This window comes from Anomaloglossus baeobatrachus, chromosome 9 (assembly GCF_048569485.1).
Source record: "Anomaloglossus baeobatrachus isolate aAnoBae1 chromosome 9, aAnoBae1.hap1, whole genome shotgun sequence".
In the NCBI taxonomy this organism is placed as follows: Eukaryota; Metazoa; Chordata; class Amphibia; order Anura; family Aromobatidae; genus Anomaloglossus; species Anomaloglossus baeobatrachus.
This window is the reverse complement of record NC_134361.1, coordinates 216,683,674-216,827,852: the sequence shown is the minus strand read 5'-3', so window position 1 is coordinate 216,827,852 and position 144,179 is coordinate 216,683,674.

Below are 144,179 nucleotides of genomic sequence, written 5' to 3'. Positions count from 1 at the left end.
AGAATATAACTACTATAATACTGCCCCTATGTACAAGAATATAACTACTACAATACTGTCCCTATGTACAAGAATATAACTACTATAATACTGCCCCTATATACAAGAATATAACTACTATAATACTGCCCCTATGTACAAGAATATAACTACTATAATACTGCCCCTATGTACTAGAATATAACTACTATAATACTGCCCCCTATGTACAAGAATATAACTACTATAATACTGCCCCTACATGCAAGAATATAACTGCTATAATACTGCCCCTATGTACAAGAATATAACTACTATAATACTGCCCCTATGTACAAGAATATAACTACTATAATACTGCCCCTATGTACAAGAATATAACTACTATAATACTGCCCCTATGTACAAGAATATAACTACTATAATACTGCCCCTATGTACAAGAATATAACTACTATAATACTGCCCCTACATACAAGAATATAACTGCTATAATACTGCCCCTACATGCAAGAATATAACTGCTATAATACTGCCCCTATGTACAAGAATATAACTACTATAATACTGCCCCCTATGTACAAGAATACAACTACTATAATACTGCTCCTATGTACAAGAATATGACTACTATAATACTGCTCCTATATACAAGAATATAACTACTATAATACTGCCCCCTATGTACAAGAATATAACTACTACAATACTGTCCCCTATGTACAAGAATATAACTACTATAATACTGCCCCTATGTACAAGAATATAACTACTATAATACTGCCCCTATGTACAAGAATATAACTACTATAATACTGCCCCTATGTACAAGAATATAACTACTATAATACTGCCCCTATATGCAAGAATATAACTGCTATAATACTGCCCCTATGTACAAGAATATAACTACTATAATACTGCCCCTATGTACAAGAATATAACTACTATAATACTGCCCTATGTACAAGAATATAACTACTATAATACTGCCCCTATGTACAAGAATATAACTACTATAATACTGCCCCTATGTACAAGAATATAACTACTATAATACTGCCCCTATGTACAAGAATATAACTACTATAATACTGCCCCTACATACAAGAATATAACTGCTATAATACTGCCCCTATGTACAAGAATATAACTACTATAATACTGCCCCCTATGTACAAGAATACAACTACTATAATACTGCTCCTATGTACAAGAATATGACTACTATAATACTGCTCCTATATACAAGAATATAACTACTATAATACTGCCCCCTATGTACAAGAATATAACTACTACAATACTGTCCCCTATGTACAAGAATATAACTACTATAATACTGCCCCTATGTACAAGAATATAACTACTATAATACTGCCCCTATATACAAGAATATAACTACTATAATACTGCCCCTATGTACAAGAATATAACTACTATAATACTGCCCCTATGTACTAGAATATAACTACTATAATACTGCCCCCTATGTACAAGAATATAACTACTATAATACTGCCCCTATGTACAAGAATATAACTACTATAATACTGCCCCTACATGCAAGAATATAACTGCTATAATACTGCCCCTATGTACAAGAATTTAACTACTATAATACTGCCCCTATGTACAAGAATATAACTACTATAATACTGCCCCTATGTACAAGAATATAACTACTATAATACTGCCCCTATGTACAAGAATATAACTACTATAATACTGCTCCTATGTACAAGAATATAACTACTATAATACTGCCCCCTATGTACAAGAATATAACTACTATAATACTGCCCCTATGTACAAGAATATAACTACTATAATACTGCCCCCTACATGCAAGAATATAACTGCTATAATACTGCCCCTATGTACAAGAATATAACTACTATAATACTGCCCCTATGTACAAGAATATAACTACTATAATACTGCCCCTATGTACAAGAATATAACTACTATAATACTGCCCCCTACATACAAGAATATAACTGCTATAATACTGCCCCTATGTACAAGAATATAACTACTATAATACTGCCCCCTATGTACAAGAATACAACTACTATAATACTGCTCCTATGTACAAGAATATGACTACTATAATACTGCTCCTATATACAAGAATATAACTACTACAATACTGTCCCCTATGTACAAGAATATAACTACTATAATACTGCCCCTATGTACAAGAATATAACTACTATAATACTGCCCCTATATACAAGAATATAACTGCTATAATACTGCCCCTATGTACAAGGAATATAACTACTATAATACTGCCCCTATGTACTAGAATATAACTACTATAATACTGCCCCCTATGTACAAGAATATAACTACTATAATACTGCCCCTATGTACAAGAATATAACTACTATAATACTGCCCCTACATGCAAGAATATAACTGCTATAATACTGCCCCTATGTACAAGAATATAACTACTATAATACTGCCCCTATGTACAAGAATATAACTACTATAATACTGCCCCTATGTACAAGAATATAACTACTATAATACTGCCCCTATGTACAAGAATATAACTACTATAATACTGCCCCTATGTACAAGAATATAACTACTATAATACTGCCCCTACATACAAGAATATAACTGCTATAATACTGCCCCTATGTACAAGAATATAACTACTATAATACTGCCCCCTATGTACAAGAATACAACTACTATAATACTGCTCCTATGTACAAGAATATGACTACTATAATACTGCTCCTATATACAAGAATATAACTACTATAATACTGCCCCCTATGTACAAGAATATAACTACTACAATACTGTCCCCTATGTACAAGAATATAACTACTATAATACTGCCCCTATGTACAAGAATATAACTACTATAATACTGCCCCTATATACAAGAATATAACTACTATAATACTGCCCCTATGTACAAGAATATAACTACTATAATACTGCCCCTATGTACTAGAATATAACTACTATAATACTGCCCCCTATGTACAAGAATATAACTACTATAATACTGCTCCTATGTACAAGAATATAACTACTATAATACTGCCCCTATGTACAAGAATATAACTACTATAATACTGCCCCTATGTACAAGAATATAACTACTATAATACTGCCCCTATATACAAGAATATAACTACTATAATACTGCCCCTATGTACTAGAATATAACTACTATAATACTGCCCCTATGTACAAGAATATAACTACTATAATACTGTCCCTATGTACAAGAATATAACTGCTATAATACTGCTCCCTATGTACAAGAATATAACTACTATAATACTGCCCCTATGTACAAGAATATAACTACTATAATACTGCCCCCTATGTACAAAAATATAACTACTATAATACTGTCCCTATGTACAAGAATATAACTGCTATAATACTGCTCCCTATGTACAAGAATATAACTACTATAATACTGCCCCTATGTACAAGAATATAACTACTATAATACTGCCCCTATGTACAAGAATATAACTACTATAATACTGCCGCTATGTACAAGAATATAACTACTATAATACTGTCCCTATGTACAAGAATATAACTGCTATAATACTGCTCCCTATGTACAAGAATATAACTACTATAATACTGCCCCCTATGTACAAGAATATAACTACTATAATACTGCCGCTATGTATAAGAATATAACTACTATAATACTGTCCCCCTATGTACAAGAATATAACTACTATAATACTGTCCCTATGTACAAGAATATAACTACTATAATACTGCCCCCTATGTACAAGAATATAACTACTATAATACTGCCCCCTATGTACAAGAATATAACTACTATAATACTGCCCCTATGTACAAGAATATAACTACTATAATACTGCCGCTATGTACAAGAATATAACTACTATAATACTGTCCCCTATGTACAAGAATATAACTACTATAATACTGCCCCTATGTACAAGGATACAACTGCTATAATACTGCCCCTATGTACAAGAATATATCTACTATAATACTGCTCCTATGTACAGGAATATAACTACTATAATACTGCCCTCTATGTACAAGAATATAACTACTATAATACTGTCCCCTATGTACAAGAATATAACTACTATAATACTGCCCCCTATGTACAAGAATATAACTACTATAATACTGCCCCCTATGTACAAGAATATAACTACTATAATACTGCCCCCTATGTACAAGAATATAACTACTATAATACTGCCCCCTATGGACAGGAATATAACTACTATAATACTGCCCCCTATGTACAAGAACATAACTACTATAATACTGCCCCCTATGTACAAGGGTACAACTGCTATAATACTGCCCCTATGTACAAGAATACTAATGACATTTGGGCCTCAGTCGTTTCCAGCATATAATGAGTACCTTTGCTTTTGTGCCCCTTGTTTATTGTGGCCTGTAGTGGAGTTTAGAGGTTATTTTTGGGGAATAATCACTCTTGTTACAGATCTTTCTGTGTTTCGAGCCTTAGGGAGGCAGTTGGTTTGTTTTATCCCCTCTGTCAACGCGTTCCCCCAACGTTTTCTTTCCAATTGCTATGTTGATAGAAATATGAATTGGGTCCTGTCTGTTCTGAGCCGCCATCAAATTTAATATCGCTAACTTTAAAGTAAACCATGTGGACCCCAACCAGTGGGAAACGTCTTGTTACAGAACCTATTGGACCTTTTGTCAACAGAAGTGGTTTCTTTAATTAGGAACCAGAATTCCGTCTATGAGCCAAAGTGAAGATCCATCACAGACTAGCCAATCAGGCTGTGAAGATCAATGGTTATTTGGCACTTCCCAGCCTAAAAATAGCAGCCCTCAGCCGCCTCGTGGCACATCACATTAGATGCTCTAGATCTGGTGCTTTGCCTGCCTTTCCCGATTGCCTTGGTGGAGTGGCAATCGGGGTAATATTTTGGGGGGTTTATTTCAGCTGTGTAATGTCAGCTGGCATCAAGCCCAGGGGGTTAGTAATAGAGAGGGGTCTATCAGATACCCCCAATACTAACCCAGTAAGTAAAAAGAAAAAAGACAAATGAAAAAATAGAGAATGTATCCACAGAGAATGTATCCCAACCGATCCCCAAATATGGAGATGGTCCTAGTCATACAGTAGAACCTACCCATGGGTTCTCAAAGCCAGGAACATGGGGACCACCACACAGGATGTATCACCATTGATCCACACATATGACGGTGGTCATAGTCATATAGCAGAACCTACACGTGGACTGTTGATGTCAAAGACATGGAGATCCACCACAGAGGATGTATCACCACCGATCCCCACATATGAAGGTGGTCCTAGTCATACAGTAGAACCTACCCATGGGTTGTCAAAGCCAGATACATGGGGACCCACAACAGAGGATGTATAATCACCAATCCCCACATATGAAGGTGGTACTCATCATACAGTGAAATCTACCCATGGGTTGTTGATGTCAGATACACGAGGACCCACCACAGAGGATGTATCACCACCGATCCCCACATATGAAGGTGGTCCTAGTCATTTAGTAGAATCTACACATGAGCTGTTGATGTCAAATACATGGAGATCCACCACAGACGATGTATCACCACTGATCCCCACATATGAAGGTGGTCCTAGTCATACACAAGAACCATCCCATGGAGACCCACCACAGAGGATGTATTACCAACGATCCCCACATATGAAGGTGGTCCTAATCATACAGTAGAACCTACCCATGGGTTGTCAAAGCCAGATACATGGGGACCCACCACAGTGGATGTATCACCACCAATCCCCACATATGAAAGTTGTCCTAGTCATAAGTAGAACCTATCCATGGTTTGTCAAAACCAGAAACATAGGGACCCATCAAAGAGGATGTATCACCACCGATCCCCACATATGAAGGTGGCCCTAATCATACAGTAGAACCTACCCATGGGTAGTCAAAGCCAGAAACATGGGGACCCACCACAGAGGATGTATCACCACCGATCCTCACAAATGAAGGGGGTCCTAGTCATACAGTAGAACCTACCCATGGGCTGTTGATGTCAGATACACGAGGACCCACCACAGAGGATGTATCACCACTGATCCCCACATATGAAGGTGGTCATAGTCATATAGTAGAACCTACACATGGGTAGTCAAAGCCAGATACATGGGGACCCACCACAGATGATATAGCATCACCGATCCCCACATATGAAGGTGGTTCTAGTCATACAGTGGACCCTATCCATGGGTTGTCAAAAGCAGACACACGGGGACCCACCACACAGGATGTATCATCACCGATCCTCACATATGAAGGGGGTCCTAGTCATACAGTAGAACCTACCCATGGGCTGTTGATGTCAGATACACAAGGACCCACCACAGAGGATGTATCACCACTGATCCCTACATATGAAGGTGGTCCTAGTCATACAGTAGAACCTACCCATGATTTGTCAAAGCCAGAAACATGGGGACCCATGAAAGGGGATACATTACGAACGATCCCCACATATGAAGGTGGTCCTAGTCATACAGAAGAACCATCCCATGGAGACCCACCACAGAGGATGTATCACGAATGATCCCCACATATGAAGGTGGTCCTAATCATACAGTAGAACCTACCCATGGGTTGTCAAAGCCAGATACATGGGGACCCACCACAGTGGATGTATCACCACCAATCCCCACATATGAAGGTGGTCCTAGTCATACAGTAGAACCTAACCATGGTTTGTCAAAGCCAGAAACATGGGAACGCATGAAAGAGGATATATCACCAACGATCCCCACATATGAAGGTGTTCCTAGTCATATAGTGGAATCTACACATAGGCTGTTGATGTCAGATACATGGGGACCCACCATGAAGGATGTATCACTACCGCTCACCACATATGAAGGTGTTCCAAGTCATAGAACCTACCCATGGGTTGTCAAAGCCAGATACATGGGAACTCACCAATCCCCACACATGATGGTGGTCCTAGTCATACAGTAGAACCTACCCATGGTTTATTAATGTCACATACATGGAGATCCAACACAAAATACGTCGTCAGTCGTCCAATTTCAGAGGTGAGGTGCACCCAGCTAAAGAACCTTTTTAGCCATTCATATTATACAGTATATATATATATATATATGTCACCATAAGTTCCCCGATTGTTGTGAGACCCACCCATAGATACATGTAGAATTGTAGACCCCAAGTATCATCACTGATCCCTTCTTTCGATGGTGACATAAACCCAGTCTCTTTGGCCGTTCACCATCAATACCCAATGGCCCAAAACACATCTTTTTGTTCTTCAGACTCAAAACATCTAGACAATAAGGAGTTAAGCAGTGAACACCCCCAGGACATAGAATACCGGACCGTCCGATCAGCCCAAAAAAATAATTTTCCTGAAATGTCAAGAAACTCCTAATAAGTTATGGAGAGGAGGGTCTCATCGGAGACCGGGGGGTTCTCAGCGGAGAAGGAGCTTCTGGGAAAGGAGGAAGTTTGCGCTGTGCCCTTCGATCCCAGGTCTCCGTGCTCCGCGGACATCTGTTTTCCTTATTTCACATATGAATCGGGGGGCATGAGGGTCCCGGGTTCACAAACTTCTGGCACGTCCTTCACTTTCCAAAATATATTTCCAATTTTAGAAATGAATATGGCTTTCATCCGGGCCAGAAACACAGGGAAATGTTTAATTTTCTGACGAGCAGAACCCGACCGCCGCAATTACAATTATTCTAATGACATCAGCGATTCTAATAATTGTCTGTATATTGTGACTACACCTGGAATTTCACTTATTCCCCCGGACGCCCGGCTGATCCGAGACGTCCTTAAAGGAACACTCTGCTTATAAAGCTGGAAAAAAAGACTAGCGCAATAGGATTGATGAGAAGTTGTGTAGACCGGAATATCCCTTTAAGTGTCAGCTCCCCCTAGTGGTGACTGCAGGAAACAAGAATTTTCTAATCTTATGCCGGGAATTTGGAGCTTCGTATCAGAAAAACTCATCTCTGGCTGCATTAAAAGTATCAGTGTCGCGGGCGGGGAGGGGACGCTGCGCTTACCACGCTCGGGTCCGGCGCTGCTGCTGCTCGGTGGCTCGAGCGGTGGGCCGGATCCGGGGACTCGAGCGGCGCTCCTCGCCCGTGAGTGAAAAGGGGAATGGTTTTGGGGATTTATTGTCCGTGACGCCACCCATGGTTGTGGTAAGGTTGTGACACCACCGCTGCTCTGGACGGGGATCCCGGGAGCGATGACAGGGAGCAGCTTGGATGTTGTTTCTCCCCTCCGTGGGTAGGGGGGGGTTGGTTGTCCCGGGGCCCGGTGAGGGAGGGAAGGCAGGCGGGTTACGGGGCCTGGGGAGGTGCAGGGTCGCAGAGGCAGCGCAGTGCCACACGGCACGGTGGTACTCACTCAGCCAATGACGAATACAAAGTCTCCTGTAAAACAAACAGCTGGATGGACGGGTCCCACAGACGGCTGCGGTGGTTCTTCTCCCGGTAGGTTGGCGGTGACTGCCTTTCCCTGCACCTGTGTTATGTTCTCGGTTCTGGTGGCTTCCCACCGGTAACCCGCTCACCAGCTTGGATGGAGGCTGAGGGAACCCCTTTTGCCCGCAGGCTCTAGCCCTGGGAACTGTAGCCTTGGCGGTGACTGTATTTCCCTTCACGGTTTGAGCTGTTGCCTTCAATCGGGTCTTGACTGCTGGGAAACCCCGGAGGTTCCCTTCGCTAACGGATTTGACCGGTTTTACGGCAACTGCTAGCCTGGTCGGGGTCCGTAAGCCCTGCCGAGTGGTGCTGGCTTCTCTTCTTATCCGATCCGGTACCGGCGGGCCACCACCCGTTCCCGGTCCTTACGGTTCACGTCAATCAGCCCCTCCTGCAGACGGCCACCACCATCTGCCAACCTTGCTGTATGTGCCCAGGCCACGCACCCGGACACGGTCAGTCTGCTCCACTACCACTTCACTCCTCTAACTCCAAACTCCTCACTTCAACTGCCTTCCTTTTCCCGCCTCCAGGAACTCCTGTGAACTCCTCGGTGGGCGGGACCAACCACGTGGCTCCACCCCCTGGTGTGGACATCAGCCCCTGGAGGGAGGCAACAAGGATTTGTGTTTGATCTAGATGTGCCTAGCCGGGGTGTGGGGTGTGTTGTTGTAGTACCTGTGACGTCCTGGCTTGTCCAGGGCGCCACATCAGCACCGATATCTGGACTCAATTACATTTATACCACCAAGCTGTACTCAGGTATGGACATTCCCTTTAAGGGCTGATCTGTACAGTGTGGGGGACACTTACAAAGGGACTTTCCTAACATGTTTTATGGACAATACACGAGCGCTGCTCCGAGGACGACTTGTAATCCATGATTCAGAGCGATGTCTGACTATTTATGACGGTGATTTTCCCTTCCAGTAAATTAGACGTTGTGCCAAACCGCCGCGGTCAGACTGAAGAATTTATAAACGGTGCTGTAAAGAGCTTATTAGGCCGGATGGAGCTGAACAGTCAGCCCTGCACCGTGCCGGATCCAGAACAGTCAGCCCTGAACCGTGCCGGACCCAGAACCGTCAGCCCTGAACCGTGCCGAACCCAGAACCGTCATCCCTGAACCGTGCCGGACCCAGAACAGTCAGCCCTGAACCGTGCCGGACCCAGAACCGCCAGCCCTGAACCGTGCCGGACCCAGAACCGTCAGTCCTGAACCGTGCCGGACCCAGAATAGTCAGCCATGAAATGTGCCGGACCCAGAACAGTCAGCCCTGAACCGTGCCGGACCCAGAACCGCCAGCCCTGAACCGTGCCGGACCCAGAACCGTCAGCCCTGAACCGTGCCGGACCCAGAACAGTCAGCCATGAAATGTGCCGGATCCAGAACAGTCAGCCCTGAACCGTGCCGGACCCAGAACCGCCAGCCCTGAACCGTGCCGGACCCAGAACCGTCAGCCCTGAACCATGCCGGACCAAGAACAGTCAGCCATGAAATGTGCCGGATCCAGAACAGTCAGCCCTGAACCGTGCCGGACCCAGAACCGCCAGCCCTGAACCGTGCCGGACCCAGAACCGTCAGCCGTGAACCATGCCGGACCAAGAACAGTCAGCCATGAAATGTGCCGGATCCAGAACAGTCAGCCCGGAACCGTGCCGGATCCAGAACAGTCAGCCATGAAACGTGCCGGATCCAGAACAGTCAGCCCGGAACCGTGCCGGACCCCGAACAGTCAGCCCGGAACCGTGCCGGATCCAGAACAGTCAGTCCGGAACCGTGCCGGACCCAGAACAGTCAGCCCGGAACCGTGCCGGACCCCGAACAGTCAGCCCGGAACCGTGCCGGATCCAGAACAGTCAGCCCTGAACCTTGCGGACCGAGAACAGTCAGCCCTGAACCGTGCCGGATCCAGAACAGTCAGCCCTGAACCGTGCCGGATCCAGAACAGTCAGCCCTGAACCATGCCGCATCCAGAACAGTCAGACCTGAACCGTGCCGCATCCAGAACAGTTAGCCCTGAACCGTCCCGGATCCAGAAGAGTAAGCCCTGAACCGTGCCGGACCCAGAACAGTCAGCCCAGAACCGTGCTGGACCCAGAACCGTCAGCTCTGAACCGCGCCGGACCCAGAACAGTCAGCCCTGAACCGTGCCGGACCCAGAACAGTCAGCCCTGAACCGTGCCGGATCCAGAACAGTCAGCCATGAACTGTGTCGGATCCAGAACAGTCAGCCATGAACAGTGTCGGATCCAGAACAGTCAGCCATGAACTGTACCGGATCCAGAACAGTCAGCCCTGAACCATGCTGGATCTTGACCCGTCAGCCCTGAACCGTGCCGGACCCAGAACATTTATCCCTGTACCGTGCTGGACCCAGAACCATCAGCCCTGAACTGTGCTGGATCCAGAACAGTCAGCCCTGAACCGTGCTGAACCCAGAACAGTCAGCCCTGAACCGTGCTGGATCCAGAACAGTCATCCCTGAACCGTGCCGGATCCAGAACAGTCAGCCATGAACTGTGCCGGATCCAGAACAGTCAGCCCTGAACCATGCTGGATCTTGACCCGTCAGCCCTGAACCGTGCCGGACCCAGAACATTTATCCCTGTACCGTGCCGGACCCAGAACCATCAGCCCTGAACTGTGCTGGATCCAGAACAGTCAGCCCTGAACCGTGCTGAACCCAGAACAGTCAGCCCTGAACCGTGCTGGATCCAGAACAGTCATCCCTGAACCGTACTGGATCCAGAACAGTCAGCCCTGAACCGTGCCGGACCCAGAACAGTCAGCCATGAACCGTGCCGGACCCAGAACCGTCAGCCCTGAACTGTGCTGGATCCAGAGCAGTCAGCCTTGAACCGTGCCGGACCCAGAACCGTCAACCATGAATCGTGGCGGACTCAGAATAGCCAGCCCTGAACTGTACCGGATCCAGAACAGTCATCACTGAACCGTGCTGGATCCAGAACAGTCAGCCCAGTAACAGGGACACCTGCAGGACCCCCAGTAACAGTGACACCTGCAGGACCCCCGGTAACAGTGACACCTGCAGGACCCCCGGTAACAGTGACACCTGCAGGACCCCCGGTAACAGTGACACCTGCAGGACCCCCAGTAACAGTGACAACTGCAGGACCCCCAGTAACAGTGACACCTGCAGGACACCCAGTAACAGTGATACCTGCAGGACCCCCAGTAACAGTGACACCTGCAAAACCCCCAGTAACAGTGACACCCGCAGGACCCCCAGTAACAGTGACACCCACAGGACCCCCAGTAACAGTGACACCTGCAGGACCCCCAGTAACAGGGACACCTGCAGGACCCCCAGTAACAGGGACACCTGCAGGACCCCCGGTAACAGTGACACCTGCAGGACCCCCGGTAACAGTGACACCTGCAGGACCCCCAGTAACAGTGACACCTGCAGGACCCCCAGTAACAGTCACACCTGCAGGACCCCCAGTAACAGTGACACCTGCAGGACCCCCAGTAACAGGGACACCTGCAGGACCCCCAGTAACAGGGACACCTGCAGGACCCCCAGTAACAGTGACACCTGCAGGACCCTCAGTAACAGTGACACCTGCAGGACCCCCAGTAACAGTGACACCCGCAGGACCCCAAGTAACAGTGACACCCGCAGGACCCGCAGTAACAGTGACACCCGCAGGACCCCAGTAACAGTGACACCTGCAGGACCCCCAGTAACAGTGACACCTGCAGTACCCCAAGTAACAGTGACACCCGCAGGACCCCCAGTAACAGTGACACCCACAGGACCCCAGTAACAGTGACACCCGCAAGACCCCAGTAACAGTGACACCCGCAGGACCCCCAGTAACAGTGACACCTGCATGACCCCCAGTAACAGTGACATCTGCAGGACCCCCAGTAACAGTGACATCTGCAGGACCCCCAGTAACAGTGACACCTGCAGGACCCCCAATAACAGTGACACCTGCAGGACCCCCAGTAACAGTGACACCTGCAGGACCCCAGTAACAGTGACACCCGCAGGACCCCAGTAACAGTGACACCCGCAGGACCCCCAGTAACAGTGACACCTGCAGGACCCCCAGTAACAGTGACACCTGCAGGACCCCCAGTAACAGTGACACCTGCAGGACCCCAGTAACAGTGACACCTGCAGGACCCCAGTAACACTGACACCTGCAGGACCCCCAGTAACAGTGACACCTGCAGGACCCCCGGTAATAGTGACACCTGCAGGACCCCCAGTAACAGTGACACCTGCAGGACCCCCAGTAACAGTGACACCTGCAGGACCCCAGTAACAGTGACACCTGCAGGACCCCCAATAACAGTGACACCTGCAGGACCCCCAGTAACAGTGACACCTGCAGGACCCCAGTAACAGTGACACCTGCAGGACCCCCAGTAACAGTGACACCTGCAGGACCCCCAGTAACACTGACACCTGCAGGACCCCAGTAACACTGACACCTGCAGGACCCCCAGTAACAGTGACACCTGCAGGACTCCAGTAACAGTGACACCTGCAGGACCCCAGTAACAGTGACACCTGCAGGACCCCCAGTAACAGTGACACCTAAAGGACCCCAGTAACAGTGACACCTGCAGGAACCCCAGTAACAGTGACACCTAAAGGACCCCAGTAACAGTGACACCTGCAGGACCCCCAATAACAGTGACACCTGCAGGACCCCCAATAACAGTGACACCTGCAGGACCCCCAGTAACAGTGACACCTGCAGGACCCCAGCAACAGTGACACCTGCAGGACCCCAGTAACAGTGACACCTGCAGGACCCCCAGTAACACTGACACCTGCAGGACCCCAGTAACACTGACACCTGCAGGACCCCCAGTAACAGTGACACCTGCAGGACTCCAGTAACAGTGACACCTGCAGGACCCCAGTAACAGTGACACCTGCAGGACCCCCAGTAACAGTGACACCTAAAGGACCCCAGTAACAGTGACACCTGCAGGAACCCCAGTAACAGTGACACCTAAAGGACCTCAGTAACAGTGACACCTGCAGGACCCCCAATAACAGTGACACCTGCAGGACCCCCAATAACAGTGACACCTAAAGGACCCCAGTAACAGTGACACCTGCAGGAACCCCAGTAACAGTGACACCTGCAGGACCCCCAGTAACAGTGACACCTGCAGGACCCCAGTAACAGTGACACCTGCAGGACCCCCAGTAACAGTGACACCTGCAGGACCCCCAGTAACAGTGACACCTGCAGGACTCCAGTAACAGTGACACCTGCAGGACCCCAGTAACAGTGACACCTGCAGGACCCCAGTAACAGTGACACCTGCAGGACCCCAGTAACAGTGACACCCGCAGGACCCCCAGTAACAGTGACACCTGCAGGACCCCCAGTAACAGTGACACCTGCAGGAACCCAGTAACAGTGACACCTGCAGGACCCCAGTAACACTGACACCCGCAGGACCCCAGTAACAGTGACACCCGCAGGACCCCCAGTAACAGTGACACCCGCAGGACCCCCAGTAACAGTGACACCTGCAGGACCCCCAGTAACAGTGACACCTGCAGGACCCCAGTAACAGTGACACCCGCATAACCCCCAGTAACAGTGACACCCGCAGGACCCCCAGTAACAGTGACACCCGCAGGACCCCCAGTAACAGTGACACCCGCAGGACCCCCAGTAACAGTGACACCCGCAGGACCCCAGTAACAGTGACACCCGCAGGACCCCCAGTAACAGTGACACCTGCAGGACCCTCAGTAACAGTGACACCCGCAGGACCCCAGTAACAGTGACACCTGCAGGACTCCAGTAACAGTGACACCTGCAGGACCCCAGTAACAGTGACACCCGCAGGACCCCCAGTAACAGTGACACCTGCAGGACCCCCATTAACAGTGACACCTGCAGGACCCCAGTAACAGTGACACCTGCAGGACCCCAGTAACAGTGACACCTGCAGGACCCCAGTAACAGTGATACCTGCAGGACCCCCATTAACAGTGACACCTGCAGGACCCCCAGTAACAGTGACACCTGCAGGACCCCCAGTAACAGTGACACCTGCAGGACCCCAGTAACAGTGACACCTGCAGGACCCCAGTAACAGTGACACCTGCAGGACCCCAGTAACAGTGACACCTGCAGGACCCCAGTAACAGTGACACCTGCAGGACCCCCATTAACAGTGACACCTGCAGGACCCCCAGTAACAGTGACACCTGCAGGACCCCCAGTAACAGTGACAACTGCAGGACCCCAGTAACAGTGACACCTGCAGGACCCCTGTAACACTGACACCTGCAGGACCCCGGTAACAGTGACACCCGCAGGACCCCAAGTAACAGTGACACCCGCAGGACCCCCAGTAACAGTGACACCTGCAGGACCCCCAGTAACAGTGACACCTGCAGGACCCCAGTAACAGTGACACCCGCATAACCCCCAGTAACAGTGACACCCGCAGGACCCCCAGTAACAGTGACACCCGCAGGACCCCCAGTAACAGTGACACCCGCAGGACCCCCAGTAAGTGACACCCGCAGGACCCCAGTAACAGTGACACCCGCAGGACCCCCAGTAACAGTGACACCTGCAGGACCCTCAGTAACAGTGACACCCGCAGGACCCCAGTAACAGTGACACCTGCAGGACTCCAGTAACAGTGACACCTGCAGGACCCCAGTAACAGTGACACCCGCAGGACCCCCAGTAACAGTGACACCTGCAGGACCCCCAGTAACAGTGACACCTGCAGGACCCCCAGTAACAGTGACACCTGCAGGACCCCAGTAACACTGACACCTGCAGGACCCCAGTAACAGTGACACCCGCAGGACCCCCAGTAACAGTGACACCCGCAGGACCCCCAGTAACAGTGGCACCTGCAGGACCCCAGTAACAGTGACACCCGCATAACCCCCAGTAACAGTGACACCCGCAGGACCCCCAGTAACAGTGACACCCGCAGGACCCCCAGTAACAGTGACACCCGCAGGACCCCCAGTAACAGTGACACTTGCAGGACCCCAGTAACAGTGACACCTGCAGGATCCTCAGTAACAGTGATACCTGCAGGACCCCCGGTAACAGTGACACCTGCAGGACCCCAGTAACAGTGACACCTGCAGGACCCCAGTAACAGTGACACCCGCATGACCCCCATTAACAGTGACACCCGCAGGACCCCAGTAACAGTGACACCCGCAGGACCCCAGTAACAGTGATACCCGCAGGACCCCCAGTAACAGTGACACCTGCAGGACCCCCAGTGACAGTGACACCCGCAGGACCCCCAGTAACAGTGACACCTGCAGGACCCCCATTAACAGTGACACCTGCAGGACCCCAGTAACAGTGACACCTGCAGGACCCCAGTAACAGTGACACCTGCAGGACCCCAGTAACAGTGACACCTGCAGGACCCCAGTAACAGTGACACCTGCAGGACCCCCAGTAACAGTGACACCTGCAGGACCCCCATTAACAGTGACACCTGCAGGACCCCAGTAACAGTGACACCTGCAGGATCCTCAGTAACAGTGACACCCGCAGGACCCCCAGTAACAGTGACACCCGCACGACCCCCAGTAACAGTGACACCTGCAGCACCCCAGTAACAGTGACACCCGCAGGACCCCCAGTAACAGTGACACCTGCAGGACCCCCAGTAACAGTGACACCTGCAGGATCCTCAGTAACAGTGATACCTGCAGGATCCTCAGTAACAGTGACACCTGCAGGACCCCCAGTAACAGTGACACCTGCAGGATCCTCAGTAACAGTGACACCTGCAGGACCCTCAGTAACAGTGACACCTGCAGGACCCCCAGTAACAGTGACACCTGCAGGACCCCCAGTAACAGTGACACCTGCAGGATCCTCAGTAACAGTGACACCTGCAGGACCCCCCAGTAACAATGACACCTGCAGGATCCTCAGTAACAGTGACACCCGCAGGACCCCCAGTAACAGTGACACCCGCAGGACCCCCAGTAACAGTGACACCCGCAGGACCCCCAGTAACAATGACACCCGCAGGACCCCCAGTAACAGTGACACCTGCAGGACCCCCAGTAACAGTGACACCTGCAGGACCCCAGTAACAGTGACACCTGCAGGACCCTCAGTAACAGTGACACCCGCAGGACCCCCAGTAACAGTGACACCTGCAGGACCCCCAGTAACAGTGACACCTGCAGGATCCTCAGTAACAGTGATACCTGCAGGATCCTCAGTAACAGTGACACCCGCAGGACCCCCAGTAACAATGACACCCGCAGGACCCCCAGTAACAGTGACACCTGCAGGACCCCCAGTAACAGTGACACCTGCAGGACCCCAGTAACAGTGACACCTGCAGGACCCTCAGTAACAGTGACACCCGCAGGACCCCCAGTAACAGTGACACCTGCAGGACCCCAGTAACAGTGACACCCGCAGGACCCCCAGTAACAGTGACACCTGCAGGACCCCCCAGTAACAGTGACACCTGCAGGATCCTCAGTAACAGTGACACCTGCAGGACCCTCAGTAACAGTGACACCTGCAGGACCCCAGTAACAGTGACACCCGCAGGACCCCCAGTAACAGTGACACCTGCAGGACCCCCAGTAACAGTGACACCCGCAGGACCCCCAGTAACAGTGACACCTGCAGGACCCCAGTAACAGTGACACCTGCAGGATCCTCAGTAACAGTGACACCCGCAGGACCCCCAGTAACAGTGACACCCGCACGACCCCCAGTAACAGTGACACCTGCAGCACCCCCAGTAACAGTGACACGTGCAGGATCCTCAGTAACAGTGATACCTGCAGGATCCTCAGTAACAGTGACACCCGCAGGACCCCCAGTAACAGTGACACCTGCAGGACCCTCAGTAACAGTGACACCTGCAGGACCCCCAGTAACAGTGACACCTGCAGGACCCTCAGTAACAGTGACACCTGCAGGACCCTCAGTAACAGTGACACCTGCAGGACCCCCAGTAACAGTGACACCTGCAGGATCCTCAGTAACAGTGACACCTGCAGGACCCTCAGTAACAGTGACACCTGCAGGACCCCCAGTAACAGTGACACCTGCAGGACCCCCAGTAACAGTGACACCTGCAGGATCCTCAGTAACAGTGACACCCGCAGGACCCCCAGTAACAGTGACACCTGCAGGACCCCCAGTAACAGTGACACCTGCAGGACCCCCAGTAACAGTGACACCTGCAGGATCCTCAGTAACAATGACACCCGCAGGACCCCCAGTAACAGTGACACCCGCAGGACCCCCAGTAACAGTGACACCTGCAGGACCCCCAGTAACAGTGACACCTGCAGGATCCTCAGTAACAGTGACACCTGCAGGATCCTCAGTAACAGTGACACCCGCAGGACCCCCAGTAACAGTGACACCTGCAGGACCCTCAGTAACAGTGACACCTGCAGGACCCTCAGTAACAGTGACACCTGCAGGACTCCCAGTAACAGTGACACCTGCAGGATCCTCAGTAACAGTGACACCTGCAGGACCCTCAGTAACAGTGACACCTGCAGGACCCCCAGTAACAGTGACACCTGCAGGACCCCCAGTAACAGTGACACCTGCAGGATCCTCAGTAACAATGACACCCGCAGGACCCCCAGTAACAGTGACACCCGCAGGACCCCCAGTAACAGTGACACCTGCAGGATCCTCAGTAACAATGACACCCGCAGGACCCCCAGTAACAGTGACACCTGCAGGACCCCCAGTAACAATGACACCTGCAGGATCCTCAGTAACAGTGACACCCGCAGGACCCCCAGTAACAGTGACACCCGCAGGACCCCCAGTAACAGTGACACCCGCAGGACCCCCAGTAACAGTGACACCTGCAGGACCCCCAGTAACAGTGACACCTGCAGGACCCCAGTAACAGTGACACCTGCAGGACCCTCAGTAACAGTGACACCCGCAGGACCCCCAGTAACAGTGACACCTGCAGGACCCCCAGTAACAGTGACACCTGCAGGATCCTCAGTAACAGTGATACCTGCAGGATCCTCAGTAACAGTGACACCCGCAGGACCCCCAGTAACAATGACACCCGCAGGACCCCCAGTAACAGTGACACCTGCAGGACCCCCAGTAACAGTGACACCTGCAGGACCCCAGTAACAGTGACACCTGCAGGACCCTCAGTAACAGTGACACCCGCAGGACCCCAGTAACAGTGACACCTGCAGGACCCCAGTAACAGTGACACCCGCAGGACCCCCAGTAACAGTGACACCTGCAGGACCCCCCAGTAACAGTGACACCTGCAGGATCCTCAGTAACAGTGACACCTGCAGGACCCCCAGTAACAGTGACACCCGCAGGACCCCCAGTAACAGTGACACCTGCAGGACCCCCAGTAACAGTGACACCCGCAGGACCCCCAGTAACAGTGACACCTGCAGGACCCCAGTAACAGTGACACCTGCAGGACCCCAGTAACAGTGACACCTGCAGGACCCCCGGTAACAGTGCCACCTGCAGGACCCCAGTAACAGTGACACCTGCAGGACCCCCAGTAACAGTGACACCCGCAGAACCCCAGTAACAGTGACACCCGCAGGACCCCCAGTAACAGTGACACCTGCAGGACCCCCAGTAACAGTGACACCTGCAGGACCCCCAGTAACAGTGACACCCGCAGGACCCCCAGTAACAGTGACACCTGCAGGACCCCCAGTAACAGTGACACCTGCAGGACCCCCAGTAACAGTGACACCTGCAGGACCCCCAGTAACAGTGACACCCGCAGGACCCCCAGTAACAGTGACACCTGCAGGACCCCCAGTAACAGTGACACCCGCAGGACTTTGCTGTAGTAAATGGTTAACTCTCCGGCTGTCAGCGCGTTTCCCCCCTGACACCGAACATCACAGAACCTCATCCACTAATGTAATACAATTAATAAATGGTTTCTAATAATTCATTAAATGCGTGGGCAGCGCGCGCAGGAGTCGTCCAGAGGTGACCCCCCCACCACGTCTCTGTCATCTGCACACGGAGTGCATAATTGGCAGGTAACCAGAGGATATATCAATCCCCCAACACCCCCCCCCCCTTCCCCCCTGTGTTATTAAACCCTAATTAACTTTATTTTTATGACCAGGATGCCACCGGGACCTCAAAACCTTCATTTAATGATCATTTGTCGGATGAGATTTTTGCTTCGTTTTATCATTTGTTTTATATTTTTTATTACATTTTATTATATTGTTATTCTGGGGGTGTTTATTATTATTTTTGAGTATTTTTTATCATTTATATACATTTATATTTTTCTTGACTTTTTTTTGTGTAGATTCCACCATATAGGAAAAGATAGCATGACCTGAGAGGGGGAATGGTGCACTAAAATAAAAAGGACACGTACCCCTATAAATAGTGGCATTATGTAGTGCTGGGGAGGGCGATTAATTATCCCGGAGCCACATGAGAGACCGAGACTGGTGTGGAGGCCGAACCGATAGGCTGCAATTAAGTCTCATCAATATTAACATTACTTATAATTGTATATTCATTATATCACCTAATATTGAGCATGCTGACATCCCCCTATATACAGTGTGAGCCCCCACCTAGCCTCCTATATACAGAATGAGCCCCACATAGAGCCCTATATACATTTCTGAGCCCCTACATAGCCCCTTTATACAGTATGAGCCCCCACATAGCCCTTATATGCAGTATGAACGCCCACATATCCTCCTGTATACAGCATGAACCCCCATATAGCCTCCTATATACAGTATGAGCCTCCACAAAGCCCCATATACAGTATGAGCCTCAACATAGCCCCTATATACAGTATGAGCCCCCATATAGCCTCCTATATACATTTCTGAACCCCCACATAGACTCCTATATACAATATGAGCCGTCACATAGCCCTTATATACGGTATGAGCCCTCACATAGCCTCCGACATGCATTTCTGAGTCCCACATACCTACCTATATCACTTCTGAGCCCCCATATAGCCCCTACATATAGTATGAGCCCCCACATAGCCTCCTATATACAGAATGATCCCCCACATAGCCTCCTATATACAGAATGAGCCCCCACATAGCCTACTATATACTGAATGAGCCCCACATAGCCTCCTATATACAATATGAGCAACCACATAGCCTCCTATATACAATATGAACCCCCACATAGCTTCCTATATACATTACAAGCCCCACATAGAGCTTTATATACATTTCTGAGCCCCCACATAGCCCCTTTATACAGCATGAGCACCCACATAGCCCGTATATACAGTATGAGCCCCCACATAGCCTTCTATATACAACATGAACCCCCACATAGCCTCCTATACACAGCATGACCCCCACATAGCCTCTTAGATACAATATGAGCCCCACATAGCCCTTATATGCAGTATGAACTCCCACATATCCTCCTGTATACAGCATGAACCCCCATATAGCCTCCTATATACAGTATGAGCCTCCACAAAGCCCCATATACAGTATGAGCCTCAACATAGCCCCTATATACAGCATGAGCCCCCATATAGCCTCCTATATACATTTCTGAACCTCCACATAGCCTCCTATATGCATCATGAGCCCCTATATAGCCTCCTATATACAATATGAGCCATCACATAGCCCTCATATACGGTATGAGCCACCACATAGCCTCCGACATGCATTTCTGAGTCCCACATACCTACCTATATCACTTCTGAGCCCCCACATAGCCCCTACATATAGTATGAGCCCCCACATAGACCCTACATACAGTATGAGCACCCAACATAGCCTCCTAGATACAATATGAGCCCCACATAGCCCTTATATACAGTATAGGCCCCCATATAACCTCCTATAGACAGTATGAGCCCCCACATAGCCTCCTATATACAGTATAAGCCCCCACATAGCCTCCTATAGACAGTATGAGCCCCCACATAGCCTCCTATATACAGTATAAGCCCCCATATAGCCTCCTATAGACAGTATGAGCCCCCACATAGCCTCCTATATACAGTATGAGCCCCCACATAGCCCTTATATGCAGTATGAGCCCCCATATAGCCTCCCATACACAGTATGAGCCCCCACATAGCCTCCTTAACATATACAAACATCCCATGACATGAAAGAAAAAACAAAAAACAAAAACAAAAGACCACCACATACCTCACTCCCATTCCCTGCTGCTCTGCTCCGGCCCCCGATGCACTGACGCTCTGCACAGCACACGCGATGAAGTGACATCATTGCGTGTGTTGTGGCTCACACTGAATGGTGGAAGATGGAGCCAGTGGCCCATCCTCCACGGCACCGTGTGGCCCGCAGTCCACTGTTTTCACCCCTCTCGGTCCTCACATTGCACAGGCCTGGCGTAGTAGATGGCACTAAGATAATTCAATACTATGATGGCACAAAATTTCAACCCCCATAACTACATCTTAAAACAGCGCAGGGGCGCAGCGAGTGCCTGCTTAACGGCGGGCAAACTAGATAATTAAATGTTGGCACCACTGATTCCTATTGCAGAGTGCAGCAGTCAAGATTATTTTGTCATTGGCTGCTGCGCTCTGCATAGGCAGCAGCTAAGTTGAAAAAGCTTTCAGTATAGTCTGAGCTTACACCACAATTGGCTTACTTTGTGCCACAAATGTGCACCAAAACTATGGCCCATTTTTGGCACATTATGCCACACCTTAGACCTTGCCCCTTTTGGAGCGATACAATTTTTGGGGGGCAATGGAGAATTGTGTGGCTGCCCTGGATCCCTCACTGCTGTGTTAATATTAGTGTGGCCTTTCCTGCAACTTTGACACAACTCCGAGCTTCACACGGGTTTTTGTGCTGTCGTTTACCAAAGAAATAATTAGGCTCTGTAGTTGCGATGTCCTGTGGTGGAAATCTGAGACACATAATTACTTCTAAATCTGTTTTCCCTCCCCATACGCTCCTTTCATGTGACTTGTGGTTCCCCATTTTTTTTATAATTGCATCTCCATCTTTGCCAAAGTGATTAATGTCTCCAGTTAATTGTGCTTCTTTCGCACCCAAGGCCTTCGTGTCGCTGCTACCGCTAATGGCGTCCCCACCACATGGCTCTCTCAGTGGGAACTCTTCACGTCGCCGAGTTATGAACTCATCAAGAACTTCCCTTGGGCAATAACGAGAAGAAGAGAAATCTGCATGAATAAATTACTACTTGAAGCTGGAATGAATTAAAAGAAGTCCCTCAGCGAAATTGAAACACTGTGTTACGAGTGGTGGAAGATCTGCAGGGGCGGAGCAAGAGCAGTACATGGGATGGACATGTTATGCTCCGCCCCTGCAGACCTAGCTACAGATATAACACGTTATCAAATTAGCCTGGAGTCAGCGGTATAACTAGAGTTCGATGGGCCCTGGAGCAAAATTTGTACCTGGCCTCCCCCCTTATGTTGGTCAGATGTGTGTGTGTGTGTGTGTGTGTGTGTATATATGTATATGTATACGTATATATATATATATATATATATATATATATATATATATATATATATATATATATATATATACACATACACACACACATTAAGCATTCTAAATCCTATGAAGACATACAAGTTTCACCCCCCTCATTATGCAGTAATGTCCCCCACCCTGTTCTAATGTCCCCCATCCTGGGCTCCTTCCTCATAAATATGTTATGGGATACATGCCCTCCATCCTGGTAAGTATGTCCCCCATCCTGACATATATGTCCCCCCATCCTGACATATATGTCCCCATCCTAGTATATATGTTGCCCATTCTAGCCCACATCCTGGTGTATATATATCACCCCATTCTAGTAAAAATGTCTCTATCCTGGTGTATGTGTCCCCATCCTGGTGTACTTGTCCCCATCTTTGTGTATATGTCACCATCCTGGTATATATGTCCCTATACTGGTATATTTGTCCCCATCCTGGTATATATATATGCCCATCCTGGTGTATGTGTCCCCATCCTGGTGTATATGTCCATATCCTGGTGTATATGTCCCCATCCTGGTATATATGTCCCCATGCTGGGCCCCTCCTGGTATATATTGTCCTTCTCCTGGTATCTTCTGTCCCCCTCCTGGGGCCCTCCTGGTATATACTATCCCCCCTAGTATCTACTGTCCCCCTCCTGGTATATACTGATGCCAAGCTGGTAAATACTGTCCCCCTGCCGGTAGATACTGTCCCTCTGCTGTTAGATACTGTCCACCTCCTAGTAGATACTGTCCACCTCCTAGTAGATACTGTCCCCCCTGCTGGTAGATACTGTCCACCTCCTTTTAGATACTGTCCCCCTCCTGGTAGATACTGTCCACCTCCTGGTAGATACTGTCCACCTCCTGGTAGATACTGCCCCCTCCTGTTAGATATGTCTCTATCCTGGCAAATATGTCTCCATTCTGTCTAATGCAAAAAACAACAACATTGTACTCACCCTCCTTGGCTCCCACGTCGCGCAGTGTCCTCCTGTGTAGCCAGTGCACAGAGGCCGGCAGCTTTCATCGGTGTCTGTGCTATTGAAACACATGACGTCATTGCCATGCACCGCCCTCAGTCACTGGGACACAGATGAAAGTTGCCAGATTCTGTCCGGCCAGCAGTGTGTATCGCAGTACAGAAACCCGACGGGTCTCTGCACCGCGATGCATTTCAGCTGGATGTGCAGCCTCAGACACACATCCAGCTGAAGCAGGGACTGGGGCTGGCGGACCCCCTTTACCCCCGGGCCTGGTCAGTGCTAAAATCTCACTGTGGCGGTAAACCAGTGCCAGAAATCCACTGGGCACAGGGTAAACTATCTGAAGCCTTCTGTACAAGTGGTAAACCAGTGCTAAAAAATAAAACACTGGCCAGAGGTTAAACCAGTACTAAAAACACACTGAGTGGAGGGTAACCAGTACTACAAACCCACTGAGTGGAGGGTAACCAGTACTAAAAAGCCAACTTAGCTGAGGGTAAACCAGTGCTAAAAAATAAAACACTGGCCAGAGGTTAAACCAGTACTAAAAACACACTGAGTGGAGGGTAACCAGTACTACAAACCCACTGAGTGGAGGGTAAACCAGTGCTAAAAAAGCCATCGAGCAGAGGGCAAACCAGTGCTAAACAAATCCTTAGGTAGAGGGTAAACCAGTGCTAAAAACTTACAGGGTAGAGGGTAAACCACTGCTAAAAACCTACTGGGCAGAGAGTAAACCAGGGTAAAGAAAATATCTTAAAAAACCCATTGGTCAGATGGTAAACAAACCAGTGCTAAAAAAAAGCCACCTCACATTAAGTGCCAGTTCAGCTCTGATGGGTGGCATAACTTGTCTCTAGGCCCACCGAACACAGGGCCATTGAATACTATCATGGCACGCGTCTGTGCCGCCTACACCATGGATTTTTTGAGGTTGGAAACACTTTGAGCAGAAAAGAGTCATTATTAGGGGAGGCCAAACATGCGGGGTCTAATGTTTCACAGTCCTGCTGAAGAATGCAGCTCGGGGTCTCCGGCGCTCACGTCTCTGAGGTCCGGGCACAATGATCTGCTGAGGTCTAGTTAGTTTTAATTGGGTAATTAAAGCCATTTTAACAAGGCCATATGTTTAACCTATAACAGGCCGAGCAATGGGACGTGTGTTCTTTACTGGTAGATTAGGGGCCCCCGGTGCCAGAAATCTCCGGGTCTCTGGTGATATCAATGATCAATAGCTGTTTTCTTTTCTCACGCTACTGATAGATGAGCCCCGGGCCAAGTTTTACATAGAAAAGTTACGAGTTTGGCTGTGTACAATGGGCCAGGTTTATTAAGGCGGTGTAGGAGGGAAACTGTTGCCCATAGCAACCAATCACAGAGCAGCTTTGATTTTAAAAAAGCTGTTTACAAAATGAGAGCTGAGCTCTGATTGGTTGCTATGGGCAACTAGGACAGTTTTGATAAATAAGGCCCACTATGTGGCCTACTATGTGTAGTGTAATAGTACATCGCGCGTCGTCTGCTGGAGTAACACGCGACTATGTGCCCATCTGTGCTGTTAACCCCTTAAATGCCACTGTCAATTCCTGGCCGCAGCATTTAATCAGTTCTATAACTAGTGGCGTGCTGATAAGTTACCATGGCTGCCAGGGCCGACTGAAGGTCGCTCCATCCACCATCTTAGTACACCTGCAAAGCTAAGCTACAGGTTGGGCTTCATAGGAGACCCTTATTTTCATGCAGCACATAGAATAAGGAATTAAACAATTGAAGTCCCCTATGGAAATAAAAGAATTAAATAAAAAAATAAATAAATATATATATATATATATATACATACACATACACACAGTATATATATATATACATATATATATATATACACACAGCATATGTATAATATATATATATATATATATATATATATATATATTTATACACACAGCATATATATACACACACACAGTATATATATATATTATATATATATATATATATATATATTTATATATATATTATATATTTTATATATATATATATATATATACACACAGGCTTGGCAAAGCTTTGTCACTTTTACTGCAGAAAAAACACGCTGTAACATCGAGAGCCAAAAAACAATATCGGAATTTTTTTTTGTTTTGTTTTGTTTTTCCTTCTCATTTGAAATTTTGTTTCCCCTTTTCATTACATCATATGATAAAATTATTGGCATCATCCTGCAAAAAATCAAGCCCCTATATGGCCATGTGTACGTAAAAAAAGAATATGGCTTATGGAAAAAGGAGGAAAAAAATGAAAGCGCAAAAATGAAAAATCACCCAGTTATAGAGGGGTTAAAAAACATATATATGAACATATATTTATTCTGTGGCCGCTCATGATAACCCCAAGACCCCAACTCATATGTTTACAATCTAAATTGATCACATTATTAATTTCTATTAAGTTTTTAATACTTTTTTTTTAAGTTTTTCTCATTTTTTTATTATTAGATTAAATAGTGTTGTTCTTTTTTTCCTTTTTTTTTTATTTTTTTACATTTACATGTGACTTCCTCAAACAATCTGTATGTGTATTATTTAAAAAAAAAAAAAAAAAGAAACCTTATGAAAATTTTCTTCTTGGTTGAAAAAAAAAACAGGCCCCTGTATGGCCATGTGTACGTAAAAAAAAAATATGGCTCATGGAAAAAGGAGGAAAAAAATGAAAGCGCAAAAATGAAAAATCACCCAGGGGTTAAAAAACATATATATGAATATATATTTATTCTGTGGCCGCTCATGATAACCCCAAGACCCCAACTCATATGTTTACAATCTAAATTGATCACATTATTAATTTCTATTAAGTTTAATACTTTTTTTTTTAAGTTTTTCTCATTTTTTTATTATTAGATTAAATAGTGTTGTTCCTTTTTTTCCTTTTTCTTTTATTTTTTTTACATTTACAGGTGACTTCCTCAAACAATCTGTATGTGTATTATTTAAAAAAAAAAAAAAAAAAAGAAACCTTATGAAAATTTTCTTCTTGGTTGAAAAAAAACCAGGCCCCTGTATGGCCATGTGTACGTAAAAAAAAAATATGGCTCATGGAAAAAGGAGGAAAAAAATGAAAGCGCAAAAATGAAAAATCACCCAGTTATAGAGGGGTTAAAAAACATATATATGAACATATATTTATTCTGTGGCCGCTCATGATAACCCCAAGACCCCAACTCATATGTTTACAATCTAAATTGATCACATTATTAATTTCTATTAAGTTTAATACTTTTTTTTTTAAGTTTTTCTCATTTTTTTATTATTAGATTAAATAGTGTTGTTCCTTTTTTCCTTTTTATTTTTTTTTTTACATTTACATGTGAGTTCCTCAAACAATCTGTATGTGTATTATTTAAAAAAAAAAAAAAAAAAAAAAGAAACATGAACATTTTCTTCTTGGTTGAACCCGTCTTATTGTCTAAGTCCACAAGAAAAATGACTTCATTATCTGGATTGATGCGATGATCGTTCGCGTCCTTTTATACGATTTATACGCCGCCTTTCCTTCTGCCTTTGATCTCCAATTTACGAGGAATGCAAAAATAATAAAAAAAAAAAAAAGAAAAATATTTCCTTGAAAGTCTGATCCACCCTCGGCCGGTCCGTTGTGTCTTTTTACTTTTCCAGACTAAGGGTGCCATAGACGGCCATGTGCGGGGAGAGGGATCCATCATCAATCAGAAAATATAGGGGTAGGGTCGGTTTTCCCCGATGTTTTTCTTTAATTTGTATCAGGTTTTAAATGGCCGACCTCTGACCCTTCCCCAGATAATTCTGCACTGTATCCAGCCCCGGTGTCTTTGTACAGCTGAGAGTCATTTGTCAGCTTTGGTCATGGGGCGGCTTTTGTCGAGTGATGGCTACTGTTATCGTCCTGGGGTCTCCAGGCAAGGTCCAGCTGAAAACACATTGAGTGGTGGCCAAGCCGCACAGAAATCAATGGGCGTCCAGAAGAATGTGGGGCTCCGTGTCACGAAAATGTTTATTTTTAGTATATTAAAGACCTCTTTATCATTCAATTTGATGGGTACATTGGTGACCCCAACCTACGTGTTGGCCAACGTTTGGTCATAGGGGACAGACCTCCAAGCCCCACTCTGCCCTCGTATGTAATGAGTGGGAACCTTTGTGGACATGTCATGAGTTGATAATGAGGATAGCAGAGGACAGGGGCTTCTATACTGTCCCTCACACTAGGTGACGATAGTCTATCCCTAACCTCAGGGTTACTCCTGATGGTGGAGATGTGTGACGCCCTGGACTATCCAGGTCGTCCCAGGTAGACACAACAACACTACACACCCCTTCCCAGTTAGGTAACAGCAGTCAAACTTAAAGCCTTGTCACCACCCTCCAGGTTTGATGTCCACACCAGGGGGGGTGGAGCCAGGCAGTTGGCTCCACCCACCGAGGAGTTCACAGGCCTGGAGGCGGGAACCTAGTAGTCAAGTTCAAGTTAGCTGAGAGAGAGGTTTGGACAGTGAAGGAGGGAGGTTGTGTCCAGAAGCAGACCTGTGATCAGGCCTGCCAAAGACTACTCCGGTGGCTGGGTTGGATCCCAGTCACCATTGGCAAGGAGGCAGACGGTAGTGGCCGCCTGCAGGAGACCGGGAAGACGACCGGTGGAACCGTAAGGGACCGGGACAGGGTAGTGGTCCGCCGGAACTGAACCGGGGAGCCAACTGGATACCGAAGCACCAGGCAGGGTACTCAGACCCCGAACTAGGCTAGAAGCCACCACCATAGTCGAATTAACTGATTGCAGTCTGGACCTCAGGGGTTCATTCCCACGTAAGTCCTGATTGAAGGCAACAGCCCAACCATTCCGGATAAGTGCCACCGCCAAGGGCAAGAGATCCAAAGGGCCAGCATCTGCAGGCAAACGGGCTCCTATGACAGATACACGTCGGGGAGCGGACTACCGGTGCCTAGGCACAGGAGTCAAGATTCACACACAGAGGTGCAGGAGAAAAGCGGACATTACCAACCTAATCTGGGAAAAGCTGCAGCTGGCTGCGGGCCCCGTTCATCACTCCATTTGGTTTACCAGTGACTCCAGTGTCTTGTGTCAGAGTGAGTACACCAGTGCCATCCGGCACCGCGCCGCGTTGCACCGCAACACTACACCCTGCACCCGGGCCCCGGCCCACTGGACCCCGGGACCAACAACCCCTATCCATGGAGGGGTCAAAACCTAGCTGCGCTACTACACCGCTCCCAGGGGCCCCCACACCTTCATCACAGCGGTGGCGTCTACAATCACCACAACCCGTGGGTGGCGTCACGAACTATCATTTCAAACCGAACACCCAAATCCCCGCGTGTAGCGCCAACTCCCTTGCAGAGCGACGTGACCCTTGGGTCCGTGAGAGGTTTGAGCCAGCACCCGCAGTGCGAGTACGGATCCGAGCGGCTCGGCGGTTGCAGCCGAGCCCGCGGGGCGGTACACATGCCTGAGTCCCTTTCCTGGCTTTGCTCCTGACCAATACTACTCTGATACCCACTTCTTCTCACCAGGGAAGGACAGGGCAGGAGTGCGATGGAAATCAGATAAAGACAGACAAGGGAAAACCAATACTCTAACACATTGCACACACACAGGAATAGACAATGAGAGACTTAGGAGTAAAGCAAGAGCAAGGAGGTAGCAACCATAAGCCAACAAGGGTTAACTCCACAACCGCACTCAGCAACAAGTATAACAATCACCAGATAATCTGGATCACAACACCTGACCAGCTAAGAGAAACTATAGCTGGCATAGCTGGAAGAATCTTGCCAGCATAAATAGGAGGCGGGCATATGTGATTGGCTCCCCCTCAACATGTGATCAAAGGAGACTAACAAGCATACTAGGACAGATTTAACTCTTGCCTACCTATGAATTACCAGTCTGAAGGTCGAGTCTTCCTGTGTTGATCACAGACACCAGAGACATTATTGGGCGTAGTATCAAAAACTGTAGCCTGAACAGAACCCGACACCACCATGACAGTCTGCGAAGTTTGTAAAAATCTCCGTGTGACAGGACAACGCAACAAATACTCTACATATGCCAGAATATGTCAATGGACTCCTATGCCCTTTTCCCAATGCCCCCATAACAGTTTCACTGTATCCATGGGTGCTTACCCCATTCCCACCATTAATGCCACTGAACCCAACCCAAAAGATGTCAGTATATTTCTGCCAGGTGAATTATCTTCTTAGGTGTCATCCAAAATGACCCCATGGATGCCAACTGCACTGCCCCCATATTGGCTTTTCCTATTTCCACCATTAATGCCAATGACATCAACCTAATCTTTCTGCTAGGTCATTATCTCCAATGGTGACAGCCACAATGACTCCTGTCCCATAAAGTGCATTCTCCAATTCCACCATTAAGGCCACTGACAGTGAGTCCATAGATGCCAATAACTCTTTAGGTATCCCCCACATTACCTCTATAGGTGCAAGCCAACTTGACCACAAAAGTGGTAGTCATATTGTTGTCAAAAATACCATCCACAGTATCCGCTGCATGCCAGCCATATGTTAACCATGTTTGGGCCTCCTGATGTCCATCCTAGCTTGAGACATTACTGGTATCAACACTGTTTTTCCCAATTTCTACCTTTAAAACCACTGACATTCAACTGATAGACACCATCCACCAGTACCTGAAATAAGTGCTACCCACTCTGATTTACTGGAAGCCATGTGTGGTCATCCTGATGTCCATACTAGCTTCAGACATTACTAGTATCAACACTTTGGATTTCCCAAATTCTACCAATGAAGCCACTGACACTGAGCCACAATACCTGAAACGAGTGCCACCTACTCGGATTTACTGGAAACCATGTGTGCATCTTGATGTCCATCCAAGATCCAGTTGGCACATGAAAGGTCAACTTAAATGCCAGACATGTTGAGGAATAAGAAGTGATATCAAGGTTCTAACTAAACATTGTCGGCTTATTGTGACCCAAATTGGTACACTAGGAGACAAGGCCTTAGCTAGAGATGGAGCTCAAGAGGCATGTTCTCCTGGCGTGGTGTGGTGTAGGTAGCACCAGGAGTAGTCAAAACTGACCTAACCATGCTTCTGGCTGGAGAGTCTTCTTTAGGCGTTGTCCACGATATGGAAGTGTCCATTGACCATCCCTCTCAGGTCAACAAGGTTGCCACCGATTCATTATCTTGATGGGCAGAAGAAACAAAGAAGCCGATAGATATCTAACTTTCCCTACGTTGAGTTGAGGAACGATCCCCTCTCCTGGCTCTCTTCATCCCCAGATCTTTCCTATTTTCTGCAGACTATGTCATCTCTCGATGAATTTTCTTAATACAAGTGAACAGCCGCAACCAACACACAAATAATGACCTAGAGAAATCCGACTAATTAAGATCTGGGAGGAACGTCTATGTTAATGGATCTCTCTCTCCCTCTTTTGAACTGTGACATTTTAATGAGGATGTTTTAAAGAGTGGCAGATGAGTGAAAATGGTGTTTATGAAACATTCGGGTGCTTGGCCTTATTCCAGGGCTTTAATTATGTTCGAAAATCACTTTCTGCATCTCCCACCCCCCCTCCTCTGATAAGCAGTTATCAACGCTGGTGAATAAGAGTCCCTGACTGTTTGGAGATGGCAGTATTTACAGGCAAGGCGCGTCAAGATATCAAACACGAACTCGACCCGACCCATTTTCTCGTTTGACCTTCGACAGATTTCTCAGTGGTCAATCACAGTTGACCTTTCAAATGATCGAATTACCGGGTCTTCAAATTTTAGAAAATTGATGGGACAGTGTTTGATGAACACATCAAACTCTGTTATAACCAGGTCCTGATGCCATGTCCACCACCTAAACTCAAAGGACACCAGGTCATACGAGATACGATCTCAAAATATTCAGAACCATAACACATTTCTATCACAACTGTTTGGGTGGGGACCTCAGGGGTGTGTCCTAATTAACATAAGCCAGCTTGTGCCTAAAATTAAATTCTGCAATAGCCTGGTATTAGATGCCAGCTACGTAAGTGTGGCTCCCTGGACAAGCCAAGGGCCACAGGTAACTACACCACCACACCCTACACCCCAATTAGGCACATCTAAGCCAGACACAAAACCCTTGTTGCCTTCCTCCAGGGGCTGATGTCCACACCAGGGGGTGGAGCCAGGTGGTTGGTCTCCGCCCACCGAGGAGTTCACAGTCCTGGAGGCAGGAAAAGGAAGTTCAGTTAAGCTAGGGAAGTGAAGGAGTGAGGAGATTAGCTTAGACAGTGAAAGTGGAAGAAGGAAAAGTGAGGAGTAGTGAAGTGGCAAGAGAGCAGACTGAAGTGAGTCCGGGTGTGTGGCCCGGACGGAGCAGCAAGGTTGGCAGACGGTGGTGACCGTCTGCAGAAGTGGCCTATCGAAGTTTGCCGTAAGGACCGTGGACGGGCGGTGGCCCGGCGGTACTGGACCGGTACACAAGGAGAAGCCAGCACCATTGGCAGGGGCTTTTTGGACCCCGGCAAGGCTAGGAGTCACTGTGAATTTGCCGAATCCGTTAGTGAAGGGGACCTCCGGGTTTCCAAACAGTCAAGTCCCGACAGAAGGCAACCGTCCAACCGTGAAGGGGAGACACCGCCACCGCCAAGGGCAACCGTTTCCCAGGGCCAGCGCCTGCGGGCAAAAAGGGGCTCCTCCGGCCTACATCCAAGTCGGGGAGCGGGTTACCGGTGGGAACCCATCGCTACCAACATTGAACTTAGGTGCAGGGAGAGACAGTCATCACCAACCTATGGGGAAGAAGCAACCGCAGCCGTCTGGGGGACCCGTCCATCCAGCCGTGTGTTTTACCAAAAACTGTGTCATCGTCTCAGGCTGAGTGAGTACCCCCGTGCCGTACGGCACAGCGTTGCCCCTGCGACCCTGCACCTCACCAGGCCCCGCAACCCGCCTGCCATCATCCCTACCTACCCCATCACCGGGCCCCGGGACAACCAACCCCCTACCCACGGAGGGGAGAAATAACAACTCAGCTGCTCCCTGTCACCGCTCCCGGGATCCCAGTTCAGAGCAGCGGTGGTGTCACCAAAATCACCACAACCGTGGGTGGCGTCACGGACAATAATCAAAACCCCCACAATCAAAATCCCCTTTTCATTCACGGGTGAGGAGCGCCGCTCGAGTCCCCGGGATCCGGCCCACCGCTCGAGCCACCACCGAGCAGCAGCAGCAGCGGCCGCAGCAGCAGCGGCAGCCGGACCCGAGCAGTGGGAGAGCGCAGCGTCCCCTCCTCCGCCCGCGACATAAGGATTCTGGGGACAGATTTCAGACAGCGACTGTACAGGGATGTTTTATTGGACCACCAACTACTGGGAGCTACTGAAGTCTTCAACGCAAATCTGGGTTCATCAAGTCCAAGGAAAAGACATGCTATATGGTCTGATTATGATCTATGGGGGCATCTTAGGGGCTTACTGAAATTACTGAGTTTTTAACAGGCACCCCAAAAAAGGATAATATTCCCTCTCAAACCATCTGTAATGGTTAGCAAGAGTTAAGCAACGGGCTTACAACTCTTCTGGGCAGCAACATATCATACCTTGTGGGGAATCAATTAATTCTTGACCCCCTCCTCAATGAACTCTTCTTCAGTCTTCTTCTACATTGTCTTCATTCTACGATGGTAATTAATGAGTAATTATGTGGCTGTCGAGAGACGAGAGGATAAAAGGATCTCTAGCAGCTCCCAGTGACAAATGATGGTGGAGCTGTCCATCACGTGCCTGATCTTCCAGAACATGAGTACTATGGGACCCTCCTCTACCTACTGAGCAACAACAATGGAGGGCTTTAGAGACACATCCTACCGTGGCTGGAAAGGAAAAGCACTCTGTAGAAAGTGTTGGACATTTAGTAAAAGCCGTCATATAAAGAGGTTAAACCATTTTATATGGGGAATTAGGTGAAGATGGACCTATTAGGGGTGCAGAGGTAGCAATGAACCTGAACCCTGATACCTGATGGGTTTCCTTCTGTCACAATATGACAGCAATGGTTAAAAAAAGTTGAGGAGACCTGTTACAAAAGGCCCAAGGTATTCAAGTTATGCCTTCGTGTTAAGGTGTCGGAAGGTTTGGTTGACTCTTTTCAGCACGGACTAACTACCTAAAGGGTGGAGGTGGGATTCAGATAAGGTCACCATGTTTACATTTATGAAAGGACCACCAATATCTCCAAAAATCCAAACCATGGACAACTTTGGAGTCATCCACTGCTGAGACCCACCACCAAGGTCCTTTCTCAGTGTTGAAACCACCATTGATTGTCCCTTTGGACTTTTAGCTGGACAGGGATTCATTGGTGAATTCTCAATCCAACCAACCAATCATCTAAGTAAAAACGGTGGAGGTGGGATTCAGATAAGGTCACCATGTTTACATTTATGAAAAGACCACCAATATCTCCAAAAATCCAAACCATGGACAACTTTGGAGTCATCCACTGCTGAGACCCACTACCATGGTCCTTTCTCAGTGTTGAAACCACCATTGATTGTCCCTCTGGGCTTTTATCAGGATAGCGATTCATTGGTGAATTCTCAATCCAACCAATCCACCATCTAAGTAAAAAGGGTGGAGGTGGAATTCAGATAAGGCCACCATGTTTACTTTTATGAAAAGACCACCAATATCTCCAAAAATCCAAACCATGGACAACTTTGGAGTCATCCACTGCTGAGACCCACCACCATGGTTCTTTCACAGTGTTGAGACCACCATTGATTGTCTCAATTGTCTTATTTAATCAGGACAGGGACTCATTGGTGAATTCTCAATCCAACCAACCCACCATGTAAGTAGAAAGGGTGCAGGTGGGATTCAGATAAGGTCACCATGTTTACATTTATGAAAGGACCACCAATATATCCTAAAATCCAAACCATGGTCCTTTCTCAGTGTTGAGACCACCAATGATTGTCCCTCTGGGATTTAATCAGGACAGGGACTCATTGGTGAATTCTCAATCCAACCAACCCACCATCTAAGTAGAAAGGGTGCAGGTGGGATTCAGATAAGGTCACCATGTTTACATTTATGAAAGGACCACCACTATATCCGAAAATCCAAACCATGAACAACTTTGGAGTCATCCACTGTTGAGACCCACCACCATGGTCCTTTCTCAGTGTTGAGACCACATTGATTGTCTCTCTGGGCTTTTATCAGGAAAGGGACTCATTGGTGAGTTCTCAATCCAACCAACCCACCATCTAAGTAGAGGTAGCGTGTCCTTATTCATATTGTCCTTCCCCAGAACAAATATTGGACAGAACGATTGAGGGCAATTAACTTATCTAACGACCTGGGGCAAAGACTTCTTTTGGTGGACTTCCACCACCTCTTGATTGAGTTGCTTCCATATTGGTATTTTATTCTTCATTGCCCCAAAGTACAGTAGATGAAATTGGACAATAAATTGGTTATAAAGTAAAGGAACAATTTTTGGCCACCAAAAAGAGAACATTGATGACCTCGAGATAGACTTCTCTGAGAAGGTAACACCCTCTACTGCAGAACTCGAGACCACAGAAAAGTCTGATTAAATCTCTGATGCTTCTCCTTTTTTGTCTGGCACAACACGTAGATATAAAAAAATCATCCTTACATTAAATGTCCAAGATGCCAGCAGCAAGGGCACGAATTTTGAGGGCAACCACATACAGAGGATCGAAGTGGACAAAAGATGTTTTTTGGGATGTCCCGATGATATCTAGTAATACTTATGGGTAGATCAAGTCTTGGGGCCGTTGCATCACCTCTGTGGTCAGGAGATACGCGGCAAGCAATGTATGTAGAGATAACCCGCAGCTGGTACAGCAAGATAACGCAAGATAAATGGGTATCAGGACACGATAAGAAGATTCAACCAAGCGTCAAGTGTCACCTGACCCTCTACACGAGATGTAGGAACATCTACTGTGTGATGGATCTAGATTCTATACATTATATTTATGTGATATTTATGATCCATTTTCACTGAACAACTATCGGGAATGACTCCTTGAAACAAATAGACTGCCGACCACCTGACAATGGCTGTTCGGGGGAAATGATCTTCTGGGTTACACAAAGGATGATCGTTCTTGGCAGCACGTTGTCTATGTGTCCTGTGTCTGTACTGTCGCGAACAATGGCCGCCCACACACACTGACTGATATATTACAGATCGTGCACACCTGAAGCCGGGAGACAACCTCTACGATTATGGGGTAGGGAACGTCCTCAAGGATCAAGCCAAAAACCCAAACCCAACCCAAAAAAAACCCCCAACTACTAGAGGCTGTACCATCATCTAAGAATACTGGAGATACCTCTGTACCCGACTCCATACTGGGCATCCACCATTTATACCAACTGCACAACTGGTCCAAGGTTATTACAGCCTCATTGGACATGACAACGAGAGCTAAAAAAAGTGAGACGCTATGGTGGTCCTGATTATGGAGGGCATCTAAGCCTAACATGCAATATAGTTAGGGCTGACGCTGATGCAGTCTACGTATCTAAGCTATTATGTGTTGCGATTTGCTGAGCCAGTGACATGTAAGGAACTTTCTGTAAAATCTGTGTTCCTAAACCTATTATGACGGGTACTGTTTACTGAGCTGTGTATCTAATCCTATCCTGTGTGATACTGTCTGCTAAGCTGTGTATCTAATCCTATCCTGTGTGATACTGTCTGCTGAGCTGTGTATCTAATCCTGTCCTGTGTGATACTGTCTACTGAGCCGTGTATCTAATCCTATCCTGTGTGATACTCTGCTGAGCTGTATATCTAATCCTTTCCTGTGTGATACTGTCTGCTGAGCTGTGTATCTAATCCTTTCCTGTGTGATACTGTCTGCTGAGCTGTGTATCTAATCCTATCCTGTGTGATACTGTCTGCTGAGCTGTGTATCTAATCCTCTCCTGTGTGATACTGTCTGCTGAGCAGTGTATCTAATCCTCTCCTGTGTGATACTGTCTGCTGAGCTGTGTATCTAATCCTCTCCTGTGTGATACTGTCTGCTGAGCTGTGTCTCTAATCCTATCCTGTGTGATACTGTTTGCTGAGCAGTGTATCTAATCCTCTCCTGTGTGATACTGTCTGCTGAGCCGTGTATCTAATCCTCTCCTGTGTGATACTGTTGTGACGCCCTGGGCATGCCAGGGGTCACAAGTCATCACACCACCACACCCTACACCCCAGTTAGGAACACCAAGGCTACCAAAATCCTTGTTGCCTTCCTCCAGGGGCTGATGTTCACACCAGGGGGTGGGCCAGGCGGTTGGCTCCGCCCACCGAGGAGTACACAGCCCTGGAGGCGGGAGAAAGCAGGCAGATAGAGTTTGGAGGAGGAAGAGAGAGGAGTTTAGGAGTCAAGAGAACCAGTTGAGTCAAGTGGTGGAAGTGAAGTAGTAGAGGAGCAGAAGAAAAGAGTAAAAGTGTCAGTAAGAAAGCCTGAAGTTGGTCCGGCTGTGTGCCTGGACAGTGTCAGCAAGGTCAGCAAACGGCGGTGACAGTCTGGAGGGGGACTGCTCGGAGGTTGCTGGAAGGACTGCGAACGGGTAGTGACCCGGCGGTCTGGAGCAGTATACGAAGAACAGTCAGCACCAGGGCAGGGGCCTCTCGGATCCCGGCAAGGCTAGGAGTCGCCGTAAATTTGCCAAATCCGTCAGTGAAGGGGACGTCTGTCTCCAAACAACCAAGTCCCGATTGAAGGCAACAGTCCAACCATTGAGGAGAGACACCGCCACCGCCAGGGCACCAGTTTCTCAGGGCCAGCGCCTGCGGGCAAAGTAGGGCTCCTCCGGCCCATATCCAAGCCGGGGAGTGGGTTACCGGTGGGAACCCATTGCAACCATTGTAAACTTAGGTGCAGGACAGAGGGACCGTCACCGTCACCTACTGGGGAAAGCAAGTGCAGCCGTCCGTGGGAACCGTCTTTCCAGCCGTGTGTTTTACCGAGAACTGTGTCATCGTCTCAGGCTGAGTGAGTACCACAGTGCCGCAAGGCACAGCGCTGCCCCCGCGTCCCTGCGCCCACCAAGCCCTGCACCTCCCAACTCATCACTGGGCCCCGGGATCACCAACCCCTACCCACGGAGGGGCAACACAACAACTGGCTGCTCCATACCATCCTTCCCGGGATCCCCATACAGAGCAGCGGTGGTGCCAACAAATCACCACGACCGTGGGTGGCGTCACGGACAATAAACAATCCCCACACCCAAAAACACCCCCTTTCACTCACGGGCGAGGAGCGCCGCTCGAGTCCCCGGGATCCGGCCCATCGCTCGAGCCACCGAGCAGCGGCAGCAGCAGGCCGCAGTGCCAGCCGGACCCGAGCAGAAGGGAGAGCGCGGCGTCCCCTCCTCCGCCCGCGACAACTTGGCGTCACGAACAGGATCTTACCGCTCTGCCGTTGGGTAGAGGTGCGCCTTGTGACCGCCGGAGGTATCCGGCTGAAAAATTTCGGAAGTCGCCATCTTTGGCGCGAAAAGTTCCCGCTCGAGCGTCTTCTCAAGTAGCGGAGGCGCGAAGGCCAAAACTCCGCCCCAATAGAGGAGGGGCCGGAAAGAAGCTAAGGGGGACGGAAACAAGATGTCTGCGCCCGACGGAGCCGCTGGAGGAGCGGTGGTCGCAGCCGCAGTGGCACCCACGGATGGGAATGGGCCTGCCCAGGTCCCGGCTGCGCTGGCGGGAAGTGCCGCGGCCCCCGCGCTCGCTCAGGTGATGCCGTTCTCCTTGCCCAATGCGCCCGGAGCTGCCTGGCTACCGCAGTATGACGGGAAACCGGATGCCTTACAGGTCTTCCGGAAAAAGCTTAACCCGTTGCTAGAGCTGTACCCCCTGACCGATAAGCAACGTGCAGCGATAGTGCTAGGCCAGTTAACCGGTGCGACTGAGCAGGAGGCGGAGACCTGGGCCGAGGGGGACCGGCTCTCTGTAGCCACCATCTTTGAGAAGCTACAGACTGCCTTTGAGACCCGGACTGAAGCTGAGCTGAGGATGCAGTTTTACCAGTGCCGGCAACGGGCTGTGGATAGCATTCGGGACTATGCTTTACGTCTGCAAACCGCCCTCCGCACGCTAAAGCGGGTGAATCCTATCAATGAGGCGGACAGCAACAAGATGCTAGTAGAGCAATTTGTGCAGGGGATGAGGTCCCCTGAGGATCGCAAACAACTCCGGCTCTGGGCCCTAGAACACCCTGATGTGGACTTTGCTGTGTTAAAGGAACGGGCCATTAAAGCACTACAGCCCCCAGCCTCAGAAGTCCTGGAGCCAGCCCCGTGGCCCATTGAGACAGCCCCCGTGGTGGTGGCCCCTGCCCTACCAGCCTCTCCAACACCTGCAGCCCCAAGCAGCACTATGGAGGAACTGGCAGCACAGGTCCGTCGCATGGACGGAGACCTCGCCAAGACTCTTGCTGCACTCCAACCTTTGACCAGATCTCAGCCTTCAGCACAGATACAGCTTTCCGACAGCCCTGGATGCAGCGGAGAAGTAATAACAACCCGCGGAGCAGACCTCCCACCTGCTACAAGTGCCGTAAGCCTGGGCATTACATCCGAGAGTGCCCGTTAAACGAGCAACCCCTGGGGCCCCGGGCCAATCCTCAGGAGTAGAACCCCGTGGCCCCTCGGACTGGCGGGACCGGTATATCGGGGCCCGGCCCATCATCCCCGTGGCTGTGGACGGCATACCGGTGATGGCTCTCTTGGACACTGGATCACAGGTAGCCACCATACCATACACATTGTACCAGCGGTATTGGGGGATAGACGAACTGGCACCCCCAGATACTAGTATAACGCTAATTGCTGCCAATGGACTCCCATTGACCCAAGTGGGGTATAAACAGGTGGCTATGACAGTGGGGCAAGCTGAACTGCAACACCAGGGTATGATTGTGATCATGAATGATCCCAGTGATCATAACCCGAAGATAGTGCTAGGAACCAATGTGATGGAGCACTGTATGGGTGATGTGTTGGCCCTACTGCAGCAGCTGGCCGCCACGGCGGCGGGGAGCCGACAGAGAGCTGTGCAGCGTGAGATCCGAGCCTTGATGTACCGCCAGCATGTAAACTCAACAGGAGGAGAGATTGGTGGAGTGAGAGTGATGGATGTTGCTCCGTTGCTTGTGCCCCCTAGGAGTGAGATGATGATTTGGTGTAGGGCAGCAGTAGGGCCTCAGGGGCGTGACTACCCTGCGATGATGGAGCCCATACCCTCCGAACACTGGCCCACTGTAATGGCCGCCTGAGGGGTGGTAGACGTGAAGAAGGGGAAAGTGCCCGTGAGGGTGCTGAACTGTGGGGAGGAAGAAGTCAGGCTTTCCCGGTATGCCACCATTGCCAAGCTACTCACCCTGGATCCCCACACCATCCACGAAGCCAGTCCCTCAGTCCCCCCACCTACTACCAGCACTTCCCCGCCTCAAGGGGAGGTAAATGAGTGGCACCAACAGCTACACGTGGGCACTGATGATACGCCTACACATCACAAAGCAGGGGTATACAGGGTGGTGCGGGAGTATGAACAGGTTTTCAGCAAACATCCACTAGACTTTGGGCAGATCAAGGGGGTCCAACACCATATCCCCACCGGGGAACACCCCCCTATCAAAGAGAGGTACAGGCCTATTCCCCCTGCACATTACCAGTGTGCCAAAGATATGTTGAGGAATATGAAGGAGGCAGGGGTTATTCGGGACAGCTGTAGTCCCTGGGCCGCTCCGTTGGTACTGGTCAAGAAGAAGGATGGTACCATGCGGATGTGTATGGACTACCGGAAGATTAATCAGATAACCCATAAAGATGCCTACCCACTGCCCCGTATTGAAGAGTCTTTGGCCGCACTGAGAACTGCAAATTACTTCTCTACCCTTGACCTCACCAGTGGGTACTGGCAAGTGGCCGTGGCCCCGGAAGACCGGGAGAAAACCGCCTTCACCACCCCGATGGGGCTCTGTGAATTCAATAGTATGCCGTTCGGGCTGTGCAATGCCCCAGGAACCTTCCAACGGCTGATGGAGTGCTGTCTGGGACACCTAAACTTCGAGACCGTCCTATTGTACTTGGATGATGTGATTGTTTACTCCCAGACGTATGAAGCGCATCTGGAGCACCTGGTCGAGGTGTTCGCGTCCCTTGCCAAATATGGGATGAAGCTGAAGCCCTCTAAGTGTCACCTGCTGAAACCCAGAGTGCAGTACCTGGGGCACGTGGTAAGTGCAGAAGGTGTCGCCCCCGACCCTGAGAAGATCACTGCCATCCAGGGCTGGCCGAGACCAACCACCGTGAGGGAAGTAAGGCAGTTTCTGGGTCTGGTGGGGTACTACCGGCGCTTTATCAAAGGGTACACGAAGATGGCTGCCCCCATGCAAGATCTCCTCGTGGGACAGACCAAAGGTGGTAGACCCATCGGAGCCCCACTGGTGTGGGAAGAAAAGCATGAGGAATCCTTCTGCCAGCTGAAAGCGGCCTTGACCGGAGAAGAGGTCCTAGCGTATCCTGACTATGGCTGTCCGTTCATCCTCTACACTGACGCCAGCAATGTGGGACTAGGAGCAGTCCTGTCCCAGGTCCAGGATGGGAAGGAGAAAGTGATTGCTTATGCTAGCAGGAAGCTTCGGCCAACTGAAAGGAACCCTGAGAACTACAGCTCCTTCAAGCTCGAGCTCCTGGCATTGGTATGGGCTATCACAGAGAGGTTCCGCCACTACTCGGCAGCAAAATTCACCGCTTTCACGGACAACAATCCGTTGACTCACCTGGACACGGCCAAGTTGGGCGCGTTGGAGCAGCGGTGGGTGGCCCGGCTAGCCAACTATGACTTCACCATCAAGTACCGTGCTGGTCGTGTCAACATCAATACTGATGCACTCTCCCGAATGCCCCATTTCTCGGAGGAAGGGTGCGAGGATGACGACCTCGAGGAGATTGAGTTGCCTGCATTTCACCAGCCATCAACTGAGAAGGTACAGGTACACCAACAACGGGTGGACTTGGACCCACGGCCCATTCAAGAGTGGCAGGAAGCTCACAACCAGGCGCCGGCTGTCCGCCTCGTCAAGACCCTGGTGGAACAAGGTGCTGTTGGAATGGACCCTGCCGCCCCAGCTGAAGCCCAGCGCTTGTGGAAAGAACGGAAACGGCTGTACCTATATCAAGGGAAGCTGTACCGTGAGCTGATCAACCCGAAGACTCATGAGAAAATCTGCCAGTTGGTTATTCCCCAAGCTGATGTAGCTACTGTTTTGCGGGCATACCATAATGGTGCCGGGCACTTCGGGTGGAAAAAGCTGGAGATGCTGTTGAGAGAGCGGTTCTACTGGAGTGGGATGCGGGAATCGGTAGAAGCCTGGTGCCGGGAGTGTGGTCCTTGCACGCTGAGGAGGAAGGACGAGACCAGCCAGAGGGCGCCCCTACACCCGATCATCACACATCAGCCGCTGGAACTGGTCGCCTTAGACCATGTCAAGCTCACCCCCAGCCGAAGTGGGTACGCCTACGCATTGACCATCGTAGACCACTATTCAAGATTCATGGTGGTTATCCCCGTCAAGGACTTAACTGGTCGAACAGCCGCTCGAGCGTTCCAGGCTTATTTCTGCTGACCGCATGGATATCCCGAAAAGGTGCTTACTGACCAAGGCCCGGCTTTCGAAGCAGAGGTGTTCCACGTGTTCTGCCAGTTGTACGGCTGTAAGAAGATCCGGACCACCCCTTACCATGCCCAGACCAACGGCATGTGTGAGAAGATGAACCACTTGGTCCTGGGACTCCTCAAGACGTTACCGCTGGAAGAGCGGAACCTGTGGCCGGAAAAGCTACCCGACTTGGTCGATATGTACAACAATATCCCGTCCAGTTCCACAAAGTGCACCCCAGCGTATCTGATGAGGGCTCGCCCCGGCCACCTGCCGGTGGACCTGGAGATGGGGTTGGAGGCCCCGGAAGCACTCCCTTCAACAGCTGAATGGGAAACTCGGCGGAGAGCACAATACCAGCAGATTCAAGAATATGTCGAGAAGAACTTGAGTCGGAGTCGGGAACTGCAGGAGCAGCGCTTTAATCAAAAGGCGTCTGCTGGCCCTTTTCAGCCCGGAGATGTCGTCCTGAAGCGGAAGAGGAAAACCCACAAGCTGGATGACCAATGGGAACAGAACCCGTACGTCATACAGCCCACCGGATGGGAAGATGGGAAGGCCTACCAAATTAGTCGTGACCAAGGAGGCACTTTGGCCACAGTTTCCCGGGACCATTTGAAAAGGTGCCCACCAGCATTGAGGGCGATGGCTGAAGTACCAGTTCCTCCACCAGCGGAGAAGGCAGAAGAGGTGATCCACACTGTGATGGGTGACTTCCCAGCAGACTGGCCTACACAGAACGGCCCGGTGATTCTTCCAGTGATACTGTTCCCACAACCTGTGGATGAAGAAGTGGTGGAAGCGGTCAACCGTGAGCCAGAACCAGTGCCAGTGCCCAGGGATGAACCTAAGCCCAGCTCCCCTATGCCTCCGCCTGCCCCACATGATAGCAGGGAGGAGGAACCGGTTGTTCCCTCTACCCCACTGCCCAGTCCTACTGACACCGGACCCCGGAGGTCCACCCGTTCCAACCTAGGTAGACCCCCACTTAGGTACAGGGAGACCGTCCTTTAAAGAGGGGATCAGGAAGTCAGTGTGTGTATGTTTGAAAAAGTTTGTTGAAAAAGTTTGAAATGAAAATAATAACCGAAGTCTCATCTGATTAACTGTGATTGAGAGAAAACCGGCCGTTGCCGGCACCGTTGTCCCCGTGGGGACCGTTTAAAAAGTTGGCATGGAGAACTTCCCATGGACAAGCCCGTGAACTTGCAGGGCAACCACAAACGTTAGTGGCTTGTAAATAAGTTGTTTTACCGTTACCGTTTCCGCATTGCCGCCTCCGGAGAGGCAGGTTGGAGGGAGGGCCCTCAGCAGAGCAGGCTGGGGCCCAGGCACCACAGGAACCGGTGGCTACCCTCTGGAGGGGAAGGACAGATCCCGCTCGGGTAACTTGTGCTGGACTTGGGTCAAGGGGTGCTGCCTGGGTTTTAGGGGTAGCATCAGGGCCAGGTTGCTTGGGTGGGAGAGAGCGGAGACCGTAACCGTAAACCGTTAGTAACGTTTAAGAAATGTGCCTCCCGTTGTGGGATGTTGTCATAAATTGTATGTTTACCGTTTACCTTTTTCAGAAAATAAAACCGGTGTTGGATGGGCAGCCCGCGGACGGTCTGCATTTTGCTAAGGGGGAATGTGACGCCCTGGGCAAGCCAGGGGTCACAGGTCATCTCACCACCACACCCTACACCCCAGTTAGGAACACCAAGGCTACCAAAATCCTTGTTGCCTTCCTCCAGGGGCTGATGTTCACACCAGGGGGTGGGCCAGGCGGTTGGCTCCGCCCACCGAGGAGTACACAGCCCTGGAGGCAGGAGAAAGCAGGCAGATAGAGTTTGGAGGAGGAAGAGAGAGGAGTATAGGAGTCAAGAGAACCAGTTGAGTCAAGTGGTGGAAGTGAAGTAGTAGAGGAGCAGAAGAAAAGAGTAAAAGTGTCAGTAAGAAAGCCTGAAGTTGGTCCGGCTGTGTGCCCGGACAGTGTCAGCAAGGTCAGCAAACGGCGGTGACAGTCTGGAGGGGGACTGCTCGGAGGTTGCTGGAAGGACTGCGAACGGGTAGTGACCCGGCGGTCTGGAGCAGTATACGAAGAACAGTCAGCACCAGGGCAGGGGCCTCTCGGATCCCGGCAAGGCTAGGAGTCGCCGTAAATTTGCCAAATCCGTCAGTGAAGGGGACGTCTGTCTCCAAACAACCAAGTCCCGATTGAAGGCAACAGTCCAACCATTGAGGAGAGACACCGCCACCGCCAGGGCACCAGTTTCTCAGGGCCAGCGCCTGCGGGCAAAGTAGGGCTCCTCCGGCCCATATCCAAGCCGGGGAGCGGGTTACCGGTGGGAACCCATCGCAACCATTGTAAACTTAGGTGCAGGACAGAGGGACCGTCACCTACTGGGGAAAGCAAGTGCAGCCGTCCATGGGAACCGTCTTTCCAGCCGTGTGTTTTACCGAGAACTGTGTCATCGTCTCAGGCTGAGTGAGTACCACAGTGCCGCAAGGCACAGCGTTGCCCCCGCGTCCCGCACCCCACCAAGCCCTGCATCTCCCACCTCATCACTGGGCCCCGGGACAACCAACCCCCTACCCACGGAGGGGCAACACAACAACTGGCTGCTCCATACCATCCTTCCCGGGATCCCCATACAAAGCAGCGGTGGTGCCAACAAATCACCACGACCGTGGGTGGCGTCACGGACAATAAACAATCCACACACCCAAAAACACCCCCTTTCACTCACGGGCGAGGAGCGCCGCTCGAGTCCCCGGGATCCGGCCCATCGCTCGAGCCACCGAGCAGCAGCAGCAGCAGGCCGCAGTGCCAGCCGGACCCGAGCAGAAGGGAGAGCGCGGCGTCCCCTCCTCCGCCCGCGACACTGTCTGCTGAGCTGTGTATCTAATCCTGTCCTGTGTGATACTGTCTGCTGAGCTGTGTATCTAATCCTCTCCTGTGTGATACTTTCTGCTGAGCTAAATATAATCCTTCCATGGGTGATACCGTCCTCTGTGCCGGATGTATCTCATCTTCTGGGTGATACTGTCTGTTGCAGTGGTTTCTGGCTCGTTATCATTGGACCTTGTGTCTGTTTATCTCGATGGTTGAGTCGTTGGTTATCGCACAGAAGCTGATGAGGAGCCACAAGACGGGGGGTGATGTAACAAGGAGAAGACCCCACAAGACCAACCAACTGTGTGCGGAGAATGAGGGTCCGGCCACCCTTCCCTGGAACATCTTTCCTCTTGCATCACTTATCTCATCGCCCCGGCATCCTGTGGTATCTGAGGAATCGACAGTGACAAACAATATATGGTCTTGACTCCTATAACCTGTGCATCTCCTGTATATAATTATATATATACAGCCGGTATAACCCGGGCATCTCCTGTATATAATTATATATGTACAGCCGGTATAACCCGGGCATCTCCTGTATATAATTATATATGTACAGCCGGTATAACCCGGGCATCTCCTGTATATAATTATATATGTACAGCCGGTATAACCCGGGCATCTCCTGTATATAATTATATATGTACAGCCGGTATAACCTGGGCATCTCCTGTATATAATTATATATGTACAGCTGGTATAACCTGGGCATCTCCTGTATATAATTATATATGTACAGCCGGTATAACCCGGGCATCTCCTGTATATAATTATATATGTACAGCCGGTATAACCCGGGCATCTCCTGTATATAATTATATATGTACAGCCGGTATAACCAGGGCATCTCCTGTATATAATTATATATGTACAGCCGGTATAACCCGGGCATCTCCTGTATATAATTATATATGTACAGCCGGTATAACCCGGGCATCTCCTGTATATAATTATATATGTACAGCCGGTATAACCTGGGCATCTCCTGTATATAATTATATATGTACAGCTGCTATAACCTGGGCATCTCCTGTATATAATTATATATGTACAGCCGGTATAACCTGTGCATCTCCTGTATATAATTATATATGTACAGCTGGTATAACCCGGGCATCCCCTGTATATAATTATATATGTACAGCCGGTATAACCTGGGCATCTCCTGTATATAATTATATATGTACAGCCGGTATAACCTGGGCATCTCCTGTATATAATTATATATGTACAGCCGGTATAACCTGGGCATCTCCTGTATATAATTATATATGTACAGCCGGTATAACCTGGGCATCTCCTGTATATAATTATATATGTACAGCCGGTATAACCTGTGCATCTCCTGTATATAATTATATATGTACAGCTGGTATAACCCGGGCATTCCCTGTATATAATTATATATGTACAGCCGGTATAACCCGGGCATCTCCTGTATATAGTTATATATGTACAGCTGCTATAACCCGGGCATTTTCTGTATATAATTTTATATGTACAGCCGGTATAACCTGGGCATCTCCTGTATATAATTATATATGTACAGCCGGTATAACCCGGGCATCTCCTGTATATAATTATATATGTACAGCCGGTATAACCCGGGCATCTCCTGTATATAATTATATATGTACAGCCGGTATAACCCGGGCATCTCCTGTATATAATTATATATGTACAGCCGGTATAACCTGGGCATCTCCTGTATATAATTATATATGTACAGCTGCTATAACCTGGGCATCTCCTGTATATAATTATATATGTACAGCCGGTATAACCTGTGCATCTCCTGTATATAATTATATATGTACAGCTGGTATAACCCGGGCATCCCCTGTATATAATTATATATGTACAGCCGGTATAACCTGGGCATCTCCTGTATATAATTATATATGTACAGCCGGTATAACCTGGGCATCTCCTGTATATAATTATATATGTACAGCCGGTATAACCTGGGCATCTCCTGTATATAATTATATATGTACAGCCGGTATAACCTGGGCATCTCCTGTATATAATTATATATGTACAGCCGGTATAACCTGTGCATCTCCTGTATATAATTATATATGTACAGCTGGTATAACCCGGGCATTCCCTGTATATAATTATATATGTACAGCCGGTATAACCCGGGCATCTCCTGTATATAGTTATATATGTACAGCTGCTATAACCCGGGCATTTTCTGTATATAATTTTATATGTACAGCCGGTATAACCTGGGCATCTCCTGTATATAATTATATATGTACAGCCGGTATAACCCGGGCATCTCCTGTATATAATTATATATGTACAGCCGGTATAACCTGGGCATCTCCTGTATATAATTATATATGTACAGCCGGTATAACCTGGGCATCTCCTGTATATAATTATATATGTACAGCTGGTATAACCCGGGCATCTCCTGTATATAATTATATATGTACAGCCGGTATAACCCGGGCATCTCCTGTATATAATTATATATGTACAGCCGGTATAACCCGGGCATTTTCTGTATATAATTATATATGTACAGCCGGTATAACCTGGGCATCTCCTGTATATAATTATATATGTACAGCCGGTATAACCTGGGCATCTCCTGTATATAATTATATATGTACAGCTGGTATAACCTGGGCATCTCCTGTATATAATTATATATGTACAGCTGGTATAACCTGGGCATCTCCTGTATATAATTATATATGTACAGCCGGTATAACCCGGGCATCTCCTGTATATAGTTATATATGTACAGCTGCTATAACCCGGGCATTTTCTGTATATAATTATATATGTACAGCCGGTATAACCTGGGCATCTCCTGTATATAATTATATATGTACAGCCGGTATAACCCGGGCATCTCCTGTATATAATTATATATGTACAGCCGGTATAACCTGGGCATCTCCTGTATATAATTATATATGTACAGCCGGTATAACCTGGGCATCTCCTGTATATAATTATATATGTACAGCTGGTATAACCCGGGCATCTCCTGTATATAATTATATATGTACAGCCGGTATAACCCGGGCATCTCCTGTATATAATTATATATGTACAGCCGGTATAACCTGGGCATCTCCTGTATATAATTATATATGTACAGCCGGTATAACCTGGGCATCTCCTGTATATAATTATATATGTACAGCTGGTATAACCTAGGCATCTCCTGTATATAATTATATATGCACAGCTGGTATAACCTGGGCATCTCCTGTATATAATTATATATGCACAGCTGGTATAACCTGGGCATCTCCTGTATATAATTATATATGTACAGCTGGTATAACCTGGGCATCTCCTGTATATAATTATATATGTACAGCCGGTATAACCTGGACATCCCCTGTATATAATTATATATGTACAGCCGGTATAACCTGGACATCTCCTGTATATAATTATATATGTACAGCCGGTATAACCTGGGCATCTCCTGTATATAATTATATATGTACAGCCGGTATAACCCGGGCATTTTCTGTACTTGAGACATGAAAGTTTCTCTTTGGGCGATTGGATTTGTGTAAGCCTCCATACATACAGCAGTGCCCCTTTGATGCCCGGGCTGTGGGCACAGCATCTGATGAAGCCTGGGTATATAAAGCGCGTGGCGCAGACGTGTCTCTGTGTCATGGTCGTCAGATAACACTGCAGATGTTCTACAATCAGAGCTAATGACAAAATATATATTGTGGCTGCCCGAGGCTACGATTTAATGAAAGCTGCTGTATGACAGAGGATGCGGAGGTGACGCTCCCAAGATGGCAATTAGACCTCGCACAAAAAGAGAGAGCGGAAAAAAAAGAAGAAGAAGAAGAAGAAAGCTGCAAAAACAATAAACACTGCCATATATAGAACGCACTGACACCGAAGACAAATCAGACTGCGCAGAAATGATAATCACTGGGGCCCGAAAACCCAGAGTAACAGAGAAATAAAGTATATTACCATCAGTATTCAGTATAATACCTGTATTATACTCCAGAGCTGCATTCACAATTCAGCAGTGTTTGGAGCTGAAAGATTCCCTGCTTGTTCAGTGTCTACAGAATTTTACTCTGGAGTATAATCCAGGAGGTAACTCAGGATCAGTAATGTAATGTATGTACATAGTGACTGCACCAGCAGAATAGTGAGTACAGCTCTGGAGTGTAATGCAGGAGGTAACTCAGGATCAGTAATGTAATGTATGTACATAGTGACTGCACCAGCAGAATAGTGAGTGCAGCTCTGGAGTATAATACAGGAGGTAACTCAGGATCAGTAATGTAATGTATGTACATAGTGACTGCACCAGCAGAATAGTGAGTGCAGCTCTGGAGTATAATACAGGAGGTAACTCAGGATCAGTAATGTAATGTATGTACATAGTGACTGCACCAGCAGAATAGTGAGTGTAGCTCTGGAGTATTAGAAAGAAGTCGCTCTTCTTTTTGCTGTATACTCATACAATATGCTCTGTTTGCCCCTCAGATTCTTCTCGAGGTTTAGAGAAGGGCCGACAGTTCAGCGCCATCTTGTGGTTGGAGGCCTGACCCTGATCTTGGCACTGTTGGCCATAAGTGCGGTCCTGCTGTCCCTCTGTGAGTCCTACTGTCTCTAAAATTCCCCATCACAACCAATAATGGCATCAGGATTTGAACGAGTCTAGAAAGTGTCCAAAGCAAACAGGCAGCTCTCTGCGTACACTGGTGCATGAACAATCTTCATCCACAGCCCCACAGATTTCATCTATAACTGCTAGAGTGCATCTATAGCCCCTAACCTTGGATTTTTTGACTCTGTAATCTTAATCTATAGCCCCCATTTCTCATCAGTTGGCCCCACCCAGTCTTCATCTTTACCCCTTTAAATTTTATCCATTGGCCCCCCAGTCTTCATCTTTATCCTTTTAGATTTTATCCGTTGGCCCCCCAGTCTTCATCTTTATCCTTTTAGATTTTATCCGTTGGCCCCCCAGTCTTCCTCTTTATCCCGTTAGATTTTATCCGTTGGCCCCCATAGTCTTCATCTTTACCCCTTTAAATTTTATCCGTTGGCCCCCCAGTCTTCATCTTTACCCCTTTAAATTTTATCCGTTGGCCCCCCAGTCTTTATCTTTACCCCTTTAGATTTTATCCGTTGGCCCCCCAGTCTTCATCTTTACCCCTTTAAATTTTATCCGTTGGCCCCCCAGTCTTCATCTTTACCCCTTTAGATTTTATCCGTTGGCCCCCCCAGTCTTCATCTTTACCCCTTTAGATATTAACCGTTGGTCCCCCAGTCTTCATCTTTACCCCTTTAGATTTTATCCGTTGGCCCCCCAGTCTTCATCCTTACCCCTTCATATTTTATCCATTGTCCCCCGAATCTTCATCCTTACCCCTCAAGATTTTATCCCTTGGCCCCCCAGTCTTCATCTTTACCCCTTTAGATTTTATCCGTTGGCCCCCCAATCTTCATCTTTATCCTTTTAGATTTTATCCGTTGGCCCCCAGTCTTCATCTTTATCCTTTTAGATTTTATCTGTTTAGCCCCCCAGTCTTCATCTTTACCCCTTTAGATTTTATCCGTTGGCCCTCCAGTCTTCATCTTTACCCCTTTAGATTTTATCCCTTGGCCCCCCAGTCTTCATCTTTACCCCTTTAGATTTTACCCGTTGGCCCCCCAGTCTTCATCTTTACCCCTTTAAATTTTATCCGTTGGCCCCCCAGTCTTCATCTTTACCCCTTAAGATTTTATCCATTGTCCCCCGAATCTTCATCCTTACCCCTCAAGATTTTATCTGTTGGGCCCCCCAGTCTTCATCTTTACCCCTTTAGATTTTATCTGTTTGGCCCCCCAATCTTCATCCTTACCCCTCAAGATTTTATCTGTTGGGCCCCCCAGTCTTCATCTTTACCCCTTTAGATTTTATCTGTTTAGCCCCCCAATCTTCATCTTTATCCTTTTAGATTTTATCCGTTGGCCCCCAGTCTTCATCTTTATCCCTTTAGATTTTTTCCGTTGGCCCCCAGTCTTCATCTTTATACTTTTAGATTTTATCCGTTGGCCCCCCAGTCTTCATCTTTACCCCTTTAGATTTTAACCGTTGGTCCCCCAGTCTTCATCTTTACCCCTTTAGATTTTATCTGTTTGGCCCCCCAATCTTCATCTTTATCCTTTTAGATTTTATCCGTTGGCCCCCCAGTCTTCATCTTTACCCCTTTAGATTTTAACCGTTGGTCCCCCAGTCTTCATCTTTACCCCTTTAGATTTTATCTGTTTGGCCCCCCAATCTTCATCTTTATCCTTTTAGATTTTATCCGTTGGCCCCCCAGTCTTCATCTTTACCCCTTTAGATTTTATCTGTTTGGCCCCCCAATCTTCATCTTTATCCTTTTAGATTTTATCCGTTGGCCCCCAGTCTTCATCTTTATCCCTTTAGATTTTATCCGTTGGCCCCCAGTCTTCATCTTTATACTTTTAGATTTTATCCGTTGGCCCCCCAGTCTTCATCTTTACCCCTTTAGATTTTAACCGTTGGTCCCCCAATCTTCATCTTTACCCCTTGAGAATTTATCCGTTGGCCCCCATAGTCTTCATATTTGCCCCTTGAGATTTTATCCGTTGGCCCCCATAGTCTTCATCTTTACCCCTTTAGATTTTAACCATTGGCCCCCCAATCTTCATCTTTACCCCTTGAGATTTTATCCATTGGCCCCCCAGTCTTCATCTTTACCCCTTTAAATTTTATCCGTTGGCCCCCCAGTCTTTATCTTTATCCCTTTAGATTTTATCCGTTGGCCCCCCAGTCTTCATCTTTACCTCTTTAGATTTTATCCATTGGCCCCCCAGTCTTCATCTTTACCCCTTTAGATTTTAACCGTTGGTCCCCCAGTCTTCATCTTTACCCCTTTAGATTTTATCCGTTGGCCCCCCAGTCTTCATCCTTACCCCTTCACATTTTATCCATTGTCCCCCGAATCTTCATCCTTACCCCTCAAGATTTTATCCCTTGGCCCCCCAGTCTTCATCTTTACCCCTTTAGATTTTATCCGTTGGCCCCCCAATCTTCATCTTTATCCTTTTAGATTTTATCCGTTGGCCCCCCAGTCTTCATCTTTACCCCTTTAGATTTTATCCGTTGGCCCCCCAGTCTTCATCTTTACCCCTTTAGATTTTATCCCTTGGCCCCCCAGTCTTCATCTTTACCCCTTTAGATTTTATCCGTTGGCCCCCCAGTCTTCATCTTTACCCCTTTAAATTTTATCCGTTGGCCCCCCAGTCTTCATCTTTACCCCTTTAGATTTTATCCGTTGGCCCCCCAGTCTTCATCCTTACCCCTTCATATTTTATCCATTGCCCCCCCCCAGTCTTCATCTTTACCCCTTAAGATTTTATCCATTGTCCCCTGTCACAAACCACCGGGGGGGTCACTCAGAAATCCCCCGCGCTGGCTACCAGTACGTCACAATCGGGGGGTAACAAGTGGGGGTCACCCATCCTTTATACCTCCCGACCGACAGACAGAGCACGTGACGCGCTCTCTAGCGCCCCTCTTATAGTCAGGCCAATTATGGAATTGCCCGACAATAAGCAAGGAGGCCGCTATACTACTTATGCCGATTATTGAAGGGTCCCCGGTGAGAGTAAGGTATATATTCCCCCGACCTCCGCGGGCGGAATATATAAAATCTCCCCGAATCTCACTGGCCTCCCCACAATAATCCTTGGCACAATTCGCTGCCACCAACCGATTTACGGTAACTATTAGCCGAACACACAGACGTGGGATTCAAGATCGAGATAACAGAACAGCCCAAGATTAATTATATAATTTAATCAGCCTAAAGCACACTAGAAACTACAATATATACAATAGGGAATCTACAGAATATACATATGTCAGAGTACAGTTACAATCAAAGCATGGGTTACAAACAGGCACACACAGTTCCAGCAGTTACCTTGTTGCGTCTGGCCACAGGGGGGCGCTGTAGACCAGGTTTCCAGGAACTCCCTCACAGGTCCTTCCCAACCAGGCCCCCGAGCAGAAGAACACTGGAAAATGGCCGAAGTAGGGTTATCAACCTGGCCAAATCCAGGTCCCCTCCTACCTTCGTGACCTCACAGGGAGCACTGCTCCACCCCTGGCTTGAGTTATGGACAATATCCCAACATGGAATATGGGCCATAACTTTGCCTGGGAGCGTCGTAGGCGGACGCCAATGCTCTCATTGTGACAGTTATGAATTTAGCTACAGAACGAGGGGACTCATGACCTGTCTGCCAGTTCCCCATTGGCTGATATCACGCCTGGGGCATTTCCCAATGTCCTGCTCCCATAAAAAGGGTGTGCCGGCATCGTCCGCATGCAGAGACACCATTTTTATGGTTGCCATATTTATCGGAAATATGGCTTGCGAGATATGAACCATTTTTTACTGGAGTCGTTCTGTCTGGCTAGTTCCATAGCCTTGCTAATGAGCTAGCAGCTCCTACTACAGGGTGACGGCAGGGAGTCATCCTGTGTCCATTGTCCTAAAGCCACCTAATTTCCATATCACAGGACATGGCCATGGAATTTGTTGCTAAACCAGTTGTGTGAAGGAAAGGGGAGGTGACACCAGGAGAGGGCTTCCTGACATACTTGAATATCATGATTTATCGTCATATCTCCGGATTTACCTCACACCTCCCCCCTTTTGAGGGCGCTAGGGGGCAGCACACTCCGGTGTTCCCCCGTGCGCCCGTCCGCGACCTCTCCTTGTCGGGACAGCCCGTCTGCGTTACCGTGGTCACGGCCCCTTTTGTGGCGAATGGTGAAGTTGTATTGCTGGAGCGCAAGGCTCCATCGCAACAATCGCCCATTCGTCCCAGAGACGGTGTGCAACCAGCTGAGGGGATTGTGGTCCGTCTCCACGATGAAGTGGCGCCCGTATAGATAGGGTTGCAGACGCTGCAGGGCCCACACTATGGCCAGGCACTCCTTCTCCATCGTGGAATAGGCAACTTCCCTTGGTAACAGCTTCCTGCTCAGGTACAAGACTGGGTGCTCTTGGCTCGCAGAGTCCACCTGGCTGAGCACCGCACCGAGGCCGAAGTCACTGGCGTCGGTCTGTACTACAAACGGCCGCGTGAAGTCAGCTGCCTGTAGCACGGGCGGGCTGGACAGGGCGTCCTTTAGGGCCCGGAAGGCTGTCTCGCAGTCCATTGTCCAATCGACTGCAGAGGGCAGCTTCTTCTTGGTGAGGTCCGTCAAGGGCTTTGCCAGGCTACTATAGCATGGAACAAACCTCCTATAGTACCCAGCGGTCCCCAAGAAGGACATCACCTGCTTCTCGGTCCTGGGGGTGGGCCAGGATGCGATGGCTTCCACTTTCTCAGGCTCGGGCTTCAGTGTTCTCCCACCTACCCGGTGACCGAGGTACTGGACCTCGCTCATGGCCAGCTGACACTTTCCCGGCTTGATGGTCAAACCTGCCCGGTGGATCCGCCTGAGCACCTGTGCTAGATGCTCTAGGTGGTCCTCCCAGGTGGGACTGAAGACGGCAATGTCATCCAGGTACGCGGCCGCGTACCCTTCAAGTCCCTTGAGCAGGGTGTTGACCATCCGCTGGAAAGTGGCAGGGGCATTCCTCATCCCGAATGGCATCACCGTGGACTCGTACAGTCCAAATGGGGTAATAAAGGCAGAGCGTTCCCTGGCCTTGCGAGTCAGGGGGATCTGCCAATATCCCCGGCTCAGATCCATGATGGTCAGGTACTGAGCCCCGGCCAACTGATCGAGCAGGTCATCGATGCGTGGCATTGGGTACGCATCGGCGACCGTGACCGCATTGAGCCCCCTGTAGTCCACGCAGAACCGAGTGGTTCGGTCCTTCTTAGGGACGAGGACTACAGGCGAGGCCCAAGCGCTGTTGGATGCCTGGATCACCCCCAGCTTCAGCATCTCGTCAATCTCCTGGCGCATGTGTTGCTGCACCTCCAGGGAGACCCGATATGCTGAACGCCGGATCGGGGGATGATCCCCAGTGTCCACGTGATGGACAGCCAAGTCAGTCCTTCCGGGCTGGTTGGTAAACAACCCCCGGAAGGGGTGTAGGGTGGCCCACAGCTGGGACCGCTGGTCCTCCAAGAGCTGGTGGCCAACCTCCACATCCTCAATGGATCCGCCTGCCCTAACCTGGGCTAGCATATCCAAGAGGGTTTCCGCTTCTCCCTCCTCGGGCAGGTTGCACACGGGGAGCGCACATGCCTCCCGCTCATGATGTGCCTTCATCATGTTCACATGGAAGGGCTTCCGCCTTCCACGGGCAGGGTCCAGGGTGACCAGGTACGTTACAGGGTTGAGCTGCTGGTACACGAGGTATGGGCCTTCCCAGGCTGCCTGAAGCTTGTCCTGTGGTACGGGGACCAGTACCCACACCTTTTGACCCACTTGGTAGGTCCTCTCACAAGCGTTCTGGTCGTACCAACGCTTCTGATCGGCCTGGGCTTGAGCCATATTGTCGTGTACCAGTTGCGTCAAGGCCTGCATTTTGTCCCGGAAGCGCATGACATACTCGATAACCGACACTCCAGGGGTGGCCAAATCCCCTTCCCAAGCCTCTTTCACCAGAGCCAGGGGGCCCCGCACACGTCGCCCGTACAGGAGCTCAAACGGTGAGAATCCTGTTGAGGCCTGTGGAACCTCCCGGTAAGCAAATAACAGGTGTGGGAGATACCGCTCCCAGTCACGCCCATGGGAGTCGACCAACATCTTAAGCATCTGCTTTAAGGTGCCATTGAACCGCTCGCACAGGCCATTAGTCTGTGGATGGTACGGGCTGGCCACCAGATGTCGCACCTGGACTTGCTTACAGAGGGCCTCCATCAGCTGGGACATGAATTGGGTCCCCCGGTCAGTGAGCATTTCCTGGGGAAAACCCACTCGGGAGAAAATCTCCAGCAATGCGGTGGCCACCTTGTCAGCCCGAATGGACGACAAGGCCACTGCTTCTGGGTACCGGGTGGCATAGTCCACTACCGTCAGTAGGAAGCGTTTCCCGGAGCTGCTGGGGATGGCCAGCGGGCCGACCAGATCCACAGCCACCCTCCTGAAAGGCTCATCGATGATTGGCAGAGATACTAGTGGGGCTTTGGGGCGTGGCCCCGCCTTCCCCACTCTCTGACAGGTTTCACACGAACGGCAGTAGGCAGCCACATCGGCCCCCATTTTTGGCCAGTAGAAATGCTGGTTTAACCTGGCCTTGGTCTTAGCGATCCCTAGGTGTCCGGCCATCGGAATCTCATGTGCGATCCGCAACAACTCCGTCCGGAACGGATAGGGTACCACCAACTGTCGGTCCCTGGGCCACGCCTCCGGTGAACCCTGCTGGACCGTGGCCCGGTACAGCCGTCCTTGGTCCCAGACCACTCGCTCCGGGTCCGAGTCCGAGGGAGGCTGTGCCGCCTGCTCCTTAAGAGCTTTCAGGCTGTCGTCAGCTTCTAACGCTGCCTGAAACCCCTGACTAGATGTGGCCAGAATCGACGAGACTGTCACATCTTCAGTCAGTACCCCGGGACCTGTGTCCTGGCCTCCACCTGACTCGGCTGCCACTTGGTCAGAAGGGGAAGAGCTATCGGACCTCCGGGAGGCCCCTTGGCTTCCAGCACTCCCACTGCGGGTGACAGCGGCCACAGCCGCTGCGACCGTGGGTCGTGCCTGCTCCTCCTCCGTTCCTGACCAAGTCGCCGGTTCAGGCAGACCTACCTGGCTTCCTGACACCCCGGTTGTGGGGGAACCATGCACCGAGATCTTACCTGGGAGCACTTCCGCTCCTGGACCGGCCCCAATCTCACCTGCCTGTTCCCCTCCTGCAGCAACAGAACCCCGCTGTGAAATCTCTGGGGACCCCACATTTGCTGTGGTAGCCCCCACCCCACACACTGGTCCTCCCCCTGCAGCACCCTGCTCTCTGCTTATCCCTGCAGAGGGCAACAGATCCCAGCTCACAGGCTGGTTACTTGTAGAGGCATTGTCACACCTTTCTCTGACCCCCTCCCCTGTCACAGCTGCAGCTGAGTGTGTGTCTATGGTGTCTATGCAAGCAGAAATATCAGAGCTCACTCCCTCCTCCCTTACATCATTCATAGATAACACATTAACATTGTCCGGAGGCATGTCAGTACGGGCTGAAGGTTCAGCCCTTGGTTGGGGCCCAAACTGGGAGGTTATCTGCCCCAAATCTGTCCCAAGTAGCACGTTTGCAGGGATCCGATCAGTTACCCCCACCTCCCTCACCCCCCGCCCTGCGCCCCAGTCCACATAAATGTCAGCAACAGGCAGCGCCGGGTCGGTGCCTCCAATCCCGGAGACAGCGAGGGTTTTTCCAGGGATCAAGTCTTGGGGGGACACCATCTCAGGCCGCACCAGAGTCACCTCCGAGGCGCTGTCTCGCAGTCCTATGGTCACAGACCGGCCGACGGTGACAGGTTGGAAGCTGTCCAGGGACCTACCACCACCCCCACCCACACAATACACCTTGGGCGGCCCTTGGGACGGGGACGGAGCCGGGGCCTTGGGACGCTGAGGGCACATGGCCTTGAAGTGTCCAGGTAGGTTGCACTGGTGGCACCGTCTTGGTTCCGCCACGGGCCTGGAGAGGGGAGTTGAGGGGGACACCCCCTGCAGTCTAGGGGCAGGTGGGGCAGTCGCAGAATTCATCTTACCCCCTCTCCAGGTGCTGCTGGTGGCCGCTCTCCTGGCCTCAGGGGCCCGGTTGTTGGTGTAGTCATCGGCAAGGGCAGCTGTAGCCGTGGACCCCTTTGGCTTCTGGTCTCGGATGAACTGGCGGAGATCCTCAGGGCAGTTCCACAAGAGTTGCTCCGTGATGAACAAGTCCAGGATCTCCGGTCCGGTGGAAAGCTGCAGGCCTTGGGTCCAGTGGTCGGCAGCTCGGGCAAGTGCCCGCCGGTGGTCAGCCCAGGAGTCCTTTGGTCCCTTCTGTAGGCTCCGGAACTTCTTGCGGTAGGACTCTGGAGTGAGGTTGTACTGTTGGATCAGGGCCCGCTTGATGGTGTCGTAGCCCTGATCTGCCTCAGCAGGCAAGTCCCCAAGGATATCCAGGGCCTTACCCCTTAAACGGGGGGTCAGGTATTTGGCCCACTGGTCCTTGTTCAGATGGTGCTGCAAGCAAGTCCGTTCAAAAGCAGTCAAGAAAGAGTCCAAGTCTCCATCCTTCTCCAGCACTGGGAAGTCCTCAACACGGACCTTTGGAAGTTTGGTGTCTCGAAGGTCACATGTGGCTGATGAGGGCCGGAGCTGAGCTAGCTGCAGCTGGTAGTCACGGTCTGCCTGTCGCTCTCGCTCTTCACGCGCTGCCTGCCACTCTCGCTCCGCAGCCTCACGCTCTGCGTGCCGCTCTGCCCTGCGCTCTGCCAGGAGTTCCTTGTAGCCCTTCTGGTCTCCAGCCTGGAGAAGGGCCATAGCCATTTGAAGAAGGCTACCCGAGCCTCCCAGGCTCGGTGGAATGGCACGTGGTGATCTGCGGCACGCTGCGGAGCCTGGTGATTCACTGTCCCTTTCAGAGCGGAGGGCTGGCATCTGGCTCGTTGAGGAACCTTGGGTGAGCTCCTCCTCATCTTGTCCAGCAGTGCCAGGTTGCGCAATGTCCTCGGCAGAACGGTTTTCTGGCGTCGAGCTCCTGGAGGACTCGTGGGCAACCTCCTCATTGCTGTCCACAGCACCGTCCTCCCTCTCTTCGGCTCCTGCCTTAGCATTGGCCAGTTGCATAGCTCTGCTCCTGGTGCCATCAGCCATTCTTGCAGACTTTTGGTCACTGACACAGAACTGACACCCGATGCCTCCACACACCTTACAGTATCTGCACTCTGACACTCTAGTGTTGAGCTAGTCTGAAGACCCCAGCAGCCACAGCTGCTGCAGGCAGTCTTTAGTGTCTGGGAGTATGGGTCTCACACTCACACACACTATTATCTCGATCCCACCGCTATGCCACCAATATGTCACAAACCACCGGGGGGGTCACTCAGAAATCCCCCGCGCTGGCTACCAGTACGTCACAATCGGGGGGTAACAAGTGGGGGTCACCCCTCCTTTATACCTCCCGACCGACAGACAGAGCACGTGACGCGCTCTCTAGCGCCCCTCTTATAGTCAGGCCAATTATGGAATTGCCCGACAATAAGCAAGGAGGCCGCTATACTACTTATGCCGATTATTGAAGGGTCCCCGGTGAGAGTAAGGTATATATTCCCCCGACCTCCGCGGGCGGAATATATAAAATCTCCCCGAATCTCACTGGCCTCCCCACAATAATCCTTGGCACAATTCGCTGCCACCAACCGATTTACGGTAACTATTAGCCGAACACACAGACGTGGGATTCAAGATCGAGATAACAGAACAGCCCAAGATTAATTATATAATTTAATCAGCCTAAAGCACACTAGAAACTACAATATATACAATAGGGAATCTACAGAATATACATATGTCAGAGTACAGTTACAATCAAAGCATGGGTTACAAACAGGCACACACAGTTCCAGCAGTTACCTTGTTGCGTCTGGCCACAGGGGGGCGCTGTAGACCAGGTTTCCAGGAACTCCCTCACAGGTCCTTCCCAACCAGGCCCCCGAGCAGAAGAACACTGGAAAATGGCCGAAGTAGGGTTATCAACCTGGCCAAATCCAGGTCCCCTCCTACCTTCGTGACCTCACAGGGAGCACTGCTCCACCCCTGGCTTGAGTTATGGACAATATCCCAACATGGAATATGGGCCATAACTTTGCCTGGGAGCGTCGTAGGCGGACGCCAATGCTCTCATTGTGACAGTTATGAATTTAGCTACAGAACGAGGGGACTCATGACCTGTCTGCCAGTTCCCCATTGGCTGATATCACGCCTGGGGCATTTCCCAATGTCCTGCTCCCATAAAAAGGGTGTGCCGGCATCGTCCGCATGCGGAGACACCATTTTTATGGTTGCCATATTTATCGGAAATATGGCTTGCGAGATATGAACCATTTTTTACTGGAGTCGTTCTGTCTGGCTAGTTCCATAGCCTTGCTAATGAGCTAGCAGCTCCTACTACAGGGTGACGGCAGGGAGTCATCCTGTGTCCATTGTCCTAAAGCCACCTAATTTCCATATCACAGGACATGGCCATGGAATTTGTTGCTAAACCAGTTGTGTGAAGGAAAGGGGAGGTGACACCAGGAGAGGGCTTCCTGACATACTTGAATATCATGATTTATCGTCATATCTCCGGATTTACCTCACATCCCCCGAATCTTCATCCTTACCCCTCAAGATTTTATCTGTTGGGCCCCCCAGTCTTCATCTTTACCCCTTTAGATTTTATCTGTTTGGCCCCCCAATCTTCATCTTTATCCTTTTAGATTTTATCCGTTGGCCCCCAGTCTTCATCTTTATCCCTTTAGATTTTATCCGTTGGCCCCCAGTCTTCATCTTTACCTCTTTAGATTTTATCCATTGGCCCCCCAGTCTTCATCTTTACCCCTTTAGATTTTAACCGTTGGCCCCCCAATCTTCATCTTTACCCCTTGAGAATTTATCCGTTGGCCCCCCAGTCTTCATCTTTACCCCTTTAGATTTTATCTGTTTGGCCCCCCAATCTTCATCTTTATCCTTTTAGATTTTATCCGTTGGCCCCCCAGTCTTCATCTTTACCCCTTTAGAGTTTAACCGTTGGTCCCCCAGTCTTCATCTTTACCCCTTTAGATTTTAACCGTTGGCCCCCCAATCTTCATCTTTACCCCTTGAGATTTTATCCGTTGGCCCCCATAGTCTTCATCTTTACCCCTTTAGATTTTAACCGTTGGCCCCCCAATCTTCATCTTTACCCCTTGAGATTTTATCCATTGGCCCCCCCAGTTTTCATCTTTACCCCTTTAGGTTTTATTCATTGGCCCCCCAATCTTCATCCTTACCCTTTAAGATTTTATCAATTGGCCCTCCAGTTTTCATCCTTACCCCTTAAGATTTTATCCGTTGGCCCCCAGTCTTCATCTTTACCCCTTTAGATTTTATCAGGTGGCCTCCTAGTCTTCATTCCTACCCCTTTAGATTTTATCAGGTGGCCTCCCAGTCTTCATCCCTACCCCTTTATATTTTATCCATTGGCCTCCCAGTCTTCATCTACAGGTTTTCTTCCAGTTTTACAGCACTGTTCCCGTCTCGATGACATCTATAAAGAGAGGGACAATCTTTCCTTGAACCTGAGCCACAATATGATGGATATGGAGAGTGTGAGGGAAGACACAAGAGTTCTAGACAAGAACCTGTCATCTTTACTGGTCACGATCATCAATATATGGGAGAAAACATTGTCCAAGCTGATCCTGAACCAGACTGAAATCCTACAGAAGATAGCAACACAAGGGCAGCTCCACCAGGTGGACCTCCGACAATAGATGCTCCTCCAACAGCAGAAGAACCAGGTCAGCAGAAGATAGCAGCTCATTCCCCAGGACAGCCAGAATGGAAAGCAAGGTAGTGACTCACATCTGGCATCGTATTGGATATGTAGAGAATGATCTTTTGGAAATAAGAACAAAAGGCGGCCATTTTGAACTAACCTTATATCTATTGATGTATTTTCTGTATCTCTTGCAGACACAGTTGGCTCTTTTTGTTTGGATGGGTGGAATTTATTTGGGCTCTCATGTTACCTCCTTTCACCTCAGACCAGGAATTGGCAGGAGAGCTTACAATGGTGTCAGAAGCAGGGGTGATAAACAGCCAGGAGGAGCAGGTAGAAGGGTTTCGGCTTGTTTCAATAATGTGGATGGGAGACCATGAATGTTGCAGGTAAACCGGCTTATTGCGTGCAGTCTTGGCCTTCATCTATTTCACTTCACAGGAATATCTACAGATGGCAGTAAAGATGTCATCATGGATTGGGTTATCTGACCAAGATAAGGAAGGATGCTGTTAATGGGTGGATGGATCCCCCTATTACTCAACTCCAAAGTAAGGAACTGGTTAAACAAGGAGACCGTCCCTGTGGAAGGGATGTCAAAAGACACCTCAGGGCATGGGGTGGGAGATGCACCTTCTTCCATAAATGTTGCTTTGGTGGACCTGCACATTGAGTCTTAGGTCCATAGTGGTCAATGCCCCATTGAGTTATTTCTTTCTCAGTTTCTTGACTTTTCCTCTTTCACAGATTTTGGTTTCTCAAGCAGTCAGATAATTTAGGAAATGAGGATTACGCAGTTCCTCTCCCGGCTTCTGTGTGGAACCGTGATAAGTGTGCGAATACGATGCTGGGGAACTCCATTTTTTCTGATGACAATCTTCATGATGATTTAGAGGATCCTTCATTAGCCCTAATAGAAACTGTCCATCAACAATAAACAGCCATTTATGGTGGCACCTGCCAATACCGTACCGGCTATGGCCCAAAGTAGACATCTGACAATGAAGACCATCACTATGGCAAACTATCATTTCATTGTTGACAGACGCTGCCAAAACTGGCAATAACATCAGGCTTGTAGACTTTGTGCCAAGCTACTGAATGCATCTTTGTTGAGCTAGGCTTCGGGTTATCCAGTGGTATCCTTTTTATGACAAGTCCAACCATGTAATATGGGGCTCTCGATTAGTTCACCTCTAAAAATAAGACGATTGTAGACTAAAGCAATGGTTTACCAAACACGAATGTATATACAGTGGTAAGCAGTTACTATGATTGAAATATTCTTATTAGGGTAAATTTCGGAAAGTTGCAGAATTAAACAAACCGAATCAACAAAGGTCTTCGCTTCTCCTACATGGACAACACCAGGATACAAGCCTATCAGTGTCCACCATGTAACTGGAGATTAAGATGCAAACTTTCTTCTCTGCTCTTTTAACCCAAACCCTACTTCAAAGGTTCTGTCTCCTAGAATGTTGGCTTCTGGTAAGCAGTCTCTCATGGACTATCTGGCCATACTTACATCAGGAGTCAAGCAGCCTTCACACCTTTGCCCGGACTCCCAAAAGCTTGCCCTCTGTGTAAACTATGTAGTCCACTCTCGTTCCAGGACGGCACTACCAGGACATCCTCAAGGCCTACTTTGCAATCAGACCTCACCACCAACCAACAGGACTGTCTACCACAGGAATGAGCACATCACTTTGACCAACAACTGGTTTGTTCACTAGACAGCTAAGAAAAACTCTCCAGAGCCATTCACACCGGATGGTGAGACACTTCAGCTGCTCCTGCTTCAGCACCAGCCTACCCTGCACACCTTTCCCGCCTAAACTTCCAGCCCACAAACCACTAGTGGTCACTTTTTAGATCATATACATCTTGTAACACACAAAAGAGATGCCATTTGGCAAAGTAGTCATTCTTCTTCCCTCTCCAAGACTCTATCGCTCTCTATGGCTTCTGACCACTCATCATAGATCCCTGCCATGGCTCCCAACCTCCAGTTGACCACAACCTTAGGTCACCCCCATCTCAAGTCATATTAGTGACAAGGTCATGGCCTAATCACCTTACAAACATCCAACTCAACAAATCCACATTCTCCCAATTTGGCTCCAAGCTTCCACCTTGCATGGATCTCCTCTACTCCACCTGCAAGCACCGAGATGGAGAAAATGATGATTACCATTAGAAATCTGTATCAATCCTGTCTATGATTTTGGTAACCAAGGGTCCCACTATGACTAAGCCCGCAGAGAGCCCCGATAAGCCCGATGTTGGTTCCAGTTGCCTTTCTGATTTTGGAAAACCCAATTTCTAGAGGAGTTCATCCAACATAACCAGTAAGATATCCACCATGATATCTAGGGAGCCATTTTCTCGTTATGAGCTATACTTGTTTCACTCTTTTGGAAAATTGTTTTGACTAATTGGCCATTAGATGGAGGAGATAAGAAGATCTGACAGAAAGACTGGGCGATAAGAAGACTAATGTATGTTGTGGAGGTCAGTGGTTGAATTAGATACCTGCCAGGTGTGGGCACATCTCCGGGACGGCTGAGTGATTGTCATTAGCAGGAACACATCAATTAGCGCTTGTCAGATCAGCCGACTCGTCCCCTCTTTCATGTTTCTCTGCTTTAAGTTATTTTTAATGTCAGGACATGGCAAATGCCTTGGGATTGGTGATCGTTGGGCTTTTAATATAAATTAGCAAATTATTTCCATGTTAATAGACATCGAGCCGCCCACTCATCGAGACCCCAGGTGCTGTAATCAGAGTTAAAATGAAACGACGCCCCCGTGCAAAACAGACTCATTTGCATAATTAACGGCTGCCGGCAGCTAATGAGAGAGTGATTATTGGGAAGGAAAGATACTAGATGAGTGGCTCGTCACCGGGAGAGCTACATGACGGCTGGGATGTGCATTCGGGGGGACATCCATCCACCTGCAATTGTGCATGTCAACTCTAAAGATGGTGGGAATAGTAGCAAAGATGATGGCGTGTTTGCCGGAGCAAATAATTAGTGTCAGGTGCCTCAGCCCTTTCACTACAACTCCACTATTCAATTCTGAGGATTGCTCTCCAGAAGTCTAAGAAGCTTTCTGCACCTCCTTCAACTTATTGCTCGAAAATCCTCAATCCCAAGTGTCTCTGCCAACCTCTCAACTCAGGTCACAAAGTCTTAATCTCATGGTGTAAATCGTTCCAATACAAAGTTGCCTGTCTTCTACCATCTTAAAACTTTAGATCTTTGTTGTTCTTCTGTCTGACTCCACCATTCTTGGTCATTGTCTACGTTCTTCGATCTCCACCATCACGTGCATCCTCTTCTTTTACCACTCCTACATCTCCAACCACCAGTTCCCACATTCTTGACCCTCTACTTTACAATTTTCAACCAACAGTTCTCCTAATTGACGGCCATGCTGAACCCAATGTGCCTGCCCTTCGTCGGATCGTAGATGTTACGAGGTTTGAGACCTGGCAAGTACCAGCTTGGGAGACCGGCTGGAAATCAATAGTTCTACAATTCTTTGTCCTCTACAACTCTATTCTTGGAAGACTACTCCTAGATGAGTCTCCTACAACCCTCATTGTTTTTCCACCACCAGTTCTTTCTTCCTTACAACTTTCAACCAAGGAGTGTAGAACTCTTGATCTCCTTCTCAACTCGCAACCCTTCCTGCTAAAACTATTGATCTCAAACACCTGTTCTAGAACTCTCAACCTCCTCCTAGATCATTGTCGTGCTCAACCACCAAGTCATTTTTAATCAACACGTCAACAATTGCCTGGCTTATGATCTACTGTAGCGCTGAGCGCTGGCGTCACTGTGCTCTCCACTTTCCTCCCCGCAGGGACGCACGCTTACTCACCGCAAACGGCAGGCTCTCACCATGTGTCCCAGCGTCTCCTCGCTCCTCCACGTGTTCACTCCCTGCCTCCCCCTCCCGGGGCCTGTGCACATGGTGCAGGTCCTCCAGGAGTGTTCCTGGGGTGCATGCACATGCCACTGCCCTTTTCTTAAAGGGCTGGCGAATCACTCCCAGGAAGAGCCTCTTATCCTATCGCTGAAAGGCACTGGATACATAAGGCAGTCTCCCACTAGGGGAGGTGCCTGATCAACGTATTTAGTTAGTTAGTGGTTCTGCGCCTTAGCAAGCTAGTTGTCAGGTCTCCCTGTCTGCTGTGCTTCTTTTTCAATGTACTCTGTCCCAGCCTTGCTATACCAGAGACTGTGCCTGTCCAACCCCAGCCTCAGCTACCCCGGTAGTCCTTGCTATACCAGAGATTGTGTCTGTCCTAGTCAGCAGTGCCTCCAGCCTCAGCTACCCTGGTAGACCTTGTTATACCAGAGACTGTGCCTGTCCAACCCGGCAGTAACATCCGCCTCAGCTTGTCTACTTCTGTGCCCGCCCTTGACCTGGGGGTCAGCTGCCACAGTCACGGTCTCTGCCCTGGGAGTAGCACCTGGCGTCCGCCTCGTGGTGGGCACTTAGTCAAGCACCTCCCACTAAAGGGTAGACCCGGGGTCCTCCTTCAGATCGCTGCCTCACCATCTCCAGTGGCAAGCGTCACATCTACTATTCTTATCTCCTTGACCTTCAACTCTCCGATATGTCATCTGTCACCCTCAACTTTTTTCTACATTTCCCTCCACCACCAGATTCGAAGATCTTGACCTTCTTTAATAGAACGTTCAGATATAAAACGTTTTGGTATACAGACGAATGTCTTACGCTCTATAACTCATCTTCTAGTTCTCCCAGTCTTAGATACATCTTCTATCACCCTCACTTTCCGTCTACATCTTCTTTAACCACCACCAGTCCTGAAGTTCTTGGTCCTTCCACCTTTCTTTGTCCTCTGCTGCTCACCATGTTTGATCTCTTTAGCTCTCGTTCTCTTTTGTCCAACAATTTTACATTATTGTCCTCCTAATTTGAAGCTTTCAACCATCAGTTCTGCAATTCTTTGGCCTCTGCTATACAACTGTCATGGTCTCATCTTCTATCATCCTCAACCTACCTCAACCACCGGCTCCAAGGTTCTTCGCCTTCTTCTGTAGTTTGTAAGCCAGAAAGTCCACAACTTTCTTCTACTCCATCTCTTCACAGATCAAGGAAGCAAATATCTGCAGAAGAGAAAATATATTCTTATAGTCTACGCTCTTTACAGGCAGAATTGTCCCATCTGTCATGAAGCCAGGACCGTTAGTCATCTCTGGACTACAAGACTTGGCCAGATTCCCTATGGGAGGAATGTTGGTGGAATTCATTTGAAGGCCTTTCCCTCAAAGGATTTTAAAATTCTGAGTTTATGAATCCACTGGGGGGCGCTCCTGCTAACGACTTCATTTATAGAACTGGCTCTTCTGCCCGTCACTGCATCCACGTGTCTAAGTTATTCCGTGCCTCCAAATTAAAGGGCCGGGTCACTTCTAATATTACTTCACCTGTGAATCATTGGCTGTGCCCTACTACCTGGAAAGAAGCAAGGGAGTCACTATAGGAACGACTGTAAAAAGAGAGGATGCAAATGGAGGAAAAGGAAGAAGGTAGAAGAAAAGTAAGAAAAGATAGATTGGAAAAGAGAAAGAAGAAGGTAAGACGAAAAAAAGGATGGGGAGATAGCGCTAGAAATGGTGGGTGTACAATGATGGGGAAGGAAGGAAGAAAAGAGAAAGGAAGACATGGAAGGAATAATTACAAGGATCTGATTGGGAGAGGTAGAAAAATAAGAAAATACAAAGATAAAAGAAAGGTAAGAAAGTGAGAAAAAGAAGGATGATAATGCAAGGAAAGAAAGCAGAGGGGAGAAAAAGATGAAGAATGATGGTGTAAGGAAGAAGGGCGGTGAGGAAAGGGGAAAAGAGGTGAGAGGAAAGAGAAAAAAAGAGGTGAGAGGAAAGGGGAAAAAAGAGGTGAGAGGAAAGGGAAAAAAAGAGGTGAGAGGAAAGGGAAAAAAAGAGGTGAGAGGAAAGGGAAAAAAAGAGGTGAGAGGAAAGGGAAAAAAGAGGTGAGAGGAAAGGGAAAAAAGAGGTGAGAGGAAAGGGAAAAAAAGAGGTGAGAGGAAAGGGAAAAAAAGAGGTGAGAGGAAAGGGAAAAAAAAGAGGTGAGAGGAAAGGGAAAAAAAAGAAGTGAGAGGAAAGGGAAAAAAGAGGCGAGAGGAAAGGGAAAAACAGAGGCAAGTGGAAAGGGAAAAAGAGGTGAGAGGAAAGGGAAAAAGAGTCGAGAGGAAAGGGAAAAAGAGTCGAGAGGAAAGGGAAAAAGAGTCGAGAGGAAAGGGAAAAAGAGTCGAGAGGAAAGGGAAAAAGAGTCGAGAGGAAAGGGAAAAAAAAGAGGCGAGAGGAAAGGGAAAAAAAAGAGGCGAGAGGAAAGGGAAAGAAAAAGTGAGAGGAAAGGGAAAAAAAAGTGAGAGGAAAGGGAAAAAGAGGTGAGAGGAAAGGGAAAAAGAGGTGAGAGGAAAGGGAAAAAGAGGTGAGAGGAAAGGGAAAAAGAGGTGAGAGGAAAGGGAAAAAGAGGTGAGAGGAAAGGGAAAAAAGAGGTGAGAGGAAAAGGAAAAAGAGGTTAGAGGAAAAGGAAAAAAAGGTGAGAGGAAAAGGAAAAAGAGGTGACAGGAAAGGAAAAAAAGAGGCGAGAAGAAAGGGAAAAAAGAAGTGAGAGGAAAGGGAAAAAAGAAGTGAGAGGAAAGTGAAAAAGAGGTAAGAGGAAAGGGAAACAAGAGGTAAGAGGAAAGGGAAAAAAGAGGTAAGAGGAAAGGGAAAAAGGTGAGAGGAAAAGGAAGAAGAGGTGAGAGGAAATGGAAAAAAATGGCGAGAGGAAAGGGAAAAAAAGGGCGAGAGGAAAGGGAACAAAAAATGTGAGAGGAAAGGGAAAATGAGCGAGAGAAAAGGGAAAAAAGGGGCGAGAGGAAAGGAAAAAAGGGGCGAGAGGAAAGGGAAAAAGAGGTGAGAGGAAAGGGAAAAAGAGTCGAGAGGAAAGGGAAAAAGTCGAGAGGAAAGGGAAAAAGAGTCGAGAGGAAAGGGAAAAAGAGTCGAGAGGAAAGGGAAAAAAAAGAGTCGAGAGGAAAGGGAAAAAAAAGAGTCGAGAGGAAAGGGAAAAAAAGAGGCGAGAGGAAAGGGAAAAAAAAGAGGCGAGAGGAAAGGGAAAAAAAAAGAGGCGAGAGGAAAGGGAAAAAAAAGAGGCGAGAGGAAAGGGAAAGAAAAAGTGAGAGGAAAGGGAAAAAAAAGTGAGAGGAAAGGGAAAAAGGGGCGAGAGGAAAGGAAAAAAGAGGTGAGAGGAAAGGGAAAAAAGAGGTGAGAGGAAAGGGAAAAAAAGAGGTGAGAGGAAAGGGAAAAAGAGGTGAGAGGAAAGGGAAAAAAGAGGTGAGAGGAAAGGGAAAAAAGAGGTGAAAGGAAAGGGAAAAAAGAAATGAGAGGAAAGGGAAAAAAAGAGGTGAGAGGAAAGGGAAAAAAGAGGTGAGAGGAAAGGGAAAAAAATGAGAGGAAGGGGAAAAAGAGGTGAGAGGAAAGGAAAAAAAGAGGTGAGGAAAGGGAAAAAGAGGTGAGAGGAAAAGGGAAAAAAGAGGTGAAAAGAAAAGGAAAAAAAAAAAGAGGTGAGAGGAAAGGGAAAAAGGTGAGACGAAAGGGAAAAAAAGAGGTGAGAGGAAAGGGAAAAAAAGGGGTGAGAGGAAAGGGAAAAAGGGAAAAAAGTAAGAAAAAGAAAGATGAAAGGAAAAAAGGGATGAAAGAAAAGGGAAGTAAAGTACAAGGAGGAGGAGAAAAAGAAGAAGACGACGACAGGGAGAAGAGGATAAACAGAAAATAACAGAGGGATCAAGGAAGAAATAAAAGTAAGGCAGGGAAAGGGAGAGAAGAAAAAAGAAAGGGATGGAAAAAGAGCAAGAGGGGAAATGGAAATAGATGGAAGAAAGGAGAAAGAGAAAGATGTAATGAAGAAAGGTATGTTATTAGATGATGGCGGATCCCTGAATCTCGGCCTCTGCCATACACTGACACTTGTCCTGACATTAGGCCTGAGACGTTTCCGGAGGTTATATCTTACGTTCGGCAAATGACCAAGTTCTGGATTTGTGGAATATTCCCTGATTGTGAATATTGGGGCGATGCTCTGGGAGGGGCTGCCGATTGTCAGGGTGTTGGGGGGCTGCGCCGCCTCTTAGGTTTTATTGACTGCATCCATCATCGCAGAATGTAAATAATAAATAAAAACCCCCCATAAAATCCTTCCTCCTCCTCCTCTTCCTCCCACGCGACGAGGCTGCCAGGTCGCAATCATAACACCAGAGGAAAATCACCGGAGGAGAGGAATCAATGAAATCTATCTCCCTGTTTTGCACCTATCCTGCTGGGCCGGGGGGGGGCTTGGCATTTGAGTGGTCGCCGCCGCTCGGCCGCGCTGCCCCTCCTGCCCTTCCGTCTTGCAAAGGTTCGTAATTGCCTCTCAATTGTTCAACTCAATTAAAGCCAAATAGGCCCTGCCAGGCGGGGGACTCAGGCGGCACAAAAAGAACTCATTCCCGGGGACCATGGACCAGGGTAGGAGGGGTGCGCCGGCTGGATGGCATTTTCAATTACCAGTAAATTTAGTGCAATTTGGCCTTTTTTCTGAGGCTGCCCCATGCTGGGAATGAAATAGGAGCCTGAATCTGCAAACTTGTACCGCTGCTCCATTCAGGAGGAGCGGGCGAGGGGGAGGCAGGGGTATCACAGACCTAAATGGAGGTAACCCCTTCACTGCTGGCACCGGCGACGCTGTATCGCCTCTCCGTGTTGGTTACACAGGGATAATTGGCATCTTCTACCAGCGGAGGCGCCGCTCGTCCATGGTGGAGCGGGAATACGAGTGATAACAGGATCTGACTTATAGAATGTTTAATAAATAAATAGTAAATAAATAAATAGAATCTCAATCTCTCCTAAAATTCCGTCCCATCAGCTCTGATACACTTACATGCGAGCTGCAGTACCACTTACAGCCACTATATAGTGAGTGGCGCTGGGCTGCATCTGATCGGTGGAGTTGTGTCCCGGATTATCAAGTGTCCCAGGTTATTAGGTATCCCAGATTATCAGGAACCCCGGATTATCATATGTTCGGATTATGAGGTGCCCCAAATTATCAGGTGTCCCAAATTATCAGGTGTCCAGGATTATCAGGAACCCCAGATTATCAGGAACCCCAGATTATCAGGAACCCCAGATTATCAGGAACCCCAGATTATCAGGAACCCCAGATTATCAAGTATTCAGGATTATCAGGTATCCCAGATTATCAGGAACCCCAAATTATCATATGTCCGGACTATCAGGTGTCCCGGACTATCAGGTGTCCTGGACTATCAGGTGTCCCGGACTATCAGGTGTCCCGGATTATCAGGTGTCCCGGATTATCAGGTGTCCCGGATTATCAGGTGTCCCGGATTATCAACGTCCCGGATTATCAACTGCCCAGACTATCAACTGACCACACTATCAGATGCCCGGATTATCTACTGTTCGAATTATCAACTGTCCGTTTTATCAACTGTCCGGATTATCAACTGTCCGGATTATCAACTGTCCGGATTATCAACTGTCCGGATTATCAACTGTCCGGATTATCAGGTGTCAAGGATTATCAGGTGTCAAGGATTATCAGGTGTCAAGGATTATCAGGTGTCAAGGATTATCAGGTGTCAAGGATTATCAGGTGTCAAGGATTATCAGGTGTCAAGGATTATCAGGTGTCCCGGATTATCAGTTGTCCCGGATTATCAAGTGTTCCGGATTATCAGGTGTCCCGGATTATCAAGTGTTCCGGATTATCAGGTGTCCCGGATTATCAGGTGTCCCCGATCATCAACTGTCCGGATCATCAACTGTCCGGATCATCAACTGTCCGGATCATCAGATGTCAGAGTGAAAACCGATCACCCACTTCTCTAACAAACAGATAACGTATTTCTCCTTCAGTTTTTCCCCCTAAAATACTTACACTATGTCGCATGGGGGGCGCTGTGTTAAGTGTAGTCAGCGCTGTGTCTCCAGATGCACTGAGGGGGCCCGAGCGATAGAGACCACCATCCACCTTCCATACCTGCCGAAATGTGACGAAAACAAACTCACATAAGATTCAATGGAAGGAACTAATTAAAGAGTTAAAATAATTAGTTACTGCCAAATCTGCATTCATAATCCTGCAGGCTTCAGAGCTGAACTCTCCCACAATTCTCTACTTGTTTGGGGTTTGCAAAATTCTCTCTCTGGTAATTTGCATTCTAGGAAATACGATCAATAAACCTGAATATGCCCAGAAAACTGGAAAAAGAAACACGGGGGCTACTGGGGTGTCAGTCCAAGAGACCAGAATAGTGAGTGCAGCTCTGGAGTATAATACAGGAGGTAACTCAGGATCAGTAATGTAATGTATGTACACAGTGACTCCACCAGCAGAATATGAGTGCAGCTCTGGAGTATAATACAGGAGGTAACTCAGTAATGTAATATATGTACACAGTGACTGCACCAGCAGAATAGGGAGTGCAGCTCTGCGGTATAATACAGGAGGAAACTCAGGATCAGTAATGTAATGTATGTACACAGTGACTGCACCAGCAGAATAGTGAGTGCAGCTCTGGGGTATAATACAGGTTATAACTCAGGATCAGTATTGTATGTACACAGTGACTGCACCAGCAGAATAGTGAGTGCAGCTCTGGAGTATAATACAGGATGTAACTCAGGATCAGTAATGTATGTACACAGTGACTGTACCAGCAGAATAGTGAGTGCAGCTCTGGGGTATAATACAGGAGGTAACTCAGGATCAGTAATGTAATGTATGCACACAGTGACTGCACCAGCAGAATAGTGAGTGCAGCTCTGGAGGATAATACAGGAGGTAACTCAGGGTCAGTAATGTAATGTATGTACACAGTGACTGCACCAGCAGAATAGTGAGTGCAGCTCTGGGGTATAATACAGGTTATAACTCAGGATCAGTATTGTATGTACACAGTGACTGCACCAGCAGAATAGTGAGTGCAGCTCTGGAGTATAATACAGGATGTAACTCAGGATCAGTAATGTATGTACACAGTGACTGCACCAGCAGAATAGTGAGTGCAGCTCTGGAGTATAATACAGGAGGTAACTCAGGATCAGTAATGTAATGTATGTACACAGTGACTGTACCAGCAGAATAGTGAGTGCAGCTCTGGGGTATAATACAGGAGGTAACTCAGGATCAGTAATGTATGTACACAGTGACTGCACCAGCAGAATAGTGAGTGCAGCTCTGGGGTATAATACAGGTTATAACTCAGGATCAGTAATGTATGTACACAGGGACTGCACCAGCAGAATAGTGAGTGCAGCTCTGGGGTATAATACAGGTTATAACTCAGGATCAGTAATGTATGTACACAGGGACTGCACCAGCAGAATAGTGAGTGCAGCTCTGGAGTATAATACAGGAGCAGTAATGTATGTACACAGTTACAAAGCAATAAACGTAAGCAGATGGGACGGAATAGGAGTGAGGTATATTAGAAGTTGCACAACATTTGCTCTCCATCAGTGGATGGCGGCGCTGGCCCTTTAAGAGCGCCCATTTAGCAGGAATTCAGGAGCGACACTGGGGGCAGAATTCAGAGAATTGCATTATAACTGGAAACGTATGGAAGAAACTTCCCTGAAGCTGCCGGTGACCAGTGCGCGGTGCCGGGGCTGCTCCCGGGCCTGCGGACAGCTGCGGCCGCCGGTGACCAGTGCGCGGTGTTGGGGCTGCTCCCGGGCCTGCGGACAGCTGCGGCCGCCGGTGACCAGTGCGCGGTGTGGGCGCTGCTCCCGGGCCTGCGGACAGCTGCGGCCGCCGGTGACCAGTTCACGGTGCCGGGGCTGCTCCCGGGCCTGCGGACAGCTGCGGCCGCTCAGGGAGGACAGGGGTTAATCCGGGAGACACTGCGCCCTTTATACCTTCACATGTTTCATCCGCGCTGTATATAAACAGTGTTATGTCAGGGCGGCTCTGACTCAGGGAAACCAGCGCCTAATTGGATTCAGGGGGACTTAATTAGGAATTAAAGGCAGCAGAATGTAAATGGCTCCATTGATGCCGCGGCCTCCGGTAAGCGCGGTGGAAGCGGACGCGTTTCATGGTGGGCCGGCCGGGGACACATTGCTGGACTTGTGCGTCATCTAGTGGCCATAATTAGGAATTACACGCTGCTGTTCGCTGCTGATCTCTGCTTGCTGTCAGTGAATGGGAACGCCCCGCCTGCCCTTTACAGGTTCTTTTTCCAGACATAATCACTATCTGCTTGCTGTTAGTGAATGGGACGCCCGCCTGCCCTTTATATATTCTTTTTCTAGACATGATCACCATCTCTGCTTGCTGGTAGTGAATAAGAACATTCTTATTGGGATCCATAACAGAAATCTGTTACAGGTCACCTGCAGGTCTCTTACATAGGGGACACTTAAGGCCCTGTCACACACAGAGATACATTTTTGGCAGATCTGTGGTTGCAGTGAAATCATGGACATATTGTTCCATTTGTACAGAGCCATAAACCTGCCACTGATTGTCCACAATTTCACTGCAACCACAGATCTGCCGCAGATTTATCTCTGTGTGTGTGACAAGGCCTTTAGGCTCCAGGGTTTGGGTACAAACTCTACCCTTACCCCTCTATAAGTACACCCCTGATGACAATAAAATCCTTATAGAGTTAATATCTGGCCCACCTCACAAGTGTGACATATCAAGATGCTGATTAGATGGCAGGATTGCACAGGTGCGAGCTAGGCTGCTCAGCATGATTATTGCACAGGTGCACCTTAGGCTAGCCAGCATGATTATTGCACAGGTGCACCTTAGGATAGCCAGCATGATTATTGCACAGGTGCACCTTAGGCTGGCCAGCATAATTATTGCACAGGTGCACTTTAGGCTGGCCAGCATGATTATTGCACAGGTGTGCGTTAGGCTGGCCAGCATGATTATAGGACAGGTGTGCCTTAGACTGGCCAGCATGATTACTGCACAGGTACATCTTAGCCTGGCCAGCATGATTACTGCACAGGTGCGCCTTAGGCTGGCCAGTATGATTATTGCACAGGTACACCTTAGGCTGGCCAGCATGATTATTGCACAGGTGCACCTTAGGCTGGCCAGCATGATTATTGCACAGGTGTGCCTTAGCCTGGTCAGCATGATTATTGTACAGGTGTGCCTTAGGTTGGCCAGCATGATTATTTCACAGGTACACCTTAGGCTGGCCAGCATGATTTTTTTTACAGGTGCACCTTAGGCTGGCCAGCATGATTATTGTACAGATGCGCCTTAGGCTGGACAGCATGATTACTGCACAGGTGCATCTTAGCCTGGTCAGCATGATTATTGCACAGGTGTTCCTTAGCCTGGTCAGCATGATTATTGCACAGGTGTTCCTTAGCCTGGTCAGCATGATTATTGTACAGGTGTTCCTTAGGCTGGCCACAATAAAAGGCCACTCTAAAATGTGCAGTTTTGTATTATCGCATCAAACAGAAGTGCTCACTAACAGATTTAGACAAATTTATGAACAATATTTGAGATAAAAAGGCTTTTTGTGTATAAAAACAAAAGCGTTGCATATAGAAAACTTCTATTCACTGACAGCAATCAGAGGTCCGCAAAATGCGGAGAAATTGATCCACAAAAGGCCTGTTTTATTACACCAGGATATGTACATTCCTTTCCTATTGGAAAAAGCTCAGTTTATCCATAGATATGTCTCCGCTGATCTCTGTGATCTGATTGGCGGCTGCAGCGTGACCTTTGCGCTGATTTGCGCTGTATTCGCCGGTCCGTGTGGTCTCCGGGGCGTGAGATATGCCAGCCCCATCCTGGAGCGCGGCCAGTGACAAATCCCTGCAAGATCTGCACAGATCGGGTCACATTCCTATTGACACTTAATTCACTATAAAATAAACTCTCAGTAATTCTGTTTACACTGCGGGATAAACACTCCGGGTAATGCAACGCAAAGCCGGGATTGCACAGAATCAAAGAAGACTCTGCTGATGCCAGCTGCGGTGTCAGGAGCTGGACTGAGCTGCACAGGGAACAGAGGGGGAAAGAGGGGGACAGAGAGAAAGAAAGAGGGAAAGAAAGAAGGAAAGAAAGAGGGAAAGAGAAAGAAAGAGGGAAAGAAAGAAGGAAAGAAAGAGGGAAAGCGGGGGATTGCACAGAATCAAAGAAGACACCTCTGCCTGGTGCCAGCTGGGGTGTCAGGAGCTGGACTGAGCTGCACAGAGAACAGAGGGGGAAAGAGAGAAAGAAAGAGGGAAAGAAAGAGGGAAAGAGAAAGAAAGAGGGAAAGAAAGAGGGAAAGCGGGGGATTGCACAGAATCAAAGAAGACTCCTCTGCCTGGTGCCAGCTGGGGTGTCAGGAGCTGGACTGAGCTGCACAGGGAACAGAGGGGGAAAGAGGGGGACAGAGAGAAAGAAAGAGGGAAAGAAAGAAGGAAAGAAAGAGGGAAAGAAAGAGGGAAAGAGGGAGAAAGAAAGAGGGAAAGAGAAAGAAAGAGGGAAAGAAAGAAGGAAAGAAAGAGGGAAAGAGAAAGAAAGAGGGAAAGAAAGAGGGAAAGAGAAAGAAAGAGGGAAAGAAAGAGGGAAAGCGGGGGATTGCACAGAATCAAAGAAGACACCTCTGCCTGGTGCCAGCTGCGGTGTCAGGAGCTGGACTGAGCTGCACAGGGAACAGAGGGGGAAAGAGGGGGACAGAGAGAAAGGAAGAGGGAAAGAAAGAAGGAAAGAAAGAGGGAAAGAGAAAGAAAGAGGGAAAGAAAGAAGGAAAGAAAGAGGGAAAGAAAGAGGGAAAGCGGGGGATTGCACAGAATCAAAGAAGACACCTCTGCCTGGTGCCAGCTGCGGTGTCAGGAGCTGGACTGAGCTGCACAGGGAACAGAGGGGGAAAGAGGGGGACAGAGAGAAAGAAAGAGGGAAAGAAAGAAGGAAAGAAAGAGGGAAAGAGAAAGAAAGAGGGAAAGAAAGAAGGAAAGAAAGAGGGAAAGAAAGAGGGAAAGCGGGGGATTGCACAGAATCAAAGAAGACACCTCTGCCTGGTGCCAGCTGCGGTGTCAGGAGCTGGACTGAGCTGCACAGGGAACAGAGGGGGAAAGGGGGGGACAGAGAGAAAGAAAGAAGGAAAGAAAGAGGGAAAGGGAAAGAGAAAGAAAGAGGGAAAGAAAGAAGGAAAGAAAGAGGGAAAGAAAGAGGGAAAGCGGGGGATTGCACAGAGTCAAAGAAGACACCTCTGCCTGGTGCCAGCTGGGATGTCAGGAGCTGGACTGAGCTGCACAGAGAACAGAGGGGGAAAGAGAGAAAGAAAGAGGGAAAGAGAAAGAAAGAGGGAAAGAGGGAAAGAAAGAAGGAAAGAAAGGGGGAAAGAGAAAGAAAGAGGGAAAAAAAGAGGGAAAGCGGGGGATTGCACAGAATCAAAGAAGACTCCTCTGCCTGGTGCCAGCTGGGGTGTCAGGAGCTGGACTGAGCTGCACAGAGAACAGAGGGAGAAAGAGGGAAAGAAAGAGGGAAAGAGAAAGAAAGAGGGAAAGAAAGAGGGAAAGTGGGGGATTGCACAGAATCAAAGAAGACTCCTCTGCTGATGCCAGCTGCGGTGTCAGGAGCTGGATTGAGCTGCACAGGGAACAGAAGGGGAAAGAGGGGGACAGTGAGAGAGAAAGAAAGAGGGGGAAAGAGAAAGAAAGAGAGGGAAAGAGAAAGAAAGAGGGAAAGAAAGAAGGAAAGAAAGAGGTAAAGCGGGGGATTGCACAGAATCAAAGAAGACTCCTCTGCCTGATGCCAGCTGCGGTGTCAGGAGCTGGACTGAGCTGCACAGGGAACAGAGGGGGAAAGAGGGGGACAGAGAGAAAGAAAGAGGGAAAGAGAAAGAAAGAGGGAAAGAAAGAAGGAAAGAAAGAAGGAAAGAAAGAGGGAAAGCGGGGGATTGCACAGAATCAAAGAAGACTCCTCTGCCTGATGCAAGCTGCGGTGTCAGGAGCTGGACTGAGCTGCACAGGGAACAGAGGGGGAAAGAGGGGGACAGATAGAAAGAAAGAGGGAAAGAAAGAAGGAAAGAAAGAGGGAAAGAAAGAAGGAAAGAAAGAAGGAAAGAAAGAGGGAAAGAAAGAGGGAAAGCGGGGGATTGCACAGAATCAAAGAAGACTCCTTTGCCTGGTGCCAGCTGGGGTGTCAGGAGCTGGACTGAGCTGCACAGAGAACAGAGGGGGAAAGAGAGAAAGAAAGAGGGAAAGAAAGAAGGAAAGAAAGGGGGAAAGAGAAAGAAAGAGGGAAAGAAAGAGGGAAAGCGGGGGATTGCACAGAATCAAAGAAGACTCCTCTGCCTGGTGCCAGCTGCGGTGTCAGGAGCTGGACTGAGCTGCACAGGGAACAGAGGGGGAAAGAGGGGGACAGAGAGAAAGAGAAAGGGAAAGAGGGGGAAAGAGAAAGAAAGAGGGGGAAAGAGAAAGAAAGAGAGGGAAAGAGAAAGGAAGAGGGAAAGAAAGAAAGAAGGAAAGAAAGAGGGAAAGCGGGGGATTGCACAGAATCAAAGAAGACTCCTCTGCCTGATGTCAGCTGGGGTGTCAGGAGTTGGACAGAGCTGCACAGGGAACAGAGGGGGAAAGAGGGGGACAGAGAGAAAGAAAGAGGGAAAGAGAAAGAAAGAGGGAAAGAAAGGGGGAAAGAAAGAAGGAAAGAAAGGGGGAAAGAGAAAGAAAGAGGGAAAGAAAGAGGGAAAGTGGGGGATTGCACAGAATCAAAGAAGACTCCTCTGCCTGATGCCAGCTGGGGTGTCAGGAGCTTACTGAGCTGCACTGGGAACAGAGGGGGAAAGAGGGGGACAGAGAGAAAGAAAGAGGGAAAGAAAGAAGGAAAGAAAGGGGGAAAGAGAAAGAAAGAGGGAAAAAAAGAGGGAAAGAAAGAAGGAAAGAAAGGGGGGAAGAAAGAGGGAAAGCGAGGGATTGCACAGAATCAAAGAAGACTCCTCTGCCTGATGCCAGCTGGGGTGTCAGGAGCTGAACTGAGCTGCACAGGGAACAGAGGGGGAAAGAGGGGGACAGAGAGAAAGAAAGAGGGAAAGCAAGGGGGAAAGAGAAAGAAAGAGGGAAAGAAAGAAGGAAAGAAAGGGGGAAAGAAAGAGGGAAAGCGGGGGATTGCACAGAATCAAAGAAGACTCCTCTGCCTGATGCCAGCTGGGGTGTCAGAAGCTTACTGAGCTGCACACAGAACAGAGGGGGAAAGAGAGAAAGAAAGAGGGAAAGCGGGGGAAAGAAAGAGGGAAAGAAAGAGGGGGAAAGAAAGGGGGAAAGAGAGAAAGAAAGAGGGGGAAAGAAAGAAAGAGGGGGAAAGAAAGAAAGAGGGGGAAAGAAAGAGGGAAAGCGGGGGAAAGAAAGAAAGAGGGGGAAAGAAAGAGGGGGAAAGAAAAAAAAAGGGGAAAGAAAGAGGGAAAGCGGGGGAAAGAAAGAAAGAGGGGGAAAGAGAGAAAGAAAGAGGGGGAAAGAAAGAAAGAAAGAAAGAGGGAAAGAAAGAAAGAAAGAGGGAAAGAACGAGGGAAAGAAAGAGGGGGAAAGAAAGGGGGAAAGAAAGAGGGGGAAAGAAAGAGGGAAAGAGGGGGAAAGAAAGGGGGAAAGAAAGAGGGAAAGAAAGAGGGGGGGAAGAAAGAGGGGGAAAGAAAGAAAGAGGGGGAAGAAAGAAAGAGGGCGAAAGAAAGAAAGAGGGGGAAAGAAAGAAAGAAAGAAAGAAAGAAAGAGGGGAAAAGAAAGAGGGAAATCGGCGGAAAGAAAGAAGGGGAAAGAAAGAAAGAGGGAAAAAAAGAGGGGGAAAGAAAGAGGGAGAAAGAGGGGGAAAGAGAGAAAGAAAGAGGGGGAAAGAAAGAGGGAAAGCGGGGGAAAGAAAGACGGAAAGAAAGAGGGGGGAAAGAAAGAAAGAAAGAGGGGGAAAGAAAGAAAGAGGGGGAAAGAGAGAAAGAAAGAAAGAAAGAAAGAGGGGGAAAGAAAGAGGGAAAGCAGGGGAAAGAAAGAGGGAAAGAAAGAGGGGGAAAGAAAGAGGGGGAAAGAGGGGGAAAGAAGGAGGGGAAAGAAAGAAAGAAAGGGAGAAAGAAAAAGAAAGGGATTAAGAAAGAAAGAAAGGGGGGAAGGGAGAAAGAGGGTAAGAAAGAAAGAGGGAGAAAGAAAGGAAGAAAGAAAGAGGGGGAAAGAAAGCAAGAAAGGGAGAAAGAAAGAAAAAGGAAGGGAGAAAGAAAGAAAGAAAAAGAAAGGGAGAAAGAAAGAAAGAAAGAAAGAAAGAAAGAAAAAGAAAGGGAGAAAGAAAGAAAGGGGGAAAGGAAGAAAGAAAGAGGGTAAGAAAGAAAGAGGGAGAAAGAAAGAAAGAGGGGGAAAGAAAGAAAAAAAGAGGGGAAAAGAGAAAGAAAGGGAGAAAGAAAAAAAAAGAAAGGGAGAAAGAAAGAGAAAGAAAGAAAGGGGGAAAGGGAGAAAGAAAGAGGGTAAGAAAGAAAGAGGGAGAAAGAAAGAAAGAGGGGGAAAGAAAGAATGGGGAAAGAAAGAAAGAATGGGAGAAAGAAAAAGAAAGTAAGAAAGAAAGAAAAAAAGAGGGAAAGGGAGAAAGAAAGAGGGTAAGAAAGAAAAAGGGAGAAAGAAAGAGGGGGAAAGAAAGAAAGAGAGTAAGAAAGAAAGAAGGTAAGAGGGGGAAAGAAAGAAAGAGAGTAAGAAAGAAAGAAGGTAAGAGGGGGAAAGAAAGAAGGAAAGAAAGAAAGGGAAGGAAAGAAAAAGATAGAAAGAAAGAGGGAAATGGAGACGGAAAGAGAAAGGGGGTAAGAAAGAGAAAGGGGCAAAGAAAGAAAGGGAGAAAGAGAGGAAGAAAGAAAGAGAGAGAGAAAGCAGGAAAGAAAGAAAGAGCGAAAAAGGAAGAAAGCAAGATAGAGAAAGGGGGAAGGAAAGAAAGAGAGCAAGAAAAAGAAAGGGGGAAACCAAGAAAGAGAGCGAGAAAAAGAAAGTGGAGGTGACAAGAAAGAGAGCGAGAAAGAGAAAGGGGGAAAGAAAGAAACAGCGAGAAAGAGAAAGGGGAAAAGAAAGAAAGCGAGAAAATGAAGGGGGAAAGCAAGCAAGAGCGTAAGAAAGAGGGAAAGAAAGAGAAAGGGGAAAAAGCAAGAAAAAAAAGGGAGAATGCAAGAAAGAGAGTGAGAAAGAGAAAGGGGAAGGAAAGAAAGAAACAGTGAGAAAGAGAAAGGGAAAAGCAAGAAAGAGAGCAAGAAAGAGAAAGAGGGAAAGAAAGAAAGCGAGAAAAAAAGGGGGAAGGAAAGAGAGCGAGAAAAAGGGAAAGAAAGAGAAAGGTGGGAAGAAAGTGAGAAAGAAAAAGAAAAGAAAGAAAGCGAAAAAGAGTAAGGGGGAAGAAAGAGAGTGAGAAAGAAAAACGTGAGAAAGAAAAAAGGGGGAAAGAAAGAGAAAGGGGGAAAGAAAGAAGGAGAGCGACAAAGAAAGGTGGAAAGAAAGAGTGAGAGAGAAAGGGGGAAAGAAAGCGAGAAAGAGAAAGGGGGAAAGAAAGAAAGAGAAAGAAAGAGAAAGGGGGAAGAAAGAGAGCAAGAAAGAAAGATAGAGGAAATAGGGAGGGAGAATGAGAGGAAGGAACAAAGAGAGAAAAAAAAAGATAAGTAAAAAGAGAATGGGAGAAAGAAAGAGGGAAAGAGATAGAAAGAAAGGGAGAAAGAGAAAGGGGAACGATAAAGAGAATAGTAGAAAGATAGAAAGGGGGAAAATGGGTAGAGAAAGAAAGAGAAAGAAATGGAAAGAGAAAGAAGAAAATAAATGGATAGAGAGAAAGAAAAAAGGAAGAAAGACAGAAAGAAAAGAAAGAATGGAAGAGAGAAACAGAAAATGGGGAAAGAGAGAGAGGGAGAAAAAAAAAGTGAGAAATAAAGGGAGGGAATGTGAGAGGAAGAGAGGAAGGAAGGAAGAAAAGGAAAAAGAAAGAAAGAACAGGAAAAAGGGACAATGAAAGAAAGAGGGAAAGAGAAAATTAAAGAAAAAAAAGCAAGAAAATATAAAAAAAGTGTCTATTCTGAATGTATACCATTACTCTATGAGGGCGACTACTTTTCATTTTTGTCTCTTTCCCCCTTTCTTTCTCCTTCCTTCCTTCCTTCCTTCCTCAATTATTTGATTAATAAACCATTGTCAGCATCATTTGGCCACCAGGGCGGCGCTGTTTTGTAGTTCCGTTTTTCTCTCTCAGCCAAATGGCTTCAAATCTAGTTGCATTTCTTATTTAGCTGATGAACTACAACTCCCATCACCTCCCGCTCGTCAGCAGCCGGGCTCCCACCTGTGTGTAAGTTTGTATTAGGGGGATTACGATACATAGGGGGCTGTTTACTATGAATGTAGAACAGGGCAAAGATCAAATCCATCGCAGCAGCTGCGGAGTGAGGGGATTCATTGATGTGTCACTTGGAAATAACAGCCCCTAGATGTTGGGTGTGGTGATACAAATGCCCTAAACCTGAGCTGTGCCCCCTGCACTGAGGAATCTGCAGGGTCAGGGGACAAAGATGACAAGAGTCCAAATAACAAAATGAAAAATGACCCCCCCCCCCTCCTGTCCTGGAGAAAGAGTCCAGGACCATCTGCACTGGCCCATAGTTCATGCAAACGAGCGCTATCAACGATCTATATCATCAATAGGCAAATGTTATGGGTAATTTATCTAAATAGTGTGTTGGAAAGTTGATTCAATTTGTTTCTAGTATGTGAACGTCTCCGCTACACTGTTCTGGAGTGGAAGAGTTCCCGCTACCTTGTCCATGCATCGGAGAGTCCCATCTACAATGTCCCGGAGGAGTAGAGTCACTGATACAATGTCCTGGAAAAGGAGAGTCACTGATACAATATCCAGGAGTAGGTGAGTAACTGATACAATGTCCTGGAGTAGGTGAGTAACTGATACAATGTCCTGGAGTAGGTGAGTCACTGATACAATGTCCTGGAGTAGGTGAGTAACTGATACAATGTGCTGGAAGAGGAGAGTCACTGATTCAATGTCCTGGGAGTAGGAGAGTCACTGATACAATGTCCTGGAGTAGGTGAGTAACAGATACAATGTCCTGGAGTAGGAGAGTCACTGATACAATGTCCTGGAAAAGGAGAGTCACTGATACAATGTCCTGGAGTAGGTGAGTCACTGATACAATGTCCTGGAGTAGGTGAGTAACAGATACAATGTCCTGGAGTAGGAGAGTCACTGATACAATGTCCTGGAAAAGGAGAGTCACTGATACAATGTCCTGGAGTAGGTGAGTCACTGATACAATGTCCTGGAGTAGGTGAGTAACAGATACAATGTCCTGGAGTAGGAGAGTCACTGATACAATGTCCTGGAAGAGGAGAGTCACTGACACAATGTCCTGGAAGAGGAGATTCACTGATACAATGTCCTGGAAGAGGAGAGTCACTGATACAATATCCAGGAGTAGGTAAGTAACAGATACAATGTCCTGCAGTAGGAGAGTCACTGATACAATGTCCTGGAAAAGGAGAGTCACTGATACAATGTCCTGGAGTAGGTGAGTAACTGATACAATGTCCTGGAGTAGGTGAGTCACTGATACAATGTCCTGGAGTAGGAGAGTCACTGATACAATGTCCTGGAAGAGGAGAGTCACTGATACAATATCCAGGAGTAGGTGAGTAACAGATACAATGTCCTGGAGTAGGAGAGTCACTGATACAATGTCCTGGAAAAGGAGAGTCACTGATACAATGTCCTGGAGTAGGTGAGTCACTGATACAATGTCCTGGAGTAGGTGAGTAACAGATACAATGTCCTGGAGTAGGAGAGTCACTGATACAATGTCCTGGAAGAGGAGAGTCACTGACACAATGTCCTGGAAGAGGAGATTCACTGATACAATGTCCTGGAAGAGGAGAATCACTGATACAATATCCAGGAGTAGGTAAGTAACAGATACAATGTCCTGCAGTAGGAGAGTCACTGATACAATGTCCTGGAAAAGGAGAGTCACTGATACAATGTCCTGGAGTAGGTGAGTAACTGATACAATGTCCTGGAGTAGGTGAGTCACTGATACAATGTCCTGGAGTAGGAGAGTCACTGATACAATGTCCTGGAAGAGGAGAGTCACTGATACAATATCCAGGAGTAGGTGAGTAACAGATACAATGTCCTGGAGTAGGAGAGTCACTGATACAGTGTCCTGGAAAAGGAGAGTCACTGATACAATGTCCTGGAGTAGGTGAGTCACTGATACAATGTCCTGGAGTAGGTGAGTAACAGATACAATGTCCTGGAGTAGGAGAGTCACTGATACAATGTCCTGGAAGAGGAGAGTCACTGACACAATGTCCTGGAAGAGGAGATTCACTGATACAATGTCCTGGAAGAGGAGAGTCACTGATACAATATCCAGGAGTAGGTGAGTAACAGATACAATGTCCTGGAAAAGGAGAGTCACTGATACAATGTCCTGGAGTAGGTGAGTCACTGATACAATGTCCTGGAGTAGGTGAGTAACAGATACAATGTCCTGGAGTAGGAGAGTCACTGATACAATGTCCTGGAAGAGGAGAGTCACTGACACAATGTCCTGGAAGAGGAGATTCACTGATACAATGTCCTGGAAGAGGAGAGTCACTGATACAATATCCAGGAGTAGGTAAGTAACAGATACAATGTCCTGCAGTAGGAGAGTCACTGATACAATGTCCTGGAAAAGGAGAGTCACTGATACAATGTCCTGGAGTAGGTGAGTAACTGATACAATGTCCTGGAGTAGGTGAGTCACTGATACAATGTCCTGGAGTAGGAGAGTCACTGATACAATGTCCTGGAAGAGGAGAGTCACTGATACAATATCCAGGAGTAGGTGAGTAACAGATACAATGTCCTGGAGTAGGAGAGTCACTGATACAGTGTCCTGGAAAAGGAGAGTCACTGATACAATGTCCTGGAGTAGGTGAGTCACTGATACAATGTCCTGGAGTAGGTGAGTAACAGATACAATGTCCTGGAGTAGGAGAGTCACTGATACAATGTCCTGGAAGAGGAGAGTCACTGACACAATGTCCTGGAAGAGGAGATTCACTGATACAATGTCCTGGAAGAGGAGAGTCACTGATACAATATCCAGGAGTAGGTGAGTAACAGATACAATGTCCTGGAGTAGGAGAGTCACTGATACAATGTCCTGGAAAAGGAGAGTCACTGATACAATGTCCTGGAGTAGGTGAGTCACTGATACAATGTCCTGGAGTAGGTGAGTCACTGATACAATGTCCTGGAGTAGGTGAGTCACTGATACAATGTCCTGGAGTAGGTGAGTAACTGATACAATGTCCTGGAAGAGGAGAGTCACTGATACAATGTCTTGGGAGTAGGAGAGTCACTGATACAATGTCCTGGGAGTAGGAGAGTCACTGATACAATGTCCTGGGAGTAAGAGAGTCACTGATACAATGTCCTGGAGTAGGTGAGTCACTGATACAATGTCCTGGAGTAGGTGAGTAACTGATACAATGTCCTGGAAGAGGAGAGTCACTGATACAATGTCCTGGAGTAGGTGAGTCACTGATACAATGTCCTGGAGTAGGTGAGTAACTGATACAATGTCCTGGAAGAGGAGAGTCACTGATTCAATGTCCTGGGAGTAGGAGAGTCACTGATACAATGTCCTGGGAGTAGGAGAGTCACTGATACAATGTCCTGGGAGTAGGAGAGTCACTGATACAATGTCCTGGGAGAAGGTGAGTCACTGATACAATGTCCTGGAGGAGGAGAGTCACTGATACAATATACTGGAGAAGGAGAGTCACTGATACAATGTCCTGGAGTAGGTGAATCACTGATACAATGTCCAGGAGTAGGTGAGTAACTGAAACAATGTCCTGGAAGAGTAGAGTTACTGATACAATGTCCTGGAAGAGGAGAGTCACTGATTCAATGTCCTGGGAGTAGGAGAGTCACTGATACAATGTCCTGGGAGTAGGAGAGTCACTGATACAATGTCCTGGGAGTAGGAGAGTCACTGATACAATGTCCTGGAGGAGGAGAGTCACTGATTCAATGTCCTGGGAGTAGGAGAGTCACTGATTCAATGTCCTGGGAGTAGGAGAGTCACTGATACAATGTCCTGGGAGAAGGTGAGTCACTGATACAATGACCTGGAGGAGGAGAGTCACTGATACAATGTCCTGGAGTAGGTGAGTAACTGAAACAATGTCCTGGAAGAGTAGAGTTACTGATACAATGTCCTGGAAGAGGAGAGTCACTGATTCAATGTCCTGGGAGTAGGAGAGTCACTGATACAATGTCCTGGGAGTAGGAGAGTCACTGATACAATGTCCTGGGAGTAGGAGAGTCACTGATACAATGTCCTGGAGTAGGTGAGTCACTGATACAATGTCCTGGAGTAGGTGAGTAACTGATACAATGTCCTGGAAGAGGAGAGTCACTGATACAATGTCCTGGAGTAGGTGAGTAACAGATACAATGTCCTGGAGTAAGAGAGTCACTGATACAATGTCCTGGGAGTAGGAGAGTCACTGATACAATGTCCTGGGAGTAGGAGAGTCACTGATACAATGTCCTGGGAGTAGGAGAGTCACTGATACAATGTCCTGGAGGAGGAGAGTCACTGATTCAATGTCCTGGGAGTAGGAGAGTCACTGATACAATGTCCTAGGAGAAGGTGAGTCACTGATACAATGTCCTGGAGGAGGAGAGTCACTGATACAATATACTGGAGAAGGAGAGTCACTGATACAATGTCCTGGAGTAGGTGAATCACTGATACAATGTCCAGGAGTAGGTGAGTAACTGAAACAATGTCCTGGAAGAGTAGAGTTACTGATACAATGTCCTGGAAGAGGAGAGTCACTGATTCAATGTCCTGGGAGTAGGAGAGTCACTGATACAATGTCCTGGGAGTAGGAGAGTCACTGATACAATGTCCTTGAGTAGTAGAGTCACCGATGCAATGTCTTGGAGTAGGAGAGTCACTGATACAATGTCCTGGAGGAGGAGAGTCACTGATACAACAATGTCCATGAGTAGGTGAGTCCCTGATATAATTTCCTGAAGTAGGTGAGTCACTGATACAATGTCCTTGAGGAGGAGAGTCACTGACACAATGTTCTGGAGTAGGAAAGTCACTGATACAATGTCCAGGAGGAGGAAAGTCACTGATACAATGTCCTGGAGTAGGAAAGTCACTGGTACAATGTCCTGGAGTAGGAGAGTTACTGTTACACAGTCTTGGAGGAGGAGAGTCACTGATAAATGTACTGGAGTAGGTGAGTCACTGATAGAATGTCCTGGAAGAGTAGAGTTACTGATACAATGTCCTGGAGTAGGTGAGTAACAGATACAATGTCCTGGAGTAAGAGAGTCACTGATACAATGTCCTGGGAGTAGGAGAGTCACTGATACAATGTCCTGGGAGTAGGAGAGTCACTGATACAATGTCCTGGGAGTAGGAGAGTCACTGATACAATGTCCTGGAGGAGGAGAGTCACTGATTCAATGTCCTGGGAGTAGGAGAGTCACTGATACAATGTCCTAGGAGAAGGTGAGTCACTGATACAATGTCCTGGAGGAGGAGAGTCACTGATACAATATACTGGAGAAGGAGAGTCACTGATACAATGTCCTGGAGTAGGTGAATCACTGATACAATGTCCAGGAGTAGGTGAGTAACTGAAACAATGTCCTGGAAGAGTAGAGTTACTGATACAATGTCCTGGAAGAGGAGAGTCACTGATTCAATGTCCTGGGAGTAGGAGAGTCACTGATACAATGTCCTGGGAGTAGGAGAGTCACTGATACAATGTCCTTGAGTAGTAGAGTCACCGATGCAATGTCTTGGAGTAGGAGAGTCACTGATACAATGTCCTGGAGGAGGAGAGTCACTGATACAACAATGTCCATGAGTAGGTGAGTCCCTGATATAATTTCCTGAAGTAGGTGAGTCACTGATACAATGTCCTTGAGGAGGAGAGTCACTGACACAATGTTCTGGAGTAGGAAAGTCACTGATACAATGTCCAGGAGGAGGAAAGTCACTGATACAATGTCCTGGAGTAGGAAAGTCACTGGTACAATGTCCTGGAGTAGGAGAGTTACTGTTACACAGTCTTGGAGGAGGAGAGTCACTGATAAATGTACTGGAGTAGGTGAGTCACTGATAGAATGTCCTGGAAGAGTAGAGTTACTGATACAATGTCCTGGAAGAGAAGAGTCACTGATTCAATGTCCTGGGAGTAGGAGAGTCACTGATACAATGTCCTGGAAGAGGAGAGTCACTGATACAATATCCAGGAGTAGGTGAGTAACTGATACAATGTCCTGGAGTAGGAGAGTCACTGATACAATGTCCTGGAAAAGGAGAGTCACTGATACAATGTCCTGGAGTAGGTGAGTAACTGATACAATGTCCTGGAGTAGGTGAGTAACTGATACAATGTCCTGGAGTAGGTGAGTAACTGATAGAATGTCCTGGAATAGGAGAGTCACTGATACAATGTCCTGGAGTAGGAGAGTCACTGATACAATGTCCTGGGAGTAGGAGAGTCACTGATACAATGTCCTTGAGTAGTAGAGTCACCAATGCAATGTCTTGGAGTAGGAGAGTCACTGATACAATGTCCTGGAGGAGGAGAGTCACTGATACAACAATGTCCATGAGTAGGTGAGTCCCTGATATAATTTCCTGAAGTAGGTGAGTCACTGATACAATGTCCTTGAGGAGGAGAGTCACTGACACAATGTTCTGGAGTAGGAAAGTCACTGATACAATGTCCAGGAGGAGGAAAGTCACTGATACAATGTCCTGGAGTAGGAAAGTCACTGGTACAATGTCCTGGAGTAGGAGAGTTACTGTTACACAGTCTTGGAGGAGGAGAGTCACTGATAAATGTACTGGAGTAGGTGAGTCACTGATAGAATGTCCTGGAAGAGTAGAGTTACTGATACAATGTCCTGGAGTAGGTGAGTAACAGATACAATGTCCTGGAGTAAGAGAGTCACTGATACAATGTCCTGGGAGTAGGAGAGTCACTGATACAATGTCCTGGGAGTAGGAGAGTCACTGATACAATGTCCTGGGAGTAGGAGAGTCACTGATACAATGTCCTGGAGGAGGAGAGTCACTGATTCAATGTCCTGGGAGTAGGAGAGTCACTGATACAATGTCCTAGGAGAAGGTGAGTCACTGATACAATGTCCTGGAGGAGGAGAGTCACTGATACAATATACTGGAGAAGGAGAGTCACTGATACAATGTCCTGGAGTAGGTGAATCACTGATACAATGTCCAGGAGTAGGTGAGTAACTGAAACAATGTCCTGGAAGAGTAGAGTTACTGATACAATGTCCTGGAAGAGGAGAGTCACTGATTCAATGTCCTGGGAGTAGGAGAGTCACTGATACAATGTCCTGGGAGTAGGAGAGTCACTGATACAATGTCCTTGAGTAGTAGAGTCACCGATGCAATGTCTTGGAGTAGGAGAGTCACTGATACAATGTCCTGGAGGAGGAGAGTCACTGATACAACAATGTCCATGAGTAGGTGAGTCCCTGATATAATTTCCTGAAGTAGGTGAGTCACTGATACAATGTCCTTGAGGAGGAGAGTCACTGACACAATGTTCTGGAGTAGGAAAGTCACTGATACAATGTCCAGGAGGAGGAAAGTCACTGATACAATGTCCTGGAGTAGGAAAGTCACTGGTACAATGTCCTGGAGTAGGAGAGTTACTGTTACACAGTCTTGGAGGAGGAGAGTCACTGATAAATGTACTGGAGTAGGTGAGTCACTGATAGAATGTCCTGGAAGAGTAGAGTTACTGATACAATGTCCTGGAAGAGAAGAGTCACTGATTCAATGTCCTGGGAGTAGGAGAGTCACTGATACAATGTCCTGGAAGAGGAGAGTCACTGATACAATATCCAGGAGTAGGTGAGTAACTGATACAATGTCCTGGAGTAGGAGAGTCACTGATACAATGTCCTGGAAAAGGAGAGTCACTGATACAATGTCCTGGAGTAGGTGAGTAACTGATACAATGTCCTGGAGTAGGTGAGTAACTGATACAATGTCCTGGAGTAGGTGAGTAACTGATAGAATGTCCTGGAATAGGAGAGTCACTGATACAATGTCCTGGAGTAGGAGAGTTACTGTTACACAGTCTTGGAGGAGGAGAGTCACTGATAAATGTACTGGAGTAGGTGAGTCACTGATAGAATGTCCTGGAGTAGGAGAGTTACTGTTACACAGTCCTGGAGGAGGAGAATCACTGATACAATGTCCTGCAGGAGGAGAGTCACTGATACAATGTGCTGGAGAAGGAGAGTCACTGATACAATGTCCTGGAGAAGGAAAGTCGCTGATACAATGTCCTGGAGGAGGAGAGTCACTGATACAATGTCCTGGAGGAGGAGAATCACTGATACAATGTGCTGGAGAAGGAGAGTCACTGATACAATGTCCTGGAGAAGGAAAGTCGCTGATACAATGTCCTGGAGGAGGAGAGTCACTGATACAATGTGCTGGAGTAGGTGAGTCACTGATACAATGTCCTGGAGGAGGAGAGTCACTGATACAATGTCCTGGAGTAGGGGAGTCACTGATACAGTCATGGTGTAGGATAGTCCCCACTTTAATTATCCTGGGATAGGAGGGTTCTTTTAGTGCTGTGGAGATAGTCTCTGTTACATCTTTCTGGAGTAGTAAAGTATTTATTTTTCCAGTCCCAGAGTCTCCTCTCCATTGTCCTAGTGCTCTGAGTTCCCGCTACCTTGTCCTTGTGTAGACTTGACCATAATCACTTGTTACTTACCCCTAAGATCCTGTGCTCAAAGTCAGTGCCATTTAAATGTAGGTGGGTGTTAAGCCAACAATCTAATGTGTATGGGGGTCCGAGACAGTTTATTGTCAGGGGAAATATCGATCCAGGGTGCCTGAATTCAGACTTTCGGATCCCCCCTTTTTTTGAGTACTTGTAATAGGAGGCATACAAGGTCATGTGTAGTTCCACTCCATGTTTCGAAGTTTGCAGGTGATTCCGTTTGGTGAAAATCTGTATGTTGGAATATTTCCAATAGGGGGAGCCACCCAGCTTTCCAAGACTCAAACAATATAGAGATCTGGAAATGCCCCCCTCTGGCACCCTCAATATACCCACCGCCACCCCCACTCCTGTATGCAACAGCTGGTACCCAGCACAATTACTGGCAGACATCTGGCGGTCCGGGCTACAATTAAAGTCTCAGTGGGAGGGATGGAGATGGGACTTCTCACTGCAGATTGCTGGGAAGAGCCACAATTACCTGGGAGCGCGCAGCTAGGTGATTAAGTGACTGCAAAAGCTCCAAGAGACGGCGCCGCACAAGAGACACAGACACCGAAGTCATGAGGGTATATACCACTATAGTGCAATACCTCATAATACATCTGCAGGTGATCTAATGGGGATCATTGTGGGAAGGGGACATGCTTTCTTTTACACCATTAGTAGAAGCGCTCTACATACAGATTTATACATATCCTATTTAGAACCAACTGTACAAATCAATGTGTAGTGAGCTCCCCCTAGTGGTGGCTGCAAACTGACAGAATCTTATCATGTATCTCTGTATACAGGAAGCTCCCCCTGGTGGAGGTTGCAGACAGGATCTTATCATGTATCTCTGTATACAGGGAGCTCCCCCTAGTGGTGGCTGCAGACAGGATCTTATCATGTATCTCTGTATACAGGGAGCTCCCCCTAGTGGTGGCTGCAGACAGGATCTTATCATGTATCTCTGTACACAGGGAGCTCCCCCTAGTGGTGGCTGCAGACAGGATCTTATCATGTATCTCTGTATACAGGGAGCTCCCCCTAGTGGTGGCTGCAAACTGACAGAATCTTATCATGTATCTCTGTATACAGGGAGCTCCCCCTAGTGGTGGCTGCAGACAGGATCTTATCATGTATCTCTGTATACAGGGAGCTCCCTCTAGTGGAGGCTGCAGACAGGATCTTATCATGTATCTCTGTATACAGGTTGCTCCCCCTAGTGGTGGCTGCAGACAGGATCTTATCATGTATCTCTGTATACAGGGAGCTCCCCCTAGTGGTGGCTGCAGACAGGATCTTATCATGTATCTCTGTATACAGGGAGCTCCCCCTAGTGGTGGCTGCAGACAGGATATTATCATGTATCTCTATATACAGGGAGCTCCCCCTAGTGGTGGCTGCAGACAGGATCTTATCATGTATCTCTGTATACAGGGAGCTCCTCCTAGTGGTGGCTGCAGACAGGATCTTATCATGTATCTCTGTATACAGGGAGCTCCCCCTAGTGGTGTCTGCAGACAGGATCTTATCATGTATCTCTGTATACAGGGAGCTCCCCCTAGTGGTGGTTGCAGACAGGATCTTATCATGTATCTCTGTATACAGGGAGCTCCACCTAGTGGTGGCTGCAGACAGGATCTTATCATGTATCTCTGTATACAGGGAGCTCCCCCTAGTGGAGGCTGCAGAGAGGATCTTATCATGTATCTCTGTATACAGAGAGCTCCCCCTAGTGGTGGCTGCAGACAGGATCTTATCATGTATCTCTGTATACAGGGAGCTCCCCCTAGTGGAGGCTGCAGAGAGGATCTTATCATGTATATCTGTATACAGGGAGCTCCCCCTAGTGGAGGCTGTAGACAGGATCTTATCATGTATCTCTGTATACAGGGAGCTCCCCCTAGTGGTGGCTGCAAACAGGATCTTATCATGTATCTCTGTATACAGGGAGCTCCCCCTAGTGGTGGTTGCAGACAGGATCTTATCATGTATCTCTGTATACAGGGAGCTCCACCTAGTGGTGGCTGCAGACAGGATCTTAGCATGTATCTCTGTATACAGGGAGCTCCCCCTAGTGGTGGCTGCAGAGAGGATCTTATCATGTATCTCTGTATACAGAGAGCTCCCCCTAGTGGTGGCTGCAGACAGGATCTTATCATGTATCTCTGTATACAGGGAGCTCCCCCTAGTGGTGGTTGCAGACAGGATCTTATCATGTATCTCTGTATACAGGGAGCTCCCCCTAGTGGTGGCTGCAGACAGGATCTTATCATGTATCTCTGTATACAGGAAGCTCCCCCTAGTGGTGGCTGCAGACAGATTCTTATCATGTATCTCTGTATACCTGGAGCTCCCCCTAGTGGTGGCTGCAGACAGAACCTTATCATGTATCTCTGTATACAGGGAGCTCCCCCTAGTGGTGACTGCAGACAGGATCTTATCATGTATCTCTGTATACAGGAAGCTCCCCCTAGTGGTGGCTGCAGACAGATTCTTATCATGTATCTCTGTATACAGGGAGCTCCCCCTAGTGGTGGCTGCAGACAGATTCTTATCATGTATCTCTGTATACAGGGAGCTCCCTCAAGTGGTGGCTGCAGACAGAACCTTATCATGTATCTCTGTATACAGGGAGCTCCCCCTAGTGGAGGCTGCAGACAGGATCTTATCATGTATCTCTGTATACAGGGAGCTCCCCCTAGTGGCGGCTGCAGACAGAACCTTATCATGTATATCTGTATACAGGGAGCTCCCCCTAGTGGTGGCTGCAGACAGGATCTTATCATGTATCTCTGTATACAGGGAGCTCCCCCTAGTGGAGGCTGCAGACAGGATCTTATCATGTATCTCTGTATACAGGGAGCTCCTCCTAGTGGTGACTGCAGATAGGATCTTATCATGTATCTCTGTATACAGGGAGCTCCCCCTAGTGGTGGCTGCAGACAGATTCTTATCATGTATTTATGTATACAGGGAGCTTCCCCTAGTGGTGACTGCAGACAGGATCTTATTATGTATCTCTGTATACAGGGAGCTCCCCCAAGTGGTGGCTGCAGACAGAACCTTATCATGTATATCTGTGTACAGGGAGCTCCCCCTAGTGGTGGCTGCAGGCAGATTCTTATCATGTATCTCTGTATACAGGGAGCTCCTCCTAGTGGTGGCTGCAGACAGATTCTTATCATGTATTTATGTATACAGGGAGCTCCCCCTAGTGGTGGCTGCAGACAGATTCTTATCATGCATCTCTGCTCTTGGAGTATTAACAGCAGGAAAAATCTCTGTGTTTGTTTGTTACAATGTATCAGTGCAGGTAAATGTTACCAATCTGAAGTGCAGAATGCTTAGGATTGTATGCCAGGTATAAAGGATTGGAGGGTGGGGTGTCACAGATTCTTCTCGATAGCCCCCTCACCCGTGACTGCTGCTGACTGACCAGCTGTCTCATTTTTGCATTTTCCCATGTCGGCACTCCGGCTCCACCTATGATTTCCATACTCTTTTCCTTTATTACTTGTCACTTCTCCAGCTCCTGTCGCCAAACCATTCGGTCAATTTAGCAAATTAAAGCATTTTAAGAAGTCATTAGGGAGATGCGCTGTCATATTCCCCTGCGCTGCGCTCCCGTCCCCCCGGCCTGACACTATAAATGATGCCTGTGAGGTTCCGGTGCTATTATTAATATGTCTCCCGGAGATGCAGCTTAATAGTCTGGTTAAGAATGTTAAGTGCAATGGCGAGAGAGGAAAGTGCGGCCGACCCTCCCTCCATACATCCACGTTCATTTCTGTCCCCACACTCTACAGTGAAGCGATTGCCAATAAGCAATTGCCCAACAGCTATGTTATTCCGTATTGGTGGCCCAGTGATCTTACCTGTTGCCCAGTGTAGAGGCACTGTGTCACGGCACGGATTTGGGTAAGGTCCGGCATGAGCCAAAACAAACAACAGGGGTAATAACATGACAAACAAGGGGGTATACCCAGGACACTTTAACAACGGAGGGCCCTAGGACTAGTGAGAGGGAAGATGGACACCTCGTCCTCTTACCTACCGCTGCACCCTGCACTCCTAGCCGGGTTCCTCACCTGTAAAGAAACCTGAAGCCCTGATTGACCCTACAATAGTCCTTGCTAGTGAGCGGGCAGGTAAGGGATGCTAGTCCCACCGCTGCACTAAAACAACACACCAGGGAAGGAAGACAGACAGGGGGAAAAGTCTATAACACACTGCTGCAGCCACCACAGCAACTTCAAGAGAGGGTTTCAGCAGCTCCTTCCTCCTCCAGGCCCAGCGTCCAAATCGTAAAGAGAATAACCAGCACCCTCTGCTGGTAGCAGAGGGTATATAAAGTGACTGGAAGTGATCCCAACTGGAAACCCCTGACCAGGAGTCTGAAGCTGCTGGAAAGCAAACTGACATTAACCCTACGACTGCCAAGGGAAAGGAAACCCATTACATATAGAGAATCTAGCATGGAAATGACTCTCAAGTCTTAAATCTGTCACTAGTCTCATAATGCAGAGAGACAGCCATGACACATTGTCATAAATAGCACCTTTCACAATACAGAAGCACCTCTTTTATGCAAATATATTTACACTCCGCCCCTTTTTACAGTTTGAGCCATCCCCCGAGGAACCTGATTTTTGCCTCCTTTAATGGCTGAAAGGGCTTGAAAATTAAGAAGGTTGTGTAAGATCTTCTAAAAGTAGCGCCACAGTGTTAGCCGCACCATGTATTATAGTTGAGCCTCATTGAAGTGAACAGAACTAAGGTGTAATACCGCACACAACCTGAAGACAGGTGTGGCGCTATTTCTGGAAGAAAGGAGATATGTTTTTTGAATCCTGTAAAGATCATAAAAAGTTTGGAAAATTTCAGATAAACTTTGTTTCAATTCTTCTCAGGTCTCAGTGAATGGGAATATTCCTTTACAGTCCGAAAACAAGTCGTGACCTAATACTACTCACAGCTGAAGGTTTGTTACAATCACATGCAGTGTACACAATCCCATGTGAATTAGAAAGCTGCAGAACTCTTTGTGATGTGAGTCCCGGCTCCATTTTGTTGGTGCCTCAATGCGTAGTCCATAACATAGCCTACCCTTCTGTGGGAATGTAGACTTCCCGATGGTTCCACGGTAGCGTTCACACGTGGCCACCACATTCCACTTCACACCAGGGAAGAGCTATTTTCCCATCCTTATGACTGTGGGAATCCTGCACCGTCTCACACCTTTTCACTACATATACAGCATTGATCAATGTCAAAATGTACATTATTTGATCCATAAATAACTATTTTATTTTTTTGTTTTTTTAATTTTCGGGGATGTTTTGGGGATTTTTGTTTTCTCTTCTTCTAAGCGTTAAAGCGCAATCCCACCATTATTTTATGTGTTTAGTTTTTGCAGTTCTCCGGGTCAGTACAATTACGGCGATACCAAACTTGTATTTTAAAAAAAAAAAAAAAAATAATATATATATATATATATATATATAAAAAAAGTAATATATCTACCTATATATTATTTTATTTTTTTTATATGTTTTAAAGGCTAAAAAAAATCAGAAAAAAACCCCTTTGTAATTAAGAATTTTTGCTTTGTGTCGGTATCTCAATAATTTTGTGCTTTTTTTTTTATTTTATTGCAATTTTTTGAAGGGGGTATGTAAACTATTATTTTGTCATTTTTATTTCTCCTTTATGGCGTTCACCATAATTGTTAATAACTTTTAGGATTTGGACGTTTACAGATGTGACAATACCAAATATGTTCCTTTTTTAAACAGTGAAATTGTATATTTTTTATTGGTACTCCTGGGCTTCACAGGAGTACCAAGATGGCGGCAATGGAGGCCTTCTATAGGGTCTCTTGTGTAACAGCACCTTTGATATCGCAGGGGACTGATGGGTGCCAGAATAATTGCATGATGAAGAGACTGACAACCACCATTACAGTGGTTTATGCTGGTTGTCAGGCATGGTTAGATGCCAGGTGTATAACACAGCCGTCACCCGTAGCTCCTGACCCTGCACCATAGACTCACACGAGTATGAGACATACTAATAGATCCATTTTCCATAGAATCCAATGTTAAAAAAAAAACAGATCCCTCAAAAATCAATATTTCCCCACCAAAAAATGAGCAGAATTTTTTGCCAATGGATCTCTTTAGGATCCATTCTAACAGATGATCACTGGACATGTGAACAAGGCCTAAAAGGTGGAGACCACAGTAAAATATTATTAAGTAAAATCCCGTGTAGATATGAGTCTGTAGGCCTCATTTATCAAAACCTGAAAATCTCAAGTTGCTGTCCATGGCAACCAATCACAGCTCAGCTTTCATTTTGTAAACAGCTCTAATAAAATTAAAGCTGCTCTGTGATTGGTTGCTATGGGCAACAGTTTCACTATTAGACACAAAATGGCCGCCATCACAGTAATGAGTTTGTGCCCATAACAACAATACATCACATGATCATGGCGCCAGAGACATACGTCTTGTTGTATAATGTCCATTGCAATCACACATCAGGTGACCAAAGCGGTTAGTCAATATGACCACTGCAGCCTATAAATGGCCGCCACAGTCGCTTCATGTGTGGTTGCTATGGTCAACGGGGACAGAAGAAACCTACATAAGACCAGTGGCGCAATATTAAAATGGCGAGTCGATTTCCGATGGGTTGAAATTTCTATCGATACAGATAGTCTGGGATTTTTCATGTTTTAATATTGGATATTACACATATTTCTGTGGTAAATTTTGCCAGCAGTGAGCAGGATTTAACCCTTCCATGCCCGGCCTGTCATGGCGGGCCGGATGCCATCAGTCACAGGGTCACATTAATGGTGAGCCGGTGGGTGCCGGTGGCAGGGGTGGTGATGCTCCATTAGCCGTGAGAGCAGTAAGATTACCAGTCTTAGCGGGCAGCATGGCGTAATGAACAGTCCTGCTCGGCTATTATTACCCTCAGCCACGGGGGCTTGTACGTGGGATGACGGACGGTCCCCCCCAATGATAATTACCTATTTTTACTGACTCAATAAACACGAGATTTCCAAATGAGGCCTGACTGACCAGGGGAGGCCGGAGAAAACGCACTGAAATATGGAAAATTCCAGTAATATAAGGATCCCGCATGAATAACTTTATAGAAATCGGCATAATAAGAGCGGGCGGTGATGTATAAGGGGTCCGGCAGGGGGCCAAAAAAGCTGGGGGAAAAGATGAGTGCCGAATAACTCATTGCTCCCCAAATAACCTCATATTACCCCATATAACTTCACTGGATACCATATAGCGCCATATAATCTCATAGCACCACATATTGTCTCATATTACCGCATATTGCCTCACAATACCCTATATAACCTCACACCACCCCATATAATCTCTGCATCTAAACTCATAGCACTCCATACAACCTCACAATCCCCCATATAACCTCATAGCAATCCATACAACCACATAATCCCCCATATAATCTCATAGCAAGCCATACAACCTCCTAATCCGCCATATAACCTCATAATACCCCATATAACTTTATAATCCCCCATATAACCTCATAGCACTCCATACAACCTCATAATCCCCATAAAATCTTGTAGCAATCCATACAACCTCATAATCCCCATATAACCTTATAATCCCCCATACAACCTCATAATCCCCGATACAACCTCATAGCACTCCATACAACTTCATAGCACTCCATATAGCCTCATAATCCCCATATAACCTTATAATCCCCCATACAACCTCATAATCCCCGATACAACCTCATAGCACTCCATACAACTTCATAGCACTCCATATAGCCTCATAGCACTCCATACAGCCTCACAGCACTCCATACAACCGCATCATCCCCCATACAACCTCATAATCCCCCATATAACCTCATAGCACTCCATACAGCCTCATAATCCCCCATACAACCTCATAATCCTCCATACAACCTCATAGCACTCCATACAACCTTATAGCACCACATATATTATCATAGTACTCCATATTACCCCACAATTCGTTCTCCCCATGTTTGTCTGGGTTTCTTACGGTTTTCTTACACACTCCAAAGATATACAGATAGGGAATTTATATTGTGAGCTCCAATGGGGACAGTCATAATCACATCTAAACACTAGGCAATTAATGGCGCTATATAAGTGAGTAAAATTAAAAAAAACCTCATAAAGCCCCATATACAGTGGGGAAAATAAGTGTTTGATACTCTGCCGATTTTGCTATTTTTCCCACCTACAAAGAATGGAGAGATCTGTAATCTGGATATGTGCTGGTGTGGGCAGGGAGACCTTGCATGCCCTTCTAGATTTTAATCCATGACGGCATAGTGGGTTATTAACTGTAATCTTTGAGACTGTGGTCCCAGCTCTCTTCAGGTCATTGATCAGGTCCTCCCATGTAGTTCTGAGCTGATTCCTAACCTTTCTCAAATCATCCTTACCCCCTGAGGTGAGACCTCGCATGGAGTAAGATTGACAGTCATCTTATTTATGTTTCCTTCATCTTCTAATATTTGTGCCAACAGTTGTTGCCTTCTCACCAAGCTGCTTGCCAGTTGTCCTGTAGCCCATCCCAGCCTTGTGCAGGTCTACAATTTTCTTCCTGGTGTCCTTAGACAGCTCTTTGGTCTTGGCCATGGTGGCGAGGTTGGAGTGTCATTGATTGAGTGTGTGAACAGGTGTCTTATATACAGGTAACAAGGTCAAACAGGTGCAATTAATACAGATAATGAGTGCAGAGTAGGAGAAAAATAACAGGTCTGTAAAAGCAGAATTCCTGCTAGTTGGTCGGTGATAAAATACTTATTTCATGCAATAAAATGCAAATTAATTATTTATAAATCATACAATGGGATTTTCTGGATTTTTTTCTGGGGATCTGACTGTCAACGTTGGAGTTACCTATAATAAAAATAACAGCCCTCTCCATTCTGTGTAGATGGGAAAACTTGCAAAATTGGCAGAGGATCAAATACTTATTTTCCCTACTGTAACCTCATAGCACCACATACACCACATATAATATCATAGTATCTCATATTATCCCACAATACTCCATAAAGCAAAAAAAAAAAAATCATAGTGCCTTATATAACCTCGTAGCACCAGATGTAATCTCATATTACCCTATATAATCTCAGACCACTCAATATAACCTTATAGTACCCCTTATAGCCTTGTAGCTTTCATATAACCTCAGACTACCCTATAAAATCTTGTAGTATCACATAGAACCTCATAATACAACTCATAGCCCCCATATAACCTCATAGTACCCCATATAATTCAAATCCTCCCATATAACCTCATACTGCCCCATATATCCTTGTACTATATTACAACACCCAATATAACTCTTAGCACCCCATATAACCTCATAGTACCCCATATAATTTAAATACTCCCATATAACCTCATACTGCCTCATATATCCGTGTTCTACCCTATAACACCCCATATAACTCTTAGCACCCCATATAACCTCATAGTACCCCATATAATTCAAATCCTTCCATATAACCTCATACTGCCTCATATATCCTTGTACTACCTTATAACACCTCATATAACTCTTAGCACCCCATATAACCTCATAGTACCCCATATAATTCAAATCCTTCCATATAACCTCATACTGCCTCATATATCCTTGTACTACCTTATAACACCTCATATAACTCTTAGCACCCCATATAACCTCATAGTACCCCATATAATTGAAATACTCCTATATAACCTCATACTGCCCCATATATCCTTGTAGTACCTTATAACACCCCATATAACTCTTAGCACCCCATATAACCACATAGTACCTCATATAATTCAAATCCTCCCATATAACCTCATACTGCCTCATATATCCTTGTACTACTTTATAACACCCCATATAACTCTTAGCACCCCATATAACCTCATAGTACCCCATATAATTCAAATCCTCCCATATATCCTCATACTGCCTCATTTATCCTTGTAACACCCAATAAAACTCTTAGTACCCCATATAACCTCATAGTACCCCATATAATTCAAATCTTTCCATAAACCTCATACTGCCCCATATATCCTCATAATGCCTCATATATCCTTGTAACACCCAATATAACTCTTAGCACCCCATATAACCTCATAGTACCCCATATAATTAAAATCTTTCCATAAAACCTCATACTGCCCCATATATCCTCATACTGCCTCATATATCCTTGTAACACCCAATATAACTCTTAGCACCCCATATAACCTCATAGTACCCCATATAATTCAAATCTTTCCATATAACCTCATACTGCCCCATATATCCTTGTACTGCCTTATAACACTCCATATAACTCTTCGGACCCCATATAACCTAACAGTTCACAATATAATCTCATAATTCCTAATATATCCTCAGAACACCCTATATAAATTCACAAAAACCAATATAACCTTATTATATTCCCATATAACATCCCAGTACAGTGACCCCCATCAGCTCATACTTCCCCATTTCCCCTGATAAAATGCAGTTTCATTAATACCCCTATAGTACTTTGTAATACCGCCATATAGCATCACAGCACGGCGACCTAACCTCATATCATCCATTTTATCCTGGATATTATAAAGCTGCAATAATATTGATACCCCATGATTTTCCTATTAGTGAGGACAAGGCTGCTTAATTAAAGGGGCAAGCAAGAGGACAAGCAAGAGGACACACCTTCTCAGCAGCACAGAGTATTTCAGGAAAGAATATATTATTTTACATATAATATATTTTACATATAAATATCTAATACTAGATTAGAATCTGTTGGTTGCAGATTTCAGGCGGAATATTTGGAATGATCAGAACTTTCTTTCTCAGGGTCCCATTGACAACTTGCTCTTCCTCTTCCTCCTCCTCATCTTTTCTTTCTCTGCCTCTGCTGAGCCGGATCAGCTCATGATTCTGGGTTTAATCAATCATCCCGGCTCTAAACACACCCTGCTGGCAGTTTAATATCTTTTGGCACGAGCCACTGATTCTGGCAGCATGCATCCAGGACTCATGCCGGCAAACATATGGGCAAGCTGGGGTGACTGACAGGCCCCCTTTTGGCTTTACCGCCCCACGCTCAATGAGTTCTATCATCAGATCGGACCCAAGTAGACAGGAGGCGGCAGATTCAATCCATCAGGTTTAGGGAGGGAGAAACAGCAGAAACACAGCTGGAAAAGGCAAAACTGAGCAAAAACAACTCCTGACAGCGAAGAAAAGGGAAATGTCCTGAAATTAGACTGGGAGGAAGAAACAATACAAGAAGAATATTTTTCATATAACTACTATAATACTGCCCCCTATGTACAAGCATATAACTACTATAATACTGCTCCCTATGTACAAGAATATAACTACTATAATATTCCCCTATGCACAAGAATATAACTACTATAATACTGCTCCTATGTACAAGAATATAACTACTATAATACTGCCCCCTATGTACAAGAATATAACTACTATAATACTGCCCCTATGTACAAGCATATAACTACTATAATACTGCTCCTATGTACAAGCATATAACTACTATAATACTGCCCCCTATGTACAAGCATATAACTACTATAATACTGCCCCCTATGTACAAGCATATAACTACTATAATACTGCCCCCTATGTACAAGAATATAACTACTATAATACTGCTCCTATGTACAAGAATATAACTACTATAATACTGCACCTATGTACAAGAATATAACTACTATAATACTGCCCCTATGTACAAGCATATAACTACTATAATACTGCCCCCTATGTACAAGAATATAACTACTATAATACTGCACCTATGTACAAGCATATAACTACTATAATACTGCCCACTATGTACAAGAATATAATTACTATAATACTGCCCCTATGTACAAGAATATAACTGCTATAATACTGCACCTATGTACAAGCATATAACTACTATAATACTGCCCACTATGTACAAGAATATAATTACTATAATACTGCCCCTATGTACAAGAATATAACTACTATAATACTGCCCCTATGTACAAGCATATAACTACTATAATACTGCCCCCTATGTACAAGAATATAATTACTATAATACTGCCCCCTATGTACAAGAATATAACTACTATAATACTGCCCCTATGTACAAGAATATAATTACTATATTACTGTCCCTATGTACAAGAATAAAACTACTATAATACAGCCCCTGTTTACAAGAATATAACTACTATAATACTGCTCTCTATGTACAAGAATATAACTAATATAATACTGCCCCTATGTACAAGCATATAACTACTATAATACTGCCCCTATGTACAAGAATATAACTACTATAATACTGCTCCTATGTACAAGCATATAACTACTATAATACTGCCCCCTATGTACAAGTATATAACTACTATAATACTGCCCCTATGTGCAAGAATATAATTACTATAATACTGCCCCTATGTACAAGAAAATAACTACTATAATATTGCCCCTATGTACAAGAATATAATTACTATAATACTGCAACTATGTACAATAATATAACTAATATAATACTGCCCCCTATGTACAGGACTATAACTACTATAATACTGCCCCTATGTACAAGAATATAACTACTATAATACTGCCCCTACTGTATGTACAAGAATATACTACTACCGTATAATATTGCTCCTATGTACAAGAAAATAACTACTATAATACTGCCCCTACTGTATGTACAAGAAAATAACTACTATAATATTGCTCCTATGTACAAGAATATAACTACTATAATACTGCTCCCTATGTACAAGAATATAACTACTATAATACTGCCTCCTATATACAAGAATATAACTACTATAATACTGCCCCTATGTACAAGAATATAACTACTATAATACTGCCCGCTATGTACAAGAATATAACTACTATAATACTGCTCCCTATATACAAGAATATAACTACTATAATACTACTCCTATCTACCAGAATATAACTACTATAATACTTCTCCCTATGTACAAGAATATAACTACTATAATACTGCTCCTATCTACCAGAATATAACTACTATAATACTTCTCCCTATGTACAAGAATATAACTACTATAATATTGCTCCTATGTACAAGAATATAACTACTATAATACTGCCTCCTATATACAAGAATATAACTACTATAATACTGCCCCTATGTGCAAGAATATAACTAATATAATACTGCCTCCTATATACAAGAATATAACTACTATAATACTGCCTCCTATAAACAAGAATATAACTACTATAATACTGCCCCCATGTACAAGAACATAACTACTATAATACTGCTCCTATGTACAAGAATATAACTACTATAATACTGCCCCCTATGTACAAGAATATAACTACTATAATACTGCCCCCTATGTACAAGAACATAACTACTATAATACTGCCCCCTATATACAAGAATATAACTACTATAATACTGCCCCTATGTACAAGAATATAACTACTATAATACTGCTCCCTATGTACAAGAATATAACTACTATAATACTGCCCCCTATGTACAAGAACATAACTACTATAATACTGCCCCCTATATACAAGAATATAACTACTATAATACTGCCCCTATGTACAAGAATATAACTACTATAATACTGCCCCTATGTACAAGAATATAACTACTATAATACTGCCCCCTATGTACAAGAATATATCTACTATAATACTGCTCTTAGTGTTATATAATGTAGCACATATTGATGAGTTTCCTTTGGGAGCCTCTCCATTTCCTAGAAATCTGTAATCTGTTGGACTTTTCCTGGCACGGCCACTGGAGGGCAGCACAGGTCTGTATTATTCCCATTAATCTTCAGGATGAGAGGTGTTGATGGCTTCATGGTGGAGCCATGTTCTAGCTGAGCTGCATTAACCACCTGGTTTCTGGCAGGGTCAGAAGTTTTCAGTTTTAATTTTCCAACATTTTTAAATGGTTGCTGTCAATGAATAGAAAATGATTGTTTATTGGAAAGCTGTAACTTCCAGTATAGATCAATTTTTACAAATATCTTTGATAGGTTTGTTACAATTGACAATCCTCTGAGAACAAAACATTAGTGACATAATACATAAATACAATAAAATAAAATACAAAAAAATACATTTTATTTATTAATTATGTATATATAATATAATATATTGTATTTCTTAATATTATTTTTTTTAATATATATTATAATTTATAATTTTATATATATATATAATATATAATTTTATATTATAAATTCATATAATTAATATAATATATAATTGATATATATATATATAATAATATATAATTATATAATTTATATATATAATAATATATATAATTTTATATATATACGGTAGATATATATATCCCTCCAGCGCTGATAGTTTGCTGCAATGTATTAGTGCAGTGAAATGCGCGGTGAGAGTTCTGTCTGCACAAATTGTCAGTAGATGTAACACATGAGGCTCCTCTTTAATGCTGAGATATAGCCTCTTCTTCCTTATATATCCCGCTAATCTGTTTTTTTTTTTATATATATATATATATATATACATATAGCCAAGTGGGCGTGGTCCTAAAGGAAACACACACAGAATTTAGTATGACGCCCACTTGTCTAATAAAACTAGATTTATAAACAAGGATATGCAGATATCTCCGAACCCAGAGGCGAAAGAGCAAACGTAAAAGAGAACAGAAAAAAAAGAATATAAATATACATATTAATAAAAAAAAAATATTAAAAAAACCCCTTTGCAAATCACTTTATTAGGGGATTTGTCTCTCAGAGTTGTGCTTATCACTACAATCTCCCACAACAGATTTTCCCCAGACTTAGTGAGACATAGCTGCTGAGCAGTCCCCATCACTGCCATCATCTGTACTCCAAATGAGTACATTCTCATATCCATGTATCACTTTATTAGGGGATTTGTCTTTATTCTTGGAAAATAATTGACAATCACTGGTTTCCAAATCCCTGTTTTTCCCTTTCTATTTGCCTTTGGCTGCATTGATAGCAGAATGTTCTCATTTGGAGTACAGCTGATGGCAGTGACAGGGTCAGCTCCTGCGTCCTCCTCTCAGAGGTGTGCTTATTACTATAATCTCCCACAACAGATTTTCCCCAGACTTAGTGAGACATAGCTGCTGAGCAGACCCCATCACTGCCATCATCTGTACTCCAAATGAGTACATTCTGATAAACAGACTGGGGAAAAGCAGGAGTTTAGAAGCCACTTAGATACAATTTTTTTACAGGAGTGAAGCCAAATCCCATAATAAAGTGATAAAACATAGGGTCTTATATTATTTTTTGCTTTAGGGCTTATTTTCAGGGGACGTTTTATATTTTCCCATGAACAACAATCCACATTTATTCTTGAACAAAAAAATCTACGTTTATTCAAATCTAATCATCATCACATTCTGCAAAGTTTACCCCCAAAAGAAAGCAGACACCCCCTAAAAGAATCGCACTTACCAGACCCCAAACAATTAGAGTTTCAGAATGGGCTCTCACATGCAGATCTGCGTCGCTGTCAGTTCCCCCTGTGTTCTAAAGCAAATGGCTCCCCCTGGTGACTGGAAGCAGTATGACTCTTGTGGAGTGATACCGGTACCTGATCTGTGTGTGAGAGCCGCAGTGCAATGGCGAGGGACCTGAAAATGGCGCAGATCTCTGTGTGAGAGCCCATCCACCATCCGCACTCGCCAACTGGAATTGTGTAATTGGGGTCTGGTGAATGCAATTTTTTTCATTTTATTTTTTGGGTGGAGGGGTGTCTGATTTCTTTTGGAGGTGTCTCCCTTACTTTGAGGATGTCTGCTTTCTTTTTGTGGTGTCTGCTTTCATTTGGGGGTGTCTGCTTTATTTTGGGGGTGTCTGCTTTCTTTTGGGGGTCTCTGCTTTCTTTTGGTGGTGTCTGCTTTCTTTTGGGGGTTTCTGCTTTATTTTGGGGGGTGTCTGCTTTCTTTTGGGGGGTGTCTGCTTTCTTTTGGGAGTGTCTGCTTTCTTTTGGGGGTCTCTGCTTTCTTTTGGTGGTGTCTGCTTTCTTTTGGGGGTTTCTGCTTTATTTTGGGGGGTGTCTGCTTTATTTTGGGGGGTGTCTGCTTTCTTTTGGGAGTGTCTGCTTTCTTTTGGGGGTTTCTGCTTTCTTTTGGGGGGTGTCTGCTTTCTTTTGGGGGTTTCTGCTTTCTTTTGGGGGTGTCTGCTTTCTTTTGGGGGTGTCTGCTTTCTTTTGGGGGTGTCTGCTTTATTTTGGGGGGTGTCTGCTTTCTTTTGGGGGTCTCTGCTTTCTTTTGGTGGTGTCTGCTTTCTTTTGGGGGTTTCTGCTTTCTTTTGGTGGGTGTCTGCTTTCTTTTGGGGGTTTCTCCTTTCTTTTGGGGGGTGTCTGCTTTCGTTTGGTGGTGTTAGCTTTCTTTTGGGGGTCTCTGCTTTCTTTTGGTGGTGTCTGCTTTCTTTTGGGGGTTTCTGCTTTCGTTTGGTGGTGTTAGCTTTCTTTTGGGGGTCTCTGCTTTCTTTTGGTGGTGTCTGCTTTCTTTTGGGGGTTTCTGCTTTCTTTTGGGGGGTGTCTGCTTTCTTTTGGTGGTGTCTGCTTTTTAGTTGGTGTTAGATTTCTTTTGGGGTGTCTGCTTACTTTTTGGGATACCTGCTTTCTTTTGGGGGTGTCTGCTTTCTTTTGGGGGTGTCTGCTTTCTTTTGGGGATGCCTGCTTTCTTTTGGGTGTGTCTTCTTTCTTTTTCTGGTGTCTGCTTTCTTTTGGGGATGTCTGCCTTCTTTTGGTGGTGTCTGCTTTCTTTTGGAGGCTTCTGCTTTATTTTGGGGGTCTTTGCTTTATTTTGAGGGTGTCTGCTTTATTTTGGGGGTCTTTGCTTTCTTTTGGAGGTATCTGCTTTATTTTGGGGATGTCTGCGTTATTTTGGGGTCTCTGCTTTCTTTTGGGGGTCTTTGCTTTATTTTGGGGGTCTTTGATTTCTTTTGGGGATTTCTGCTTTCTTTTGGTGGTGTGTACTTTCTTTTGGTGGTGTGTACTTTCTTTTGGGGGGGTGTACTTTCTTTTGGGGGGGTGTACTTTCTTTTGGGTGTCTGCTATATTTTGAGGTCTCTGCTTTCTTTTGGGGGTTTCTGCTTTCTTTTGGGGGGTGTCTGCTTTCTTTTGGTGGTGTCTGCTTTTTAGTTGGTGTTAGATTTCTTTTGGGGTGTCTGCTTACTTTTTGGGATACCTGCTTTCTTTTGGGGGTGTCTGCTTTCTTTTGGGGGTGTCTGCTTTCTTTTGGGGATGCCTGCTTTCTTTTGGGTGTGTCTTCTTTCTTTTTCTGGTGTCTGCTTTCTTTTGGGGATGTCTGCCTTCTTTTGGTGGTGTCTGCTTTCTTTTGGAGGCTTCTGCTTTATTTTGGGGGTCTTTGCTTTATTTTGAGGGTGTCTGCTTTATTTTGGGGGTCTTTGCTTTCTTTTGGAGGTATCTGCTTTATTTTGGGGATGTCTGCGTTATTTTGGGGTCTCTGCTTTCTTTTGGGGGTCTTTGATTTCTTTTGGGGATTTCTGCTTTCTTTTGGTGGTGTGTACTTTCTTTTGGTGGTGTGTACTTTCTTTTGGGGGGGTGTACTTTCTTTTGGGTGTCTGCTATATTTTGAGGTCTCTGCTTTCTTTTGGGGGTTTCTGCTTTCTTTTCGTGGTGTCTGCTTTCTTTTGGGGGTCTCTGCTTTCTTTTGGGGGTCTTTTGGGGTGTTTTGGGGGCTTCTGCTTTCTTTTGGGGATGTCTGCTTTCTTTTGGGGGTGTCTGCTTTCTTTTGGGAATGTCTGCTTTCTTTTGGGGGTCTGCTATATTTTGGGGGTCTTTGCTTTCTTTTGGGGGTGTCTGCTTTCTTTTGGGGAGTTAGGGTACCAAATCCAGGGTAGGTCTTATTTTCGGGGAATCTACCCCAGAAAAGGTCTGGTGGGCTTAGGCTCTTACATGATAATGGGTCCAGCCCATGAGGTGCAGAAATGGTTACAAAGTGATTTAAAGAGACAGTGACCTGTTGAGTGTGTCTGGATGAGGGGCTATCGGTCTCATCATTAGCCTAAAATCGATCCTCTTACCCTATTGGTCCATCATTGGGAAGAACCGACATCAATTACATGTATTTATCAAAAAATCTGATTACTAGTGCTGCCTGAGACGCTCCAGCCTAGCGACTCCTCCTCTCCTCTGCTGACAACCATGCGATCTGATGGTCTTTTCAGCTCAGTTGTCAGGCAGCAAGTCCCGAGCTGAGGGCAGAGTGTCATGGCATCGCTCACACCATGTCACAAACCACCGGGGGGGTCACTCAGAAATCCCCCCGCGCTGGCTACCAGTACGTCACAATCGGGGGGTAACAAGTGGGGGTCACCCCTCCTTTATACCTCCCGACCGACAGAGCACGTGATGCGCTCTCTAGCGCCCCTCTTATAGTCAGGCCAATTATGGAATTGCCCGACAATAAGCAAGGAGGCCGCTATACTACTTATGCCGATTACTGAAGGGTCCCCAGTGAGAGTAGGGTATATATTCCCCCGACCTCCGCGGGCGGAATATATAAAATCTCCCCGAATCTCACTGGCCTCCCCACAATAATCCTTGGCACAATTCGCTGCCACCAACCGATTTACGGTAACTATTAGCCGAACACACAGACGTGGGATTCAAGATCGAGATAACAGAACAGCCCAAGATTAATTATATAATTTAATCAGCCTAAAGCACACTAGAAACTACAATATATACAATAGGGAATCTACAGAATATACATATGTCAGAGTACAGTTACAATCAACGCATGGGTTACAAACAGGCATACACAGTTCCAGCAGTTACCTTGTTGCGTCTGGCCACAGGGGGGCGCTGTACCCAGGTTTCTAGGATCCTTCCCACAGATGTTTCCTACACGTGCCCCCAGCGAAAAGAACACTGGAAAATGGCCGAAGTAGGGTTATCAACCTGGGCAGATCCAGGTCCCCTCCTACCTTAGTGACCTCAGAGGGAGCACTGCCCCACCCCTGGCTGGAGTTATGGACAAAATCCACAACATGGAATATGGCCATAACTTTGCCTGGGAGCGTCGTAGGCGGACGCCAATGCTCTCATTGTGACAGTTATGAATTTAGCTACAGAACGAGGGGACTCATGACCTGTCTGCCAGTTCCCCATTGGCTGATATCACGCCTGGGGCATTTCCCAATGTCCTGCTCCCATAAAAAGGGTGTGCCGGCATCGTCCACATGCGGAGACACCATTTTTATGGTTGCCATATTTATCGGAAATATGGCTTGCGAGATATGAACCATTTTTTACTGGAGTCGTTCTGTCTGCTAGTTCCATAGCCTTGCTAATGAGATACAACTCTTGTTACAGGGTGACGGCAGGGAGTCATCCTGTGTCCTTTGTTCCCACATCACCTAATTTCCATATCACAGGACATGGCCATGGAGGTGTAACACCTTCACAGATGCTGGACATTGAGAACAAGAAGGGAGGGGGCACTGCCAGGGAGTGATGAGAGATTATGACTGGAGTCATAATTCATCTTCATATCCCGGGATTTGCCTCACACCTCCCCCCTTTTGAGGGCGCTAGGGGGCAGCACACTCCGGTGTTCCCCCGTGCGCCCGTCCGCGACCTCTCCTTGTCGGGACAGCCCGTCTGCGTTACCGTGGTCACGGCCCCTTTTGTGGCGAATGGTGAAGTTGTATTGCTGGAGCGCAAGGCTCCATCGCAACAATCGCCCATTCGTCCCAGAGACTGTGTGCAACCAGCTGAGGGGATTGTGGTCCGTCTCCACGATGAAGTGGCGCCCGTATAGATAGGGTTGCAGACGCTGCAGAGCCCACACTATGGCCAGGCACTCCTTCTCCATCGTGGAATAGGCAACTTCCCTTGGTAACAGCTTCCTGCTCAGGTACAAGACTGGGTGCTCTTGGCTCGCAGAGTCCACCTGGCTGAGCACCGCACCGAGGCCGAAGTCACTGGCGTCGGTCTGTACTACAAACGGCCGCGTGAAGTCGGCTGCCTGTAGCACGGGCGGGCTGGACAGGGCGTCCTTTAGGGCCCGGAAGGCTGTCTCGCAGTCCATTGTCCAATCGACTGCAGAGGGCAGCTTCTTCTTGGTGAGGTCCGTCAAGGGCTTTGCCAGGCTACTATAGCATGGAACAAACCTCCTATAGTACCCAGCGGTCCCCAAGAAGGACATCACCTGCTTCTTGGTCCTGGGGGTGGGCCAGGATGCGATGGCCTCCACTTTCTCAGGCTCGGGCTTCAGTGTTCTCCCACCTACCCGGTGACCGAGGTACTGGACCTCGCTCATGGCCAGCTGACACTTTCCCGGCTTGATGGTCAAACCTGCCCGGTGGATCCGCCTGAGCACCTGTGCTAGATGCTCTAGGTGGTCCTCCCAGGTGGGACTGAAGACGGCAATGTCATCCAGGTACGCGGCCGCGTACCCTTCAAGTCCCTTGAGCAGGGTGTTGACCATCCGCTGGAAAGTGGCAGGGGCATTCCTCATCCCGAATGGCATCACCGTGGACTCGTACAGTCCAAATGGGGTAATAAAGGCAGAGCGTTCCCTGGCCTTGCGAGTCAGGGGGATCTGCCAATATCCCCGGCTCAGATCCATGATGGTCAGGTACTGAGCCCCGGCCAACTGATCGAGCAGGTCATCGATGCGTGGCATTGGGTACGCATCGGCGACCGTGACCGCATTGAGCCCCCTGTAGTCCACGCAGAACCGAGTGGTTCGGTCCTTCTTAGGGACGAGGACTACAGGCGAGGCCCAAGCGCTGTTGGATGCCTGGATCACCCCCAGCTTCAGCATCTCGTCAATCTCCTGGCGCATGTGTTGCTGCACCTCCAGGGAGACCCGATATGCTGAACGCCGGATCGGGGGATGATCCCCAGTGTCCACGTGATGGACAGCCAAGTCAGTCCTTCCGGGCTGGTTGGTAAACAACCCCCGGAAGGGGAGGAGGGTGGCCCACAGCTGGGACCGTTGGTCCTCCAAGAGCTGGTGGCCAACCTCCACATCCTCCATGGATCCGCCTGCCCTAACCTGGGCTAGCATATCCAAGAGGGTTTCCGCTTCTCCCTCCTCGGGCAGGTTGCACACGGGGAGCGCACATGCCTCCCGCTCATGATGTGCCTTCATCATGTTCACATGGAAGGGCTTCCGCCTTCCACGGGCAGGGTCCAGGGTGACCAGGTACGTCACAGGGTTGAGCTGCTGGTACACGAGGTATGGGCCTTCCCAGGCTGCCTGAAGCTTGTCCTGTGGTACGGGGACCAGTACCCACACCTTTTGACCCACTTGGTAGGTCCTCTCACAAGCGTTCTGGTCGTACCAACGCTTCTGATCGGCCTGGGCTTGAGCCATATTGTCGTGTACCAGTTGCGTCAAGGCCTGCATTTTGTCCCGGAAGCGCATGACATACTCGATAACCGACACTCCAGGGGTGGCCAAATCCCCTTCCCAAGCCTCTTTCACCAGAGCCAGGGGGCCCCGCACACGTCGCCCGTACAGGAGCTCAAACGGTGAGAATCCTGTTGAGGCCTGTGGAACCTCCCGGTAAGCAAATAACAGGTGTGGGAGATACCGCTCCCAGTCACGCCCATGGGAGTCGACCAACATCTTAAGCATCTGCTTTAAGGTGCCATTGAACCGCTCGCACAGGCCATTAGTCTGTGGATGGTACGGGCTGGCCACCAGATGTCGCACCTGGACTTGCTTACAGAGGGCCTCCATCAGCTGGGACATGAATTGGGTCCCCCGGTCAGTGAGCATTTCCTGGGGAAAACCCACTCGGGAGAAAATCTCCAGCAATGCGGTGGCCACCTTGTCAGCCCGAATGGACGACAAGGCCACTGCTTCTGGGTACCGGGTGGCATAGTCCACTACCGTCAGTATGAAGCGTTTCCCGGAGCTGCTGGGGATGGCCAGCGGGCCGACCAGATCCACAGCCACCCTCCTGAAAGGCTCATCGATGATTGGCAGAGATACTAGTGGGGCTTTGGGGTGTGGCCCCGCCTTCCCCACTCTCTGACAGGTTTCACACGAACGGCAGTAGGCAGCCACATCGGCCCCCATTTTTGGCCAGTAGAAATGCTGGTTTAACCTGGCCTTGGTCTTAGCGATCCCTAGGTGTCCGGCCATCGGAATCTCATGTGCGATCCGCAACAACTCCGTCCGGAACGGATAGGGTACCACCAACTGTCGGTCCCTGGGCCACGCCTCCGGTGAACCCTGCTGGACCGTGGCCCGGTACAGCCGTCCTTGGTCCCAGACCACTCGCTCCGGGTCCGAGTCCGAGGGAGGCTGTGCCGCCTGCTCCTTAAGAGCTTTCAGGCTGTCGTCAGCTTCTAACGCTGCCTGAAACCCCTGACTAGATGTGGCCAGAATCGACGAGACTGTCACATCTTCAGTCAGTACCCCGGGACCTGTGTCCTGGCCTCCACCTGACTCGGCTGCCACTTGGTCAGAAGGGGAAGAGCTATCGGACCTCCGGGAGGCCCCTTGGCTTCCAGCACTCCCACTGCGGGTGACAGCGGCCACAGCCGCTGCGACCGTGGGTCGTGCCTGCTCCTCCTCCGTTCCTGACCAAGTCGCCGGTTCAGGCAGACCTACCTGGCTTCCTGACACCCCGGTTGTGGGGGAACCATGCACCGAGATCTTACCTGGGAGCACTTCCGCTCCTGGACCGGCCCCAATCTCACCTGCCTGTTCCCCTCCTGCAGCAACAGAACCCCGCTGTGAAATCTCTGGGGACCCCACATTTGCTGTGGTAGCCCCCACCCCACACACTGGTCCTCCCCCTGCAGCACCCTGCTCTCTGCTTATCCCTGCAGAGGGCAACAGATCCCAGCTCACAGGCTGGTTACTTGTAGAGGCATTGTCACACCTTTCTCTGACCCCCTCCCCTGTCACAGCTGCAGCTGAGTGTGTGTCTATGGTGTCTATGCAAGCAGAAATATCAGAGTTCACTCCCTCCTCCCTTACATCATTCATAGATAACACATTAACATTGTCCGGAGGCATGTCAGTACTGGCTGAAGGTTCAGCCCTTGGTTGGGGCCCAAACTGGGAGGTTATCTGCCCCAAATCTGTCCCAAGTAGCACGTTTGCAGGGATCCGATCAGTTACCCCCACCTCCCTCACCCCTCGCCCTGCGCCCCAGTCCACATAAATGTCAGCAACAGGCAGCGCCGGGTCAGTGCCTCCAATCCCGGAGACAGCGAGGGTTTTTCCAGGGATCAAGTCTTGGGGGGACACCATCTCAGGCCGCACCAGAGTCACCTCCGAGGCGCTGTCTCGCAGTCCTATGGTCACAGACCGGCCGACGGTGACAGGTTGGAAGCTGTCCAGGGACCTACCACCACCCCCACCCACACAATACACCTTGGGCGGCCCTTGGGACGGGGACGGAGCCGGGGCCTTGGGACGCTGAGGGCACATGGCCTTGAAGTGTCCAGGTAGGTTGCACTGGTGGCACCGTCTTGGTTCCGCCACGGGCCTGGAGAGGGGAGTTGAGGGGGACACCCCCTGCAGTCTAGGGGCAGGTGGGGCAGTCGCAGAATTCATCTTACCCCCTCTCCAGGTGCTGCTGGTGGCCGCTCTCCTGGCCTCAGGGGCCCGGTTGTTGGTGTAGTCATCGGCAAGGGCAGCTGTAGCCGTGGACCCCTTTGGCTTCTGGTCTCGGATGAACTGGCGGAGATCCTCAGGGCAGTTCCACAAGAGTTGCTCCGTGATGAACAAGTCCAGGATCTCCGGTCCGGTGGAAAGCTGCAGGCCTTGGGTCCAGTGGTCGGCAGCTCGGGCAAGTGCCCGCCGGTGGTCAGCCCAGGAGTCCTTTGGTCCCTTCTGTAGGCTCCGGAACTTCTTGCGGTAGGACTCTGGAGTGAGGTTGTACTGTTGGATCAGGGCCCGCTTGATGGTGTCGTAGCCCTGATCTGCCTCAGCAGGCAAGTCCCCAAGGATATCCAGGGCCTTACCCCTTAAACGGGGGGTCAGGTATTTGGCCCACTGGTCCTTGTCCAGATGGTGCTGCAAGCAAGTCCGTTCAAAAGCAGTCAAGAAAGAGTCCAAGTCTCCATCCTTCTCCAGCACTGGGAAGTCCTCAACACGGACCTTTGGAAGTTTGGTGTCTCGAAGGTCACATGTGGCTGATGAGGGCCGGAGCTGAGCTAGCTGCAGCTGGTAGTCACGGTCTGCCTGTCGCTCTCGCTCTTCACGCGCTGCCTGACGCTCTCGCTCCGCAGCCTCACGCTCTGCTTGCCGCTCTGCCCTGCGCTCTGCCAGGAGTTCCTTGTAGCCCTTCTGGTCTCCAGCCTGGAGAAGGGCCATAGCCATTTGAAGAAGGCTATCCGAGCCTCCCAGGCTCGGTGGAATGGCACGTGGTGATCTGCGGCACGCTGCAGAGCTAGGCGATTCACTGTCCCTTTCAGAGCGGAGGGCTGGCATCTGGCTCGTTGAGGAACCTTGGGTGAGCTCCTCCTCATCTTGTCCAGCACTGCCAGGTTGTGCAATGTCCTCTGCAGAGCTGTTTTCTGGCGTCGAGCTCCTGGAGGACTCGTGGGCAACCTCCTCATTGCTGTCCACAGCACCGTCCTCCCTCTCTTCGGCTCCTGCCTTAGCATTGGCCAGTTGCATAGCTCTGCTCCTGGTGCCATCAGCCATTCTTGCAGACTTTTGGTCACTGACACAGAACTGACACCTGATGCCTCCACACACCTTACAGTATCTGCACTCTGACACTCTAGTGTTGAGCTAGTCTGAAGACCCCAGCAGCCACAGCTGCTGCAGGCAGTCTTTAGTGTCTGGGAGTATGGGTCTCACACTCACACACACTATTATCTCGATCCCACCGCTTGCCACCAATATGTCACAAACCACCGGGGGGGTCACTCAGAAATCCCCCCGCGCTGGCTACCAGTACGTCACAATCGGGGGGTAACAAGTGGGGGTCACCCCTCCTTTATACCTCCCGACCGACAGAGCACGTGATGCGCTCTCTAGCGCCCCTCTTATAGTCAGGCCAATTATGGAATTGCCCGACAATAAGCAAGGAGGCCGCTATACTACTTATGCCGATTACTGAAGGGTCCCCAGTGAGAGTAGGGTATATATTCCCCCGACCTCCGCGGGCGGAATATATAAAATCTCCCCGAATCTCACTGGCCTCCCCACAATAATCCTTGGCACAATTCGCTGCCACCAACCGATTTACGGTAACTATTAGCCGAACACACAGACGTGGGATTCAAGATCGAGATAACAGAACAGCCCAAGATTAATTATATAATTTAATCAGCCTAAAGCACACTAGAACTACAATATATACAATAGGGAATCTACAGAATATACATATGTCAGAGTACAGTTACAATCAACGCATGGGTTACAAACAGGCATACACAGTTCCAGCAGTTACCTTGTTGCGTCTGGCCACAGGGGGGCGCTGTACCCAGGTTTCTAGGATCCTTCCCACAGATGTTTCCTACACGTGCCCCCAGCGAAAAGAACACTGGAAAATGGCCGAAGTAGGGTTATCAACCTGGGCAGATCCAGGTCCCCTCCTACCTTAGTGACCTCAGAGGGAGCACTGCTCCACCCCTGGCTTGAGTTATGGACAAAATCCACAACATGGAATATGGCCATAACTTTGCCTGGGAGCGTCGTAGGCGGACGCCAATGCTCTCATTGTGACAGTTATGAATTTAGCTACAGAACGAGGGGACTCATGACCTGTCTGCCAGTTCCCCATTGGCTGATATCACGCCTGGGGCATTTCCCAATGTCCTGCTCCCATAAAAAGGGTGTGCCGGCATCGTCCGCATGCGGAGACACCATTTTTATGGTTGCCATATTTATCGGAAATATGGCTTGCGAGATATGAACCATTTTTTACTGGAGTCGTTCTGTCTGCTAGTTCCATAGCCTTGCTAATGAGATACAACTCTTGTTACAGGGTGACGGCAGGGAGTCATCCTGTGTCCTTTGTTCCCACATCACCTAATTTCCATATCACAGGACATGGCCATGGAGGTGTAACACCTTCACAGATGCTGGACATTGAGAACAAGAAGGGAGGGGGCACTGCCAGGGAGTGATGAGAGATTATGACTGGAGTCATAATTCATCTTCATATCCCGGGATTTGCCTCACACACCACATTTCATGTTTCATTATTATTCAGATTTTTTAGGAACACCCTCATGGAGCACCCCTATAAAGAACTGAACCACACCTTTCATTTCACACCTGTCCCCTTTAAGTTGTGCCGCCATCCCTTGCAGAAAACAGTAGGTTATCATCAGCTGATTTCACGCTTAAAGCGACGCAGTCCTACACGTAAATGTGTTTATTGATGGGTCTGAGGAATGTTCTGTTCTTGCTGATGGTGTCACATATTTCGACTCCCTGACGACACATTAACCAGGGCACTGCGCCAAGAGATCAGGGGCCGCACTGCTGACTCAGCGGCTCCAAAGCTGCGATGTGCTGCAGTGCCCTGGGTGAAAGGCTATTGAAGGGTTAATCTGACCACAAATAGCATGGGCCGGATCCTGAATCAAACCCTCACCCCTAAGGGATAATCGCTCTGTTAATGAAGAATGAAAAGTTTTGCCACTTTCTAGTAATCTTTGCATTTCTGCTCTTCACTGTTTTCAAGATCTCTGCTTGCTGTCAGGAAGTGGGACCAGCTTTGCTGATTTCTAGGGGCTGAAAACACACTCCAACCTACACAGCAGAGGTGGGGCGCCTCAGGCCCTCAATGACCTTTTCTGCGGCCCCCGGGCAGATTCCCGAGTACAGTAGTGTTTGGGCTGATAGTCACATTTTTCAGTCTGCCAGCCCTTTAAACCCAGAGTTGCATAGTGAGCACGAGCATGCAGTGTTCACTACTGAATGCTGCGTGCACGTGCATTGAAAGAGTACGTCCTCAGTGTTAGTGTGAGGACCTACATTATAGGCCGAGCTCGCACGTGATTCGCTCCTGTCCCACAGATGAAAAGAGCAGTGGCAGCCCCACCCTCCCCAGTGCCTTATATGCCCCCACTCTCCCCAGTGCTTTATATGCTACCATTGTCCTCAGTGTTGTATATCACTTCAACTGTCCCCAATGCTGTATGTGCCCCACTGCCCTCAGTGCTGTATGTGCCACCACTGTCCCCAGTGCTGTATGTGCCCCCAGTGCTGTATATGACATCAACTGCCCCCAGTATATGACATCAACTGCCCCCACTGTCACCCACCAGTGCTGTATGTGCCCCCACTGTCACCCACCAGTGCTGTATGTGCCCCCACTGTCCCCAGTGCTTTATGTGCCCCCAATGTCCCAAGTGCTATATGTGCCCCCAATGTCTCCAGTGCTGTAAATGACATCAACTGTCTTCAGTGCCTTATGTGCCTCCACTGTCTCCAGTGCTGTATATGACATCAACTGCCCTAGTGCTGTATGTGCCCCCACTGTCCCCATTGCTGTATATGTCCCATAGTCCCCAGTGCTGTATATGACATCAACTGTCCCTAGTGCTGTATGTGCTTCCACTGTCTCCAGTGCTGTATATGACATCAACTGTCTTCAGTGCTGTATGTGCCCCCACTGTCCCCAGTGCCGTATATGACCTTTAGCCCTCCTCAGTGATGTATATGCCCCCAGCACTGACGTACACTGCACTCATGTTTCTATTTACATATGAGATATTATTATTATTATTATTATTTATTTATAGAGCACCATTAATTCCATGGTGCTGTACATAAGGGGGTTACATACAAAATACGTATACAAGTTACAGTAGACAGACTAGTACAGAGGGAAGAGGGCCCTACCCTTGCGGGCTTACATTCTATAGGATTATGGGGAGGAGACAATAGGTGGGGTGTAGGTCAGGCGGCAGCTCCGCACGGTGGTCGGGCGGCAGCTCCGCACGGTGGTCGGGCGGCAGCTCCGCACGGTGGTCGGGCGGCAGCTCCGCACGGTGGTCGGGCGGCAGCTCCGCACGGTGGTCGGGCGGCAGCTCCGCACGGTGGTCGGGCGGCAGCTCCGCACGGTGGTCGGGCGGCAGCTCCGCACGGTGGTCGGGCGGCAGCGAGTTCATTGTAGATTGTAGGCATTTCTGAACAGATGAGTTTTCAGGTTCCTTTTGAAGTTTGCAAGGGTAGGGGATAGTCTGACGTGTTGAGGCAGCGAGTTCCAGAAGACTGGGGATGCTCGGGAGAAGTCTTGGAGTCGGGTGTGTGAGGAGCGAATGAGAGAGGAGGAGAGGAGGAGATCTTGGGAGGACCGGAGGTGACGTGTTGGAGTGTAGTGGGGGATTAGTTCGGAGATGTACGGAGGGGAAAGATTATGCACAGCTTTGAAGGTCAGTGTTAGAAGTTTGAATTGGATACGGTGGAAGATTGGAAGCCAGTGGAGGGACATGCAGAGAGGAGAAGCGGGGTGGTATTGAGGAGAGAGGTGGATAAGTCGGGCAGCAGAGTTAAGGATGGACTGGAGAGGGGCAAGCGTGTTGGCAGGGAGGCCACAGAGGAGGATGTTACAGTAGTCGAGGCGGGAGATTATGAGGGCGTGCACTAGCATTTTAGTAGATTGCAGATTGAGGAAAGGGCGGATTCTGGAAATATTTTTGAGTTGAAGATGGCAGGAGGTGGTGAGGGATTGGATGTGTGGTATGAAGGATAAGGCAGAGTCAAAGGTCACTCCGAGGCAGCGAACTTTGGGTACTGGCGAGAGCGTGGTGTTATTTATTGTAATAGATAGATCAGGTGGAGAGTGTAGGTGAGACGGAGGAAAGATGATTAGTTCAGTTTTGGCCACATTGAGCTTTAGGAAGCGAGAGGAGAAGAAGGAGGATATAGCAGATAGACATTTCGGGATTTTGGACAGCAGAGATGTGGCATCTGGGCCAGAGAGGTAGATCTGGGTGTCGTCGGCATATAGGTGGTACTGAAAGCCATGGGACTTTATGAGTTGTCCCAGGCCAAATGTGTAGATAGAGAAAAGTAGGGGTCCTAGGACAGAGCCTTGAGGGACGCCAACAGAGAGATGGTGGGATGAAGAGGTTGTGTGGGAGTGGGAGACACTAAAAGTGCGATTTGAGAGGTATGAAGAGATCCAAGAGAGGGCAAGAGATATGTGTATGTAATGAAAATGCAGTCTCATTAAATTTGCCTTATGTGTTTTTGCTAATAGAGGAATAATAGCCATTTAGATTTTTTTTATGTAAGAAAATATCAATGGCTTGCGAGCCCTATCCGGTGATGTATATGTCCCCAGCGTCTCCTGTGAAGCATATGTCCCCAGCATCTCCTGTGAAGCATATGTCCCCAGCGTCTCCTGTGAAGCATATGTCCCCAGCATCTCCTGTGATGTATATGTCCCCAGCATCTCCTGTGATGTATATGTCCCCAGCATCTCCTGTGATGTATATGTCCCCAGCGTCTCCTGTGAAGCATATGTCCCCAGCGTCTCCTGTGAAGCATATGTCCCCAGCATCTCCTGTGATGTATATGTCCCCAGCATCTCCTGTGATGTATATGTCCCCAGCATCTCCTGTGATGTATATGTTCCCAGCATCTCCTGTGATGTATATGTCCCCAGCATCTCCTGTGATGTATATGTCCCCAGCATCTCCTGTGATGTATATGTCCCCAGCATTTCCTGTGATGTATATGTCCCCAGCATTTCCTGTGATGTATATGTCCCCAGCATCTTCTGTGATGTATATGTCCCCAGCATCTTCTGTGATGTATATGTCCCCAGCATCTTCTGTGATGTATATGTCCCCAGCATCTTCTGTGATGTATATGTCCCCAGCATCTTCTGTGATGTATATGTCCCCAGCATCTCCTGTGATGTATATGTCCCCAGCATCTCCTGTGATGTATATGTCCCCAGCATCTCCTGTGATGTATATGTTCCCAGCATCTCCTGTGATGTATATGTCCCCAACATCTCCTGTGATGTATATGTCCCCAGCTTTTCATGTGATGTATATGCCCCCAGGCCTTCCACGATCTCTTGTAATGTATATACCGAAGTCCTAGCATCTCCTATGGATATATATGATTTACAAAAAATATTAATCACAAATAGTTGACTGAGCTGCAAACTGATGCAAACCTGGAAAAGCAGCTTGAGAAGCAACATGATTAATATTCCCTAACATCACCGCCGCACCAAAGAGAAGCCGCTCCGGCCACCACAATAGGGGTGAGTTAATACATTGTTTGACCAAATATAGGAGGGTCATTTTCAAGTTGATAATTTTGTTCAACCCCCGAATGATGGTAGAAATATGCAAATGGCCTCCGGCAGAAAAATGTTTCCCCACCCCTGCTATACAGTCTGAACTGCAGCTGATACATTGTAGCAAATTATTGACATCATTGTCCTGTGTTTATAGAATCTTTCCCCCTCTATTATTTGTTACACTTGTATCCTCTGTTCTGTAAATACATCATCAGCACAGATTTCCCCTGCTCTTGATAGTTTGTTACAATGTATCAGTGCAGGTATAATGCATCGATGCTCCGTGCAGGACGTTCAGTCTCCAATGTCTCCATTCTTCACAATGATGATAAATAGCAACACAAAGTTACTGGGAACTCGAGGACCTTTTCATTATACGAACAGTCCTGAAAATTCTGCTAATCATCGCCAAATCCCCAGAATCTGGCAGGAGGACCGGTGCCCGGTAGGTACATGTCACTTCTCGCTCCTGTGACTCTTCTTCAAGACATTACATTGTCAGCTGTTATACCTGTTATGTCATGCAGTCCGGTCAGAAATTGGGTGGGGTACCTGACCCCTTAACGTTGCGCCCAGTGAGGATGACGCAAGGACGGGCGCAAACTTTACCAAGTATGAGGCAGGCAAGTGCAGAGGTTACAGTCTATTAGTAAAGATACTGCGGAATGGTCCCCGGTACTGTGTACCAACAATCTGTAATGGCTCCATGTCACATTCAGGCTCAGATCTTGAATGTTTACTACTAAGAGGCACAGAGCTTGGTGGTTTACTACTAAGAGGCACAGAGCTTGGTGGTTTACTACTAAGAGGCACAGAGCTTGGTGGTTTACTAGTAAGAGACACAGAGCTTATTGGTTTACTACTAAGAGGCACAGAGCTTGGTGGTTTACTACTAAGAGGCACAGAGCTTGATGGTTTACTACTGAGAGGCACAGAGCTTGATGGTTTACTACTGAGAGGCACAGAGCTTGGTGGCTTACTACTAAGAGGCACAGAGCTTGGTAGTTTACTACTAAGAGACATTGAGCTTGGTGGTTTACTACTGAGAGGCACAGAGCTTGGTGGTTTACTACTAAGAGGCGCAGAGCTTGATGGTTTACTACTGAGAGGCACAGAGCTTGGTGGTTTACTACTAAGAGGCATTGAGCTTGGTGGTTTACTACTAAGAGGCATTGGGCTTGGTGGTTTACTACTAAGAGGCATTGAGCTTGGTGGTTTACTACTAAGAGGCACAGAGCTTGGTGGTTTACTACTAAGAGGCACAGAGCTTGATGGTTTACTACTGAGAGGCACAGAGCTTGGTGGTTTACTACTAAGAGGCACAGAGCTTGGTGCTTTACTACTAAAAGGCACAGAGCTTGGTGGTTTACTACGAAGAGGCACAGAGCTTGATGGTTTACTACTGAGAGGCACAGAGCTTGGTGGTTTACTATTAAGAGGCACAGAGCTTGGTGCTTTACTACTAAAAGGCACAGAGCTTGGTGGTTTACTACGAAGAGGCACAGAGCTTGATGGTTTACTACTGAGAGGCACAGAGCTTGGTGGTTTACTACTAAGAGGCACAGAGCTTGATGGTTTACTACTGAGAGGCACAGAGCTTGGTGGTTTACTACTAAGAGGCGCAGAGCTTGGTGGTTTACTACTAAGAGGCACAGAGCTTGGTGGTTTATTACTAAGAGGCACAGAGCTTGGTGGTTTACTACTAAGAGGCACAGAGCTTGGTGGTTTACTACTAAGAGGCACAGAGCTTGGTGGTTTACTACTAAGAGGCACAGAGCTTGGTAGTTTACTACTAAGAGGCACAGAGCTCGGTGGTTTATTACTAAGAGGCGCAGAGCTTGGTGGTTTACAACGAAGAGGCACATAGCTTGGTGGTTTACTACTAAGAGGCACAGAGCTTGATGGTTTACTACTGAGAGGCACAGAGCTTGGTGGCTTACTACTAAGAGGCACAGAGCTTGGTAGTTTACTACTAAGAGACATTGAGCTTGGTGGTTTACTACTGAGAGGCACAGAGCTTGGTGGTTTACTACTAAGAGGCGCAGAGCTTGATGGTTTACTACTGAGAGGCACAGAGCTTGGTGGTTTACTACTAAAAGGCATTGAGCTTGGTGGTTTACTACTAAGAGGCATTGGGCTTGGTGGTTTACTACTAAAAGGCATTGAGCTTGGTGGTTTACTACTAAGAGGCATTGGGCTTGGTGGTTTACTACTAAGAGGCATTGAGCTTGGTGGTTTACTACTAAGAGGCACAGAGCTTGGTGGTTTACTACTAAGAGGCACAGAGCTTGATGGTTTACTACTGAGAGGCACAGAGCTTGGTGGTTTACTACTAAGAGGCACAGAGCTTGGTGGTTTACTACTAAAAGGCACAGAGCTTGATGGTTTACTACTGAGAGGCACAGAGCTTGGTGGTTTACTATTAAGAGGCACAGAGCTTGATGGTTTACTACTGAGAGGCACAGAGCTTGGTGGTTTACTACGAAGAGGCACAGAGCTTGATGGTTTACTACTGAGAGGCACAGAGCTTGGTGGTTTACTACTAAGAGGCATTGAGCTTGGTGGTTTACTACTAAGAGGCATTGGGCTTGGTGGTTTACTACTAAGAGGCATTGAGCTTGGTGGTTTACTACTAAGAGGCATTGAGCTTGATGGTTTACTACTAAGAGGCACAGAGCTTGGTGGTTTACTACTAAAAGGCATTGAGCTTGGTGGTTTACTACTAAGAGGCATTGGGCTTGGTGGTTTACTACTAAGAGGCATTGAGCTTGGTGGTTTACTACTAAGAGGCACAGAGCTTGGTGGTTTACTACTAAGAGGCACAGAGCTTGATGGTTTACTACTGAGAGGCACAGAGCTTGGTGGTTTACTACTAAGAGGCACAGAGCTTGGTGGTTTACTACTAAAAGGCACAGAGCTTGATGGTTTACTACTGAGAGGCACAGAGCTTGGTGGTTTACTATTAAGAGGCACAGAGCTTGATGGTTTACTACTGAGAGGCACAGAGCTTGGTGGTTTACTACGAAGAGGCACAGAGCTTGATGGTTTACTACTGAGAGGCACAGAGCTTGGTGGTTTACTACTAAGAGGCGCAGAGCTTGGTGGTTTACTACTAAGAGGCACAGAGCTTGGTGGTTTATTACTAAGAGGCACAGAGCTTGGTGGTTTACTACTGAGAGGCACAGAGCTTGGTGGTTTACTACGAAGAGGCACAGAGCTTGGTGGTTTACTACTAAGAGGCACAGAGCTTGATGGTTTACTACTAAGAGGCACAGAGCTTGATGGTTTACTACTGAGAGGCACAGAGCTTGGTGGTTTACTACGAAGAGGCACAGAGCTTGATGGTTTACTACTAAAAGGCACAGAGCTTGGTGGTTTACTATTAAGAGGCACAGAGCTTGATGGTTTACTACTGAGAGGCACAGAGCTTGGTGGTTTACTACGAAGAGGCACAGAGCTTGATGGTTTACTACTGAGAGGCACAGAGCTTGGTGGTTTACTACTAAGAGGCACAGAGCTTGGTGGTTTACTACTAAGAGGCACAGAGCTTGGTGGTTTACTACTAAGAGGCACAGAGCTTGGTGGTTTACTTTTAAGAGGCACAGAGCTTGGTGGTTTACTACTGAGAGGCACAGAGCTTGGTGGTTTACTACTAAGAGGCACAGAGCTTGGTGGTTTACTACTGAGAGGCACAGAGCTTGGTGGTTTACTACTAAGAGGCACAGAGCTTGATGGTTTACTACTGAGAGGCACAGAGCTTGGTGGTTTACTACGAAGAGGCACAGAGCTTGATGGTTTACTACTGAGAGGCACAGAGCTTGGTGGTTTACTACTAAGAGGCACAGAGCTTGGTGGTTTACTAGTAAGAGGCACAGAGCTTGGTGGTTTACTACTAAGAGGCACAGAGCTTGGTGGTTTACTACTAAGAGGCACAGAGCTTGCTGGTTTACTACTAAGAGGCACAGAGCTTGGTGGTTTACTAGTAAGAGGCACAGAGCTTGGTGGTTTACTACTAAGAGGCACAGAGCTTGGTGGTTTACTACTAAGAGGCACAGAGCTTGGTGGTTTACTACTAAGAGGCACAGAGATTGGTGGTTTATTACTAAGAGGCACAGAGCTTGGTAGTTTATTACTGAGAGGCACAGAGCTTGATGGTTTACTACTGAGAGGCACAGAGCTTGGTGGTTTACTACTAAGAGGCGCAGAGCTTGATGGTTTACTACTGAGAGGCACAGAGCTTGGTGGTTTACTACTAAGAGGCATTGAGCTTGGTGGTTTACTACTAAGAGGCATTGGGCTTGGTGGTTTACTACTAAGAGGCATTGAGCTTGGTGGTTTACTACTAAGAGGCACAGAGCTTGGTGGTTTACTACTAAGAGGCACAGAGCTTGATGGTTTACTACTGAGAGGCACAGAGCTTGGTGGTTTACTACTAAGAGGCACAGAGCTTGGTGGTTTACTACTAAGAGGCACAGAGCTTGATGGTTTACTACTGAGAGGCACAGAGCTTGGTGGTTTACTACTAAGAGGCACAGAGCTTGGTGGTTTACTACTAAAAGGCACAGAGCTTGGTGGTTTACTACGAAGAGGCACAGAGCTTGATGGTTTACTACTGAGAGGCACAGAGCTTGGTGGTTTACTATTAAGAGGCACAGAGCTTGATGGTTTACTACTGAGAGGCACAGAGCTTGGTGGTTTACTACTAAGAGGCACAGAGCTTGATGGTTTACTACTGAGAGGCACAGAGCTTGGTGGTTTACTACTAAGAGGCGCAGAGCTTGGTGGTTTACTACTAAGAGGCACAGAGCTTGGTGGTTTATTACTAAGAGGCACAGAGCTTGGTGGTTTACTACTAAGAGGCACAGAGCTTGGTGGTTTACTACTAAGAGGCACAGAGCTTGGTGGTTTACTACTAAGAGGCACAGAGTTTGGTAGTTTACTACTAAGAGGCACAGAGCTCGGTGGTTTATTACTAAGAGGCGCAGAGCTTGGTGGTTTACTACGAAGAGGCACATAGCTTGGTGGTTTACTACTAAGAGGCACAGAGCTTGATGGTTTACTACTGAGAGGCACAGAGCTTGGTGGCTTACTACTAAGAGGCACAGAGCTTGGTAGTTTACTACTAAGAGACATTGAGCTTGGTGGTTTACTACTGAGAGGCACAGAGCTTGGTGGTTTACTACTAAGAGGCGCAGAGCTTGATGGTTTACTACTGAGAGGCACAGAGCTTGGTGGTTTACTACTAAGAGGCATTGAGCTTGGTGGTTTACTACTAAGAGGCATTGGGCTTGGTGGTTTACTACTGAGAGGCACAGAGCTTGGTGGTTTACTACTAAGAGGCACAGAGCTTGGTGGTTTACTACTAAGAGGCACAGAGCTTGGTGGTTTACTACTAAGAGGCATTGAGCTTGGTGGTTTACTACTAAGAGGCACAGAGCTTGGTGGTTTACTACTAAGAGGCACAGAGCTTGATGGTTTACTACTGAGAGGCACAGAGCTTGGTGGTTTACTACTAAGAGGCACAGAGCTTGGTGGTTTACTACTAAAAGGCACAGAGCTTGGTGGTTTACTACGAAGAGGCACAGAGCTTGATGGTTTACTACTGAGAGGCACAGAGCTTGGTGGTTTACTATTAAGAGGCACAGAGCTTGATGGTTTACTACTGAGAGGCACAGAGCTTGGTGGTTTACTACGAAGAGGCACAGAGCTTGATGGTTTACTACTGAGAGGCACAGAGCTTGGTGGTTTACTACTAAGAGGCGCAGAGCTTGGTGGTTTACTACTAAGAGGCACAGAGCTTGGTGGTTTATTACTAAGAGGCACAGAGCTTGGTGGTTTACTACTGAGAGGCACAGAGCTTGGTGGTTTACTACGAAGAGGCACAGAGCTTGGTGGTTTACTACTAAGAGGCACAGAGCTTGATGGTTTACTACTAAGAGGCACAGAGCTTGATGGTTTACTACTGAGAGGCACAGAGCTTGGTGGTTTACTACGAAGAGGCACAGAGCTTGATGGTTTACTACTAAAAGGCACAGAGCTTGGTGGTTTACTATTAAGAGGCACAGAGCTTGATGGTTTACTACTGAGAGGCACAGAGCTTGGTGGTTTACTACGAAGAGGCACAGAGCTTGATGGTTTACTACTGAGAGGCACAGAGCTTGGTGGTTTACTACTAAGAGGCACAGAGCTTGGTGGTTTACTACTAAGAGGCACAGAGCTTGGTGGTTTACTACTAAGAGGCACAGAGCTTGGTGGTTTACTTTTAAGAGGCACAGAGCTTGGTGGTTTACTACTGAGAGGCACAGAGCTTGGTGGTTTACTACTAAGAGGCACAAAGCTTGGTGGTTTACTACTGAGAGGCACAGAGCTTGGTGGTTTACTACTAAGAGGCACAGAGCTTGATGGTTTACTACTGAGAGGCACAGAGCTTGGTGGTTTACTACGAAGAGGCACAGAGCTTGATGGTTTACTACTGAGAGGCACAGAGCTTGGTGGTTTACTACTAAGAGGCACAGAGCTTGGTGGTTTACTAGTAAGAGGCACAGAGCTTGGTGGTTTACTACTAAGAGGCACAGAGCTTGGTGGTTTACTACTAAGAGGCACAGAGCTTGCTGGTTTACTACTAAGAGGCACAGAGCTTGGTGGTTTACTAGTAAGAGGCACAGAGCTTGGTGGTTTACTACTAAGAGGCACAGAGCTTGGTGGTTTACTACTAAGAGGCACAGAGCTTGATGGTTTAGTACTGAGAGGCACAGAGATTGGTGGTTTATTACTAAGAGGCACAGAACTTGGTAGTTTATTACTGAGAGGCACAGAGCTTGATGGTTTACTACTGAGAGGCACAGAGCTTGGTGGTTTATTACTAAGAGGCACAGAGCTTGGTGGTTTACTACTGAGAGGCACAGAGCTTGATGGTTTACTACTAAGAGGCACAGAGCTTGGAGGTTTACTACTGAGAGGCGCAGAGCTTGGTGGTTTACTACTGAGAGGCACAGAGCTTGGTGGTTTACTACTGAGAGGCACAGAGCTTGGTGGTTTACTACTGAGAGGCACAGAGCTTGGTGGTTTACTACTAAGAGGCACAGAGCTTGATGGTTTACTACTAAGAGGCACAGACCTTGGCGGTTTATTACTGAGAGGCACAGAGCTTGGTGGTTTACTACTGAGAGGCACAGAGCTTGGCGGTTTATTACTGCGAGGCACAGAGCTTGGTGGTTTACTACTGAGAGGCACAGAGCTTGGCGGTTTATTACTGAGAGGCACAGAGCTTGGTGGTTTACTACTGAGAGGCACAGAGCTTGATGGTTTACTACTAAGAGGCACAGAGCTTGGTGGTTTACTACTAAGAGGCACAGAGCTTGGTGGTTTACTACTGAGAGGCACAGAGCTTGGTGGTTTACTTTTAAGAGGCACAGAGCTTGGTGGTTTACTACTGAGAGGCACAGAGCTTAGTGGTTTACTACTAAGAGGCACAGAGCTTGGTGGTTTACTACTGAGAGGCACAGAGCTTGGCGGTTTACTACTAAGAGGCACAGAGCTTGATGGTTTACTACTGAGAGGCACAGAGCTTGGTGGTTTACTACGAAGAGGCACAGAGCTTGATGGTTTACTACTGAGAGGCACAGAGCTTGGTGGTTTACTACTAAGAGGCACAGAGCTTGGTGGTTTACTAGTAAGAGGCACAGAGCTTGGTGGTTTACTACTAAGAGGCACAGAGCTTGGTGGTTTACTACTAAGAGGCACAGAGCTTGGTGGTTTACTACTAAGAGGCACAGAGCTTGATGGTTTACTACTAAGAGGCACAGAGCTTGGTGGTTTATTACTAAGAGGCACAGAGCTTGGTGGTTTACTACGAAGAGGCACAGAGCTTGGTGGTTTACTACTAAGAGGCACAGAGCTTGGTGGTTTACTTTTAAGAGGCACAGAGCTTGGTGGTTTACTACTGAGAGGCACAGAGCTTGGTGGTTTACTACTAAGAGGCACAGAGCTTGGTGGTTTACTACTGAGAGGCACAGAGCTTGGTGGTTTACTACTAAGAGGCACAGAGCTTGATGGTTTACTACTGAGAGGCACAGAGCTTGGTGGTTTACTACGAAGAGGCACAGAGCTTGATGGTTTACTACTGAGAGGCACAGAGCTTGGTGGTTTACTACTAAGAGGCACAGAGCTTGGTGGTTTACTAGTAAGAGGCACAGAGCTTGGTGGTTTACTACTAAGAGGCACAGAGGTTGGTGGTTTACTACTAAGAGGCACAGAGCTTGGTGGTTTACTACTAAGAGGCACAGAGCTTGGTGGTTTACTACTGAGAGGCACAGAGCTTGGTGGTTTATTACTGAGAGGCACAGAGCTTGGTGGTTTACTACTAAGAGGCACAGAGCTTGGTGGTTTACTAGTAAGAGGCACAGAGCTTGGTGGTTTACTACTAAGAGGCACAGAGCTTGGTGGTTTACTACTAAGAGGCACAGAGCTTGGTGGTTTACTACTGAGAGGCACAGAGCTTGGTGGTTTATTACTGAGAGGCACAGAGCTTGGTGGTTTACTACTAAGAGGCACAGAGCTTGGTGGTTTACTACTAAGAGGCACAGAGCTTGGTGGTTTACTACTAAGAGGCACAGAGCTTGGTGGTTTATTACTGAGAGGAACAGAGGTTGGTGGTTTACTACTAAGAGGCACAGAGCTTGGTGGTTTACTACTGAGAGGCACAGAGCTTGGTGGTTTATTACTGAGAGGCACAGAGCTTGGTGGTTTACTACTAAGAGGCACAGAGCTTGGTGGTTTACTACTAAGAGGCACAGAGCTTGGTGGTTTACTACTAAGAGGCACAGAGCTTGGTGGTTTACTACTAAGAGGCATTGAGCTTGGTGGTTTACTACTAAGAGGCACAGAGCTTGGTGGTTTACTACTAAGAGGCATAGAGCTTGGTGGTTTATTACTAAGAGGCATTGAGCTTGGTGGTTTACTACTAAGAGGCACAGAGCTTGGTGGTTTACTACGAAGAGGCACAGAGCTTGGTGGTTTACTACGAAGAGGTACAGAGCTTGGTGGTTTACTACGAAGAGACACAGAGCTTGGTGGTTTACTACTAAGAGGCATTGAGCTTGGTGGTTTATTACTAAGAGGCACAGAGCTGTAATGCTACCACCAGGGGGCGCAGGTACACAGGAGAGATGTAGAGCTCCTAGGTGTAATGCGGCATCTGTCCACTAGATGTCACCAGTATCCAGACGGGGAGATAGCAGAATGGTCGTACAAGCCAAGAGTCAGAGCCCGGAGGTCACGTGAGTGCAAAGGAGGAAACACGCCGAAGTCATGTGGAAGCCTAAGGTCAGTAGCTGGGAGGTAACATCAGATACAGATGGGGACCAGAACCGCAGTCAGGGAGCAAGTCAGGGTCAGAAGCCGCATGGGAACGTTAGTACAGAGGGGGGAAGCGGGACTGAGGGACAAGACAAGGGGATGGTCAGGAAGTCAGGGAGCAGACTGCCAATCTGCTCTGCGGCTCCCGGCAATTATCACGGCACACAACGCTCGGTCTGGTGTCAGGGTAGAGCTTATCTCCGCCAACTCCAGCTTTTCCCTCTGTCGCATGCCACAGTCAGTCTGCGTGGCACACTGTGCTGTCCTTAAAGGGACAGTGTCCGCACAACATGACATCTTAGAGTCAGGAATACAATTCCAGAACTCCAGTGAGGACTGACACATCTAATACAGATAATGATATTTATGCTATCGGGAGGCCATTGACGGTGGATTCTCCAGCATCTGGCTCCTTGTCACCCAGTATCTCAGTATCTGCTACCTGTGTGGGATTTGTATAGACATTTAAGGTGGAAATGCAGTTGATGTATCCACCTTAAATTTCCCTCCATCTTTCCTGTTATAGGGATATCGGATGCTGCAGGACGCCGCCGCTCGCTGTTGTAATTATACAGGGGGTTAATGTCATTTGTGGAGCAGAGGAAGATTGATGATCCCATCCGGATTGCTGATAATTATGATCATCGCTGTGGGCCCCTGATGATCACAGCGGCAGAAGTTTTTTTTCTTTTTTTATTGGGACATTACAAACAAGTCTATGTTTATGAGCGTCTGGTAAGTGAAATTCCCATTAGGGGACTGCGCCTCCTTGATGTTCATGCTGTTGTCGATGCAAACGTATTCAATTCATTCCACCGGGGAAGACGGCTGATGCATGTTAAACATGAGATGCGCTCCTCCATTAAACCCCTCACGGCTCCCTGTCTGTGCGAATACAACAAGCCATAGATCACCTATATACAATCCTTATACTGCAGGGGGCGCTACAAGGTGCTGCACTGTCATCTTTCCATGGGCTGGTATATGGCACGTTGAGATCTAAAAAAATATATATTTTTTCCACCTTTTGATATTAAAATATATATCATTAATAAGGCTCTTAAAGAGCCCCAAAGAGGCAGCAGGGTTGACCAATGGGGTCTTTGGCCCCATAGAGACAATATGTTTGAGCAATGCAGCCTTTCGTCCCAGAGATACAATAGGGTGGAGCAATGGAGCCTTTGGCCCCATAGAGACAATATAGTTGAGCAATGGAGCCTTTGGCCCCATAGAGACCATAGGGTTGAGCAATGGAGCCTTTGGTCCCAGAGAGACCATAAGGTGGAGCAATGGAGCCTTTGGCCCCATAGAGACAATAGGGTTGGGCATTGGAGCCTTTGACCCCATAAAGACCATAGGGTTGAGTAATGGAGCCTTTGACCCCATAAAGACCATAGGGTTGAGTAATGGAGCCTTTGACCCCATAGAGACCATAGGATTGAGCAATGGAGCCTTTGGTCCCATAGAGACCATAAGGTGGAGCAATGGAGCCTTTGGCCCCATAGAGACAATAGGGTTGAGCAATGGAGCCTTTGGTCCGATAGAGACCATAGGGTTGAGCAATGGAGCCTTTGGGCCCCATAGAGACAATAGGGTTGAGTAATAGAGCCTTTGACCCCATAGAGACAATAGGGTTGAGCAATGGAGCCTTTAGCCTCATAGAGACAATAGGGTGGAGCAATGAAGCCTTTGTCCCCAAAGAGACCATAGAGTTGAGCAATGGAGACTTTGACCCCATAGAGACAATAGGGTTGAGCAATGCAGCTTTCGGCCCCATAGAGACAATAGGGTTGAGCAATTCAGCCTTTGGCCCCATAGAGACAATAGAGTAGAGCAATGGAACTTTGGACCCATAGAGACAATAGAGTTGAGCAATGGAGCCTTTAGCCTCATAGAGACAATAGGGTTGAGCAATGGAGAGTTTGGATTCATAGAGAGTATAGGGTTGAGCAATGGAGCCTTTGGCCCCATAGAGACAATAGGGTTGAGCAGTGGAGCCTTTAGCCCCATAGAGACAATAGGGTTTAGCAATGGAGCGTTTGGCCCCATAGAGACCATAGGGTTGAGCATTGGAGCCTTTAGCCCCATAGAGACAATAGGGTTGAGCAATGGAGCCTTTAGCCCCATAGAGACAATAGGGTTGAGCAATGCAGGCCCGGCAGGGACAGATAGGTATGGAAAGGCAGGTACAGGGTGACGGACACAGGGATAACAGGGCAGGAGCTCAGTACCTGACAACTAGCTAGCAGCAAACTGGTATACTAACTAACTAATGTCGTTGTGCAGGCACCTCCCCTAATGGGAAGGTGCCTTAAATACACAGATGTATTTCACAAAAATGCTGTTCTAATGAATTTCTAGGTCACAAAAATAGTGATATGAGCCACAAAATGTAAAGAAATTGGATTGTTTCTCATAAAATTGGATTCTGCTGTACACAATTACTTTTTGTGCCAATTTTGATCATTTTATGAACTGTAATAAAGTCTTGGTGTCATAAACCTGTGTCCGACTTTTATACAAAAAAATCCCCAAAAATGTGGTGTGTTTTTTATAATCTTTTAGGAGGTCATTTTTGGTTTTGTGGTTGAATCTGCTCAGAATGTGAGTTATTGTGCGTGGGACGTCAAGTGTCTGGAGTGTCACGTCCCTCCTCATCGTCAGCTATAGGCAGGTTACAATGTATAGATGGAATTTCCTCCATCATCCATCACTTTCCCTGGGATCTGTCATCTCCTCCCGGTCTCCAGTGGTTCTTACATGATTTTACCCCAGGTACCGGCGAAATCCAACACGCGCAATTTGCATTGAACTCATTTCCAACCGGCAGCAATATCCCACACATCTGCTGGGCTTAATATGCATGCCCCTAATTATAATAGGGGATAGGAGTACATCATTCAGTCCTCCATTATTTACATTGTTTCAATTCTACTTAAATATAAAAATAGGAATTCTTGTAAATAATACATTACTAATAAAGATCTCCCTGGCATCTAGAGGGACGTAAGTCATATGGCGGGTATATATATATATATATATATATTTATGAAAGCCAAATCCCTAATGACCATGTAGTCATCTTGTAATCTCTGGTAGCCCTAAACGCCGGAATCGCAAGAGTTTTATAATTCCTTGTGACAAAGTTGCAAAGGACTATAATCCCTGGTGTGCTAGGGGAGGGAAGTAGGGTATTGTCAGTGAGTTTCCAGTAGATGAGGTTAGTTGGTGTTTAGTATAGGCTAAAGGCTATGAGGGTGTAAGATATATTCTCTGGAGTCTGGTCTAATTTATAGTCCCTGGTGTCCAGGAGGTGAGGGTAAATTATAGTCCCTCATTGCCAGTGTAAATATTAGTACCTTGTTATCGTTGTACATTTTGGTGCCTAGTATCCAGCCCTTGGTGTCCAGTGTAAATTATAGTCCCTGGTGTCCAGTATAAATTATAGTCCCTAGTGTCCAGTATAAGCTATAGTCCCTGGTGTCCAGTATAAGCTAAAGTCCCTGGTGTCCAGTATAATCTATAGTCCCTGGCGTCCAGTGTAAGCTACAGTCCCTGCTGTCCAGAGTGAGTTATACTCCCTGGTGTCCAGTGTAAACTACAGTCCCTGGTGTCCAGTGTAAGCTATAGTTCCTGGTGTCCAGTGTGAGCTATAGTCCCTGGTGTCCAGTGTAAGCTATAGTTCCTGGTGTCTAGTGTGAGCTATAGTCCCTGGTGTCCAGTGTGAGCTATAGTCTCTGGTGTCCAGTGTGAGTTTTAGTCCCTGGTGTACAGTGTGAACTATAGTCCCTGGTGTCCAGTGTGAGCTATAACCCCTGGTGTCCAGTGTGAGTTATAGTGCCTGGTGTCCAGTGTGAGCTATAGTCCCTGGTGTCCAGTGTGAGCTATAGTCCCTGATGCCCAGTGTGAGCTATAGTCCCTGGTGTCCAGTGTGAGCTATAGTCCCTGGTGTCCAGTGTGAGCTATAGTCCCTGGTGTCCAGTGTGAGCTATAGTCCCTGGTGTCATGTGAGCTATAGTCCTTGGTGTCCAGTGTGAGTTATAGTCCCTGGTGTCCAGTGTAAGCTATAGTCCCTGGTGTCCAGTGTAAACTATAGTCCTTGGTGTCCAGTGTGAGTTATAGTGCCTGGTGTCCAGTGTGAGCTATAGTCCCTGGTGTCCAGTGTGAGCTATTAGTCCCTGGTGTCCACTGTGAGTTATAGTGCCTGGTGTCCAGTGTGAGCTATAGTCCCTGGTGTCTAGTGTGAGCTATAGTCCCTGGTGTCCAGTGTAAACTATAGTCCTTGGTGAAGTGTGAGTTATAGTCCCTGGTGTCCAGTGTAAGCTATAGTCCCTGGTGTCCAGTGTGAGTTATAGTCCCTGGTGTCCAGTGTAAGCTATAGTCCCTGGTGTCCAGTGTGAGCTATAGTCCCTGGTGTACAGTGTGAACTATAGTCCCTGGTGTCCAGTGTGAGCTATAACCCCTGGTGTCCAGTGTGAGTTATAGTGCCTGGTGTCCAGTGTGAGCTATAGTCCCTGGTGTCCAGTGTGAGCTATAGTCCCTGGTGTCCAGTGTGAGCTATAGTCCCTGGTGTCCAGTGTGAGCTATAGTCCCTGGTGTCCAGTGTGAGCTATAGTCCCTGGTGTCCAGTGTGAGCTATAGTCCCTGGTGTCATGTGAGCTATAGTCCCTGGTGTCCAGTGTGAGCTATAATCCCTGGTGTCCAGTGTGAGCTATAGTCCCTGGTGTCCAGTGTAAACTATAGTCCTTGGTGTCCAGTGTGAGTTATAGTCCCTGGTGTCCAGTGTAAGCTATAGTCCCTGGTGTCCAGTGTAAACTATAGTCCTTGGTGTCCAGTGTGAGTTATAGTCCCTGGTGTCCAGTGTAAGCTATAGTCCCTGGTGTCCAGTGTGAGTTATAGTGCCTGGTGTCCAGTGTGAGCTATAGTCCCTGGTGTCCAGTGTGAGCCATTAGTCCCTGGTGTCCACTGTGAGTTATAGTGCCTGGTGTCCAGTGTGAGCTATAGTCCCTGGTGTCTAGTGTGAGCTATAGTCCCTGGTGTCCAGTGTAAACTATAGTCCTTGGTGAAGTGTGAGTTATAGTCCCTGGTGTCCAGTGTAAGCTATAGTCCCTGGTGTCCAGTGTGAGCTATAGTCCCTGGTGTCCAGTGTAAGCTATAGTCCCTGGTGTCCAGTGTGAGCTATAGTCCCTGGTGTCCAGTGTGAGCTATAGTCCCTGGTGTCCAGTGTAAGCTATAGTTCCTGGTGTCCAGTGTAAGCTATAGTCCCTGGTGTCCAGTGTAAGCTATAGTCCCTGGTGTCTAGTATAAGCTATAGTCCCTGGTGTCCAGTGTAAATTATAGTCCCTGGTGTCTAGTATAAGCTATAGTCCCTGGTGTCCAGTGTAAGCTATAGTCCCTGGTGTCCAGTGTGAGCTATAGTCCCTGGTGTCCACTGTAAGCTATAGTCCCTGGTGTCCACTGTAAGCTATAGTCCCTGGTGTCCAGTGTAAGCTATAGTCCCTGGTGTCCAGTGTAAGCTATAGTCCCTGGTGTCCAGTGTAAATTATAGTCCCTGGTGTCTAGTATAAGCTATAGTCCCTGGTGTCCAGTGTGAGCTATAGTCCCTGGTGTCCAGTGTAAATTATAGTCCCTGGTGTCTAGTATAAGCTATAGTCCCTGGTGTCCAGTGTAAGCTATAGTCCCTGGTGTCCAGTGTAAGCTATAGTCCCTGGTGTCCAGTGTAAGTTATAGTCCCTGGTGTCCAGTGTAAGCTATAGTTCCTGGTGTCCAGTGTGAGCTATAGTCCCTGGTGTTCAGTGTGAGCTATAGTCTCTGGTGTCCAGTGTGAGTTATAGTCCCTGGTGTCCAGTGTAAGCTATAGTCCCTGGTGTCCAGTGTAAGCTATAGTCCCTGGTGTCCAGTGTGAGTTATAGTGCCTGGTGTCCAGTGTGAGCTATAGTCCCTGGTGTCCAGTGTGAGCTATAGTCCCTGGTGTCCAGTGTGAGCTATAGTCCCTGGTGTCCACTGTGAGTTATAGTGCCTGGTGTCCAGTGTGAGCTATAGTCCCTAGTGTCCAGTGTAAACTATAGTCCTTGGTGAAGTGTGAGTTATAGTCCCTGGTGTCCAGTGTAAGCTATAGTCCCTGGTGTCCACTGTGAGATATAGTCCCTGGTGTCCAGTGTAAGCTATAGTCCCTGGTGTCCAGTGTAAGCTATAGTCCCTGGTGTCCAGTGTAAGCTATAGTCCCTGGTGTCCAGTGTAAGCTATAGTCCCTGGTGTCCAGTGTAAGCTATAGTCCCTGGTGTCCAGTGTAAGCTATAGTCCCTGGTGTCCAGTGTAAGCTATAGTTCCTGGTGTCCAGTGTAAGCTATAGTCCCTGGTGTCCAGTGTGAGCTATAGTCCCTGGGGTCCAGTGTGAGCTATAGTCCCTGGTGTCTAGTATAAGCTATAGTCCCTGGTGTCCAGTATAAGCTATAGTCCCTGGTGTCCAGTGTAAATTATAGTCCCTGGTGTCTAGTATAAGCTATAGTCCCTGGTGTCCAGTGTAAGCTATAGTCCCTGGTGTCCAGTGTGAGCTATAGTCCCTGGCGTCCAGTGTAAGCTATAGTCCCTGGTGTCCAGTGTAAGCTATAGTCCCTGGTGTCCAGTGTAAGCTATAGTCCCTGGTGTCCAGTGTAAATTATAGTCCCTGGTGTCTAGTATAAGCTATAGTCCCTGGTGTCCAGTGTGAGCTATAGTCCCTGGTGTCCAGTGTGAGCTATAGTCCCTGGTGTCTAGTATAAGCTATAGTCCCTGGTGTCCAGTGTAAGCTATAGTCCCTGGTGTCCAGTGTGAGCTATAGTCCCTGGTGTCCAGTGTAAATTATAGTCCCTGGTGTCCAGTGTAAATTATAGTCCCTGGTGTCCAGTGTAAATTATAGTCCCTGGTGTCCAGTGTAAATTATAGTCCCTGGTGTCCAGTGTAAATTATAGTCCCTGGTGTCTAGTATAAGCTATAGTCCCTGGTGTCTAGTATAAGCTATAGTCCCTGGTGTCCAGTGTGAGCTATAGTCCCTGGTGTCCACTGTAAATTATAGTCCCTGGTGTCTAGTATGAGCTATAGTCCCTGGTGTCTAGTATAAGCTATAGTCCCTGGTGTCCAGTGTAAGCTATAGTCCCTGGTGTCCACTGTAAATTATAGTCCCTGGTGTCTAGTATGAGCTATAGTCCCTAGTGTCTAGTATAAGCTATAGTCCCTGGTGTCCAGTGTAAGCTATAGTCCCTGGTGTCCAGTGTAAACTATAGTCCCTGGTGTCCAGTGTAAATTATAGTCCCTGGTGTCTAGTATGAGCTATAGTCCCTGGTGTCCAGTGTAAATTATAGTCCCTGGTGTCCAGTGTAAATTATAGTCCCTGGTGTCTAGTATAAGCTATAGTCCCTGGTGTCCAGTGTGAGCTATAGTCCCTGGTGTCCACTGTAAATTATAGTCCCTGGTGTCTAGTATAAGCTATAGTCCCTGGTGTCCAGTGTAAGCTATAGTCCCTGGTGTCCAGTGTAAATTATAGTCCCTGGTGTCTAGTATAAGCTATAGTCCCTGGTGTCCAGTGTGAGCTATAGTCCCTGGTGTCCACTGTAAATTATAGTCCCTGGTGTCTAGTATGAGCTATAGTCCTTGGTGTCTAGTATAAGCTATAGTCCCTGGTGTCCAGTGTAAGCTATAGTCCCTGGTGTCCAGTGTAAGCTATAGTCCCTGGTGTCCAGTGTAAATTATAGTCCCTGGTGTCTAGTATGAGCTATAGTCCCTGGTGTCTAGTGTAAATTACAGTTCCTGGTGTCCAGTGAGAGTTTTATGGAGTAGTATGAACCAAACACAGAACATTTCACTGCACACTCCTTGGTTTTGCTCTTTGCCCTATGTGGCGGCTTTGTATTGGCCCTATCTGGCAGTATTATGGGGCCACCGTATGGTCCAGCAATGTGGACACACTTAAGAGCCACCTCTCCTGATATCTCCCTATATAAGAGCCGCTTGACTCATCACTGACTACATGTAGAAGAATTTGGGAATAATCCCATAGTGTAAATCCCCGGCGGCGGCCTCACAGGATAAATGCGGCTGTGACCTCACAGGAGGAAGGAATCAGGGGATCAAACAGGAGACGATCCTGGCATGTGTCACGTCAAAGTGAGTATAACAAAACTCAAACACCTCGAACTAAAGCAGAACAGCCTCTAATAACCCAAACACAGAAGAAGGGGCCGCACCTCACAAATCTACACAAGACACCGCGCCGAAATATCCCCCCGACGTGTCCCAGCCGACACAAGACCGCGCCGAAATATCCCCCCGACGTGTCAATATCCCCCCGACGTGTCCCAGCCGACACAAGACAGCGCCGAAATATCCCCCCGATGTGTCCCAGCCGACACAAGACCGCGCCGAAATATCCCCCCGACGTGTTCCAGCCGACGCAAGACAGCGCCGAAATATCCCCCCGACGTGTCCCAGCCAACACAAGACCGCGCCGAAATATCCCCCCGACGTGTCCCAGCCGACACAAGACAGCGCCGAAATATCCCCCCGATGTGTCCCAGCCGACACAAGACCGCGCCGAAATATCCCCCCGACGTGTTCCAGCCGACGCAAGACAGCGCCGAAATATCCCCCCGACGTGTCCCAGCCAACACAAGACCGCGCCGAAATATGCCCCCGACGTGTCCCAGCCGACACAAGACCGTGCCGAAATATCCCCCCGATGTGTCCTAGCCGACACAAGACAGCGCCGAAATATCCCCCCGACGTGTCCCAGCCGACAAAAGACCGTGCCGAAATATCCCCCCGATGTGTTCCAGCCGACGCAAGACAGCGCCGAAATATCCCCCCGACGTGTCCCAGCCGACACAAGACCGCGCCGAAATATCCCCCCGACGTGTCCCAGCCGACACAAGACCGCGCCGAAATATCCCCCCGATGTGTCCCAGCCGACACAAGACAGCACCGAAATATCCCCCCGACGTGTCCTAGCCGACGCAAGACAGCGCCAAAATATCCCCCCGACGTCTCCCATCCGACACAAGACAGCGCCGAAATATCCCCCCGACGTGTCCCAGCCAACACAAGACAGCGCCGAAATATCCCCCCGACGTGTCCCAGCCAACACAAGACTGCGCCGGAATATCCCCCCCGACGTGTCAATATCCCCCCGACGTGTCCTAGCCGACACAAGACAGCGTCGAAATAACTCCCCGACGTGTCCCAGCCGACACAAGACAGCACCGAAATATCCCCCCGACGTGTCCCAGACGATGCAAGACTGCGCCGAAATATCCCCCCGACGTGTCCCAGCCGACACAAGACTGCGCCGAAATATCCCCCGACGTGTCCCAGCCGACACAAGACTGCGCCGAAATATCCCCCCGACGTGTCCCAGCCGACACAAGACAGCGCCGAAATATCCCCCCGACGTATCCCAGCCGACACAAGACCGCGCCGAAATATCCCCCCGACGTGTCCCAGCCGACACAAGACAGCGCCGAAATATCCCCCCGACATCTCCTAGCCGACACAAGACAGCGCCGAAATATCCCCCCGATATGTCCCAGCCGACGCAAGACAGCGCCGAAATATCCCCCCGACGTGTCCCAGCCGACACAAGACAGCGCCGAAATATCCCCCCGACGTGTCCCAGCCGACACAAGACAGTGCCGAAATATCCCCCCGATGTGTCTTAGCCGACGCAAGACACCGCGCCAAAATATCCCCCCGACGTGTCCCAGCCGACACAAGACAGCGCCGAAATATCCCCCCGATGTGTCCCAGCCGACACAAGACAGCGCCGAAATATCCCCCCGACGTGTCCCAGCCGACACAAGACAGCGCCGAAATATCCCCCCGATGTGTCCTAGCCGACACAAGACAGCGCCGAAATATCCCCCCGATGTGTTCCAGCCGACGCAAGACAGCGCCGAAATATCCCCCCGACGTGTCCCAGCCGACACAAGACAGCGCCGAAATATCCCCCCGACGTGTCCCAGCCGACACAAGACAGCGCCGAAATATCCCCCCGATGTGTCCTAGCCTACGCAAGACAGCGCCGAAATATCCCCCCGACGTATCCCAGCCGACACAAGACACCGCCGAAATATCCCCCCGACGTGTCCCAGCCGACACAAGACAGCGCCGAAATATCCCCCCGATGTGTCCCAGCCGACACAAGACAGCGCCGAAATATCCCCCCGACGTGTCCCAGCCAACACAAGACCGCGCCGAAATATCCCCCCGACGTGTCAATATCCCCCCGATGTGTCCTAGCCGACACAAGACAGCGCCGAAATATCCCCCCGACGTGTCCCAGCCGACACAAGACTGCGCCGAAATATCCCCCCGACGTGTCCCAGCCGACACAAGACTGCGCCGAAATATCTCCCCGACGTGTCCCAGCCGACACAAGACTGCGCCGAAATATCCCCCCGACGTGTCCCAGCCGACACAAGACAGCGCCGAAATATCCCCCCGACGTGTCCCAGCCGACACAAGACAGCGCCGAAATATCCCCCCGACGTATCCCAACCGACACAAGACCGCGCCGAAATATCCCCCCGACGTGTCCCAGCCGACACAAGACAGCGCCGAAATATCCTCCCGACGTGTCCTAGCCGACACAAGACAGAGCCGAAATATCCCCCCGATGTGTCCCAGCCGACACAAGACAGCGCCAAAATTTCCCCAAGACGTGTCCCAGCCGACACAAGACAGCGCCGAAATATCCCCCCGACGTGTCCCAGCCGACACAAGACAACACCGAAATATCCCCCGACGTGTCCCAGCCGACACAAAACAGCGCCGAAATATCCCCCCGACGGGTCCCAGCCGACGCAAGACAGCGCCGAAATATCCCCCCGACATGTCCCAGCCGACACAAGACAGCGCCAAAATATCCCCCCGAAGTGTCCCAGCCGACACAAGACAGCGCCGAAATATCCCCCGACGTGTCCCAGCCGACGCAAGACCGCGCCGAAATATCCCCCCGACGTGTCCCAGCCGATGCAAGACAGCGCCGAAATATCCCCCCGACGTGTCCCAGCCGACGCAAGACAGCGCCGAAATATCCCCCCGACGTGTCCCAGCCGACACAAGACCGCGCCGTCCCAGCCGACACAAGACCGCGCCAAAATATCCCCCCGACGTGTCCCAGCCGACACAAGACAGCGCCAAAATATCCCCCCGACGTGTCCCAGCCGACGCAAGAGAGCGCCAAAATATCCCCCCGACGTGTCCCAGCCGACGCAAGAGAGCACCGAAATATCCCCCCGACGTGTCCCGGCCGACAAAAGACAGCGCCGAAATATCCCCCCGACGTGTCCCAGCCGACACAAGACCGCGCCAAAATATCCCCCCGACGTGTCCCAGCCGACACAAGACACCGCCGAAATATCCCCCCGACGTGTCCCAGCCGACGCAAGACAGCGCCGAAATATCCCCCCGACGTGTCCCAGCCGACACAAGACAGCGCCGAAATATCCCCCCGACGTGTCCCAGCCGACACAAGACAGCGCCGAAATATCCCCCCGACGTGTCCCAGCCGACACAAGACAGCGCCGAAATATCCCCCCGACGTGTCCCAGCCGACGCAAGACAGCGCCGAAATATCCCCCCGACGTGTCCGAGCCGACACAAGACAGCGCCGAAATATCCCCCCGACGTGTCCCAGCCGACACAAGACAGCGCCGAAATATCCCCCCGACGTGTCCCAGCCGACACAAGACAGCGCCGAAATATCCCCCCGACGTGTCCCAGCCGACACAAGACAGCGCCAAAATATCCACCCGACGTGTCCCAGCCGACACAAGACAGCGCCAAAATATCCACCCGACGTGTCCAAGCCGACACAAGACAGCGCCAAAATATCCACCCGACGTGTCCAAGCCGACACAAGACAGCGCCGAAATATCCACCCGACGTGTCCCAGCCGACACAAGACAGCGCCAAAATATCCACCCGACGTGTCCAAGCCGACACAAGACAGCGCCGAAATATCCCCCCGACGTGTCCCAGCCGACACAAGACAGCGCCGAAATATCCCCCCGACGTGTCCTAGCCGACACAAGACAGCGCCGAAATATCCCCCCGATGTGTCCCAGCCGACACAAGACAGCGCCAAAATTTCCCCCAGACGTGTCCCAGCCGACACAAGACAGCGCCGAAATATCCCCCCGACGTGTCCCAGCCGACACAAAACAGCGCCGAAATATCCCCCCGACGGGTCCCAGCCGACGCAAGACAGCGCCGAAATATCCCCCCGACATGTCCCAGCCGACACAAGACAGCGCCGAAATATCCCCCGACGTGTCCCAGCCGACGCAAGACCGCGCCGAAATATCCCCCCGACGTGTCCCAGCCGATGCAAGACAGCGCCGAAATATCCCCCCGACGTGTCCCAGCCGACGCAAGACAGCGCCGAAATATCCCCCCGACGTGTCCCAGCCGACACAAGACCGCGCCAAAATATCCCCCCGACGTGTCCCAGCCGACACAAGACAGCGCCAAAATATCCCCCCGACGTGTCCCAGCCGACGCAAGAGAGCGCCAAAATATCCCCCCGACGTGTCCCAGCCGACGCAAGAGAGCACCGAAATATCCCCCCGACGTGTCCCAGCCGACACAAGACAGCGCCGAAATATCCCCCCGACGTGTCCCAGCCGACACAAGACCGCGCCAAAATATCCCCCCGACGTGTCCCAGCCGACACAAGACAGCGCCGAAATATCCCCCCGACGTGTCCCAGCCGACGCAAGACACCGCCGAAATATCCCCCCGACGTGTCCCAGCCGACGCAAGAGAGCGCCAAAATATCCCCCCGACGTGTCCCAGCCGACGCAAGAGAGCACCGAAATATCCCCCCGACGTGTTCCAGCCGACACAAGACACCGCCGAAATATCCCCCCGACGTGTCCCAGCCGACGCAAGACAGCGCCGAAATATCCCCCCGACGTGTCCCAGCCGACACAAGACTGCGCCGAAATATCCCCCCGACGTGTCCCAGCCGACACAAGACAGCACCGAAATATCCCCCCGACGTGTCCCAGCCGGCACAAGACAGCGCCGAAATATCCCCCCGACGTGTCCCAGCCGACACAAGACAGCGCCGAAATATCCCCCTGACGTGTCCCAGCCGACACAAGACAGCGCCGAAATATCCCCCCGACGTATCCCAGCCGACACAAGACAGCACCGAAATATCCCCCCGATGTGTCCTAGCCGACGCAAGACAGCGCCGAAATATCCCCCCGACGTGTCCCAGCCGACACAAGACAGCGCCGAAATATCCCCCCGACGTGTCCCAGCCGACGCAAGACAGCGCCGAAATATCCCCCCGACATGTCCCAGCCGACACAAGACAGCGCCGAAATATCCCCCCGACGTGTCCCAGCCGACACAAGACAGCGCCGAAATATCCCCCCGACGTGTCCCAGCCGACACAAGACACCGCCGAAATATCCCCCCGACATGTCCCAGCCGACACAAGACACCGCCAAAATATCCCCCCGACGTGTCCCAGCCGTCACAAGACAGCGCCGAAATATCCCCCAGACGTGTCCCAGCCGACAAGACCGCGC